This window comes from Alosa pseudoharengus, unplaced genomic scaffold (genome assembly GCF_046254945.1).
Source record: "Alosa pseudoharengus isolate Yale_2024_CS ecotype anadromous, Long Island Sound unplaced genomic scaffold, YU_APseudo_1.1 YU_APseudo_1.1_scf_8, whole genome shotgun sequence".
Taxonomy (NCBI): domain Eukaryota; kingdom Metazoa; phylum Chordata; class Actinopteri; order Clupeiformes; family Clupeidae; genus Alosa; species Alosa pseudoharengus.
Window position 1 is genome coordinate 41,555,195 of NW_027468870.1, and position 144,179 is coordinate 41,699,373.

At 41.6% G+C, this 144,179-nt stretch overlaps 2 protein-coding genes across 2 annotated transcripts; one reads left to right on the forward strand and one right to left on the reverse strand.

Moving 5' to 3' along the window:
* Positions 1-52,359: 52,359 nt before the first annotated feature.
* On the reverse strand, positions 52,360-121,313 carry exoc5 (exocyst complex component 5). The gene is made up of 18 exons (XM_076275106.1): positions 120,914-121,313; positions 114,733-114,827; positions 111,485-111,632; positions 111,209-111,403; positions 109,750-109,814; positions 104,462-104,490; positions 104,159-104,268; positions 101,274-101,318; positions 101,024-101,164; positions 96,306-96,388; positions 94,895-95,104; positions 92,379-92,526; positions 92,177-92,285; positions 80,586-80,706; positions 69,590-69,676; positions 62,289-62,397; positions 58,705-58,920; positions 52,360-53,258 (listed from the first exon to the last, which is right to left on the reverse strand). Exons 1-18 carry the CDS (start codon positions 120,938-120,940, stop codon positions 53,070-53,072), a joined length of 2,127 nt encoding a protein of 708 aa, XP_076131221.1. The 5' UTR covers positions 120,941-121,313; the 3' UTR covers positions 52,360-53,069.
* Positions 121,314-132,135: 10,822 nt separating this feature from the next.
* LOC143111955 (uncharacterized) lies at positions 132,136-133,561 on the forward strand. The gene has a single exon (XM_076274196.1). The coding sequence runs from the start codon at positions 132,136-132,138 to the stop codon at positions 132,814-132,816; it is 681 nt and encodes a 226-aa protein (XP_076130311.1). The 3' UTR covers positions 132,817-133,561.
* The last annotated feature ends 10,618 nt before the right edge of the window (positions 133,562-144,179 follow it).

Sequence of the window (144,179 nt, forward strand, 5' to 3'; positions counted from 1 at the left end):
TTTGTAAAATATTTTTTTACTCCTCTGGGTGTTGCAATGGATATCAATGATTCATATGATTGCCCTCAGTAAAAAAGCACAAGAAACAGGACGCAAACAGTTACAAACTCTGCTTCATAAGATGTCGCGGGCGATCGGGAAGACGCTGAGCAGAGGGCACCGTCGCGTAAAACATCGTGAGACCGCGGAAACAGCCGGACTGTGCTTCAGGCTGGATTCGAACCTGCGATGACGTTCTTAAAGTGCTATGTAGCACAGCTCTGCCTTTCCCATGTGTGCTACGGAGACACCGATTAATGCACTGCTCATTATACATGATTAGAGTCTCGTGACTGCCGGCTACTGCGTGCGTGCGTGCGTGTGTAGGTCAAAGTCCGCCGATCGCAGCATTCCCCTATTTTGTAAAATTATTTTTTACTCTCCTGGGTGTTGCAATGGATATCAATGATTCATATGATTGCCCTCAGTAAAAAAACACAAGAAACAGGAATGCAATCAGTTACAAACACTCAGGTTCTCTGCTTCATAAGATGTCGCCGGCGATCGGGAAGACGCTGAGCAGAGGGCACCGTCGCGTAAAACAACGTGACTCCGCGGAAACTGCCGGACGGTGCTTCAGGCAGGATTCGAACCGGCGATGCCATTCTTAAAGAGCTATGTAGCACAGCGCTGCCTTTCCCATGTGTGCTACGGAGACGCTGATTAATGCAGTGCGAATTATACATGATTAGAGTCTCGTGACTGCCGGCTACTGCGTGCGTGCGTGCGTAGGTCAAAGTCCGCTGATCGCGGCATTCCCCTATTTTGTAAAATATTTTTTTACTCCTCTGGGTGTTGCAATGGATATCAATGATTCATATGATTGCCCTCAGTAAAAAAGCACAAGAAACAGGACGCAAACAGTTACAAACTCTGCTTCATAAGATGTCGCGGGCGATCGGGAAGACGCTGAGCAGAGGGCACCGTCGCGTAAAACATCGTGAGACCGCGGAAACAGCCGGACTGTGCTTCAGGCTGGATTCGAACCTGCGATGACGTTCTTAAAGTGCTATGTAGCACAGCTCTGCCTTTCCCATGTGTGCTACGGAGACACCGATTAATGCACTGCTCATTATACATGATTAGAGTCTCGTGACTGCCGGCTACTGCGTGCGTGCGTGCGTGTGTAGGTCAAAGTCCGCCGATCGCAGCATTCCCCTATTTTGTAAAATTATTTTTTACTCTCCTGGGTGTTGCAATGGATATCAATGATTCATATGATTGCCCTCAGTAAAAAACACAAGAAACAGGACGCAAACAGTTACAAACACTCAGGTTCTCTGCTTCATAAGATGTCGCGGGCGATCGGGAAGACGCTGAGCAGAGGGCACCGTCGCGTAAAACAACGTGAGACCGCGGACAAGGCCGGACGGTGCTTCAGGCCGGATTCGAACCGGCGATGCCATTCTTAACGTGCTATGTAGCACAGAGCTGCCGTTCCCATGTGTGCCACGGAGACGCTGATTAATGGAGTGCTCATTATACATGATTAGAGTCTCGTGACTGCCGGCTACTGCGTGCGTGCGTGCGTAGGTCAAAGTCCGCTGATCGCGGCATTCCCCTATTTTGTAAAATTATTTTTTACTCCTCTGGGTGTTGCAATGGATATCAATGATTCATATGATTGCCCTCAGTAAAAAAACACAAGAAACAGGACGCAAACAGTTACAAACACTCAGGTTCTCTGCTTCATAAGATGTCGCGGGCGATCGGGAAGACGCTGAGCAGAGGGCACCGTCGCGTAAAACAACGTGAGTCCGCGGAAACTGCCGGACGGTGCTTCAGGCCGGATTCGAACCGGCGATGCCATTCTTAAAGTGCTATGTAGCACAGCGCTGCCTTTCCCATGTGTGCTACGGAGACGCTGATTAATGCAGTGCTCATTATACATTATTAGAGTCTCGTGACTGCCGGCTACTGCGTGCGTAGGTCAAAGTCCGCTGATCGCGGCATTCCCCTATTTTGTAAAATTATTTTTTACTCCTCTGGGTGTTGCAATGGATATCAATGATTCATATGATTGCCCTCAGTAAAAAAACACAAGAAACAGGACGCAAACAGTTACAAACACTCAGGTTCTCTGCTTCATAAGATGTCGCGGGCGATCGGGAAGACTGAGCAGAGGGCACCGTCGCGTAAAACAACGTGAGTCCGCGGAAACTGCCGGACGGTGCTTCAGGCCGGATTCAAACCGGCGATGCCATTCTTAACGTGCTATGTAGCACAGAGCTGCCGTTCCCATGTGTGCCACGGAGACGCTGATTAATGCAGTGCTCATTATACATGATTAGAGTCTCGTGACTGCCGGCTACTGCGTGCGTGCGTGCTTAGGTCAAAGTCCGCCGATCGGGGCATTCCCCTATTTTGTAAAATTATTTTTTACTCCTCTGGGTGTTGCAATGGATATCAATGATTCATATGATTGCCCTCAGTAAAAAAGCACAAGAAACAGGACGCAAACAGTTACAAACTCTGCTTCATAAGATGTCGCGGGGGATCGGGAAGACGCTGAGCAGAGGGCACGTAGCGTAAAACAACACGAGACCGCGGAAATGGCCGGACGGTGCTTCAGGCCTTATTCGAACCTGCAATGCCATCTTAACGTGCTATGTAGCACAGAGCTGCCTTTCCCATGTGTGCCACGGAGACGCTGATTAATGTAGTGCTCATTATACATGATTAGAGTCTCGTGACTGCCGGCTACTGCGTGCGTGCGTGTGTAGGTCAAAGTCCGCCGATCCGGGGCATTCCCCTATTTTGTAAAATTATTTTTTACTCCTCTGGGTGTTGCAATGGATATCAATGATTCATATGATTGCCCTCAGTAAAAAAACACAAGAAACAGGACGCAAACAGTTACAAACACTCAGGTTCTCTGCTTCATAACATGTCGCGGGCGATCGGGAAGACGCTGAGCAGAGGGCACCGTCGCGTAAAACAACGTGAGTCCGCAGAAACTGCCGGACGGTGCTTCAGGCCGGATTCGAACCGGCGATGCCATTCTTAAAGTGCTATGTAGCACAGCGCTGCCTTTCCCATGTGTGCTACGGAGACGCTGATTAATGCAGTGCTCATTATACATGATTAGAGTCTCGTGACTGCCGGCTACTGCGTGCGTGCGTGCGTAGGTCAAAGTCCGCTGATCGCGGCATTCCCCTATTTTGTAAAATAATTTTTTACTCCTCTGGGTGTTGCAATGGATATCAATGATTCATATGATTGCCCTCAGTAAAAAAACACAAGAAACAGGACGCAAACAGTTACAAACACTCAGGTTCTCTGCTTCATAACATGTTGCGGGCGATCGGGAAGACGCTGAGCAGAGGGCACCGTCGCGTAAAACAACGTGAGTCCGCGGAAACTGCCGGACGTTGCTTGCGGCCGGATTCGAACCGGCGATGCCATTCTTAAAGTGCTATGTAGCACAGCGCTGCCTTTCCCATGTGTGCTACGGAGACGGTGATTAATGCAGTGCTCATTATACATGATTAGAGTTTCGTGACTGCCGGCTACTGCGTGCGTGCGTAGGTCAAAGTCCGCTGATCGCGGCATTCCCCTATTTTGTAAAATTATTTTTTACTCCTCTGGGTGTTGCAATGAATATCAATGATTCATATGATTGCCCTCAGTAAAAAAAGACAAGAAACAGGACGCAAACAGTTACAAACACTCAGGTTCTCTGCTTCATAAGATGTCGCGGGCGATCGGGAAGACGCTGAGCAGAGGGCACCGTCGCGTAAAACAACGTGAGTCCGCGGAAACTGCCGGACGTTGCTTGCGGCCGGATTCGAACCGGCGATGCCATTCTTAAAGTGCTATGTAGCACAGCGCTGCCTTTCCCATGTGTGCTACGGAGACACCGATTAATGCACTGCTCATTATACATGATTAGAGTCTCGTGACTGCCGGCTACTGCGTGCGTGCGTGCGTGTGTAGGTCAAAGTCCGCCGATCGCAGCATTCCCCTATTTTGTAAAATTATTTTTTACTCTCCTGGGTGTTGCAATGGATATCAATGATTCATATGATTGCCCTCAGTAAAAAAACACAAGAAACAGGAATGCAATCAGTTACACACACTCAGGTTCTCTGCTTCATAAGATGTCGCCGGCGATCGGGAAGACGCTGAGCAGAGGGCACCATCGCGTAAAACAACGTGAGTCCGCGGAAACTGCCGGACGGTGCTTCAGGCCGGATTCGAACCGGCGATGCCATTCTTAAAGTGCTATGTAGCACAGCGCTGCCTTTCCCATGTGTGCTACGGAGACGCTGATTAATGCAGTGCTCATTATACATTAGCCTATTAGAGTCTCGTGACTGCCGGCTACTGCGTGCGTAGGTCAAAGTCCGCTGATCGCGGCATTCCCCTATTTTGTAAAATTATTTTTTACTCCTCTGGGTGTTGCAATGGATATCAATGATTCATATGATTGCCCTCAGTAAAAAAACACAAGAAACAGGACGCAAACAGTTACAAACACTCAGGTTCTCTGCTTCATAAGATGTCGCGGGCGATCGGGAAGACTGAGCAGAGGGCACCGTCGCGTAAAACAACGTGAGTCCGCGGAAACTGCCGGACGGTGCTTCAGGCCGGATTCAAACCGGCGATGCCATTCTTAACGTGCTATGTAGCACAGAGCTGCCGTTCCCATGTGTGCCACGGAGACGCTGATTAATGCAGTGCTCATTATACATGATTAGAGTCTCGTGACTGCCGGCTACTGCGTGCGTGCGTGCGTAGGTCAAAGTCCGCTGATCGCGGCATTCCCCTATTTTGTAAAATATTTTTTTACTCCTCTGGGTGTTGCAATGGATATCAATGATTCATATGATTGCCCTCAGTAAAAAAACACAAGAAACAGGAATGCAATCAGTTACAAACACTCAGGTTCTCTGCTTCATAAGATGTCGCCGGCGATCGGGAAGACGCTGAGCAGAGGGCACCGTCGCGTAAAACAACGCGAGACCGCGGAAATGGCCGGACGGTGCTTCAGGCTGGATTCGAACCTGCGATGACATTCTTAAAGTGCTATGTAGCACAGCGCTGCCTTTCCCATGTGTGCTACGGAGACACCATTAATGCAGTGCTCATTATACATGATTAGAGTCTCGTGACTGCCGGCTACTGCGTGCGTGCGTGCGTGCGTGTGTAGGTCAAAGTCCGCCGATCGCAGCATTCCCCTATTTTGTAAAATTATTTTTTACTCTCCTGGGTGTTGCAATGGATATCAATGATTCATATGATTGCCCTCAGTAAAAAAACACAAGAAACAGGAATGCAATCAGTTACAAACACTCAGGTTCTCTGCTTCATAAGATGTCGCCGGCGATCGGGAAGACGCTGAGCAGAGGGCACCGTCGCGTAAAACAACGCGAGACCGCGGAAATGGCCGGACGGTGCTTCAGGCTGGATTCGAACCTGCGATGACATTCTTAAAGTGCTATGTAGCACAGCGCTGCCTTTCCCATGTGTGCTACGGAGACACCATTAATGCAGTGCTCATTATACATGATTAGAGTCTCGTGACTGCCGGCTACTGCGTGCGTGCGTGCGTGCGTGTGTAGGTCAAAGTCCGCCGATCGCAGCATTCCCCTATTTTGTAAAATTATTTTTTACTCTCCTGGGTGTTGCAATGGATATCAATGATTCATATGATTGCCCTCAGTAAAAAAACACAAGAAACAGGAATGCAATCAGTTACAAACACTCAGGTTCTCTGCTTCATAAGATGTCGCCGGCGATCGGGAAGACGCTGAGCAGAGGGCACCGTCGCGTAAAACAACGCAAGACCGCGGAAATGGCCAGAAGGTGCTTCAGGCCGGATTCGAACCTGCGATGACATGGTTAAAGTGCTATGTAGCACAGCGCTGCCATTCCCATGTGTGCTACGGAGACGCTGATTAATGCAGTGCTCATTATACATGATTAGAGTCTCGTGACTGCCGGCTACTGCGTGCGTGCGTGCGTAGGTCAAAGTCCGCTGATCGCGGCATTCCCCTATTTTGTAAAATATTTTTTTACTCCTCTGGGTGTTGCAATGGATATCAATGATTCATATGATTGCCCTCAGTAAAAAAGCACAAGAAACAGGACGCAAACAGTTACAAACTCTGCTTCATAAGATGTCGCGGGCGATCGGGAAGACGCTGAGCAGAGGGCACCGTCGCGTAAAACATCGTGAGACCGCGGAAACAGCCGGACTGTGCTTCAGGCTGGATTCGAACCTGCGATGACGTTCTTAAAGTGCTATGTAGCACAGCTCTGCCTTTCCCATGTGTGCTACGGAGACACCGATTAATGCACTGCTCATTATACATGATTAGAGTCTCGTGACTGCCGGCTACTGCGTGCGTGCGTGCGTGTGTAGGTCAAAGTCCGCCGATCGCAGCATTCCCCTATTTTGTAAAATTATTTTTTACTCTCCTGGGTGTTGCAATGGATATCAATGATTCATATGATTGCCCTCAGTAAAAAAACACAAGAAACAGGAATGCAATCAGTTACAAACACTCAGGTTCTCTGCTTCATAAGATGTCGCCGGCGATCGGGAAGACGCTGAGCAGAGGGCACCGTCGCGTAAAACAACGTGACTCCGCGGAAACTGCCGGACGGTGCTTCAGGCAGGATTCGAACCGGCGATGCCATTCTTAAAGAGCTATGTAGCACAGCGCTGCCTTTCCCATGTGTGCTACGGAGACGCTGATTAATGCAGTGCGAATTATACATGATTAGAGTCTCGTGACTGCCGGCTACTGCGTGCGTGCGTGCGTAGGTCAAAGTCCGCTGATCGCGGCATTCCCCTATTTTGTAAAATTATTTTTTACTCCTCTGGGTGTTGCAATGGATATCAATGATTCATATGATTGCCCTCAGTAAAAAAGCACAAGAAACAGGACGCAAACAGTTACAAACTCTGCTTCATAAGATGTCGCGGGCGATCGGGAAGACGCTGAGCAGAGGGCACCGTCGCGTAAAACATCGTGAGACCGCGGAAAAAGCCGGACTGTGCTTCAGGCTGGATTCGAACCTGCGATGACATTCTTAAAGTGCTATGTAGCACAGCGCTGCCTTTCCCATGTGTGCTACGGAGACACCGATTAATGCACTGCTCATTATACATGATTAGAGTCTCGTGACTGCCGGCTACTGCGTGCGTGCGTGCGTGTGTAGGTCAAAGTCCGCCGATCGCAGCATTCCCCTATTTTGTAAAATTATTTTTTACTCCTCTGGGTGTTGCAATGGATATCAATGATTCATATGATTGCCCTCAGTAAAAAAGCACAAGAAACAGGACGCAAACAGTTACAAACTCTGCTTCATAAGATGTCGCGGGCGATCGGGAAGACGCTGAGCAGAGGGCACCGTCGCGTAAAACAACGTGAGTCCGCGGAAACTGCCGGACGGTGCTTCAGGCCGGATTCGAACCTGCGATGACATTCTTAAAGTGCTATGTAGCACAGCGCTGCCTTTCCCATGTGTGCTACGGAGACACCGATTAATGCACTGCTCATTATACATGATTAGAGTCTCGTGACTGCCGGCTACTGCTTGCGTGCGTGCGTGTGTAGGTCAAAGTCCGCCGATCGCAGCATTCCCCTATTTTGTAAAATTATTTTTTACTCTCCTGGGTGTTGCAATGGATATCAATGATTCATATGATTGCCCTCAGTAAAAAAACACAAGAAACAGGAATGCAATCAGTTACAAACACTCAGGTTCTCTGCTTCATAAGATGTCGCCGGCGATCGGGAAGACGCTGAGCAGAGGGCACCGTCGCGTAAAACAACGCGAGACCGCGGAAATGGCCGGACGGTGCTTCAGGCTGGAATCGAACCTGCGATGACATTCTTAAAGTGCTATGTAGCACAGCGCTGACTTTCCCATGTGTGCTACGGAGACGCCGATTAATGCTGTGCTCATTATACATGATTAGAGTCTCGTGACTGCCGGCGACTGCGTGGGTGCGTGCGTAGGTCAAAGTCCGCCGATCGCAGCATTCCCCTATTTTGTAAAATTATTTTTTACTCCTCTGGGTGTTGCAATGGATATCAATGATTCATATGATTGCCCTCAGTAAAAAAGCACAAGAAACAGGACGCAAACAGTTACAAACTCTGCTTCATAAGATGTCGCGGGCGATCGGGAAGACGCTGAGCAGAGGGCACCGTCGCGTAAAACATCGTGAGACCGCGGAAACAGCCGGACTGTGCTTCAGGCTGGATTCGAACCTGCGATGACATTCTTAAAGTGCTATGTAGCACAGCGCTGCCTTTCCCATGTGTGCTACGGAGACACCGATTAATGCACTGCTCATTATACATGATTAGAGTCTCGTGACTGCCGGCTACTGCGTGCGTGCGTGCGTGTGTAGGTCAAAGTCCGCCGATCGCAGCATTCCCCTATTTTGTAAAATTATTTTTTACTCTCCTGGGTGTTGCAATGGATATCAATGATTCATATGATTGCCCTCAGTAAAAAAACACAAGAAACAGGAATGCAATCAGTTACAAACACTCAGGTTCTCTGCTTCATAAGATGTCGCCGGCGATCGGGAAGACGCTGAGCAGAGGGCACGTCGCGTAAAACAACGCGAGACCGCGGAAATGGCCGGACGGTGCTTCAGGCCTTATTCGAACCTGCAATGCCATTCTTAAAGTGCTATGTAGCACAGCGCTGCCTTTCCCATATGTGCTACGGAGATGCTGATTAGTGCAGTGCTCATTATACATGATTAGAGTCTCGTGACTGCCGGCTACTGCGTGGGTGCGTGCGTAGGTCAAAGTCCGCCGATCGCAGCATTCCCCTATTTTGTAAAATTATTTTTTACTCCTCTGGGTGTTGCAATGGATATCAATGATTCATATGATTGCCCTCAGTAAAAAAGCACAAGAAACAGGAATGCAATCAGTTACAAACACTCAGGTTCTCTGCTTCATAAGATGTCGCCGGCGATCGGGAAGACGCTGAGCAGAGGGCACCGTCGCGTAAAACAACGCGAGACCGCGGAAATGGCCGGACGGTGCTTCAGGCTGGATTCGAACCTGCGATGACATTCTTAAAGTGCTATGTAGCACAGCGCTGCCTTTCCCATGTGTGCTACGGAGACGCTGATTAATGCAGTGCTCATTATACATGATTAGAGTCTCGTGACTGCCGGCTACTGCGTGCGTGCGTAGGTCAAAGTCCGCCGATCGGGGCATTCCCCTATTTTGTAAAATTATTTTTTACTCCTCTGGGTGTTGCAATGGATATCAATGATTCATATGATTGCCCTCAGTAAAAAAGCACAAGAAACAGGACGCAAACAGTTACAAACTCTGCTTCATAAGATGTCGCGGGCGATCGGGAAGACGCTGAGCAGAGGGCGCCGTCGCGTAAAACAACGTGAGACCGCAGAAACGGCCAGATGGTGTTTCAGGCCGGATTAGAACCTGCGATGACATTCTTAAAGTGCTATGTAGCACAGCGCTGCCTTTCCCATGTGTGCTACGGAGACGCTGATTAATGTAAGATGCTCTCTTGCTAGCTGTTGATAGAGATCCATCTGTATCCGTATGTTTCAGCAAGACATTATTTTGTGAAACAGCGTTCATAATTTCACTCACTACATAATTCACATACACATTATCACAATGCTGACTGATAATCTCTTGGACTGCAGTTCGTAATACTGGCTGTGAAACTGAATCTGATTAAGACGCTGAGTTACTACCTGGACAGCATAGTCAGATATGTGTAGGATGGTTTGCATTTCCAAAAAACAGTGAAGCAAGGTTACGTTCTAGCTGAGATTCTAGATCTGTATTGCTATCTGCACAGTCATCAACTTCACAAAGGGTGTCATCTTGTGAAGATGCCCCTTCCCACTCTTGATCAGCCTTCATATGGGCATGGAACATTCTGCTTTAATTTCAAATGACTATGCACATGTGTGAAAAAATCTGCTTCAGTGCAGGGCTCCCCATATTCACAAACCTGACAATGGAACACTGTCACTGGTTTACGTGCTTGGCCAATCTGCCTGAGAGTGCCATTTAATGAACTTTGAGTGCATTAAATGACTGAAAAGTGCATAAACAATCCATATGAAGACAAGGTATTGGTTGTTGCCGAGTAAACCTGCCATGTCTTAGACCAGGGCTCTTCAATTGGCGGCCCGCGGGCCGGAGGTCATTTGTACTGGCCCTTAAAAAAAATGTAATCTCTAGCAAGCGCATGAGCTGCATGTTCTCCACTCTTGCATCTCTCACTCGCTTTAGTCCTGCAGCCACTGCACCTCAGCCCATTGCACAAGTTAGACTACATTACAATTCATTACATTTGTACGTAAGTTGAACGTAAGTTCCATCTTAGTTTAGTTTTAACCTAAATTGGCACTACGTTGGAGTGTATGAACTACTAATATTTAACAGGTTGCACCACACAAATAGTTTCTGTCAACAATATCGCAAAAAACCACGGGCACAATTTCTGCAAAACTTGGTGAAAAGGTGGAGCAGATCCGACTCAAAGGGAATTTCAAAGTATTTCTATATAGCCTATTTTTTCGCAACGATAACGAAATAAAAACTTGGAGTCTCTCTGTGTCCATTTAGTGAATGATGAATTTTTGCGTAGCCTAGGCTATGTCCTTCATTTCTTCACATCTTACAACATAACTAAGTCAGAAATGAGCCTGTCTAAAGGCCTCTAGGAAATCATGTGGCATAAGTTACATTAAATGCGCACTCAATTGCGATTCGAAGCAAAAAGTATCACTGATAGCCGAAGGTAAATTGCATATTTGTGGCGATGGCAAAACGTTTTGTGGTTAAAGTGAATCGTAGACTAACCAAAGAAAGTAGCCTAAAGGAGATGATTTGCACCTCCGTTCACCAAAAAGGCCGTGGTTGTGTTCCTACAATATGTTGGCACAAAACGTAATTTCTGTCAGAAACCAAGTAGGCTAAACTTTTTCATTGTCATCGTGAACTATGACGATGCCCATGTTCAGTAGGCTACGTTTTTCATTTATTCAAGCAGTGACATTTGGTTTAATGCATGGGGTAATTACGTGAAGTGCGTCAGAAAAAAGATGGGCCTGTCCCTCTCAAAACATGTTAAAATAGTGTGATTAGCAACCAGAAGAAAAAAAAATCCCGGGGGGGGGGGGAAACACCCCCGGACCCCCGTGTTATTATAATTAGGCTATTATGACTGGCCTGCCCCAACTGCTAAAAAAAATCTAGAGGTCACGGTCATCTCATTTAAATGGTGTACGTGTAACAAGTATACGTCAGAAGAGCTACATATGCGACTGATTACTATTTTTTACAGTCTATGCTGATTACACATTAATTCACCTGAACAGTGTTTGAATCCTGTTTGTACTCACTGGAAATTAAGACAAGGGCTGAAACCAGTTGGATCTAAAGTGCCAAGTTGTTCGTTATCAGGTGAGTCCCAAAGCATATTGTTAAATGATTCTGATGTAGCTTACTCTTTATGACATTCAGTAGTTTTTGGAGATGTGAAATTGATGGCTTAGCAATCTTTCAAGAGTTTGTTTGTATCCTTGCTAGTACAAGCTAGCAATGTCAGATCACGTTAGCTAATTTAGCTACTAAAGCATATAGTCTAGTCATTAGAGGGGGTCCACGCGCACCCCCCGTAATTGTTGTTGACACCCATTTTTTTAGACTCCTTAATATGTCTAGTTAACAATAAAAGATGTTAACATTGCTGCAAATTGTCCCATGACTGTTTTTCAGAGCTGTTTTTAGAACCTGTGCAATAGCGAGAATTACAATTAAGAAATTTAACCATTGATATAATTTTTCAACCAGACATGATATAAAGACAAATGAGACGACTTTTTCATATAAATACAACATGGGGAATTGATTAGATTTATTTATTGATAGAAACACTTTTTTGATAGAAACACTTTTTGACAACTTTAAGGCCTAAATTATCACAAAAAAAAACTAAATTTCTACAAATCCGAACAGGAAACTCTGTATAGTTTTATTAAAAAAATCCAAATATCATTGTCAATGCAAGTATTTCTGACTGAATCTATTCCTTGACTTCAGAGGCTGACTTAACACATTTCCATTTCCACTAATCATCAAGGTATTCTAACATATCTACATAATCTACTGCATCCTCCTCATCTTCACTGTCACTAGACCAGCCTGTTTCCAGTAGATCGGCCATTGAGGGAGGCAAAACTGGCCCAACTGACCATACTGGTTGCAATAGCCCATCCTTTGTTTTTTGCCATCCTTGTTGATCATCATAGGGCTTTGGCTTTTCAATAATGGCATCATGCCACCCTATGATTAACCCGTTGTATGTGCGGTATTAAAGAATCCTGGCAGGGTGGAATGCGTGACAGGTCAACCTTTGATTTAATTGTAAGTTTCTCATCATCACCGACCATTTGTTGGAGCATCTTAACTCTCACTTCATTCACTGATGTTTCTCTCACGTGCCCATACATGAGACATGTAAAATGCTCAAGTTCCTGCAGGACTTTGACTGGAAATGTCCAGTCTTCCCCAAGTTGCCTAAATGGATACCAGATAAAATCATATGCGCATTAGTTTATTACCACAAACAAGATTGGACAAAATAACAACATATACAGTGGTGAACTGTTCTACCCACCTGAAAGCAGCCTGGAACTTTGGGGTTTTTTGCAGCTTTTTAAGGGGAGCCACCTTGCCTTTGCCTTTAAATGCACTGGTACAATCCTCCCCAGAAAACACATAGTATCCCAGAAGAGTACTGCAGTAGTCACTACCAAGCTCTGTGGCAAGTTCAGCTATGTTCACAAGCTTTCGCTGCTTCCCTGTGCCAATGTCTAAGAAGATGGTCAGGCTAATTGAATGAGAGTGATGCAGAAGGATAAAAAAGATGTCAGAGTCGGGTGTCCTTACAACTGCTGATGTAAATCCTAGAGCTGCTGCATGGTGAAGGTAGAGCACTACCCTTGTATCTGTTTCTTCCTGGTTTGACCTCAAGGAGTGAATCTCCTTCAACTGGATCTAAAATCATGTATATATAAAAATGTAAAAAATGTAAAAAAATATATAAAAAATGTATATAAATATACATTAATGGCTTTGTAAATATCAATAACACTATACTGTATCTATTGTATTTAGGAGCTGGTATTGTTCACTTACTTGCTCATTCTCACTGTTCATCAAATGGTAGTCTTTCCCCTCTACACAAATGATCGCAGTCTCACATTTCTCTAAACTGGGTGATGCCTCCTTGCTACTCCATACTTTCAGAAGCAGTCTGCATAGTTGAAGTTTATTTTCTTCATTGGCCAAGAAAAGCTTAAAATCAATGGGTTTCCTGGTAGCCGGTCCATCCAATATGAACTTCTCAGATGAACCCCGTCTTGCCCTCTCCTGTGCTTTGATGGAATCTGGTTCGTAACAATCAGTTGAAAAAATGAAGTTCTTCTTGAAGGACATGATATCCAGAATTTGGATACAGATTTGGCCAAATGTATGGGGAATGTTTGTGAGAGCATGTAGGAGTGCCATGTCATCCTGGATGTACATTGCATCTTTAGGATAGGCCACATCTTGATCACAATCCTCTAAGAGGAAATGAACCATAGCTGCTTTGTTTGTCTTTGCAAAAAAACCATCACATGTTCCAAGACTGTGTGGTATGGGGCTGAGTGAGTAGCACATCAGTTCTTTAAGATCAAGAGGTTTTTCCAGAAGCTGTGATTTGACAAGAAGCATGAAGGCCAAATTGCTCTGCTCTTGGTACTGGACTTGCTGCAAAGAAAACATGTAAACATTATTGAAGACAATGGCATCAAGCAACATACTTTGTGATGTTTAGATCAATCTATACATAAAGATGTTATATTAAAGGTGACTTAACACAGATCAACCAGATTACCAACCTTGCCCTTTGTAGATGTCAGAGTTATGCTCTTACTGCATGCTTCCATTGTCAATAGTTTTTGTCTTTACACTTACACTGTGAAGACGTTCCTTGACAAAGGCCTCCTTAAGTTTCTTTCCAACTTCTTCAGCTCGGAGAACATCATGCTCAATCTCTTTTGAAACCGGTGCCCCAGATGCAATGCAGTAGAGATGTTCTTTGTCTGGGATAGTGAAAGGATTTGTAAAACTCTTGATTGCTGTCATGGTTTGTTGAACTGCCTCCTCACTTCTTTTGATCTTTGCAGCCTCAAGTTCCCTGTGTTTCCCATTCTTTGGGTACTCTGGGTCATCAATCATTTCACACATCTCTAAGGTTTTCTCAAAGAATTGAGTGCGCACAGACATGGTGCGACACCAGCGCTGGTATGCTCCAAAATTGTGGAACAATCCTGATAGGCCACCTGCAGAGTTAACCAAAAATAAATTTCTGTAATTCACACAACATCAAACATTTATACACAATATAGTTTACAAAACAACATAAAATCTTTTACCTGCTGATTTGGAGAACTTCATGAACGTCTCTTCCATAGTTTTATCAACAGCGCTGAGTGATCCTGGTATCAAAGACCGTGCCACTGCAATGGCTCCCTTTTTCAGTAGATCTGTTGCACCTGGATGTGTTGTCTCTAGATTGGTGAGGAATATGTCTAGCCAGACCAAATACCTACAGCGAAAAAAGGTAAGGTTTAAATGTTACTCTAATGTTAAAGTAACATATCTGAATGTATACTGTACAATGTAATTTCTTTCTATAATTACCTGGAATAATTCTGACCATCGTATGCAAAAAACAGGTCAGCCATCTCTCCATTGCATTTGTGAAACAGTTCCAGGTTGTTTGTTTTCACTGAGTATTGCAGCATGTATACAAGGTGGCAATGCTTGATGAAGGACAACCAAAATGCAGCTGTCTTTCCCAGATGACCATGTGCAACTTTGTTTTCATATTCTTTGTACTTCTTTACTGCCTCCTGTGTTGAGGGATCCTGCAGTGCAACATCAAGATTTTCCCTGGAGCAACACTCGATCAAGTCCAGTATGGCTTGTGGACTCTGTATCTGAATGTTTTCCTCCTTTATGAATTGTTCCATCATTAATCTTTCCATTGCTTCACACACAGTTTTCAGGCAAAATAGTGCTTTTGAATAAGCCTTGCCACTGACAACACTTTTAAGGCATCCACTTGTTACCAGCTGAGCCTCTAAAAGGATCTCAGCATATCCCGATCCACGACACTTGTGACCTGTGATCATTCCCATGTAATTCATAGCTGTATGAAATTGGCCAGGAAGAATGATGTGTTTCTTATATTTTTCAGGCCACTGCCATACAAGTGGAAGTGCCTTCATGCATACACCAAGGTCAAAGGTATTAATCACATACTTCTGTCCACCCTCCTCTGTACCAGCAACCTCAGCAGTGGCTTCCTCTGCACGTTTAAGCAGCTCTTGTACTGTAGAATACTGTGTGATAGGTTGATGGATGGGTGTAAAGTAGTCAATTGTTGACTTCCTATTTGGCACATCTCCAGTGGCAGAAATAAATCCACCAAGGGCAGGCACTGGTTGTTTGCCATCACTGCCCACCATCCTGCAAATGAGCCAGGCATAGTACTCCTGCATTTTGGATTCATACACTTGCTCATTTTGTGTGGGGTGTGTAAAGGATGCACCCGGTGGAAATGTTGGTCCAACTCTCTTGTAAATAGGGAGGGGTCTTGGTGGATCTGCCTTCAATTGTCTCTCCTTGGACTTAATGGATCTTGGCACCCTCCGCTCCTCTGCATGTTCAAATCCAGGGTTAATTTCTTGAATCATTATTCCAGCTGCACTGTTGGACCCATGTACATTGGTGAGGATTTTGTTTAGATTGTCCCACTCACAGTGAAAAAGGGCATTGCCTTCACCAGTAACAACTTGAGGTGTGAGGTATGTAGACATGTCATCAATGGCCATTGTCATTGCCGTCTCTAGCTCCAAGCCAAAGGTACGATTCACAGTGCCCCAGCTTATAAAGTATTGTTGTAAGCTGTTTGCTTCGGTAGAGATGGCGAATAGTACTACAAAGAAGAATGTGCTTTGGTAACTTCCACTCACCATTTGTTGCAGCACGGCACATGTCTTGACCAATTGAGAGTATGAGCCTACAGATTTTGTCCTCTGCAGCTTCAGGTGCACCAGTAAATACAAGAGCAAGGAACCTAACAAGCTCATCTGGTAGTATGCCAGGGTTAATATCCAAATCGTTTGCTTCTGGAGGCCAAGGTATTTCTTTTGACTCTCTGCATGATTTTTTAATGAGGGCACGCATATGGAGAGCCACTTCTGCATCCTTGTCAACAGAACCAAGCTTGTAGGAATATGCCACTGCCTCAGCTACTGTAATGTCCTTCGAGTAAATAAGATTGGAAGACACACAGCCTTTATCACTTACTTTGGAGAAACCAATTTGATCACTGATTGAATGTTTTTGCAGGCGCCGCATTAGTTTTTCACTTCTGTAATTTGGATTTGGATAGTTGCTTCTCTCCAGTTGTTCAGTGTAAAGAATTCGTAGTGATGAAAGCTGCATGATGTTTTTTTGGTCAATTACATTCTCACAGAGGACCTGCAATACAAAATCAAAAGCATCCTTGTGTGCTGCAGTCAGGTGGGCTTGCTCTGTTTCTTGACTCTTTCTTCGGTTCTGTTGCAAATGGTTCCTGTAAGTGATACAAAATCTTGCATGTAGATCCTTTCCATGAACCTGTCGATATAGGCGCATTTGTCCTAGTTCTTGTGCTTGCAATTCAATCTTCTGCCATGCCGAATCTTTATGCTTCCATGAGGCAAACTTCACCGGCCTTTCAGTTTTTCCATGCACCTTTATTTCAAGCTTTTCACAGAATATACACTCAGGGGGAAATAATGGTGATTCACCTTCAGTTGGCCTGATCTTTTTCCGTGGAGAATGGTGCCAGGTCTCAGATGTTGATGGTTAATTTGATGTAAGCGCTGAAGAGTCTTTCAAACGATTTAAATTCAAGTGAAAGCGTTGGTAACATTGTCGGTGATAGCCTTATGTATCAAGATCCAAACCTTCCAGTGTGGTAGGAATAAGGTTACATACCGTTTCCATTCGATGAACTGATCCTGTTGGCTGAGCAAGTCGTTTGTTTCGGACTGTGAAGTTTCCATGGTCAATCCCATCTATGTGTAAGATACATATCTGAACTCCTTGTTGAGAAGAACTAGTTTTTGCCTTTGACTTAGGCATAGTTTTGGTGCCATCCAGCTACACACCACGCTCAATGTGTGCACGAGAAAATCCAACATCTCTATTTTAGTTAGTTGGTTACTTCAGTGCCCCACCACACATAACCCCCAACATTCTAAGTTGTCAGTTATGACAGTTACCAATAGAATGTTCTAGACTGTAACTGCCAAAAAGACATAGTAGCTCCTACAGTATTAATACAACTCAACAACCACAGGCTGAAACTCTACACTGAACTGTGGATATTTTGTGTAGTGTTTGCATGATTATTTGCTGGGACATTGTGGAAACATCTATTGTGAACATCTTCACTATTATTTCAAGCGTTTAAGTAATGTATGTAATGTAATGTAGTAATGTCCATTGTCTTACTGGAGAGGTTAACTAGGTTGTGTGTGTGTGTGTGTGTGTGTGTGTGCGTTAGTTGTCTGACAAAATGTTTTGAATGTGTATGATTTCAAGATCTGACTGTATGCTGTATGGTTCCATGGTATGGCTCCAACACAATTGAACTAAAGTGAGCATGAATCATGGCATTATAAAGGCTTAGGGATATTTCATTGGTAGACTAGGTTTAATGGTAATATGTTTAGTGATCACCTGATGTTAATGAATGAATTCAGTTACAAATAGATGCATTTGCATTCAACTTTACAACATTTATGCACAGTTTCCTGTTCGGATTTGCCGAATATTTGATCATTTTTAGATCATTTAGGCCTTAACATAGTCAAAAAGTGTTTCTATCAATAAAAAAACCCCTCTAATCAATTCCCCATGTTGTATTTATATGAAAAAGTGGTCTCATTTGTCTTTATATCATGTCTGGTTGAAAAGTTATATGAATTGTTAAATTTCTTAATTGTAAAACTCGCTATTGCACAGGTTCTAAAAACAGCTCTGAAAAACAGTCATGGGACAATTTGCAGCAATGTTAACATCTTTTTTTTGTTAACTAGACATATTAAGGAGTCTAAAAAAATGGGTGTCAACAACAATTACGGGGGGTGCGCGTGGACCCCCTCTAATGACTAGACTAATAGACTGTAAAAAATATGGACAAAGCGTCTGTGACGTCACCCATAGATTTTCTGAAGAACGGTTGTCACTCCCCGATGTGAGTCGCTACCGGATGTGAGTCGCGCATGCGTCACTTTGCTACTTTGCGACTACCAGTGCTGTTAGCCACAGAATAATGACATTAGCCTACACAGCAGTAATGTATTATTTAGCGTAAGATATCACATTTTCACGGCATGATCTCTAATGTCAGTTCTAGATTAGAGGCTGAAATAGTCTGCTAGCGAGAGACTTCTGTAATATCAATAAAAATTGACCTATAACGAAGTTTGTTCACTGCTGGCAAGTAAGTAAGCAATCAAGCACAACAAAGGCTGTCACTTGAATGGCGTTTGCTAACGCAATCTTAGATAGCTAAAACGTTTTTGAAACAGAAAAGTTAATTATTTTATGGATTTCAGTCGGATCCCTTGGCGTTATGCCGTAAAACCTATCAATCTGAGCATGCGTGACTCACATCGGGTAGCGACTCACATCGGGGAGTGACACCGGTTATGAAGCCGTTTATGGGCTTATGGGCGGCGCCATTTTGGAAAACCTTGGGAAATCCTAACCCCGCCCACCGCCTAGCCAATCCATATATGGGTAAAAGGGCAGGGCTTTGTATGAGACTGAGCAAGCCGGTGAACCGAACCCACCTCCAGGGTTGCCAGATTGGGCGGTTTCCCGCCCAATTGGGCGGTTTTGCCATCTATTTTGCGGGCAAAAATGGGTTTGGGCGGGTGTATAAAAATTGGGCTGGTTTCGGATCAGTTCGGCGGGTTTTTGTAGCCTTAACAGAGGCACTTCAGACCCTTCTTCCAGCAACCGTTTCTGGTCAGCAGTCTCTCACTCAGTCACTCACACACCCTCTGGCTGACGTGCCCCCTAAACTCACGACACTCTCAGCTCACGTCACCTTATGCATTCTAGCTATATAAATGGCATAGTGCATGGTATTTCCATAACCGCGAGATATGCACTTCACAATGACGGCAATTAGTTGTTATTAGTTGATATTCACAGCAGACAGTAAAGCCCAGCAGTAATTTATCCAAATTAACACATATTTCAAGTACCATTCATGATGTTGTCAAATATTGAAGTTGTGGGAAGTTTAAGCTGTATGTTTCTTTCGTCCCCCATGTCGTTTCATTTATCCCGGCCAGGAGGGACGAATGAAACAAAACGCACGTTCGATTTCTCCTTAAATAACTCCTGAATGGTTTTGTTCAGAGCTGAAAATGCAACGGTATTTGACAGAGGACAGATGTAGGTTGCTTGTGACAAAATATTAGCTTTCAGTGTTTTACGATGTCTTTGTAAATTACGTTTAATTAAAAAGTGTTTGAGTCCAGTTCTCCCCTACTCCGGCGCAGACCGCCCTTCAAACACACAGCTCGCGGGGTTTTCAAACTTAGCTAGCTGACTGACAATGTCAATATGCCAAAGTGGGCAAAGAGCATTTTCTCATTACAGTCAATCTCTTCATGAGTGTGCACACTGCTGAAAGATTACCTACGAAACAGGATGGACTTACCCCTTCTTTCAGGGTTGATGGATGTGCGCAGGTCTTGCTCGAATGGCTTGACATAGGACTACGGCCCACGTTCCGTCCAACCCGACAGTTGTTGAGGAAGTTTGACAAAGCCTATTTTAAAAAAGCCTTTTTAATTATTTTTAGGCCTAATAACAATTGCTCAAAGCGATTTTCACGAAGGGCCTAGGGCCATAGGCCTATGTTTTTTGTGGAGATGGCCCGCCATGCATGAACGTTCTGCTTCTGCAAAGAGCGCACTGACACCTCTGTTCGATCAACGCGACTTTCATGAAAACTCTAGGTTTAACTGCCTGTCAGGTAGGCCTACTAATTGTTCTAAATTACGGGTGTCAAACTCAAGTTTGCCTTTAGCCTATATCTGGCGTATGAAAATATTTTTTGCGTGTAAAGAGCTGCCATGCATGAACGCACTGCTTCTGCAAAGAGCGCACTGACACTGTCCTAAATAGCCTATTCAGCGCGATTTTCATGAAAACTCTAGGCCTAACTGCCTGTCTCAGGGAATAGATAGCGCCTAGGTATTAATTAATTGTTCTAAATCACAGGTGTCAGACTCAAGTTTAACTCAAGCCTTTAGCCTACATTTGGGGTAGGCCTATGAAAATATTTTTTGTGTAGCCTAGAGTTGGCCCACCAGTTATGAACGCACTGCCTCTGCAAAGAGTCGACACCCCTGTTCTATAATCAATGCGATTTTCATCTAATGTTATACATGAATATGCATGTGTCATGTTGCTATTATAAATAATTTAAATGTTGTGCGTTAGGCTATTTTGTATGTTCATATAGCCTACTGAATGCTTTTGTTTCAAGCGTCTATTGACACAAACAGACTCATTGATAGTCTACGTTTAGCCTATTGCATTATTTTCCGTAACATAAGCTTATAGAAGAATAGTCTGACGTCCGTGTAGCCTACTTTTGCGTTCATTTGATTGAATATTGTTTCTGAAATTGGATAGGCTAAGTCGAAAAATGGGTAATTTTAAAGCTTGTAAATGATTTCCATAGATATATACACTAGATGTCGCCTTCTGCTTCTCAGCATGCGTCAACACCGCCGCCATCTTTGTACAGGGATCTGAAGCGCTAAACTAGTTCTGTATTGTCAGCGTTACCTATTTAGCGACGTTTGGCCATCCCCAGCGATAGAAAACCTTTTTAGCGATTAGCGACAAATTTGGGAACTTCTCACAATGATGGCAGATCGGCTTCTTTGTTGTTGAAACGTAAGAAAATCACCTTTCTCATGGCTTTGTCATTTATGAATTCAGCTACATCTCGTTTGCCCATGGCACTGACCCATGATTATAAAAGTAACGACTGGCGTAGCCTATGTAGTAGCAGAGGTAAATGTTCTACAGATCTACAGCAACTTCTGGTGAGATTACAACTTACATGAGTAAACGAGACGAGAGGTATGTGGCCTCAACCAGAGCCTGTCTACGAAGAAGAGCCTGTGTACTTTCATTGTATCGAACCTGGTTGCAGTTTACTCATTGTTCCTCTAGGGGCCGCCGCTAGCTAGTGCAGAATGAATGGGAGTCTATGGGGCTAGACGGGTAAAATGTATCTTTATTATCGTCTTAAGCTTAGTTTTCTCTAGACTCAACCATAAATACTGCCTGTCAGTTGGAACAACCCAAAAAACTAGATAATTGCTTGAGATTTTAACGATTTATGGTGATTTTATTTTCGCTAGATCTTTGCCCAGATTGACGCTAATGCATTATAGAGGAGTGGATCACTGAAGCAAGATGGCGTCTCGATTGACGCATTCGTTCCAATGAACAGCAGTAGTCAAGGCGACATCTAGTGTATATATCTATGAATGATTTCAATGTGTTCAAATGAGAAACAAGCAAAAGCAAATTTGCGCGGTTTTTTGTGCATTCTCGCGGTTTTTGACGAGGTTTTGGGCTGGAAAACCTTGCTGGCATCTGGCAACACTGCCCACCTCGTCGTCAGCAGAGCAGCCTCAGCTGGACTGGCACAGACGTTGCTGTAACATTGCTGGTAAGTTTGATCTGCTAACGTGAAGTTCATGTATGTTTCTTAATGCCATGTTCAGACACTTTTTAATGTTGTATGCTGAAAGGTTATATTCGGGTGAACGGTTGAAAAGTTGAGAATGAAGAGTTGAGTTTGCAGAGTTGAGAATGAAGAGTTGAGTTTGCAGATTCTAGGACCTAGCTTCTAGGTAAAATAAACTAATGTTAGCTATCCCTCCCTTGCTGAAGTTACGGTCAAATAACGTAGAGTAATTTAGCGTTACAGGTTCACCAACTCACGTAGGTTTAGCAATTTACAGGTTCAGCAACTCATACTGACAAAAATGTATCTTTGCCTTTATTGTTTTGTAATTAACGTTATCCATCTCATATCCTCAGTGGCAGCCATTATTGTAACGTTAGCTAATTAATTTACGATAACATCAGCCAGCTCGCTGTATTCTGTCAACGTATGGTGTGAATTGATAACAAAATTGTAGGGTATTAGTTAACTTATACATCATTAATTATTTTTGATTAACTCTTAATATCACGTTTTGAAATTGATATTGCTCTAAAGTTGTCAGTGGTAGTTTGGTCTAAGATGACATTGAAATTTCTCATCGGTGGCCATTTCACGATCCAGCGTTCATGTTCGGTTAGCTTGCCTTATTTCCCCTTGTCAGGCTATTATCAAAACGTTAAATCCAGTTACAGTGTCCGGTGTTTGGCATAACAATGCCAATATTAGTGTACTTTGTCACTGAAGACCCATTTCAAATCGCACAATAGAACTACAGCATTGTAAAACTGTACTTTTGTTGATTACAAGTGGTGTTGGTTTGCATTATTGTATTATCTTGTAAGTAGGTATGACTAATAAAATGTTTACCTTTCTGTTTTTGGCAGTTCACCATGGGGAGGAGGCGGCAAGGAGGTCCATGGGCTCTTAACCTGGGACTAGAGGTCCAGGTGAAGTGGTTTGGCTGGGGTGTGGTGATATTGAACCCATTAAGACTATACAATACATTTCACTTTATGTCTATTGATGAATGTTACACCTACCCTTTACTTATGCCAAACCCATTTCTGTTCTTTAAATATCAGAAAGCAAACTTACTGTTAATTGGCACTGAACTTGAACTTGGAAATGTTTATGGAACTTTTCTGAACTGTGAATTACATTAAAACTCATGCCAGTATTTAGTTTTGTTAGTTTTTCTTATCTTCAACTGTCTATTGTACAGTGGAGTTTTGTTATATGTTTATACTTATATTTACCATTTCTGCTGTAAGTGCATGTTGTGTGTGATGTCTGTGATCAATAAAGTATCTATCAAACCAATGTGCCTGTGCTCTCAAAAACATTTATACAAATCTATCAGCTTCAGTCAGTAGGTTGAATTGAACACCCAGATGCAGAAGTAAAGGTGATTTTTTTACTTGTATATCTTGAGCATTACAGGTAACCACTGAATTTGTGAAACTAAAACAACAAAAACTAATATGTACTAAGCTAGTACATAGTCAATACATATTAGATCACTTGTATATCTTGAGCATTACAGGTAACCACTGAATTTGTGAAACTAAAACAACAAAAACTAATATGTACTAAGCTAGTACATAGTCAATACATATTAGATCACTTTAAAGGGGACATATTATGCAAATTTCACTTTCTGCATCCTTTTGTACCTCCATTTGGGTCTCTACAGCTCCTAATAACACTCCAAGCGCGAAAAAAAGTCATCCATCCGTTTTCTGTGAGTCAGTTGAACGATTTTGGTGTCAGGAATCATAGGCTTCTATGAGCCATTTTCTGGCTCCCTTATACTGACGTCAAAATAAGGGAATTTGCATAGAACCACCCTGGCGCCACCCCTCACCTCTCAACCCCCACATAGCCCCACCCACTCGATTAGTTGAAGATCCACCATTAGTTTGCTGGTTTAACAAGCACGGACACCGAGCGCAATGGCTACAAGCAAGACACACATGAAGTGTTGTGTTGTTGGCTGCACAGAACAACACAAATCCTTGCACTTTCTCCCAGCCAAAGAGAACAGAAGAACCGAGTGGTTCCATTTCATTTTCGATGGCCATGTTCCAGCAACAGTCGGCAAAAATCTTGTGTGTGGAACCACTTCAAGGCAGACTGCTTTGAAAACCTAGGACAGTAACGTTACACTGAGGGATTAGCCATCAAACTTCTTTTGACAGAGGGATCTGTACCTACTGTCCGTGGCAAGTCACAAGATGAGAGACATGTAAGTACTTTCAAATAATGACTTTTGTGTTCCTATCGCAGTTATGCATGAACTAACGTTAGGTTGTTCGTGTTTTGTCATTTAGCACAAGCTAATGCAAACATTACGGCTAACGTTAGCCCTGCATCTGCTTGGAGTGAGCATTTTCTCCATTCCAAATTGCAAATGCAGCACACAGCCAATCGAGTCATATTTGACAATCCCAGTCAATAATATCTGAAAGTAATGATTATTAAAATGTTGTCTAGACGCTAGACCTCCATTAAATATTGTCATGTTATCCACAATTGAGGCGACCAACAGCTAAAAGCCCTTAGTATAAGCTAATGTTAGCTTGTAGCCTCACTTTATAACGTTATCCAGTGTTTGCACATTTCCCCTATAGCTCTATTTCATTTAAGCTGCAAGGGTTTGTCACAATTTGTAGTCGTTTTGTCCTTACTGATGAGTTAGATATGGTCATGTTATCTACAATGAAGGTGGCCAGTAAGCTCTTAGTCTAGGCTAATGTTTGCTGTTGTAAATAAAGCGAGATATAGTACTGACAGTGCAAGAAGTTGTAGCGTCAGTTTTTAGCTCAAAGTAAACGTGCATATTATGTGCATGCCATTATTTTCATGTTTGGTTTTCTCTTTACTGCGCAAGACTCTACCTGGCTGCTCTGCATTACAATGAGGATGCTGCACGAGACCAGGCCACCTTATCCTCTGGGGACCCTCTCTACAGGATGCATCTCCCAAAGTACAGGAAGGGAGAGTGCAGGGTGAAACCCATCAAAACCGAGACAACATTCCGTAAGTGGGTGATTCTCCAACTATGGTACTTTTTCTGTCCTTGACATATATTTAAAAAAATAAAAAACATTTCCACTTTTTTATTTTTTTCACACTTACTACATATTTAGGGGAACCTATATATAAAAAATCATTGTTCAATTATGTTGTTTTTTATAAAATATAAGACATTTTATATGCGTTTTTTACTATTTTGCCTCTGTCCCTAGGCCAGACTTTGGGTCTTCGACCTTATCTCACTTAAAATCTAATACTGATATAATTTTAAATTCAAACAGAAAGTATGCATTATAACCCAATTCATTCAAATCTACTATTTGTTTTTATATTTCTTTTCGATTTGGCATATTTTAAACATGTTAAACACTTGTCCCTTGGGTTCACCGTCATTTCCACACCTCTGCATAAAATGCAATCCCAGGCTCAGTATTCTAGATTTGTATACTCAGTAACCATAGCAACTGACACTCCAGAGGGATCCACATGGCTGAATGAAAGAATGATCCCAGCAGAGGTTAATACATAGGAGATATATCAAGGTAAATATGAGAAATACCGCGAGTATGTTTATTGTACGTCATTTCTGAACCGCTCATAATTCATTCTGATGGGAAAAATTCTGGATTTTTACAATTTCATTAGGTGTAATTTGAGATTATTTAATGCTAACTCAAAAACTAACACTAACAGTCTAGTCAAACATGAGATATTAGAGGGAAAGTGGGAAAATGTCATTTCCACATCTGTCTCCATGGTAGTGATAGGTAGACAGGTTGGCTTGTTTTTGTTCGGTTGTGGAAATGACCATTGCTTTTGCCATTGTCTGGAAAAATGTCAAAAAATACATATTATTCCATAAAAATCAGCACAGCCAACTTCAGGGCAGGTATCTAGGCATACTGGGGAAACAAATTATGCCAGTAATATTTTAATTGAAAATGTTTCATTTTCTGAAAATGTTCAGGTCCAAAAAGTACCATAGTTGGAGAATCACCCATGTTACATATTTTTTTTATTTATCAACAATAAAAGATCTGTTCATTTTGCATGCTATTGCACTATGGTGTCTTTTACAATGAACAAAACAATAAATAAATGTACAATGAAATACTTTACAAACTATGTACAATACATAGTTACGAAGTGTGAAATATTGCACAGGGTATGTGGAAGACTTGATGGGCTTCATCATGGGCGAGGTCTTTGTGGACCAAGAAGCATACAGGGAGGAGCTCCTGAAAATAAGCATTCCTCCGGACCTCTCCTCAGAGTTTGAGCACCCAGAGAAGGAGGAGGTGATCGCCAACTATGTGTCTCGCTTCAATCCAGGGGAGGCAGTTTGAAGCCCACGTATTGTCCTTGGCTGTCAGGAAACTCCCGACGAACACGCAGGACCACACATGACGGGATGACGACCCTTATTCTGCATCCAAGGAATCCCCAACACCAACTGACAAAGCTCCTGTAGGCAAGCTATCTGTAACGACTAAAAAAAAAATTAAAAAACATTGCAGTAGTTAGCAGGTTACATAATCTGTCAGTTCTGTCAAAAGTGCAAAGTGCAATTGCCATATTGCATATGTCATGTTTTATTTCTGTTTGTGTAATAAATATATTGTAATGTCTTAAATGTGTCACGAGTGTATGTTTGATATGTGAGACAATAGCCATACATAAAAAGAAAGAAAACAACAATTGGGGCATGTGTTGGTGTGAAAGGCCATTAGTGACCTATGAACATTAGTAAGACTAACATCTGCTTTTGCTGATAAAAATGGTAGCCTGTCACTTCTCATAAACACTGGGAAAAACTAATAAGTAGCTTAGTAAATAACACATACTGCTCTATTCCCCGTAGCCGTAAGGCCCCATGGTCAGCTCTGTATATGTTCAGTGCATTCTGAAGAGAATAAACATTCAGGCACACCGGGTATAAACCCGTCTGCTGCAGACGTCGTGTGATCTATAATGGTATGGTAAGGTGAGTGCTATGCTAGCACAGTCCCTAGCATTATTTGTAAATTAGTGAGTATGGCAGCATACTCGCTAGCTCATTTGTAAATAAGTTAGTAACACGGTAACATATTTGCAGGCCTTTCTGTAGCTTAGAAAAGTTACCTGTGTAATCTCCTGGCAGCATATACTCTGCCTCAGTTGGCATTGCCCAACAATTTCCACAAGCACACCTATATATAATTAAAATAATAATAATAAAAGCTAATCAACTGCTGTGAATCTAGTGAAGTTTCAAATACAAGCAAATGTTAAATATTGTAAAAAGACTGGCTTTGTCACGAAAAATTACATTACGTTTACTTCGTAACAGGCTGAACAGGGTAAAGGCTAATAGCCAAGACTAATTTGGCACGTAGGAGAGATAGCAAATACATTGATTTAAAAAGTTCACAAACCATTTAAAAACTACTTGCAGCATTCGTGAAGGTGTTTCTGCAGGTGGCTCGTCTTCATCTTTATCTGGGTCCGACTCTGGGTCAAAAATGTTGGGCTAGAGTGCGCCTCTGTATTCCGTCATTTTCACTCAAGCAGTGGAGGTTTTCACGTGAAGAAAACGAACAGCGTAAACGTCTGACAGGTGGGGCGTGGCCAGCAGTATCTTATTTGCATAAAAGTGACAGAGTCCTTAAACGGCTCATTCTGAAAGGGACTGAAGCTGGCAAGAATAGAGGCTGCAGAGGTCTCTTTATGTGAGATTGATTTTGTGCAAAAAACTTTATGAACATGTTTTGTATAGCCCATAGACCTATTCTAACTTGTTAAAAAGAGGTATAATATGTCTCCTTTAAAGACTGACAGATGCAAATGCTGGTGAACAAAGTCTTTGAAGTCAGAAGCTGCCACTGCTCAATGACTTGTGCCCCATCTGGTAGGATTTCAAAATGTTCCAGATCTGAAAACAGAAATATTGGTATGTAACATCCTTGAACTTACTGCAAACTATGAACAAGTGCTCACAAATTAAGCTAAAAAATACTCCCAATATGTATAATGAACACACACAGAACACTTAGCTGAATGGGGACAGGACAGGCGTATTCAACTATTTGCACATGTCCTGTTTATGCAGGCAATAAGCAAAACCAAATTTGGTGTATTCAAAGTTCTGTAGAACAACCATTTCTTGTATTTTAATGTTTTCAGTGGAACAGTGTAAGCTCATATCTACACCCCATTGAGGTAGTTATTAACAGTTAGGACAAGGTCCAGTCAAACAATAGCCAGTCACTGATGCCATATTCTTTAATTATCCAATCTGTATCCAACCAAAACCTGCTGAATTAAAGGCTACTTTCCATGTGTGACTTATCAAAAGAAGTCATGATAATTATTGCACAGATGTGCCCCGGACGGCTCACAATAAAAGGCCACTCTAAATGTCTGAAATGCATTCATGTTTGTTCAGTATGCTAGCCATGTCTGGAATAGACAGCTAGGCCTATTGAATCCAGTAGGTTGCTCCATTTAAATGTATGACATTTTTCAAAGTACCACGGAATCAGTACTGAAGTGATGCTTCTGAGTCGACTGCAAAGACGAGAAGTGAAGTTAGGAGTCCAGAGCCCTCTCCAGCACCCAGCCTGTCTGGATCACCTACAGGGAAACTTTGCATAGACAAAAAGTGTTGTTTCAAATTTGTGTTTAACAAATAAACGGCATCAATAAGAGTTTCAGACGTCAGTTATAACTAACAACAGTTATGGTGACTAGCTAACGTTATCGCTCGTTATCAGCTCCATGTTCAACGTATAGTCAATGGTAGTGGTTCACAATTTTACCTCCACTAGCTAATGCTTCGGCTGAAGTTATCATCTGAACGAACGCTTTTCTATCTTAAATGTGACAACCCAAAGACTATATAAATTGACAACGGACTAAGCATTTACACAGAGAGTATTTACAAAAGGTTTTTTGACGAGAACACATGCTTTGTTACCCCAGTATGTTTGTGAACTAACGTTAACGTGCTTAACGTTACAGCTGTCACCTGGCTAGTATGGCAAACGTTAAGCTAACTCACAACGGGAGCACAATCGGTTTTCACTAACGTTAACTTTATTCAAGTTAACTAAATTTATGTGTGTGCTTCAGTCATTCGGTCATCATTTTCGACATAAACTTATTTGAAATGATTTGACGCTAACGTAGCCTATAGCTGCTACAGTGCCCACTAACATGGATGCTATAATGCTAACATCTACGTGAAATAGTAGAGGAGTGTCACTTACCTGAAAAACTGGAGCGAAGTCTTCTTAAAGTGTCGGTTAGTAGGCTTCAGTTAATAGCAACCCATTTTATGTCAGATATTTGAATAAACATTTTCAGAAAGGCTGTGGTGTGTAGGATCACAGCCAAGACATAATTTCGGAGTTTCCTCCACTCAGCTAGTGACGTCCTCTGCTGCCTCGACACCAGCCGTCAATCAAGTTGACCACGCCCTTAATTATTCATACATTTAATATCTAAATGCGATCTAAACTAACGAGTTAGAAAAAAATTCACCCCCCTCACAGTTATCAGGCACTCAGGAACTACCAACAAATACAATAAAAGTCCATGGGACCAACCTGTAAAAGCATGAATTTATGCTGTGAAAACGGACATTTTAACATGGGGGTCTATGGACATTTGCTCCCTTTTTGGGACCTGCCCCTAGCGGATTTTCGATGTATTGCAATTTTTCGCATTTCCGGGTAGGCTTCATTGTTCAAATAGAGCTGCACAGTCCCGCCCACAGCCGATGCCGGATGTAAAAATTCAATGCAATTTCTCCATTGACAATTGCGGTGTAAGCCATAAAAACTTAACTGCACGTGGTAGACTTAAAACCAGCTACGGTTGTACTAAGCGATTGTATATGCTCCTATAGACACCAAGAGTTCGTGGGGCACTAACCTTGTTTTGAGATAAATGCCTTTTATTCGCGATCTCTTGGATAAGTACTTCATTACCCACAATCCTGAACAATCCCACAATCCCACAGTGATGCCTCTGATTGGTGGAAAGGCCGTTATGGTCATAGTTTGAAACTTTCTCAGTGGAAAAATACTGACAAACATGGAGTTTTTTACTGCCTATGGCGAAAATCTTAATGTGATTAAAAACTTTCTTGACGAATATTGGTACTTGTATCAACAAGAATTGGGGTTTATACATCACACGAACTTAGTCAGGGCCAATACACTATCAAATAGACCACTGTAAATGTTAGTTTAAACACTCAAACTTTTCAGGTAGGCTAGCACTAGCCGACAGGCTAACCTTTAGCATTTCCGACATTGTATGTCATTACATAATGCAGCTAACATTAGCCTACATGCTGCAACACAGGTATGAATATTATGTTTTAGTGAGTGTCCAAAGGGGTGAAAGCCACTTTAAATCGGGTCACATTATTGACTGTTGTGTGTCCGAGAGTCAGTTTGTGGGTTTTGTAAGGGTCAGCAGCATGAGGGACAAGACCTACAAAGTTGTGGTGAGTTAAGCAGGGAGGTTGGTAATGTTAATGTTGCTAGCAGTGCTAGTTAACATTAGCTAGGCTACTGTAGCCTTCATACTGTATGATTCATATCAATTAACCTCATTAACCTAGGAATACTTTGTGCATTTAATGAACATTTTGTGTAATAATTCACGGCAAATTAATAAACTGAATATGGTGGTCCAAGAGCAGACCATGCACCAGTCCATGCATCAGCCCGACTGAGCAGTGATGACAGCATAGGATGAGTCAGGTAACGTTACGAAGCACTGCCGTTAACGTTAACCGCTTTCACACACACAATATAAAATACACGATGATAAATATAAAATTCAATATCAAAACACTATTATTTACACGATTACTCCTGAAATAACTGCTATTAACTGCACATTCACTATATAAAAATCACTGTTTGGAGGAAAGGGTTCGCGTGCTGTAGCCGTTTTTGAAATGATTTCGCGCGGTTCGTGCATTTTATATATTATTCAGTGAGGAGTGGTGGTTTATGGGATGAGTAGTCCCTTTGCTCGGAAATGAAAATATGTACACAGTCTTGTACCTTTGACTTTTTTTGGATTTTCTCTTCGTTTTTTCACTCGAAATGATATGTTGTATGCTTATGAGTTATGCCGTAGCTGGTTAGCCTAAGACATGCTGTAAAACTCTTTAGATACGGATTTTTCCAACCGTCAATGGGACAAATGAATGGGAATCTTACATCCGGCACCTAACCGCGTTTTGGCTGTGGGCGGGACTGTGCAGCTCTATTGACCTCTCCAGAATAAGTCCCGCCTCCGTAACTTCCGTATCCATCCAACTTCCGGGCGTGGATTGTCTATGGGGAATAACATGGCGTTTCGAAATATCATACCATACCGGTAAAACATCTGTAGGTAGCGATCTATACTACTCAAACGGCACCGAAAATAAAAAAATCCAGTGGAAACTAGATGGCAGAAGTGTGTAGGCCAATCTGCCCAGCAGCTTTTTCTACTTTGTCACCTACAGAGTTTGACAGGTACGATCTTTCAAAACGCCATGTTATTTCCCATAGACAATCCACGCCCGGAAGTTGGATGGATACGGAAGTTAGGAGGCGGGATATATTCTGGAGAGGTCTATTAGAATGTTGCCGCTTGTACTAAAGTTAACGTCATAAACGTCGACCCAGACCCAGAAAACTACATTAGCCTGCTTTGTGTTTGTGGGATTATTGATAAGCTTTGGCTAGCACTAACTGTTAACGTTAGACTATGATGGAAGAAAGTGTGTTCTTTATTAAGTAACGTTTGCCTAAAGTTTACCAGTTGGGGCAGCCGTGGCCTACTGGTTAGCACTTCGGACTTCAAACCCCGACCAGTAACGGTTGAAGTGCCCTTGAGCAAGGCACCTAACTCCTCACTGCTCCCCGAGCTGCTGTTGATGCAGGCGATTAGTGTGTGCTTCATCTCACTGTGTGTTTCACTAATTCACGGATTGGGATAAATGCAGACCAAATTTCCCTCACGGGATCAAAAGGGTATATATACTTATACTTATATACCAATGTTCTTTAATATTATGTGTGGTGAACCTCTATGAAAAGGATGGTGCTAGCTAGGCTAGTCAAAATCCCCCAAAAGTGTCACACTTCACATTACATTCGACATGCTAATGACATTGCTCTGTTTTTTTTTTTTAATCATGGAGACATCTTTTAAAATGAGTCTACAGGACAAATTACATGCATTTTATGAAGTAGAACGTTTTTTTCCACCATTGATATTAGAGGTATATCAATGCATAATAAAGAAATGTATTGATAATATGGCTGTAAGTAGATGAGTTAATGGCTTTATGGCCAAATAATATTCAAATTGTATCAAATATAACAAATGATCAAACAAAAGTATGTTTTTAGGTGGGATATTGCAGTTACATTATGCAAATTAGATTTTTTAACATCTTTTGTTCATGTGCCACTTCACCTTTACAAGAACATCATGGCAAAGCAATTATGAATGTTTTTACGTAATTAGTGCAAATATACACTGTGCATTATTTTGTGAGAGCTAATTTGCATATGGGTATCATTTTGTTGACTAATTTGCATGCAAGAATGGGTCTGTGAGGAAATATTCGTATTGTTACTACTGTTTTCATGCTGTGTTGTAACTGATCTTTCCCTCCAGTTGTCCACTTAATTTAGTAATAGTAAAACACTTATAGAAATAGTATACAGTAATAGTAAATATCCATTTTTTATATCACGCATAGTTAATGAGCTATTTTGCATATTTTGACTAATTAGCAGAAATAAAGGGTATGGATTGTCCAACTTATGTTTGGGTGACATTTTATGATTGATTAAAGAATATTCTATCTCTTTCAGGTGTAAAGGTATCTGCAGTGTAATATTGTACACCCGAGTTTTTCGCCATGCGCGTCTCTCTTTTATTGAACAATTGTGCTCAGGGGTGTGGCAATTAACGACCTAAGGTGTGGCCTGGCGCAAGATCTAAAAATCGCTATCATACACTATCTAAAAAGCATTGCACCACTGACCAAGAAAAAACTGGTCTTTAGCGAGGCGCATATGGATCACAGCTGAAGATGAACTGTCACGAGATGTAAGCAGCAACTCTTCTGCAGGATAAATGTCCTTTAAATGTCCTTTTGGTTTTATGTTGTCATTCAAACATTATTGGGGTAAGTGTTGCTTTTTTCAGGCTATGTTTTCAATGATAACCCATTGTCAGTCAATAGTGAAAGTAATTAACTGTGTATCACTTTTTTGTCTTTGACTATGACACCACGGTGAAGTTAGTCTCACTTTGCCAATGAGTTCAAATAATAGACGAGTGCAGATGCGTGTAGGCTATACTCTGCTAGGTTTTAGTAAATCATGGTTTAGTGGAATACCTGTTCCATACGGTCTCGGGTGCAAGCAGATTCCTTCAACTGCGCCACTGACTATCAAAATACCGTTGCGCTATTTGAAGTTGCACTGCTTGCTGTTAAAGGGAATGACAGATGTCAGTTTCATTGGTTTAAAGGATGTTACGCCCCCATGATCCTCCTCACCCATGACTGTGATTAAGAAACATAAGACCAACATTTTTGCTCTAGGCGCCGACGTTTAATAACAAAACCATCTCCAACGTGGACTGGACAAACCCCGAAATTTGTTTAAGCTATACGCCAGTGTCCATGCCTTTTAGATTGCCAAAATATAGCCCAATATTTCATTTTTTCCATTTCTTCTCTGTCCAGTGTAGTCTCTGAGGGGCTGTAAGGGAAGGCAAATGACAGGTAGCAGCTTCCATGGTAGTATACATCCACAGCAAACACATCAAATGATTGTCCACTCAAAAGACTTGGGGCCCTATCTTAACGATCGGAAACACAAGTAGCATATCAAACGCAAGTAGCTTTGTGGGTGGATCTCTGGGCAATGTTGCTATTATACCGCCGGGATAAATGACTCTTGTGCCCGACTTCACATGCAATAAATCAATCAGAGAGTCATCTCACATTCCCTTTAAAAGCAGGCGTGCTTGTCCCATGGCGGATTGCTATTATAATGGCTGATTTGCCAAGTGCACACCAGGAGCGGTTCACAGCCGATGAGACCGACGTTCTCGTCAGGGCCGTAAAAGACAGAGAAATGGCATTGTGGGGATGGGAGAAACCCACCCAAATTAGCTTCGGTTAAACAGGCGTGGGAGGAAATTGCCACAATTGTTTCCATGGCTGGCATTTTTGTAAATAAACATGTAAATAAAGAAATGTCACAAAGACATACTTTCTGATGTTTTGAGCTCACTCTCACTGAATCACGAGGTTATGAATGCATGGTGATATTTTTGCAATGTAGTCTAACATTAGACCGAGATTACTTTGCTTCACTCTACCTCACTATAGACGATGCAGCTCTTCTGTCAGATAAGCTCTCCTCTTCCGTGCTGCTGCTGGGGCATTTGGGTTAAATGGCATCGGCAGTTCAACATCACGTCTCCTTAAAGGCGCTCTAAGCGATGCTGGGTAACGTCACTTCTGTTGACTTTCAAACAAAACAGAAAGCTAGCTCACTACTTCCTCCCCCTCCCTCCTGTGCTGCTCCCGTGCAATTGAAACTCTCCTAAACGCGCATCTCGTCGGTGATTTGCTGGAACAGTTTGTTATGTTTTTATGGCCTAGGTTTGCCCAGGTTGTTTTTGTTGCCGTTTTGGAGCCTGGGCTGTCCACAGAGATCGCGTTTTTTACAGTGTATTCAGGACACAGATAGCTAGCAGTTGGTTAGGTGATGTTAGTGTGGCATAGGGTGATTTGAGAAAACAGAAAAGACTGAACCCCATTTAATTTTTTGACTTGGAACACTACCACTGATTCTGTAGACCTCTCATTGTGATATTCATCCCTGTTAAGAGTAAACTCTCCAGCAGATGGTGCTCTCTGTAATACACATAGGCAACTACTGGTAAATAGCTGACGACAGAACAAGAGTTGTCAAGTAAGTTACGTGTGTAGAAGTGCGCTGATGAACTGTCACATCTTTTTGTATTCCCAACAGGTAAATACACTTAAAACAGAATCTTGAAATTAGTTAACAGTAGTAGAAGTACAGATAGCGACCTGTTGTAATGTTAACTCTCTACAGCAATGAGTTTTCTTGTGAGTTTTAACTAGCTTCTTCTGGTACAGTGGTGCGCGGTCAGTTAACGGTTATCGGCAAAGCCACTGAGTATGTTTGTTACATTATACGAAAGCTTGTCAGCTAGAGGAATAATACAGTTCAAAAATGAATGCTGTGTATGTAATGTATGAGGTTTACTGTTATGTAAAATAGGCTAAAAGTGAATACTGAAGGTATCATTTTGTGTATTAGCTCCATGTTTGTGTAAGCGTCAGTCCCAATGAGTGAATGTATGTTAGCTAACGCTAATCGCGATATCTTCACAAATACTTACCTGTTACATGATTGTCATTGGGTGAATAGCTGTTATGCTTGCTGCTACATAAGTTAGACATAGTAAATACTTACCGTATTTTCCGGACTATAAGTCGCTCCTGAGTATAAGTCGCATCAGTCAAAAAATGCGTCATGAGCAGGAAAAAAACATATATAAGTCACACCGGACTATAAGTCGCATTTATTTAGAAATGTATTTCACAAAATCCAAAACCAAAAACAGAGACTATTGAGGCCAAAAAGATGCATGTTAATGAAGACGAAGGAGTGAAGGCAGCCAAGAGGAGGGCAGGAAGGTAAAAAATGCTCACGAGAGAGAAAAAGATGCAGTTTTAAAAGGACGTGACCGAAGCAAGCAGGCGATAGGCCTATAGGCCCGACGGTAATTGTAAAGCAATTTACAAAAGATTCACTGAACAAAAATGCTGATATGGTACATGAATATTTTGCTAAAAATGTGGAGAATGCAATGCAATCAAGCATTTTGGGCGATGTGGAGTCACAAGCTGGCAGCAGATTAAATGCTCACGAGAGAGAAAAAGATGCAGTTTTAAAAGGACGTGACCGAAGCAAGCAGGCGATAGGCCTATAGGCCCGACGGTAATTGTAAAGCAATTTTCAAAAGATTCACTGAACAAAAATGCTGATGTGGTACATGAAAATTTAGCTAAAAATGTGGAGAATGCAATGCAATCAAGCATTTTGGACGATGTGGAGAGACAAGCCGGCAGCAGATTAAATGCTGGAGAAAGGAAAAAGATGCGTTTTAGATGCGCGCGCAGGACCACTTTGGGGGTGCCTCTCTCTCGTTGCTCTCTCTCTCTCTCAGCAGGATTTGTCACCGCTGAAGTCAAATTATAGCCTACAGTGGGCATCGCTTTCAAATGGCCACTTCAGTCGTGCATTACGAGGCGTGAAGCTGCGTGAAGCTTTAGTACCACTTTCAGCCACTGTGCGTCGCTCTGCCACTGTACATCGCTCTGTCAGTGCTAATTGTTACCGAGAGGAATCCAAGCCTACGAATTCAATAACAAAATAAATCGTAATTAAACATTACCTCGATTAAGGTAACTTGGGTATGGCTTAAGGCTTGACTACACGGTGGTAGCGAAAATCGAAATCTGCTTTTGATGGCCTACCGGTGCCGCTCCACAAAACGAAAAAATATCTTAATTTGCTGTCTATGTTATTGTCAGTGTTGGGGGTAACGCAACTACGCAAATCAAAACAGTGTCTTAATTTGCCCTACTTCTTGACTGCAATGTAGTCAATTGACTGCTTGACATGTCATTTTTATTTTTCTGTACAATAAACAAATAGCCTACATCTGCTTTATGCCGCAGAATTACATTCATATTTGGCTGACTGCAGACGCGCCACTTCCCTCCCCATATTCCAAGATTAAGATAGTAGCCTATACAAAAAGCACTTCATACTATCATAAAAATTCGTTAAAACGAATAGCTATTTGCAATTTGACAAAACACTGGTCCTCATTTTGCGAATGCGAGGACGATATGAGCCTGTTGCATTTAGTTAGATGTCCGAGTCACGCATAATGTTTGAAAACCACTGACTCGTAATCACAATAATTTAACACACGACAGTTGGAAAGCCTACTTCATTATGTCCCCATGCCTACATTTTTGTGAGCAGCATAGAGATTGTTAAAAACAATAAAGTATGGCTCTCCGTTTGGGACATCGAAAACTTTTTAATTTTTAAATTTTTTTAATAGACTACCGTCGAAGATGCTGACTTGCAAAAGCCTCGGGATAACACGTTATCTCCACTATCATCAGTCATGCCCCTTGATCAAAGTGGGGAATGAAATAAAAGTTTGAGAACCACTGGCTTAACAAGTTACCTGCAGTCCAGAGCACACAGAATCTGTTGCAATATTCTGATGAACGGCGATGATATCGCCAAATGTTTGTTTTCCAAAGTAGAATTTCACTTCACCATGCACCTTCGACAATGAATAGCTCATTACACTTCTTACTGTTAAACGTAGGCCTACCTGGTATCATTACAAACATTATTCTGTGTCCTAAAACTGGCATATTTTATGGCATTGTGTCATGTAAATTCGTTGCAAAATCTAGAGAAATGTGTGAGGTGGTCAGCGGGGGACAATTGAGACACACATTGGATTGTGTTACTTGAACATTCCATACTATCCACAGCTGTGGTAGGCCTATCAGGGGCAGAAGGATTAGGCTACTGTTAGTGCAGGCTTTATATAAAATTCTTCAACAGAAGGCCTCGAATGTTGTCTTGTTTGTGGAGCGCTTTGCTTCGCTTCTGTAATCTCGGCTTCATTGAAAATGAGGGCTTCCCTCAATGACCCTCCGAGAATAAATAAAGGTTGAATGAATGAATGAATGCAGGCTTGCCCAAAGCAGCCTACAGTAAATAACAGACCCGCCAGAATGTGCGTTATGATGCTTTTTTACGAGCAAGATGTTTTTGGTACCCTACGCACACTGCATGTTCTTAAATAACAATGATCATCAGTAATATTCGACCATTAATTTGGGTAAATGGGCAAGCGTGACCACCTTGATTGGCTGATGATTGTAACGCGGGCATGATTCCAAACACCTCCCTTACGATGATGAGTGACAGGTGACAGGTCTCAGAATGCGTGCGCTACACAAGAACGGAAGATGATGAATAACTGGGCTATTCACAAAGGCTTTTATCTTACTACTAGGAGTAGGCTACTCCTAAATCGCACTAAAAGATTTTAGCTTGGAGTTTTCTCTTAAAAGTTATTCACAAAGCCTTTCAGACAACTCCTAAACTAGGAGTGAGTCTTCGTTGCTATGGATGACGTCATTACTCATGCACAAGCTTGACTGAAGTGACCACCTTGATTGGCTGACGATTGTAACGCGGGAATTGCAAACACCTCTCTTCCGATGATGACTGACAGGTGACAGGTCGGAGAATGCGTGCGCTACACAAGTAGTGCGAAGGACGGAAGATGATTAATAACTGAATAAAAAGGCCTAGCCTAAATGAATAAAGAGTAAGGCAAAACAAATAGCTTAGTAGCCTAATGAAACATAGGCCTATGGATTGATGCAGTAGCCTACCTTTGCAACATTATTAAATTAATCTGTCACCATATCCCTAGGCTACGTTTGCAAAGAGGAGAACATTTTAATTTGATTCACAATGAAACCATTTCATTTACATGTTAACAATGAGTAGTTTTGGTTGTTGTTGGTGGCGTTATTGCATCCCTTTTATGAATGCAAAATTGTTCCCTCGCGATTGGAAGCTCCTGTTGCGCATAGGCTACGCATTTCAAAACATTGCAACGTAAAATGCCACAAAAAAGCTGTTTATGAATAGGTCTTAGTGAGTTAGGAGTCCTCTCGACTTAAGCTGTCCCAGACTTAGGTGCTACTTTTAGGTCTAAAATGCTTCGTGAATTACTTTTTGTGAAAAAATTAGGAGTCCTAAAGTTAGGAGTGGCAGGCCCATTATTTTTAGGAGTTGCTCCTAAATTCGCCAAAGATGGTTGATTACGAAGATACTTCCTGAGAGGCCATTTCCTGTCCCTGGACATTTTGGAAAGCCTTATTTTTCTGAGCAATGGATGCACATTTCGGACACGGTATCATTATCTCCAAACCCTCCTCTCTATTTCAGTAGAATGTTGTGATAGAATGACCCTCCAGTCGGGAGAAAATCAACATTAATGAAGGTGTAGGACCAAGTTTATTTTGTACTCCGGCTTGTCTGGCGTGGAACCGAGGCGTTCAAACGTAAGTCATACGTCAGTGACACGGCCCTGTGCAGGCGGGAACTGAACCAGAGCCCGTCTCTGACTGAACTCCACTTTGCCCTCATAGACATGAACTAGGACGACCCATCTTGCTACGCATTCATTATCTTTGGTTAGGAGCTACTTTTAGCCTTAAAATTCTTTGTAAATACGGCCCCTGAATAAAAAGGCCTAGCCTAAATGAATCAAGGCAAAACAAATAGCCTAGTAGCCTAATGAAACATACAGATTGATGTAGTATCTTTGTAACATTATTAAATTATTCTGTTACTATGTCTACATTTGCAAAAGAGAACATTTTAATTTGATTCACAATAATGTTTGATTTAATTTACATGTTGACAACGATTAGCCTAGTTTTGGTTGTTGTTGGTGGCGTTATTGTATGTTAGTTATGCCTACAATGCAAAATTGCTTCCTCACGATTGGAAGCTCCTGTAGCTGCATAGGATTTCAAAACACGGCAAAATGCCGCAGGTATAGGTCTGTGAGTAAGGAGTCCTCTTGACTTCTTTTAAGCTGTCAGAGGTGGGAAGGTGTGATTTGTTGGGGGCAGGGCCGGATAACTGGGCACAAATGTCTGATGCCCCCCCTTCCCCCCAGCCAACGTGAATCGGGTGGTTAGTTAATAGGCCTATCATGAAGATTTTTCCTGCCATCTAAGGCACGAGCGCATCTGTGAGGCCAAGCCTCACCAAGTAGCTTGTTTATTTACAACTAACATTCCATTTAATTAAACTGCTTTATAGGCTATGCCGAAATAGTTTTCAACATTTTGAATATTAGTGTCGGGTGAATTGAAATGTTCTCAAAGTATCCTTATGGCTGAAAGCTGCTTGGGATCCCCCCCGTCAAGCAATATAACCATACAAACGCGCTTCCTGCACTCATTGTTTCAAAAGGAGTAATTTTTGGCTGTAGACGTAATGTTTCACATAGGGTTCATGTCAGTTAATATAAATTAACATTTAAAAACATGTTCAATTATATATTTTTTTCATATATAAGTCGCACCTGACTATAAGTCGCAGGACCAGCCAAACTATGAAAAAAAGTGCGACTTATAGTCCGGAAAATACGGTAGTCTACAAGAAACCTCAGAAATGCATACTTTTATTGTCAGTATGCATTAAGGGTAACCAAAAGTCCTATGGGGAGTTTCCATAGGGCATTACAAAACGCATGAGCATACCTTAGCAAGTAATGATCTAAAGTACTTATTTTTCATTCTACATTGATCTACTGTACTTTTGCACACAGCTTCGCAAGACCTGGTGCTAGGGCTCAGTTATGTTTCTAAAATCATATCAAGTGACCTAGAAGGCTGAAATGTTGTCAATTCAAGATGCTTGTTATCCGGCAGAAAGAAAAAACAATATTCTAGGCTCTGTAACTCTGTGCCAGCGCTTCCTAAGAAACTACAGGATCTTAGCTTTCTAAAGATGTCCAGCATTTGATGGTAGGCCAAAAGAACACCCTCTGAAGTAGGCTGTGCAATGTTGGGGGGGAAAGCCTAGAAATGGCCCAACAGGTTATGGGAAGATTTAAAAAGAGAGACTGGCACTCTTGCACTCTGGTAACATTTGTGTGGTCCAGGTACCGTTGCATAAAAAATTGTTGTCATTCACAAGACTACTTTTACTTTTATACTTTAAAGCAACACCAAAGAACTTTTCCTCTGTCAAACGCACTATTTGTTTATCCAGCACCAGCTTTGCAAATAACAATGTCCACAGACAAGGTAGAATATGTTGCATGATTTTATGAAAGTACGATGTATTGCGACTTCAGATGCAAGTCAAATTTGTAGTTTCTTATGTCTCATTCCATCGAACTACAGATCCGCTACCCGATCTGGCAAACTTACATAGTGCGGTTATAGCCGATAGAGGGCCGCGCAGCGAATGCAGAAGTGCCGTTCACCCTGTTACGAGTTGATGAACCACTGAAACGATTTTGGAAACGTTATTTTAAGGTGCAAAAAACTCTTTGGTGTTGCTTTAAGTACATTTCCAAGCCTGTCTTTGTTACTTTTACTTGAGTAAAGAAGTTAAATCAGTACTTCTACTTTTACCAGAGTATTTTTTAACACAACTACTTGAGTATGGGAAGTGAGTACTTTTGCCATCTCTGGGTCTCTGTCATAATAGTAGCCACAGTGGAGGGAGTGATGAACATTTTAAAACACTCCCCCTCTATCGGATTGTCAGGTTGCTTCCTAACCCCTGACAAAGACCTGGCAAAGTTGACACTTTTTGGACGAAAGTTTCCTTCCCTCCAGTTGACATCCCCGGTCTCCTCCGACGCCTCTTCCTCCAGAGCTGTCAAATTGTCCGGCAACTCCTCGTCAGATGAGTCACTTTCCTCAGGGGCAGGTTCAATGTCCACATCAGAGTCATCATTGGATGTAAAAATAGCTCTGATCTCATCATCAGTAAACTGACGCCTTTTCAAATGTGCCATGATAATCTAATATTATTTATGGTATACTGTATACCAGCCATCACCAAATGGCGGACCGCGGTCCGAGTCCGGACCGTGACGTGATCCTATCCGGACCCAGACCATAATAGCCTAATTTAGATTTTCACGTAAGATTTCAAAGCTGCGCTGAATGTTTCGTTGGTTAGGATAACAGCATTTACTTCAGGAACCATCATTTTGCTTGCTGCTACTCAGCCAGTGAAATCTGTGAATTCTGATAAAGTCGAGTCAGTGAGTAAAGTAGCCTACTTTGGAGAAGAGACTGATAGCCTGAAACGAGCGAGGAGAGGAGACGGGACGAGAAACAATCAGATGGATATCTAAGTTAACGATAAGTAAGTTATTTTCAAATCATCGATTGCTCAAAGAGGAGAAAGCTAGACAGCGAGAACAGAGCTTTATATAACGATACGGGGGCAATACCACGCAAAACTGTCACGTCCGTAACGCCAACTAAATATGGAAGTGACAGTTTTGCGCGGAATTGCCCTGGACCTCTTCTATATATTCTGAGACATGCGATTTTAAGCGCCAATTTGAAGCACCTCTACTAGACAAAGCATATATTTTGTGCAAGCATAGGGTAGGCTAGGCCCATTCAACAGTGAACTGAGACCACAGAATATTTTACGATTTAAGAAGGAAATATGATTGATCCACCACAATCTAGTTAAGCCTACATGCATTCCCAGCTAACAATTTATGGTTTCCAAAACGTTCTGGGAACCATAGTTTTTGGTTTCGGAAACGTTAGTTTTTGGTTCCCAAACGTTACCCTAAGGTTAGTTTTTGAGCAAGTTTTGGTTCCCATGGAAAGTTTGCTGAACGTTCCGGAAACGTTAGTTCTTGGTTATATAAAACGTTCCCTGAACGTTCCCCTAACGTTATCTAAAGGTTGCAAACTTTAGAGAACCTTCCCCTAACGTTCCCCAACCGTTGCAAACTTTAGAAACCTTCCCCTAACGTTCCCTAACTGTTCCCATAACGTTCCCTAACATTTAGGGAACGTTCCCTTCCCTAAATATTGCAACCTTTAGGGAACCCTCCCCTAACATTGCAACCTTTGCATACCAATTACTTTAAACAGCACGAGCAGGAATGCATTATTATATATTAGCAGGAAAGAATGAACAGGCAAAATCGATGGAACTTATAACTTTAATATAAAATTATCAAAAGACAAAAAAAACTATATAAAAGGCCTCTCTGTATATATATATATAAATTAGACTTAGTGTTAGCTAAGTATATTAACATAAGGCATTTGACTTTGGTAGGTGCTACATTCAACAAATAGACACACTGTACAATAGACAACAATATACGTTGTGGCAGATACCAACACAATATACAAAGACATAATACCAATACAAGTACACATGGAGTGGGCTGTTGAGTGCAAAGTAATAGTGCAAATGTAGAGTGCAAGACTTATATTGGAATGATAAAGTATGTAATGGGCAGGTAAACGGTCAAAGTGGGGATGACCCCACTTATCTGCAGTTCAGGAGAGTGACGGCAGTGGGAAAAGAGTTGTTCTTGTGTCTGGTTGTTTTTGTGTGCAGGGATCTGTAGCGCCTGCCAGAGGGGAGGAAGTTAAAGAGTGTGTGTGCAGGATATGTGGAGTCTTTGGTGATGGTCTCTGCCCGCTTAGGTCCCAGAGTACAAGTCCTGGAGGGAGGGCATTTTGTTCCTCCTCTCCTGCAGCTCAGTGACTGTCGAGCAGGACGACAGCAATATGTCATTGACTGGAGCAGAGGGAGGTGACTGGGAGGTCCTTAAGAGCACGAGCAGCTCATCCATCTTCTCCTCAAATGCGTCCATTCGCTGTGCCATGCGGTAATGGTTGTCCTTATTGCTATGGAAAATGGATGGTGTTAGTTTTAGTTGTTAAATACATTATATACCTGCATATGTGAACAGATTAAGTGAGTGTTCTTACCTCTTATTTCCGTCTCCATGGCCAAGCCACCTCCCTCTGTGTGATGAGTCACTTGTGCTGTTTACAAAAAAAAAAAAGTTACTTACTCTCAAGTTCCTTGTCATGAAATTGTATTTACTTGGAAATGGAAAATTCAAAGACACTGTACCTTCAACTGGGTCCCAAGATGAAGTGGCAGGCGTTATAATAGACCCATCCAGCTCTGGGCAATGAGCTGGTTGCCTGTGTGGTGTTGACTCATCTAAAAAGAAAGTAAATATGAATATTGGTCAGTTAATTTATGGTAGGTTTCTTGCACATGACATTTGCAAAAGATAAACCTATGCTGTTACATTAAACAATCGCTAAAAAGAAAAACTCACATGCAGGTGGTGGAGGCAGTGACATCTGCTGACCTAATAAAAGGCAGGAAGAGACAAATACATCAGAACAGTAACATGATATGCACTAGGTTAATAAACATGAATGTCAGTAGTTCCATGGTAGGAAATATGACTCAACTGGTTTTCTTTAATAATACATGTATAAATGTTAACTTACAGACAGGGCTTCCAGGCACCATCCTGGAATGCTTTCTTGCTTGTGGAACGGATTCATCTGAAATAAAAGACCATACAATCTGCACTGATTGCAAAAAGAATATTTGAATTGTGCAAATAATGTAGTCTGTATTTAAGAGGTCTTACCATCACGTGACCATGCACTGCCTTTTGTGGACGCTCGCATCTTCTTCCGCCTCAATGCTAGAAGTGTCCATCAGCCGCTGACATTTTTCCATAGCTTTGGTGTATGAATCTACGTTAAGAGAACAACGTTTTTGTGAGCCAGTAGTAGAGCAAAGCAGTATTTCCATATAGAGAAAACTATTATTGATAGTATTGCAGCAATCAGTCATCTGTACACAACCAGATTTTCTTGACTGGATATTTGGCCCAGCTTTTGACTTGATTTTTGTATTGTAGCCCAGAGAATTTCTAATGGGGAGACACAGCATCCATAGAAATGCATGGGCTTAGTTTGTAAAGCCAGTATGGCAGCTGTGTATAGCCTACTACACACATTCCGCCCCTTCCTGTATGCTTCCCAACAGACCTCTGAAGTTCGCCTACAAAAAGGAACCAAAACTGCCATCTTTGCCTATAAGGAGATCAGGGTGTTAATTTAACCTAACTACCTATGACAAGTTACATTGCAAGTTAGGTCTGGGGTAGCAAAAATCTAAGTTGCTGTCTTAACGTAGGCCTGTTGAAGATCACAGTTAGCCTACCACTCGAAGGCAGAGGACAAACGTGTGTTGAGCAAAATGTCTGCATTTCAGACTTCTTCGTCCCCGGGAGAGTGCAATAATTCTCTCCCCATGTTATTTTCCCATAGCAAAAATTGCAAGATAGGCTACCGGATCTCAGCTTTTTGAAGGCAAAATTCAGAGGTCTATTCACTTGAATCGTCTATCCGATCAACTGTGTTACAAAATGGCCGCCGACAGTGTAGCCTATACATTATCAGTCAGATTATTAGACATTCTCTGACATTATCTATAGCCATCTCTATGGCTCTAGTGTAGCCTACATATGCAGGACTGTTCAGTAGGTTATACCAACTTAAAAAGCATCACCATCTCAGTATACCCACTTAAAATAGACTAGGATTAATTTGGGGTTGATCGATCACAGTATAGCCTACCCACTACAGCTAACTAGCCTACATCACAGTAGCCTAGATCCAGCTACTTACAGTAGGCCTATATCCACTAGCCTACACCACTGCTGCCGAGTGACTTGCCTAAAAGGACTGACTGTACACTAAAACTAATTAAAAGAAACGGTAGCCTAGTGCTATTATTTGTAACATCAACGTGAGCAGGTCAACACGATGACACAAAACATACAATGCTGCAAAACATAACACGTTGAGAACAGCTCAAACAAAGACAAACGAGCAATGTGCTCTGGTAAATTACAAACTTGGCAGAATCGGAATATAACAAAGCCCTACAAATGAAAGGACTTAAGGTTAAACCTCAAACTCTTGCATTACAACCACTAGGCCTACATCATGAAACTGTAACATATTTCACTTACTTTCGTGAGATCGAATTCAAGACGAGTGTAATCCATTCCAAGACTTCTTCCAGCGGCGTTCAAGAATCACGGAATTCAAACAGAGCCCGTTTACGGAAGTCAGGACAAGACTTCAATCGATCACCTGAAAGCAGAGGCGCTGTCTTCCCCCTACTGGCGTGGGGGTAGGCCTACGTGTAAGGGAGAGCCTGTCTGATTGAACTGAAGTGAATTGTGAAATGAAAGAAGTGAATTTTCTTAGTTGTGAAAAGTGTTCTATTGATAGATTTTTGTTTAAAGTTCACCTAATACGTAAAAAAAAGCACAAAAGTATATATTTTGTATTTAGTAAAATTGATATTAGCCTAAAATAAATATTATCTTGATATGATGTTTACCTTACTTAGATTTTATAAGACCAATCATTTGAGTGGATCTAAATCAAGTGACTGCAAACATTTTGTATGTTACTTCAAAAACTGAAATGGAGCTTGTGTTAGTATCGACTATAGCTGTTATTGTCTCCAGTTTCTAAAGCTGATAGAGGCGCAATCAATCACACAATGCCATATAACACATTTAACACGGCATGGAATTGGAATGAATAGAGACGCATTACCATTGACGTCATTGCCACCTAATCAGAAGCCTCGAATGCAAATAATGTAAAATGTGTGAATGTAAAATGGTAATGGTAGGCTACAGGAACAAATGAAACATGTTCTGAATGTATTCTAGTGATAGCAGAAAACTATTATAAAAATGTTATATTTTATTTACCGAAGTATTATTGTTTGTTTAATCCAACGTGAAACTGCAATCGGTTCTGAATGCAGACCAGGCGTCTTCCCCCTACTGGCGTGGGGGTGCACTCAGAACAACCAAAAACAACCAATAACAACTAAACGGGAACGTTGTGTGAAGGTACTGTGCAACCACAGGAGAACGTTTTGGTTGGTTGGTTCCCTTAACGTTTAGGAACGTTAAGAAACCCTTAGGTAACGTTCCCTAACCGTTAGTTTTTGGTTTGGTTCGAACTACCCTTTAGGGAACCATACACTAACGTTCCTGAACGTTCCCTTAACGTTTTGTGTTAGTGGGGTTCACTGCCCAACAACGTGATATTCCTGGGTTTCCAGGATTTCGGGTCAACATAAAAAAACTAAAAAAATTAAATTAAACTTGCTGATTAATGGGTTCAAGGAACCAGCTGTGGAATATCCATCCTTGTCTCAGCTCAAATTTTATTTTAAGTTCACGTTAAGATCTTAAAAATAGCCAAGGCTACTCAGTTTTTCTCCCCAATTAGGCTACTCTTATCTTGCCTTATTTCTCCTCATTTCGAATGTTGCCTTTTAGGCTACTTATTTTATTTCACATTAAACATTAGGCCTAGGCCTACAATCTTCTATTTCTTGAATTTCCCCTTGGGAATCAATAAAGTAGCCTATCTATCTATCTATCTACAACTAGGCTCCATCCATCCATCCTAATATTATACATAGGCTACATACATAGCCTAAACACGCACGTTAAACATTATGATGCTCCGGACCTTTGCTTGAGGAAATTTTCCGTAACTGGACCTCGCTGAAGATTAATTGAATACACCTGCTGTATACTGTCTGTAAAATACTACGATGGTTTTCTGAATGAATGAACTTCGAGATGCCAGTGAAGCACCCGATTTGGTTCCCCCAGAATTCCTGTTTCCTTTACGCCACTGTATTGAAGTTCTTGTGTTGTTGCTAGGTTACCGTGCGTATTCACAGTGCTGTATTGCGTTTTCAGCTATGGTAGCCGACTAGAGCTTCTGTGTAAAGACCTAGAGGGGAAACACAAATTGCATAGGGAACCAAATCGGGTGCTTCACCGGTCGCTGTAATGTTTTGCAATGACGGACATGGTGGATGCACTGCTATTACGCAAATAAGGTTGTGATTATAATGGGACAAGATAAAGATGTATGCACATTTCTTGTGCAAGTTTTAATGTCATGAATGTAGCAAATGATATTCCCTGAGTCGTGCCAGAGCCCGTCTACGGGGAGCCTGGCCACTCCGTATTAAGTCCCATTGTACCGAATTTTGGTTGCAGTTCCACCAGAGTTCCACTGGGGGCGATCGCTATGAGTGCAGAATGAATGGGAGTCAATGGTAGCCAGAAGTCTAGACGCGCCCCTAGCGTCTAGTCTAGCAACTCTCCGTTGGCTTGTGAGCTCCAGAAACCGAAACTTAATCAGGACATTGAAATCGTGTATAGAGTCGTTTGGTGGGCTTAACATAATGATTGATGGCAGAGTTGCAACGGTTTGGCTTGAATTTGAAATTGAACTTGAAAACAAATATCCTATTGCGTCCTATTGCGTGCAGAGGGAATTTGAAAGACAACTGATTATCCCGCCCCTCAGACTGAGCACTGCGAACGGTGAGTGCCCAGACCCTACATTTTAATGTGGGTCTGGCTCGCCAGGCTAAGTCAATGGAGCTAGACGGCTAAATTTGTCTATTTCACCTGATTGTCGTTGAGAAATGTCAGATTTGATTGTAGTTTGTATAACTTCAACATGGGTTATAGGTCAAAAGTTGAATGAACGAGTGAGTACTGATGTCCTTTTGATTTCTTACAGGTTGGGTCGTTGTTGCCCATAACACGCTAGCATTGTGCTAATGAATGACGTCATTGACACGTTTGAAAGGCTTTTTAGAACAATTAAGTGACTTTAAAAATATATAATACTCAACCAAGTGTATTTTCTTTGCCTCCCCTTTCGAATACAATATTCAAATGACTTGACAAAAAATTATATCCCGAGAAAAGTGGATTTTGAGGGGTACAGCTCCATAGACCTCCATTCATTCTGCACTCGTGGACGAGCGCCCTCATGTGGAACCACAGAAGGAACTGCAACCAGTTCAGAAACCGGAAGTTTTCAGAGAGTGGAAGTTCTCCCCTTATTAGACATTCTCTGGTTGTGCGATATTCGAAGCTACACATAGCTTGTGAATAAACAAAGTTTGTTTCTAGCATTCCCTGTGCTTACATTTCACGGTAATTTTGATTTTCATCTTATTAGCCACCAGTGGCCATGAGATCTGACTTAAAGGAACACGGCACCCAATGTCAGTAGTAAATATGTTCTTACCTTAACTTTCACGAGTTGAGTCATACCTCTCCTGTGTCGGTACGTGCACTCAAACACTCTGGGGTAGCATAAATCTAAGTGTGCCGCCTTCACGTACCGGATATCACAGTATCCACTCGAAGGCAGAGGACAAAAGTGTGTTCAGGAAAACGTCTGCATTTCAGACTTTTTCATCCCCGCAAGAGTTTAACAGGTGCGATAATTCAAAATCCCCATGTTATTTCCCCATAGGAAAAATCGCCAGATACCGAAGATGGCAGCTTTTTTGTAGGCGAACTTCAGAGGTCTATTGTACACTACTAAATGTTTTTTGCTACTGTTAGCGGATAGTTTTTGTAACCTATACAATGTTGTGTCATTGACAATCGTAATATAATGCGTTAGTTAGTTTTAAGTTACTGTCAGTTTTAAAAATACCGTTATGGTTTGGTGTTACCTACCCAGAGCAGATGATAGCTAGCAGTCAGTAGGAGCCTCTGTGAGTCCATCTTTCATTTCCCTACAGTACGACAACAAAAGCACTTGAACACAACACACTGGTAAATACCAGTTCACAAATGGAAAATATCATCTTTTCCATAGCACATGAAGGCTACATAAGACGTAATTTACTCCCTCTTCACTTACGACTACACACCTGTACATGGCTCTAATGCCATTGTCAACCTTGCAGACTACACTACGGTGATTGGGAGGAGGTCCAGCACCTAACATCGTGGTGCACTGATAACAACCCGGCTCTCAACACCAAGAAGACCAAAGAGCTCATTGTGGACTTGTGGAAGTCTAAAGCTAGCACACACACACCCATTCTCATCAACGGGACTGAGGTGGAGCTTGTCACCAACTTCAAGTTTCTGGCTGTCCATATCTCTGAGGTCTCTGCCTTCGACTAGAAAGCACTGCAGAGGGTGGTGAAAACTGCCCAACGCATCACCGGTTCCAAGCCATGCTTATTCTCACTCTAACCAGACTGTTCACCCCACTCCCCTCCAGGAGGCGTTACAGGTCTCTCTGCATCCGAACCCGTCCAGAGGAAGCTTCCTCCCTGCGGCTATCACCTACTGAACTCTACCTCAGCATACCGTTGACAACAAACCCCTCAACAGACAACCCCGCCTCACCACAGGTGTGCCTCAGGGATCAGTATTAGGACCCTTGCTTTTCTCTTTACACCACTTCCTTAGGTGAGACTATTCGCTCCCATGGATTTGACTATCACTGTTATGCAGAAGACACTCAACTTTACCTAACTTTCCCACCTGATGACTCTAGCGTTTCCCACCGGATTTCTGCATGCCTTAAGGATATTTCAGCCTGGATGAAAGATCGGCACCTTCAGCTTAATCTCTCAAAAACAGAGTTTTTGGTGTTTCCAGCTAAAACAGCTATTCCCCAACAGATTAACATCCAGCTTGACTCAACTTCACTGACCCCAACTAGATCGGCACGTAACTTGGGCATTGTAATTGATGACCGACTTAACTTCTCTGAGCATGTAGCTTCTATTACAAAATCATGTCGGTTTATGCTTTACAACATTAGAAAGATCAGACCTTATCTGACACAAGATTCCACACAACTTCTTGTTCAGACCATGGTCATCTCTAAGATGGACTATTGTAATTCACTATTAGCTGGCTTACCCGCTTGTGTAATAAGACCATTACAGCTGATTCAGAATGCTGGAGCACGCCTGGTCTTCAATTAGCCAAAGAGGACACATGTAACTCCTCTCCTAGTTACTCTCCATTGGCTCCCTATAGTAGCCAGATTTAAATTTAAATCTCTCACTTTGGCCTATAGGACTGGATCTGCTCCTAGTTATTTTAATTCAATAATCAAGCCTTACATCCCCAACCGCCCACTGCGGTCTTCTGATGAGCGTCTGTTATGTCGACCAGTCATAAAAACTAGGTCTAATTCAAGACTCTATTCCTCAGTGGTTCCATGTTGGTGGAATGAGTTGCCCAGTGCTCTCCGTTCCTGTGGTAGTTTTGGGTCGTTTAAGAGGGGTCTAAAGACATTCCTGTTCAACATGTTCTTAGTTGTTTAAGCGCTTATGTGTTATGGTTTGTATAATATTGTTTTATTTTCATTAGGCTGTTGATTAATTTGACATTATTGTTTATTATTGATATTCTCCTTAAATGAATTATCCGGAGTAAAATGCACTTTAGATCAATTTACGGATGATTGGGAGTACATACGTTGAGTTGACATCAAAATCATGTCATTCGGATGTGTTTTAAGAAAGTTCGATTTTACCGTTTTTAGTCAAAACTCGTTAGCGTGGAAGTGAGAAGGGCATATTATTTCGCCGCTACAAAACGCTATTTTTATACCTCTTCTACAGTTCCAAACATTACACTTACGTGGTAGTGAGTAGAGGGTCCCTAAAGCCAAACCGAAGTATCCCGAGGTCTTTATGTGGTCGGATAGAGAGTCCAGAATGAATTTCATCAAGCCAGTACCTTTCCGGAAATGTTGCCATCGAAACTAGTGGCCAGTAGGTGACACTCAGGGTGGCCAAAAAGATCGATCCCAACGCCCCAGTGCAGTGACGGGACACTGTACTGTAGGAGATGCCGTCCTTCGGATGAGACTTTAAACTGAGGTCCTGACTCACTGTGGTCATTAAAGATCCCATGGCACTTATCGCAGAGTAGGGGGTTCCCTGGTGTCCTTGCTAAATTCCCAACCTGGCTCATTCAATCTAGCCCCCTAATCATCCCCACTGTAATTGGCTCATTCACTCCCTCACTCTCCACCTCAAGCTGGTGTGTGGTGAGCGTTCTGGCACATAATGGCTGTCATTGTTTATACTACATATCCATATTTATTCTGCTCTTATAAGGTTACTGCTAATAATACACTGCATATATTTATATTTCATTTATATTACTGTAAACCAATTGTATACTACTGTCTACACTGCATTATATATCTTGTCCTGTCTATGCACCACCTGACTTTGTATATCACATTGCACTTTTCTGCTTTTTTTGCACTTCAAGTTAGACGCAAACTGCATTTCATTGTCTCTGTACTTGTACTCTGCACAATGACAATAAAGTTGAATCTAATCTGATGTAATTAGCATTGCGCTGCCAAGGCAACTCCAACCTGCTAGTCTGCTTGGCCCCCTCATTGATGCGTACAGCTATATTTTTGTAATACTTCCCTTTACTCAACTTTAAACTATCAGGGGTGACAATAATTGTGAATGCTGTAGATAAAAACACAATGTTCTCTTGTTTTGGTACAATAGATCCCCAAAGATCTGTCTCTATGAACAGATGTTTTATTGTTTTAAATATCAGTCGCATATGTTACAGTACGTCTACTGTAGTGCTTTTTCCACTGAATTTCAGTTATAGTAATTTGTGCATTTGTTGTCTTTTATATTGTGTTCATAATCTAAAGCGGTTGTTAATTATGATGAAAAAAAGACACTAAAACTAGGTTGTACAGTACATGTTCCTTGTTCTGATTTCACACTTGTATGATGCTGAACTCAAGGTGTTCCTATAAGAGAGTCAATCTGCACTGAACAGTGGATGATTTATTCAAAACAATATGAAACACTTTCTGAAAATCCATGTTTGTCTCAATATGCATATGTGATTTAATAAACAATGTGGTGAAAAATATTAAAAGGAAAGTACTTTCCCAAAATTAAAAAGACTTAAAAGGAGCCAGGGTACTTCAGAGATGAACAACATATTAGGTGAAAACTGATAGAACACAGCGGAGACAAAATAACAAATAAAAGGAGCAAAATAACAAAAAAAACAAAAAAATCAAGGTCAAATATGTTTTTTTTCCTGAAAGTTTGGGTAGTTGGTAGAAGACAGTGATTGATCTCAAACTTTTTTTGTTATTTTTTTAATCCAACATTGAATGACAGCAATTTCCTAAATGTAAGAGCACCATTCAAAGCTGCTTGCTTTTGCCATCAGATTAAGTGAAATTCCACCCATAGTGTAAATGGACCTGCAACACTTCTGTAATGCGACAACCAGGGTTTAGTGATGGTGATGTTCCCCAACCTAACATAAATGCAGAATTACACACATCTTTATCAAGTAACACATATTTGGCACAACACAATGCAAGCAAAGACATTTTAAACATGTGGATATATCTATCCAGTGAATTTATTGGATATCTCAATTTATTGTGATCCATTAGTGTTAATTATGGAGTTTAAGCATTTGTAAAGACGGGACCATGACCGCAGTCATGATGGACATTAAGTAAAGTGACGTCCCAGTCGGGAGGAGCGGTAATCTGCCCTAAGCTGGACGAAGGTGTGGAGAAGGTTGCGGTCCAGGTTGGTAAGCTGTTCCCCACAGCATACTTGTTTGAGGTTGTCAGGGGCAACAACAAGCAGATTGCACAGGGCATGAAGTGTATCAAATAGCTGGAGCACCAGTGGAACCTGTTATGAGGAAAAGGCAGATCATTAGTGTGGCAATTAGTTTCTGACACCTTCAGCAAAAATGAATGACGAATGAAATTGACTAGGCACACACTATGAAGGGTCAAACTAAGTAAGGGATAATGGACGACACGGTGGTCTGTTCACATAAGTTAATGCACGGTCGAGGTTGTAAAACGGCCCCGACGCGAAGCGGAGGGCCGTTTAATCCTCGTAGTGCATTAACTTCTGTGAACAGACCACCGTGGAGTCCATTTCCGCTTATTTCACTGTTGCCACTTGCGTTGTGTTCATTTCCTGTTACAATTTAAACGTTTTAATCGCTAAAACTGTCTTGTTTGTAGAACTAATTTCTTCCGACACATATCAACTAATTTCTCAACTCACAGGACAAACTGCCGTTACTAGTTCTAAATGGATTGTTGCTACGGCCAAAGGCCAGTCGTTAGTTCTATCTCTCCCGTTGTCAAGCGGGCGTATCCCAAGATTCTGATGAACTTTAGCTTTGAAACATCGCTTTTACTTAGCCTGCTGTCATCCATCTAGCTAAAAGCCACCTCCGTCATATGCTACAATGTTGCAATGTTCTGAACGTCTGCATTTTACAGCTTGGATGCAACGTGACAGTTCATTTAAACTTCACAACGAGTTTGGCGAATTAATATACAAGTGTGATACGGCCAAAAAAATGGATCTACTTCATAGGTGTGCAGATAACATACGGTTAATGGTCGTTCTAAATTACGTAGGACAATGGGAAATTCAACCAAGCAGTGGAATAATTACTTATAAAGTTACACATCTTTACTATTTCACAGCCATAGCCTAAAATATTAGCACCCCTGCACTTCTGTCAGATAATGCACTACTTCTCCCAGAAAATTGTTGCAATTACAAATGCTTTGGTATTCACATGTTTATTTCTTTTGTTTTGGCTTCCTCAGGCATGTTTTGCCAAACTCCAGACTTTTATGTCTCTGTGTCAACAGTGGGTCCTACCACAGCGTCCCATTTCATTCAGATTGAGACGGATAGTGCGGGCTGACACTGTTGTACCCTGTGTCTGCAGGTCAGCTTGAATTTGTTTGGAAGTTGATCAAGTTTCTTTATCCACCATTCAAACTATCCTTCGTTGCAATTTTTCTATTCTGTCCACATTCCGTAGACATTTTCATGATGTTGCGCACAGTGGACACAGGAACATCAAGATCTCTGGAGATAGACTTGTAGCCTTGATCTTGTCCATGCTTTGCCACAATTTTGGATCTTTAAACTGCTTGTGTCAGACAAAATGTAAAAATCGAAGATGATGGCAATATAGCTGCATTTTCTGAACAATTTTGAGAAATACAGCGGAGGAAATAAGTGGTGAACATGTCAACATTTTGTTCACCTTAACAGGCAATTGTCAGGGGGAGAGGGGGCTGTTGATAGATAAAAGTCTGCACAATGTCCGCCAAGGTTGCCGTGGTCACACTGATAATCAGCTGCATATAAAGGGGTAGATAGTCATTCAAATATTTGGAAATCCTTGGAGAAAACCTCATACTGTCCATAGAAACCAATAGAAATGTAAAGTGGGCCCCGGCCGTGGCGCAACTGGCTGGGGCACCTGCACCGTACACCGGCGACCCGGGTTCGATTCCCGCCCCGTGGTCCTTTCCGGATCCCACCCTGACTTTCTCTCCCATTCACTTCCTGTCATTCTACACTATCCTATCCGCAATAAAGGCATAAAAAAGCCAAAAAAAATAATAATAATTGAGCCAGGATAACCAAGATATCCCGGCTTAATCCCTTAAAAAAAAAAAGAAATGTAAAGTGAGTAAACTTGAGTCTATTGTCCATTCTCAGGAATGCTACCACAGCTGACGTCTGACTACTCATAACCTTAGCACTGGACTTTAACAATGAAAAGTGTGCTTTTATCGGTGGAAAACCCTGATCACCATGCTCCTAACCATAGTACTACTATGGTTTATGCATAGTTCTTCATAATAGCTTTGGTACCACCTTTGTGTGTGTCACACTTCATGGTGACTGTGGTACTACTATGGTTTTAACATGGTAACCGTGTAACTACTATGTTTTTTTTAACAGTCAATAAAGTTGGGTTGGAAAAACCATGGTTTATACCTTCTGAAGAAAACCATGGTTTATACCTTCTGAGGAAACCATGGTTTTAATACCTTCTGAGGAAAACCATGGTTTATACCAGGGCTATTTAATTGGCGGCCCGCGGGCCACATGCGGCCCAGAATCAACCTCTGAGTGGCCCAGCCCGAAGTTTTGCCAGAGAAAGAAATATTTCGCGAGCCTTCAAAAAATCCTACAGAAATCCCTAGTAGCCTGGGGCCTCATGTACAAAGACATGGATGGATTTCATACTAAAAAATTGCGTACGTGCAAACCTGAAAAGTAGCGTACACACAAAAAAATCCTCGTAGCTTTTCCATGTACATCCCGATTAACGTGAAATTAAGCGTACATGCACGAGCATTACACTCCACCCTCTCTCCTCCCACAATCACACTCATTTTAATATGTTAACTAGAAGGACATTCGTGGATGTGGGCATGGGAGAGTTTACAAGTTTACAAAACACACATCTGATACAAGCACATGAAAAAGTTTGATGCCGTTTTAATGTGCCTGTGTCCAATCTGAAAAAAACAAAAGGAAAACAATAAATGTAAACATTAGGCTACTTGTTTTTCAATAGGCCTATACATTCATTTGGGTTGGTTTAAAAATGTGTCATTATATCTGCTGCTTATCCTACCAGCCGCTGAAAATGTCTGGCCCAGCTCAATCTCTTGGTTTGAAAATCTGTCCCAACTTAATTTTTAATTGAATAGTCCTGGTTTATACCTTCTGAGGAAAACCATGGTTTACACCTTCTGAGGAAAATCATGGTTTATACCTTCTGAGGAAAAAAACATGGTTTATTAGCCTGACGAGGCAGACCCACATCAAGATGTAGGGTCTGGGGACTCACCATTCGCTCAGTGCTCAGTCCGAGGGGCGGGATATACGGTTGTCTTTCAAATTCCCTCTACACGCAATAGGATGGCGCTACAGCTCATGAGTCCCATGCGTTCTCCCACCAGCGGAGCTAGTTGGCTAGTTTTTCAAACTTTTGGCAACTTAAACAAAGCTTAACTTGTGTCACGCTGTTCGCCAGCAGCAGCATCCATCATCTTTGTTTTCAAGTAGCAGGGAATTCACATCTAACCGTCGCAACTCTGCCATCATTATGTTAAGCCCGCCTACCGACTCTGTACACAATGTGATTGGCCTGATCGAAGTTTAATTTTTCCAGCTCGCAAGCCAACCGAGAGTTGCTACACTACCCTGGCAGCAAATTACATTTGCTGCCGCTAGGGTGCGTCTAGATTTCTAGGCTAATGGTTTATACCTTCTGAAGAAAACCATGGTTAATGACCATGGTAATGTTAGGGTTTAACCTTTGTAAGGTGTTTATATCTTTGTTACACAGCCAATGTTCCTGTGTGGACCCACCACATTATTAGGCTTTCAAATCGATACAGCCATATAAACATCAGTGAGGGTCTGAGCTGGACACACCATATTGGTGTGGTCACAAAGACAGCGGCTCTTCTTTCTGTGCCGTCTGCGGAAATTTGGAATGGACTACAAAATATTGACCAACTTTCACCGCTGTACAATAGAGAGCATTCAGACTGGTGGCATAACAACATGGTATGGTAACAGCACTGCCCAGGATCGAAAATCGCTACAAAGAGTTGTCAGATCAGCACAGCGCATTGCAAGGACTGAGTTACCATCCATCCAGGACCTCTACAGCCAGCTCTGCAGAAGAAAGGCCAAGCGTAGTTTCTGACCCCAGTCATCCCAGCCACCTGCCTTCTGGTAGACGATACAAGAGCATAAGGACCCGTACCAGCAGATACAGGGATAGTTTCTACCTGCAAGTCATTAGGATGCTGAACCGTCCTTGGAAATCCCCACACAATGGCACTTCGTTTTTTGGATTTTGTTTTACCCTCTTCCATCCTATTTTTATAGTATTTTTTTTAATTTATTCTTGAAGTTGAATGGACACTTGAGCACAAGGAATTTCAATGCTTGAACTTGAACATAACATTTAAAAAAATACTTATTAAAATACTTAACAGATGTTTACTTTAGCTAAATTACCAATGCTATATACATCATTTATGGTTCATATTTGCCATTTACCCCTGTGAGATCCCATTTATGATCAGATGATCATTTTCATTTTGTGAGAAAACAAAAATTAGAAACAAGATTTTTGATCATTATAGGTGCAATTTTATAACTTTGTGTGGGAATAGCAGGTGCAGAAAAACAACATTTCCACACACATACACCTACACTCACACACACACATACAGACACAGATACACACAGCAGGCCCAGTTAGGAGGAGGACGCAGTTACAGTAAGGTACATAGCACCTACAATCATCACACTTGGGTCCAGTAGACACAAACAACACAGTTATGTGTAGGGGGAGTGTACTGTGTGCAGTCTTTGAAAATAAGTTATTTTGTACAATAGTGATAAAACATGAGGTCTCTCTACTGCCATCTGCAGCTGAAGCCACGTTAGCGCAGTAGATACCACATCAGTTTCGTAATCTGGAGGTTGTGAGTTTGATCCTCACACGGGGCATCAAGGGCGCGGCTGGGAGTAGGGAGTTAGGGCGATTCTAAGGGCTCAGCACTGACAGGGAGCTTCCAGAGAGCCCAATTTTTCTAGCAGCACCCCTTGCGGGGCATGGTGCCTAGTTATCAACTATAGTGATAAACCATGGTTATCATGGTTACAAAAAACCATGGTCAAACCATAGTCATGGTTACCCAAAAAACCATGAAACCGAAAAACCATGGTCATTCTGTCACTTTGTGAAGGGTGCCAAGACTTTTGACCATGTCAGTTTGACAGTTCACTTCCCACATCATTTTGGTGAAATTTTGTGTTGAATTTGGGGAAACCAATTGTTGTTTCAGTTGTGTTCACCTTTTGAAATGGTCCTGGTTTGTTTGTTTTCTCAAACTCCAAAAGTGTGTGTATTTTGATTAAAAACAAACATTTCTAAAGAGTGCCAATACTTTTGTCAGTGACTGTATTTTCCCCACTGTAAACAGGCATAGTGCTTCTTAAAAATAATTTGATTCATTGAAACATGTAGACAACAACAAATAGCTTCAGACCTTTTTGAAGAAAAAAAAAACCCTCTACCACATCCCTTTTGTTATGTCGTCAAGGTGATTCTTATCGAAATTGATATACTGTAATGTAACGGGCAGTGGCAGTTCTAGCTTGTGGCATACTGGGTTCATTAAAAAACACACATTATAACTCCACAGTATTTTTCTTTCAGAAAGAAAAATCTCAGTTGCCCCAGTTTTCTCTGACCTTTGACTGATTGACTCACCCTAAAATCTTTGGCACATCGACGGTATTCAGCGACATCACAGATGGCCAACATGCCTCCCATAGAGCTGTAAGTGAACTGCTGTAGATGCTCATGGATGAGCCGGTGGAAGCGCACACCCAGCTCTGCCAGAACAGTGTCAACATTCTTCCCATCCATGGAGCGTCGTACACGTTCAACCTGGCTGCTTACGTACACGCACACTTTTGAACATGCCTAAAGGGATAAAAATATAAAAAGGTGAGGTAACAAAGAAAACAAACCTCCACAAGTGATTATAAATGACTTTTACCATCATAAACTTTATTGCAGTATTGTATATCTCTGTAAAGATGAGACTCTACTATCAATTCATTGGGGATTCAATGTGATTCATCTAATTTTGAGGTATATAAGTGCGAGACACGGCAGGTGAAAACAAACATCGTTTTTTAATGCACTGGCCAATTTTGGTTAGTTTGCTACCTTAGCATGTATTCTTTGCCAGATACTACACGGCTCCATGAAGTTGCATTGCCGGTAACGTTAGTCTACGTTGTTCGGTAGCTTCACCCTGTTCGTCACTGTTTTCCACATCACTTTCAACTGCACAAAAGTCAGAGTCAGAGTCAAATCCATAAAAGTCAGATTCAGACTCACTTTCTACAAAGTTATTTAAGAAGAAATCACGTTCTTCGCAGCTTCTAAATTGTGCCATCTTACTATTACTAACGCGTGTGTTGTTTGTTTAACACTTTATTCCGGTGGCTTCAAACGTCACCCCTTCGACTAACTTCGGGAAACCCTGTGAAAATGTATGATTTAATCCTATTGGTGGGACTACTATGGGTTTGTAGTGGGCTCCACCTATCACAGCCTCTGTTACATCTGAAAAACCGGAACCTGTTCTAATAGTCGTCAAATCATGTCTTTATGTAAATACCGGAGGTGTCAAAACTCGTCATTATGGGTACAGGGGGTGTCGTCAAAAGTCGTCTTTATGGGGAAGAGAGTTAAAACCATTTTATTCCTATTTTATTTCATTGTTTTCTTTGTGATTTTGGAAATTGATGAGGTATTTAAGGGCTACAAATTAGGGCTATCCAGTTACTGTTTAGCCTAGAAATCTAGATGCGCCTTTGGGGGCTAGTCTAGCAACTCTCCGTTGGCTTGTGAGCTCCAGAAATCGAAACTTAATCAGGCCAATGAAATCGTGTATAGAGTCGTTAGGTGGGCTTAACATAATGATTGATGGCAGAGTTGCAACGGTTTGGCTTGAATTCCCTGCTACTTGAAAACAAATAAGATGGATGTTGCTGCTGGCGAACAGTGTGACACAAGTTAAGCTTTTATTAAGTTGGCAAACGTTTGAACTAGCCAACTAGCTCCGCTGGTGGGAAACACATGGGACTCATAGCGCTGCCGCTGTCCTATTGCGTGCAGAGGGAATTGGAAAGACAACTGATTATCCCGCCCCTCGGACTGAGCACTGCGAACGGTGAGTGCCCAGACCCTACATTTTAATGTGGGTCTGGCTCGTCAGGCTAGTTACTGTTATCACTTTGGTTTAATCCACATTTCGGTAACTAGAGACAATGCCACAGCTGCAGTGCTGTCAACTAATTATGGCTTTTCCCATACCAGGTGTTTATCCGGTGGTGATGGGCCAGGTTTTCTTTAAATTATGAAAATTATGACTCTTTTGAATATCATCCTATCATGATAACTGAGCCTTTTAAGCAATACTTGCTTCTACATCCTCCGAGACAATTTAGCTCCTTTGTGCATGAATTGGATGTTATACTGTCTGCAATTCCAATGGATAATTGTCCATTATTAATTCTTGGTCATTTCAATATTCATATGGACAATACTCATTCAGTTGATTATTTTGTCCCTACTCAACTAATTTAATCTCATGCATGTTCACAGACCCACTACACACAAGTAGTAGTAGTAGTAGTAGTAGTAGTAGTAGTAGTAGTAGTAGTAGATAACTTTATTGTCCCCGTGGGGCAGTTGGGTTTGCGGCAGAGTCGCAAGGCACTTCATGACAGGACATCAACAGCAGTCATTCTACCAAAACTGCTCTTTCACCTGTGACTGAGCAGAGGCTTTAGTTACATTCAATGCTTCGGTCATCAGTTTTAATTTAACTTGATCTATCTGCAGCCTGTAACACAGTGAACCATGAAATTTTTCTCTTTTCATTATCTGAGTTAGGAATTTCTGGGAAAGCTTTTAATTGGCTTGCATTCTTTCTCAGAGGTCTTTCATTCAGGGTGATTGGAACAAGTCTCATGACCTTACCACAGGTGTACCTCAGGGATCAGTACTTGGTCCACTTCTGTTCTCTACTTACACCACTTCCTTAGGTAAGATAATTCGCTCCCATGGATTTGCCTATTACGGTTACGTCAATGTTACTCAACGGCATGAGAAATGCCCAGACAGCTTATACAAATGGTATAAGCCTTGGACACACCCTTGGACACACCGCTTCATCTGGGCAGTCACGGACATATTTGCTTTTTGGTGAATTTTATTTATTATTATTTAACACTTTGAATGCCGCGCTGTTTTTGGCAGCTTTGGCCCAGTGCCAGCAATCTAGATCATTGTTGACGATTTTTGTATACAGCGCATTCTATTTTATAGCTATGGACACATACTATGGCTCGTTTGAAAGGTGAGACTTTAAGCTCTCAGTGGGTACAAACAGTTTCTTTCTACATGCCTGTTCCTGAGAAATCCAAAGCTAAACAGTGGCTGGTTTTCATCAAAATCCCTGTTTTCTTTTCTAGAAATGGAGATATAGCGTCTTTCATGAAATATGAAGTGTTGCCTGTAAAGTGACCTAGCGAGACTGCCACCTAGTGATAAACCCACGAAAATAAATGGACTGGTTTTGACCTGATGTGCATGCGTCACTGATTCGACCCAAAGTGGCAACCATCATATGGAAAAAAAATGTCCAGATTGTGCGTTGTGCGTTCATGAGTTTTCGATAGTCATCTATTTCAGTTCTATTCATCATAGAGTTCCCAAAATCACACATAAGGTATGTTATAGTGTCTATTTTCGTATTTAAAAAAAAAAGCTAAAAACGCACCGGCAAAACGGATCTGCACCTTGTTATTTTAATTCCAAGATCCAGCTCTACGCCCCCTCTTACTCACTGTGGTACTCTGAGAATTAGACATGTCAGCCTTCCATCAACAAGAGGTCACAGTCAAGACCCTTTTATTCTGTGATTTTTTGTTGGTGGAATGATTTCCCTAATTCTAATTCATTGTAGTGAAAGCTTTAGGATGAAAAAGTGTCTGAAGACTTATGTTCACCTTGTTTCTAAGTAATTCATTTTTTTGTAAAGAGTCGCGGTGTGTATACAGTATGTAATGGTTATTGTTATTTTTCTGTTAAATTCTACTTAGTCTATTAGTAATGGTATTGGGGGCTAATTTAATGGTTAATGTAATGTTTATTGATGTCCTTGCAGGTTGCTTTGTACATACAATGGCCCTTGTAATGTAATTGACATATGTAAGTCACCTTGGATAGAACCTTCTGCTAAATGAATAAATGTAAATGTAACATAAACATACTGTGGTATACTGAATCATGACATTGTTCTCATCCTCAGGTCTGAAGTCTGTTTTCCTTTGCTCAGTTGCCAGGATGTGCTTCATCTGTCCCACCATGCATTTCAGTGTCCTTTATTGGGAAAAAGCCCACATTTACTTTGAGCAAATATATACACATTAAACTGTACATCTCTCTGTTTCTCTGTACACACTCACACACACACACACAGTACTGTGCAAAAAGTCTTATACATTTGTTAAAAATGCTGTAATGTGTCAATATTAATATGATAATAATAATATAATTGGGGCAGATTGAGAAGTGGTTGAGCACTGCTCTCCCATGCGCGGAAGTGGTTGAGCACTGCTCTCCCATGCCCACATCCACGGCTGAAGTGCTCTTGAGCAAGGCACCTAACCCCTCACTGCTCCCCGAGTAGCCAAAAGTTTAGTGAGGGAGAATCCATCATGGCTATTTTTGAAGAGATCTTTGAGCCCTCTCTGGCGGTTTGTGTTTCTCTCCCGCATATTGATAACAGCTCCTTGATGCCCGCAAATTCTAGAACGGAATGTAGAGCGAGCAAGAGCGCTCACAAAAGACCGAATCTTCAAATCGTGTGTGCATATGAGTGTAGAGCGCACGACAAAGAGAGGGAGGGAGAGAGAGAGAGAGAGAGGTGGTGCATGTGTGCCTGTTCAAGACAGAGAGCATCCTGATTGGCCTGTTTCGCTAAATCAACCAATCAGTTTTCAGTGTAGATTGGCTTTTATCACTTTTCTCTCAAACTTCATTAATCAGCTCAGTGTAGGAATAGGAGTGTCATGGCAGAGGCAGAGTGCCTCCCAAAAAGGAATATTTAAGACTCATTTCACATCAGACTACACAAAAGTGTACCCTTGTGTCATAAGAGTAAAAAATAATGATAGTCTTGCATGCTGCACTGTTTGTGACAGTGAATTTAGCATTGCCCATGGCGGGTTAAATGATTGCAAGAGACATGTTGAGGTGAGTTTAACAAGTGTCATTGCATGTGCATATTATTTAGGCCTATTACTAGATGGCCATTTGCCAAGGCTACATACAAAGACCAAACTACCAAAATCTACATATTTTATCTAGGCAAAATAGGCCTTCTTTATTTTGGTGTACTGACTAGAGACAATTATTCAATCTGTATTTTTTTCCTTTTCTTTTTTTGAGGGGGGGGGGGGGGAACCCCCCTGAAATGGCTTTTTGCAGGTTGGAGTGTGAAATGTTATCATAGCAAAAGCATTTTTTATGCAAAAGCATAGCATTTTGTTTTGTTTACACTTTATGTACTGCATAACCCAATGCATGTTATTTAATACAGTGAGTCATAGATAATATCAATCATATCGCTTCAGAGGGATATGCGTAATGAAAGAGAGGGAGAGAGCTATAAGGCCCACCCTAAGAAACAACTCACTGTGTCTTTCTCTCTCGATCTCACTTGCATAAAATCGATTTGCGGGAGATTCTAATTCACATGCTCCACAACAACAACAAAAAGTACTGGCTTATTTTGATGTGAAAATGTGTGCCCAGTCCACAAAATGCTGTTTAAAGGAATTATCCGGAGTAAAATGCACTTTAGATAAATTTACGGATGATTGGGAGTACATACGTTGAGTTGACATCAAAGCTGCAGCAGCAACAATTCCGGAAAGGTACTGGCTTGATGAAATTCATTCTGGACTCTCTATCCGACCACATAAAGACCTCGGGATACTTCGGTTTGGCTTTAGGGACCCTCTACTCACTACCACGTAAGTGTAATGTTGTTTGGAACTGTAGAAGAGGTATAAAAATAGCGTTTTGTAGCGGCGAAATGACATGCCCGGGTCACTTCCAGGGTAACGAGTTTTGACTAAAAACGGTAAAATCGAACTTTCTCAAAACACATCCGAATGACATGATTTTGATGTCAACTCTACGGATGATTGGGAGTACATACGTTAATTAATCTAAAGTGCATTTTACTCCGGATAATTCCTTTAAAGCTTAAAAGTTGTGATGAATATCTCGCTGTGATTATCTGCTCTTCTAATTTCAGTTTAGAAGTTGTGCTTGAAGTTAAGTCAATAGTTTTTTCACACTTCATTATAAAATAAATAAAACATCATAAAGCATTTAATACTGTGCATACGGAAAGTATTCAAAGCGCTTCAATTTTTCCACATTTTGTTATGTTACAGCCTTATTCCCTCAAAATTCTACTTGTAATACCCCATAATGCCAATTTTAAAAAAAGTTTGTTTGGGATTTTTGCAAATGTATTAAACATAAAAAATGAAATCACTTGTACATAAGTATTCACAGCCTTTGCGATCAAGCTCAAAATTGGGCTCAGGTGCATTCTGTTTCCACTGATCATCCTTGAGATGTTACTACAGCTTAATTGGAGTCCATCTGTGATAAATTCAGTTGATTGGACATGCTTTGGAAAGGCACACACCTGTCTATATAAGGTCCCACAGTTAATAGTGCATGTCAGACCACAAAACAAGCATGTAGTTGAAGGAATTGTCTGTAGACCTCCGAGATAGGATTGTCTCGAGGCACAGATCTGGGAAAGGGTACAGAAAAAATTCTGCTGCTTGAAAGGTCCCAATGAGCACAGTGGCCTCCATCATCCGTAAATGGAAGAAGTTTGGAACCACCAGGACTCTTCCTAGAGCTGGCCGTCCCTCTAAACTAGGGCTGCACGATTATGGCCAAAATGATAATCACGATTGTTTTGATCAATATTGATATCACGATTATTTATCACGATTATTAATTAATTTTAGTGACAAAAATGTTTTTTCCCTTAAACATATTGGACTTGCAATCTGGCTCATCCAAATTCTTCCTCACATTTACTCCCCAAAATTACTGCAAATATAGATTGACTGCGACTTCCACAACTTCCAAACGAATTTTTTGAGCGTGTTACTTTGTTAATATTTGGGGAAACGTTAACGGCAACATAGTTTAATTTCTTAAGAAATACTGTTAATTTGATGCTTTTTAATTCATTTATAAATGGTGCACTGTCACTTTAAGACCCTTTGCCAGCTCCACTCAAATAGCCTATGGCTAGTGCTGTGCCTATGGCTGTGCCCGCTCACAGTTTGTAAATGGTCAGTAGTGGGAACTGTTGCCATTGCACTCTCTCCCTCTTGTGCACGCTCAAATGCGTTCCCAATTAAATGGAGTAGCATAACGTAGTTAGATCTGCTGCAATGGAGATGATATGTATCTTGATGTAACAAGCTGTTTTGACATTGACATTCTAAACGTTCTTTAGGAAGAGTGTAAAGCAGTTTGCAGTAGCCTAAAGTTAACCACAACGTCGTCTATCGCTGGAAAAAAAATAGCGAGCAGCCTATGATAACCTAATTAAATGCCCGGCAGGCCGGATTAAAGTGTGGCGGGCCGGATCTATGATAAACTAATAAATGCTCGGCGGGCCGGATTAAAGTGCGTGGCGGGCCGCAGTTTGGACACCCCTGGTTTAGTCATTCGTTGATATGTAAAACACTGATGTGTAGGCTACATCCAGTTTATACACTGGATGTATAAACCAGAGGGGTGCACCACATAGGCCAGTGGACAGTGTTGCTGTAAGTATGTATGTATTGGAGAAGCTTCCTGATGAAATAATGTGCTGTGTATGTAGGGGAGAGGGGGGGGGAAGTGTACTGCAAGTATGGTGAAGGGACTTACTATTGCAAGCAGAGTACTGTATGTATGATGTATGTGAGTGATGACCGTGAAGATGTGTGTGTGGGCGGGAGGGGAGTGGAGCAGTGACTGTGTGTGTGTGTGTGTGTGTGTGTGTAGTGTGTGTGTGGGTAGGTGGGGGCAGTGTGCTGTAAGTATTTAGAGGATGTGTGTTGGAGAAGATCCTGAAGACAATGTGCTGTGTATGTAGGGAGGGTGGGGGGGCAGTGTGCAGCAAGTATGTAGAGGAGGCTTACTGTAGCAAGCAGTGTGCTGTATGTATGTGAGGTGATGACAGTGATGATGTAAGTGTGTGTGTTTTTTGTGTGTGTGTTGGGGATGGGGGTGGGGGGTGGGGGGGCAGAAAGGCTAGGCAATCAAGGACATGGGTAGATAGATGGAGGAGAAAACAAAGCAGAGCTTACAATTGTGTGTGCATGCATGGCAAGCTGTTTTAACATTTAAATGTATTATTCGTAGGAGCAATGAGATATTGATAGTAAATTGAATATAACAGTTCAATTTCATGTCCAAATTTGTCTTATCAATAAAAAAAAGCAATTCATGCTTTAGACCATTTTAATTTAAAAACAAAGTACCGGTTCAGGCACCGTTTCGGCACCGGCACCGTTTTAAAAGTATAGATTTAGCACCAGTATCGGATAAAACCCAAACGATACCCAACCCTATCCAGAGTGCTCTTGACCTCAGACTAGGGCGACGGTTCATTTTCAACCGGACAACGTCCCTAAGCACACAGCCAAGAAGGAGTGGCTTCAGGACAACTCTGTGAATGTCCTAGAGTGGCGTATTGAGCAAAGGCTGTGAATACTTTCCGTACTTTATTTCTACTAATAAATTTGCAAACACTTGTTGTCATTATGGGGCATTGTTTTTGGCCAAATCACAACACTGAAACAGCTCTCATTAAAGTCTTCAAATACGCCTCAACACAGATTCAGGTAAAACCTCAGTCCTAGTGCTACTGGACCTTAGTGCAGCATTTGACACAGTTGATCACAATATTTTACTACACAGACTAGAACACTGGGTTGGATTTACAGGCATAGTTATCAACTGGCTAAAATCATATATACAAGAAAGGAGCTTCTTTGCTGCCATCGGAAATTGTACCTCAACACCAACCGTCCTTGACCTGTGGTGTTCCCCAGGGGTCGATCATGGGGCCACTATTATTCAACCTCTATATGCTCCCACTTGGACAAATCATCCAAAATAATTTGATTTCATATCATAGCTATGCAGATGACACACAAATTTACTGTCACCAAATGACTATGGTCCCCATGAATCTATGTGTCATAGAACAAATCAACACCTGGATGTCTCAATTTTCTTCAGCTGAACAAAGAAAAAACTTTCCAGCAGGGTTGATACAAGGATACAAAGAAAGTTTATTGTCACATGCATATAGTTACTGGAAGTAAGAAATGCAGTGAAATTAAGTCTGGTGTCAGACTATTTGTGCATTTATTGGGGGGGGGGGGGGTAAAAAGTGCAATAGAAGAGGGGTTTAGTAGATTAAGTGGCAAGGGCTGCATAAGAAAGGTGGGGGAGGATTGGGATGGGGGGGGGGGGCACCAACAAGGAGCACCCAAGAGCAACAGGGGCAAGGAAAAACTCCCTTACCAAGGAAGAAACCTTGGGCATATCCACGGCTCAAGGGGCTAACCCAACTGCCAGGGGTCTTGGTGTGTGTGTTGGGGGGATGACAAGGGAGATGGGATAGTGTGCTGTGTATGTGGGGAGAGGGCAGTGTGCAATATGTGTGTTGGAGAGGCTTCCTCATGAGACAATGTGCTGTGTATTGGGGGGTGGGGGCAGTGTGCTGTAAGTATGTTGGGGATGTGTGTTGGAGAAGCTCCCTGATGAAATAATGTGCTGTGTATGTAGGGGAGAGGGGGGGCAGTGTACTGCAAGTATGATGTATGTGACTGATGACTGTGAAGATGTGTGTGTGGGCGGGAGGGGAATGGAGCAGTGACTGTGTGTGTATGGGTAGGTGGGGGCAGTATGCTGTAAGTATGTAGAGGAGGTGTGTTGGAGAAGATCCTGAAGACAATGTGCTCTGTATGTAGGGGGGGGGGGCAGTGTGCAGCAAGTATGTAGAGGAGACTTACTGTAGCAAGCAGTGTGCTGTATGTATGTGAGGTGATGACAGTGATGATGTAAGTGTGTGTGTTTTTTGTGTGTGTGTTGGGGGTGGGCAGAAAGGCTAGGCAATCAAGGACATGGGTAGATAGATGGAGGAGAAATCAAAAATAATAAATAAAAAGTCTATGGAGATGTGCAAAAGTTGGAGAAAGTCAGACATGTGTGTGTGTGTGTTTTGACGTGTGATGAAATAAGAAAATAAATAAAGGGTCTGTAGCATAGGGAGAGGGATGTAAAAGTGCTAAAAGTCATGTAGGTGTGTGTGTGTGTGTGTGTGTGTGTGGGGGGGGGGGGGGTCATGAGTGCTGAGGAGTGAATGAGTGCAAAGTCAGTATAGTGTGAGTTCAGAGTCGGGAAATGTTTGAGAGTGCTGAGGAGTGAATGTGTGCAAAGTCAGTATAGTGTGAGTTCAGAGTTCGGATGGCCTTGGGATAAAAACTTCTCCTGAGTCTCTCAGTTCTGGCTTTGTGACTACATAGGCGACTTCTTCATTTCAGCGGTAGGAATAATCCATTGTTAGGATGAGAAGAGTCCTTCAGAATCTTTGATTACTGCAATGGACTGTTCACAGGCCTTCCTAAAAAGACTATTAAACAGCTTCAGGTGATACAAAATGCAGCAGCTAGAATTCTAACAAAAACTAAAATAACTGACCACATTAGTCCAATTCTCAAGTCCCTGCACTGGCTTCCAGTTAGTCACAGAATTGACTCTACTGCTTGTTTATAAATCAGTAAATGGAGCAGGCCCTAAATACCTATCAGACATGCTTCAGCAGTACACACCTTCTCGTCCACTGAGGTCCCAGGTGAAAAACCTGTTAGTAAAACCTACTGTTAGAACTAAACATGGTAAATCTGCTTTTAGATGCTATGCGGCTCAGCTCTGGAACCAACTTTTGGATGACATCAAAAAGGCCCCAACTGTAGACAGTTTCAAATCTAGACTTAAGACCAAACTGTTCTCAGATGCTTTCTGCTAACTGCGCTGAGTTACAAATTCTGAATCTGCCTTGAAAATTATTCTACCTTGTCTTTTACTACTTTTATTACTTTTTAACTACTTTTGCCTTTGTTTTTTTGCTTATTAATTTTTCTTTATTTTTAAATGATTTTAACTTGTGCGTTTTATGTTTTCTTTTTATTATGATATTATTATTCTTTACTTTTTAAACTATTCTTTGACTATTGCCCTTCTATGCTTTTATCAGCTATTCCTGTTTGCTTTTGTTTATGTAAAGCACATTAAATGACCTCTGTGTATGAATTGCGCTATATATATAAAGTTGAGTTGACTTGACTTGTGTGTAGAATTTTGAGGGAAAAAACGTGAAGCGTTGTGAACAACGGGATAATTTGAATACTGCTAATGAGACATACATGACATTGAAGACAGACATCATTGACAGACAGAAACTTACCGGTCAATTCCCATGTCTAATTTAACCTCCATTTGCTCTATAACCTCTTTCTTCTTGTGCAGACACTCAGTCAGCTTTGGGGAAGAGCTAAAATGGTGAAAAATGCTTTAGAAAACATGGTTCAAATTTACAGGGTGTGGGGATTGATACATTCAAGAACAGTAAAATTACTTGTGTGACTGGCACCCCAGTCATGCGTGCGATGGTGGTCACTGACCATACCTGCACTGGTGTCGACTACTTCTCACCATGCCTTAGTTATGCTGCTATAGCATAGTGTCGTCATGGACTTTTGATGTGTCACGCCGTACAACATCAGCATCAGCATGGGTGTCACCAATCGTTGTCACACAGAAAAAGTCAGGCAAAATTCACACGTGCGTTGACCTGTGTGAACCCAACGGCGGTCATTGTGGATGGTTTTCCATTGCCCCATATGGATGAACTGCTGTCCAACTTAAAGGGTGCCACTATATTTTCTACAATTGACCTGACAAGTGCTTACTATCAAATGCCTCTGCATGAAAACAGTCGTGATCTTACAGCATTCATTGCCCATGACTGGTCGTTTAGTTTCTGTCTTGTACCATAATAGTCTAGTTTCAGCACCTACTGCATTTCGGAAAATGATGAGCATCGTCCTTGTTGGCCTCGCAGGGGTACAAAACTACCTTGACATCATAATACATGGATGAGACATGCCTGCCCACGACAAGGCCTGGAAGCTGTTCTACACCGGCTGAAATCTGCTGGCTTGCAGCTTAATGAAGAGAAGTGCTGTTTCCGCCAGCACAGCCGGCCTTTCCTAGGGCATATCGTCTCAGCCGATGGCCTTCAACCTGACTCAGAACGTATACAGGCCATTGCCAATACTCCTGCGCCTTCTGATGCCTCAACTCTCCGCTTCTTCCTTAGACTGCCTTCATGGTACTCAAAATTCCTGCCAAACCTTGCAATGGTGGAACCGATGCGCGCATGTCTGAGATCGACTGACGGTGTGTGAACCAGGCCCGAGCATTGTTTGATCCCACACTGCATACCATAGTGTCCACAAATGCATCAGATTATGGATTAGGTGGCGTACGGACACAGGTGGGCTCACACAAGGTTGAAAGGACTGTAGCGTTTGCATCTTGAACTCTCTCTGCCGCTGAGCGTAAATATGCTACAGTGGAAAAGGAAGCCTTAGCTTGCGTGTGGGCTGTTGAACGTTGGCGTACATACCTATGGGTGCACCGCTTTACCCTACAGACAGACCACCAGGCGCTGACAACTTTGCTGACCACAAAGGGTGTCGAGCGTGCTGGTCTACGTGTTTCAAGATGGTCTGCTTCTCTCATGTCCTTCAACTACGACAACATCTACCATCCAGGCTCCAAAAATGTCCCTGTTGATTGTATGTCCCGCTTGCCTTTACCTGCTAATCCAGCTGCTGATTTCTTGCTCCTGCTGATGACCATGACATTGAATTCGTTGCCCTCCTCGCTACTGCTCATACGACTCTGTCTGCTGCTGACCTTGACTCTACTTGTGCTACATGCCCTGAGCTCACAAAACTCCACGCACAGATCACACACAGGTGGCCTCTTTCACCTAAAGGCCTGGAACCCGAGCTGTTGCCGTACTACAAACCGCCTTAAACTCTCTGTTAAAGACCTCTTCATCTTTTGTGGTTCACGACTGATCGTACCCATAGCTTTGTTTCCTGACCTGATATCAATTGCACACAAGTCTCATCAAGGTAGGGCTGGGAAGGTAACCGCATTACCGAGGTCACGTGACCCCTACCGCGGGTCTGAGCTCGTCACAATCACCGGAAAAAAAATAAAATCTGTGGGTCATTCCACGTCAATTCAACCAGGGCCCACACACATAGGTCTCAAAAAATTCTGAAAACATTACCAGGTGTACCTATGTTACCCAGGAGAAACACTGTAAAATTACTCTTATGTAAGATCAATACTTTCCAAGATACAGATAGTTTTACAGCGGGAGGGGGGTGTCGATTTTGTTCGGCCTCTTTTTTGTCAAAGATCACAAGCCCACAGCGCAAGAACTAAACCATGTAGGAGGCTCAAATTTTGCATGCTGGTACATAAATAGGAATAGTATGTAGCAAAATCATCACGTTTGGTCTGGATCGTGCATGATCATAGCTGTCCCTCAAAGTTGATCAAAATGTTATTGGCGTTTTTGGCTGGGCTTTGTTTAGGCCTTCAGAAGACATATTTGTACTCAACATAGGCTCTTGATTTATTTTCCTTACTGAGATAAGTAGAAACACTCTCACAAAGAGCAAAGAACAGAAAATAAATTCCTTCAGGGTCTGAACAGCAGACCTTACAAGTCTGAAAAATCATTTTGGTTCTCATTTTCAGAGCACCCAAACACATTGTGGGAATATGCAAAGATTTTCTTTATATTTTTTTCCTTTATTCTCCATGATCCCTTCTTTTTAAAAACACCAATTTGACTTGTCTTACGCAAATATTTCTTTTTACTTTCCACCCTGAACATGGGCAAAATGCACCATTGAGATCAATATGTTTTGTATAGTTACACCACAGGTTACTCTATACAACCACAGGTGGCACTGTGGTAACTCTATATGAAACATATTGATGTATATACTGATGAAGGCACTAAACCACACCCACGTCCAGGCCGATGAGAGATTCTCACCAGCCTACCTGGCTGAAGGACTATGTTACTTGAAAATGGCGTAACACTGTCATGCTTATGATGTATATAATTGCACTTATATGGCCTTGAATGTTTGAATTGATGTACCGTAAAACTTCAAATAATAGCAGAGTCCCAAAGAGACGCCTGTCTCTTTTAAACGCCTGGCGTGGCTACAGGTTTGGGTTAAAGGCCGGTCTCCAGTAGAGGCCTGGTCTGTTTTTTTGTTTCGGGTTGTATTTAAGAGTGTGTCCATGAGAGGACCAGGCGGGGGTGACACATGCTACGTCACCGATTTTGATAAAACTTGGCCAGTTTGAAGGGTCCACCTAAAAACTCAAAAAGCCAAAATAGTACAAAATTTAAAACAACCCACGGGGAGTTAGGCCCCCGTCCTTGTTTTAGGCCAAAAAAACTCAAAAAAAGGCTCACAATTGCATAAAATGTTGACATCCCTCCTGCTGTCAGATTTAAACACAGCAAAGTAACAATCTATGTTATCAAAGGTGCATCCAAGGTTAGTTTAAAACTGGAGTTACAAGGCGTAAGGTGTGACTGGTGTCAGTCCAGGACTGCACGTATCCACTATGTCACATGCCTTTTGGCGAACACCCAAAAAATAGAAATATTCAGACCTGAATATCTCCGATGAGCAACCTCCTTTTCTTTCTGCACATTAATTATTTATTAATAATTTATATTTATTATTAATTTATTTATTATTTTTGTCGCTGTAACCGCCTAAATAGTGTGATGCAGCCAGTGATTTCAAATACATATCTATTTCAATGATTGGTTGAAACATAATGTTTAGGTCATTTATGGTGGACAAATGAAGATATATTATATTCAATCATGTCTACTGATCAAATCCAAGCTAGATTTAATGTCCTGAGTGCAATATATTCCTTAAGGTAGCTCAAAATGACATCATTGGGTGACATACACCAGTATACCCGTAGGTCCAATATTTGCAAATGTGATATCTCCAACATATCTCAGGGCTAGAAACAGTCACTTGGATTCAAATAATAACTTGTACCATTTTGGTAGCCAAAGGTCAAGGTCACTGTGACCTTATGTATATCCCTTTGTGGTGAATAAATCTAAAAAAATCCCTGACACAATTTCATATGTGATACAAATATTCACTTTGACTCACAGATAACAAATATTTGAATCTGGTGGTCAAAGGTCGAGGTCAAGGACCTTGCATTCTTGAGAAAATTATATATCATAAATGCCTGTAGGGATTTTTTTCAAATTTGGTACAAATATTCACTTGCACTTTTGTCTTCATCATTCATCGGTGACTTCCAGAAGGCTCAACAGTGGTATCTGGCATCTCAGACCCAGCTCCCTCCACACTCATGATAGGTTGTCTACCAACCAATACAGACACATTTTTTGGTAATTTGTTTTCTTTGCTATGGCCGGGCACCAAGAAGTACCACCAAAGTCTTTGGTCATTCCTCTTCTTTGCTCCCACAGTTTCTGATCCAATCAGCCACATACTGTAAACAGACCAACTGTAAGCCCTTGATGTGGGCACCCACAAATACCTACACATTCTTCAGTCAATCCTCTTCATTGCTGTGGTGGTTTATTATCTTAACATACCCAGTCAAACTGCAAGCCTTTGATGCAGACACCAACAAATACCAACAAATATTTAGATGCCAACTACCAATCAATATCACAAATTCTTCAGTCATTCCTGTTTGTTGCTATGGCCATTTATGATCCGATCAGCAACATACCAACATACCAAGCAATATCATAAACACTCCAGTCATTCCTCTTCATTACTGTGGACACTTATGACCTGATCAACAACATACACAGCCGACACGCAAGCCCAACAACTACCACTCCAGAAACACAACAGCAGCGTCTCAGTCAATTCAGGTTACAACATGACCCCAAATAGCATGTGAGTGCCATAGCCATTGGCTTGCCTTTTCAGCAGCCTCCGATATTTGTTACAGCTCCTTTCAGTGACCGTCCTCAAAAAAAGTCTAACAGAAGTTTTGTGGCTGATTATATTTGGGTGGTGAAAGGTCAATATTACTGTGGCCTCACAAAAAAAAATATTTCACTATTAACTAAAAAATATTTTTACAACTTGAACATGATATCCTAGAAACACAGAGTATTGTTATTATTGTTATTATGACATGATAATAACCTTGTTATTTTTCATGTGATAAATGGTTTTAACATGGAAAAATGTTAATCTAGCTTGGCATTACTCCATTAGCACTGTTCCATTAGCACAACGCAGCAGACAGGCGTTAAAGTGGGAGGAACACAGTTTCACAATTAATGTACAAGTAAATTAATTCACAAGTAATGTAGATTATCATGTTTTCAATGTTTCAGACACGTTTCCTTGTGGGACCCTAACATGAAGCTACTGTAGGTGGTTATACCATGTCAGAGTCTCTGCTTTAAAACAACTTGTAGTAATAAGCAGGTTCTACAGACATGTTTTTACGATGGATGGACATCGATGTACAGTAGGCTACAAAACAAGTAAAGCCCAGGAGAGCACTGACTGACTTGCTACATATACGAACACTCAATACCCAAAGTAACCATTATGTCCTTGTCCACGGGGGCAGCCGTGGCCTACTGGTTACTGCCTTGTAACCGAGGGTTGCCGGTTCGAACCGCAACCAGTAGGCACGGCTGAAGTGCCCTTGAGCAAGGCACCTAACCCCTCACTGCTCCCCGAGCGCCGCTGTGGCAGGCAGCTCACTGCGTCTGGATTAGTGTGTGCTTCACCTCACTGTTCACTGTGTGCTGTGTAATTTGCGGATTGGGATAAAGAGACCAGAGACCAAATTTCCCTCACAGGATCAAAAGAGTATACAGTATATACTTATATACTTGTTTGTAAAAATCTCCATTTTGGTCAAGTAAACCAGCATTCTCTTTAGAAGGTTTTTTTTAAAAATATCTGTGTGGGCTAAAACACTGTTTACGTGTGGACGAAAGACCCAAACATAAAATATCTTGGTATGTGTGTACCGGGCCTAAGTTGTGCTAAATTTGAAATAACTCCCTCAAGGGGTTTCCAGGATATTGTGTTCAAGGTGTAAAAATACAGTAGACCCATGCTGTTTTTTTGAGGTCACAGTAACGTTGACCACTCAAATCGAATCAGTTCTTCTTTGAGTATAAGTGACTGTGTGTGCCGAATTTGAAAGAAAAAAAAAAACTTCCTATAGGCATTCCTCACAAGAATGTGAGGTCACAATGACCTTTAACTATGACCTTTGACCATCAAATTCAAATTAATTTGTTATCTGTAAGTGAAAAGCCCTTTCCAAAGCGAGCTACACTCTCTCCCTAGCCACTTGCAACGATTAACCAAGTGTTAAAGGAACACGCCAACATTTTGGGAAATTATCTTACTGTCTCTGCCAGAGTTAGATAAGCTGATACATACCCTTCTCGTCTCTGTGCGTGCAGTACCTCAGTCTGAAGCGCCCACTGTTAGCATAGCTTAGCATAGTTCATTAAGGTGAGCAGTTCCAACTAGCCTATAGCACCCAAAAGTGATAAAAGAACTCCAACATTTACATGGGGAACTTGATTTATCTGTAAGGGTGATTTCCACCTGAGTGCACACCACTGAGGGGAGTGGGTAGGGATTGGTTTCAGAATGGGCCAGTGTGAATGTTTGTATTACATTTGAAATTATGTCAGGGATTTTTAGAGGTTTATTCACCACAATGGGCTGTACATAAGGTCACAGTGACCTTGATCTTTGACTATCAAAATCTTACAAGTTATTATTTGAGTCCATGTGACTGTTTCTAGCCCTGAGATATGTTGAAGATATCAAATTTGCAAAAATTAGACCTACGGGTATACTGGTGTATGTCACCCGATGATGTAATTTTTAGCTAGGAATATATTACACTTAGGACATTAAATGTAGCTTGGATTTGATCAGCAGACTCTATTTATGATAATATATCTCCATTTGTCCACCATAAATGACCTAAGCATTATTTTTCAACCAATCATTGATATGTATTTGAAATCACTGGCTGGATCACACTTTTTAGGCGGTTACCACGAAAAAAATAATAAAAAGGCCGAGCATTTTTCTTTTGATTTATAAAGTCCACAGATGGCCCTTTAATGTGCAGAAAGAATTGTGAAAAAAGGAGGTTGCTCATCAGAGATATTCAGGTCTGAATATTGCTTGTTTTGGGGTATTCGCCAAAAAGCTTGTGACATAGTGGACATGTGCAGTCCTGGACTGACAACAGTCACACCTTACGCCTTGTAACTCCAGTTTTAAACTAACCTTGGATGCACCTTTGATGGCATGGATTGTTACTTTGTTTAAATCTGACAGCAGGAGGGATGTCAACATTTTATGCAATTTTGGGCCTTTTTTTGAGGTTTGGCCTAAAACAAGGACGGGGGCCTAATTCCCCGTGGGTTGTTTCAAATTTTGCACTATTTTGGCTTTTTGAGTTTTTAGGTGGACCCTTCAAACTGGCCAAGTTTCATCAAAATCGGTGACGTAGCATGTATCACCCCCGCCTGGTCCTCTCATGGACACACTCTTAATCTTATAAACCCCGTCAGATCGTCTGTTTAAAGCCCAATTCACACCAAAGATTCGCAATGACACGAAACCGTTACAGAAAGGAGGTTACAGCGGTGTGAATTAGATGTTGCAAGTCGTTGCAAGCCGTCGCAAAGCATTCACCATGTCTGGTCACAGTTGCAAGGTTTTAAAATGTTGCATCAAGTTGCTGGTTAATAGAATGTTACAGCTCATCTCGTCGCGAATCTTTGGTGTGATTTGGGTTTATGTGTGGTGTAGTGTTGCACGGTGCACCGATACTACAAAAGTATCGCAATACCCTGAAATTAAAAATGTCACGATGCCTAATTTTATTAGTATCGATACTTTTGAGAATGACCGTGTTCATTTGAAGTAACATCTAGTTCAAGTGATGCTATGGTAACACATAATAATAGGCTAATATCAAGTTGATTTGCTCACTTGCATCTCAAGTTTGTGTTGCTAACCTATCTAGGCTGTGGGATTTTGGTCATTTAGGCCTACTATTTGGGTTCAATGTAATTTAGAAATAGGCTAAGCAACCATCGCAAACTTTTACATCTGAAGAGAGATCCTTGCTAACTATTCCGCTAGCTCAGGTCACGTTTGACAATAGTGCCCGCTAAAATCATTAATGAACATTGCAAGACACTTATCTCTTCTATGATCCCAGAAATATTTTCTTTGACTTGTACATTTTTTAAACATTTATTTTATCTAATGACATACAAAACATAATTAATTGCATCCACATATCCTTATGCGCTATGTGCAACTTTTATTTACTAGACTAAAACCGTGAGACAAGGCCAATTACTCTCACGTATCTCTTAAAGTGACAGGCACTCAATTACACTTACACATCACCAATGTGCACTCAATTAGACCTAGAACACCACATTAAATATATGCCTAAGTGTGATAGTTTAAAAATAGTTATAGTTTTAGAATAGTTTTCAAATTACTAAATATATTTACTAGTAATTATGCAGAATATATGAAATATGACATAAGCCATAATTTTCTATGTGTGTTTTTGTGGGGAGAGTCAACAGAATCTGGGATGGCCACTGGTGTGAATGATCACACTACAGTATATTCAGTATTACTGATGATGATGATGTCAAGGTGGTGGGGCCCCCAAATCAAATACATTTTTTAAAAAGTATCGAAGAAGTATCGAAATCGCAATTCTTGACTTGGTATCGGTATCGAAACATTAATTTTGGTATCGTGACAACACTAGTGTGGTGCAGACTGTGCACGTTATGATTAGATGGCATTAAAAGACTGCGGTGGGGAAAAGCTAGAGATCCAAATTGTATAACTTTTTTTCAATATGAACTATGCCTATATGTCCGACTTAGTCATCGTTCAATTCATCCCTTGTGTTTAAAATGTGCGGATAGGCTGATGGTAAGCTTGTTTTTATGCTGGCAACAAAACCAGAAGGGTTCACGAACGTTATTCTTTACTCTAAATGCGTACTGCCATGGCGATAAAGAGAAAGAAGCCAGAAAGGGAATTTACCTTAGACTAGGCTAGGCTATATCAGAGCCCGTCTACGGACATTTTCTGGCTATATACTGAAATAGGTTAATGATGTAAAGTCAACTGCGCTTCTAATGGGTCTGGTATGTGCGCGCGCAATTTTTATTGATGAGTCGGAGTGGCAAGTGCTGCGCATAGTTGCAGTGGAATGTGGCTGCCCAGGGCATTATAAAGCTTCTCACTCTTAGACCTACTCATACACGGCGCTGAAATGGCGTATTTAGCTGTCTAAATTCGAAGCTGGGAGAGAAATCGTCGGACATCCATGATTATTTTGTTATTCAGCACCCCTGGTCAAAAATATGTTCCTGCGCCTGGAAGTAGGCTATGATTTTAAATGTAGACTGTTGTCAAATTTGGCAAATACAATACGGGAGAAACGATATGGTTCATGGTCTCTCATGCAGTTTCATCCGTGCCAAAGGAGGGAGAATGAAACATTACGCACGTTCCACTTTTGCATAAATAATTCCTGAACGGTTTTGGTCAGGGCTGATAATGCAACTGTATTTGACAAAGGACCGATATAGGCTATTTGCTAGTGACAAAATATGAGCTTTCAGTGTGATACGATCTCTTTGTAAATTACGTTTGATTAAAACGTGTTTCATCTGTTCTGGCTATCCCCGCTATTTGGATCTTACTGTATCTCACTCAATGAACAACATCTCAACACTAAATGAATGATGATCATGAATTGTCATCAGATAGCCTAGTCATATAGGTAGACATTCAGTGTGTTTGAAATAGGGTTGCAAAATTTCGGGAATTTTCAAAGTTGGAAACTTTCCATGGGAATTAACGGGAATATACGGAAATTAACAGGAATAAATGGGAATTAATGGGAATAAACTGGGAATTTTTAATATGGCAAGTTAGTCTATAACAGGGAACTTAAATGTAGTGGACAAAACCCCATCTTGCAGCATAATATTAGTTAAAACAACCAGATTTAATGCAATTTCAGCACACAGCATAAACTGTAATGGGACGATTAATCTGTCTGATTAAACTTGACAATTTATATATAATTTACATAATCTATAAGGTTTGGTTGGGGTGGTATGTTGTGTCATTATATTTTTATTTGTTTTACCATTTTCTGGGATTCTAACTGAACAAACTGATTGTCAGTGAATGTTCCAACCAATTGGATTTTGTTGTTGAGTGGCGTGGTGTATCTTGGGCAGTTCAGTGGTTTCAGTGTTGCTAGTTTAGCACGCTAGTAAACCATAGGCAGAGAATGGGATTCCCGTTAGTTTAGCATACAAAGATAGCTAACATGCTAAGCGAAAATACGAACAAACAAATCATATTGCTTATTACGAAACAAAATGTTAACGTCTGTATATGAAACAGTAGGAGTTACCAAAAATTCCCAGTTAATTCCCGTAAATTCCCATTAATTCCCATAATTTCCTTTAATTCCGCGGGTAACGGGTTGACCCACACAACACTAATAAGACTTTTCATGCCAATGGATTACATGATCTTATATTCCATGTGTATACAGTTATACATGTATGTTTGTAAGAAAACTGAGTCTTTTCTTATAAGGGGGAAAATGTTGTGTTCACTGCTTAATTAAAAACTACAGGAAGTAGGTATACAGGATGTTTACAAATGATGTAGGCTTCCGTACATGCTGCCATGTTCTATTGATGCCATGCTTCGTAACTGAGTAAAGTACCATCTGTTATACTCTGCCTACATCATCATTCCTTACATAAAACATTACAAAGTCTATCTACTTTGTAAGTATAAGTATATATACTCCTTTGATCCCGTGAGGGAAATTTGGTCTCTGCATTTATCCCAATCCGTGAATTAGTGAAACACACTCAGCACACAGTGAACACACAGTGAGGTGAAGCACACACTAATCCCGGCGCAGTGAGCTGCCTGCTTCAATGGCGGCGCTTGGGGAGCAACCGGCAACCCTCCCGGTTACAAGTCCGAAGCGCTAACCAGTAGGCCACGGCTAATTAATTGTAGTGATTAATTGTGCAAAGCTTGATGCAGATCCTTGAACTCCTTGAGAGATATTGCACAAGTTATAAGGCTATTCAATACTCTTTAAAATGTCAGCTTTTAGATTAAACAGCAACAATAGAAATACGATTATTTACTTGGAAATTACCATGGACACAAAGGGGCCTCTTTACTCACCTGATTAATGGCATGAGATGATCATTAAACTGCTTGTCAAAGAGATGGAAGATAGTGTTGGCTTGCTGTACCACATCAAGGAAGTATAAGTTGGCATTTTTTGCATCAGCTGATGGGATTGCTGTAACAGAGAAGAAATTACAAATACAACTTCATTGCATTCTTCAGTGCGCTTAAGCTTTTAAAACCAGTTAATCCTCAGTGTGCCGGCAGGACGGTTACCCCCCTCCCCCACAACATTCTAAATCAATTGTATGCACCATGAATTGTATGAACTTTATTAAGGCTAGTAGTTGGCGCAAGTAGCCTAGATCCACCGGTGGTACGCAAGCTGCCACTAGGGGGTACGCAAGATGAAAAGGGCAATGACGGAAATATGCTAAAAATGATTAATTAATTAATAATCAAATTAGTTCATAAATAATAAATAATTTCTAATCGGGTTATAATGATATGGAAAAGTGAAATTAAAGGAAATCATTTGTAAACTCTATAGCAGGCTATGTTTTCATTAAAAAAAAATAAGCTACCCACAATGCATATGATTTCCTGCGGGCAGTCAGAATATCTGGCGTGTTAGTTTCGTGGAAGTATAGGCTATGTAGAAGGCTACGCAAACATGGAAAACTGTCTAAAAACAGGGACACTGTCCAAAAGGACTAATTAAAGCGATCAAAGAAGAGAAGCGAGAGAGCAGGAGACAGGTAACGATGGGATGGGGGGCAGAATGATGGAGGTGGAGCGCAGGGGGGTAAAAAAAAGATGAGACAGAAAAGACTGCGGGAAGAAAAAAATAGGCTAGCCTATGATGAGGCATATAGGCCTGGGCTTCAAGTGGATTGGGAGACAGACTGCCCAAAGCCACAGTGTGTGGTTTGCAGTGAGGTGCTATCTAACCAGTCTAATGTTGTTCTCCACACTGTTTTTTTTTTAGCGTGAGAGCTCATAGACAAGTTGCACATTTTGATTTTGCTATTTGTTATCATATAGCGTGGCTAATTAAACATGATGCCGCCTGGAATGCGTCAAGAGAATGTGTTACTTTTCGGATGGTGGGGGTACGCGAGGCGAGTCAGGATGTAGCAGGTGGTCCGCAGGAAAAAAGGTTTGGGAACCGCTGATTTAGGCGATATTAATATTATTAAGGAACATCAATATCAAACTAAACGTGATTTACTGAAAACATTTGCAGTTTAGTGTAGACCTATTTGGCTGCAGCCTTGGCTACAAACCTCATAGCCTGCAATATAAATGAATGATAGTGATCACGAAGGTAGTAACGTAATGAAATGTTGTAAGTTGAAAGTGTTGAGATCTGTTTTATGCCCTGCGCTTTATTTTGTGATTTCACCATTAGATGTCGCTGATTTACATGCCTGAAAAACTTTGCTTTACGGATGGTCGAAAGGATGCATAGACATGCACATCTTTTCACACATAGATGTTGGTGGTGCAAGTACATCTGAACCGGTCCATGCCTGAATTTATTCAACACATTCACTTCCCTACACGTGGTGACAACACACTGGATCACTGCTACACACAGTTCAAGAACAGTTACAAAACTAAGTCTCTACCAGCTTTCGGAAAATCAGATCATGCCGCTGTTTTCCTACTGCCTATGTACAAGCAGAGAAGTCAGACGGACCCCCCAGTGACCAAGGAAATCAAGCACTGGACTGACCAATCGGAAGCCAGGCTACAGGACGCCCTTAGCAACGTTGACTGGGAGATGTTCAAGACTAACTCTGCTGACATCAATGAGTTTACGGAAGTATCATTGAGTTACATCAATATGCTAACTGATTCCATCATCCCAAATGTAAAGATCCGAAGCTTCCCTAACCAGAAGCCATGGGTGGATAGAGAAGTGAGAACGGCATTAAAGACACGCACCATGACTTATAATGCTGGGCTTATTTCAGGGGATATGACGGATTACAAAGCAGCATCTTATAGTTTACGTAGAGCTATTAAAGATGCTAAGCGGCGCTATAGAGACAGAGTTGAAGCTGATTTCTTGGAGGGTGATCCAGCACGAGTGTGGAAAGGACTCGGAACCATCACTGGCTTTGAAAGAAAGTCCCCTCCTATGATGAATGTGAGTAAAGCCCTCCCTGATGAACTTAATGCTTTTTATGCTCGCTTTGACATGAAAAACACAGACTATCTTGCACTAGCTGCAGCATGTGAAGCAAATGAGGATGCACCTTTCTGTGTCTCTGAGGTCGATGTGAGCAATGCCTTTAGGAGGGTTAATTGTAGAAAAGCTGCTGGACCAGATGGAATTTCTAACAGGATTTTGAAATCCTGCGCTGCTCAGTTAGCTCCTGTGTTCATTTATATCTTTAACACATCATTGGCTCAAGAGACAGTTCCTACTTGCCTCAAGCAGTCTGTTATTGTTCCAGTACCGAAAAACAAAAGTCCATCATGTCTGAATGACTACCGCCCAGTAGCCCTGACGTCTACAGGGAGGAAGTGTTTTGAGAAGCTTGTGAAAAACATTATCTGCTCATCCCTCCCTGCCTCCTTCGACCCCCTCCAATTTGCTTACAGAGCCAACAGGTCTACAGAGGATGCCATCTCAAACCTCATGCACACCACCTTAACTCACCTGGAGGAGGGGAATGGGAATTATGTGAGGATGCTGTTCATTGACTTTAGTTCGGCATTCAACACGATAGTACCCCTCACCTTGGTCACAAAGATGAAGGCCTTAGGACTGAACACCACCCTGTGTCACTGGATATTTGACTTCCTCACCAACCGTTCACAAGTGGTTAGAGTGGGGGGTCTGACATCTGACTCATTAACCATCAGCACGGGTGCTCCCCAAGGCTGTGTTTTGAGTCCACTGCTGTACAACATCTACACACATGACTGCAAAGCCAACAGTAGTCATACCTCCATCATTAAGTTTGCAGATGACACAGTGATCTTGGGCCTGATTAGTGAACAGCTCTACTTGGATCAGGTTGATGAGGTGGCACAGTGGTGTCAATCTAACAGCTTGACACTGAATATCAATAAAACCAAGGAAATGGTAGTGGATTACAGAAGGAAGCAGCAGAACTACAGTTACACCCCACTAATGATCAGCGGGCAACCTGTAGAGAGAGTCACAAGTTTTAAATACCTTGGTGTCCACATTACTGAAGACTTAAGATGGACTGTTAACACTCAACATGTTCTGAAGTCCAGAAAACGACTATACTTCCTTCGTCAGCTAAGGAAATTCAAATTTTCTACATCCATCATGAAGGCCTTCTACACTTCAGCGGTTGAGAGTGTTCTAACTGGTAGCATCATCACCTGGTATGGGAACTCCACAGTTAGAGATTGTAGTACTCTGCAGAGAGTAGTGCGCTCAGCTGAACGTACTATAAGAACTCTATTCTCTAATCTATTCCAGAAAAGTACTCCTAAGAGCCCAAAAGAAGAGCTTCTCCAACACACATCCCCAACATACTTACAGCACACTGCCCCCCCCCCCAATACACAGCACATTGTCTCATGAGGAAGCTTCTCCAACACACATATTGCACACTGCCCTCTCCCCACATACACAGCACACTATCCCATCTCCCTTGTCATCCCCCCAACACACACACCAAGACCCCTGGCAGTTGGGTTAGCCCCTTGAGCCGTGGATATGCCCAAGGTTTCTTCCTTGGTAAGGGAGTTTTCCTTGCCCCTGTTGCTCTTGGGTGCTCCTTGTTGGTGCTCCCCCCCCCCCAATCCCAATCCTCCCTCACCTTTCTTATGCAGCCCTTGCCACTTAACCCATTTGCGCTGGATGCTGCATGACGCAACATTGACCCTCCCACTGGATGCTGCGTAGCGCAGCATGCTTTTTATTTCATGTTTCTAGGTGCTACAGAGGCTTAGATATTAAATTTTGGTAGACGTTGACAATTTTTAGTATGTTTTCAGAAAACACTCAGGAAATAAGGTTATTTAGTCTAGAATGCCATAGGATTCTATAGGCGTTTTTAGCAGGCATTTTAGGAGTAAATGGGTTAATCTACTAAACCCCTCTTCTATTGCACTTTTTACCCCCCCCCCCCCCCCATAAATGCACAAATAGGCTGACACCAGACTTAATTTCACTGCATTTCTTACTTCCAGTAACTATATGCATGTGACGATAAACTTCCTTGTATCCTTGTATCCTTGTGGTGAAAGATGCGTATGCACAGTTCAGCCCCGTTCACGCAACTTCTTTGTGCGTAAATGTGATGTGAAAGTGAGATTGAGACGTTTAATTGATATGATCTAATTTATTATTGCACTTCTCAACTGTAGGGGGACCACAAGAGCAAATCTTCTTAAGTGCTGCTTTAAGAGAGGCAACGGAATGCGATTGGGGCTCAGACCCAAGTGTCCATACTTGGGTTACAGGCAGGAACAGCGGTCGGCAACATTCCGACACAATTGCCAGATTCAGAAAGCGACTCTACTGACCACCCTTGCCGGCTCTACTGCTCTACCGTGTTCTTTCTGCTATATGCCTGGCCCGATGAGTGTATCCCAGATGTGGTGGTCACACCTCCCAGCTTTACAACAGACCGGGCTGACAGGTCAGCACAACTATCTAAAGACTAAAGGCAGTGGTATAGCTTCATCGCTAGTGAATAGGGCTGTAACGATACACCAACCTCACGATTCGGTTTGTATCACGATTTTTGACCCACGGTTCGATACGAATCTCGATTTTTTTTTTTTTTTGGGGGGGGGGGCTAGACATTTTATTAAATAACATTTTAATAGCCTCCCTTAGAACACCAGAGGATTACAATATAATATATCTATTATTTTATATCCTGATATAAAAATATTTTTCTGAATGACTGATATTTATGACAGCACACTTTATGCAGATTAGCCTATAGCCTAGGCCTGCTATTTTTTATTACAACTCTACCACTTTAATTCAGCTGTCTGGTTGAAGCCTGGAAATATTGTAAACAAAGTAGCATAGTTGGCTAGCTTAGCCTATCATAGTCTACTGATTGGACTGTTCAGTTTTCCCATGTGTGTTTAAGTTTCAAGGTAATACTTGTTCTCCTTGGGACAGGCCCTTTTGGGAAACGTTGGTATTGAGATGATCAGTCAACTTCAATGCAAGAGTTTTAAACAAATATGTGCAGCATGCTAATGATGCTAAGCAGATTTAATAGTAATTTAGCTAGTCGTCTTCTATGCGTCCTTGCTTTCACGATTGTGAATGTTTTATTTAAGTGGCGCGTGTTCATTGAGCAGGAGAGGGAGGGAGAGGGAGGGAGCTCGAGAGAGAGCGGGGCAAGAAGAGGGGGTTTACTTCTATACTGTTTGGTAAAGTTGCACACATAGTCTACAATGAAAGCAAGGAGAGGTATGAAATTATTATTTATTTGTTTGTTTTTGGACAACGTAGGCTACCGATAAGTAAAGCGGGAGATGTGGGTTGCTTTTGCGGCTGCGTAAAAAAGCACTGCGTGAAACACTAGAAAGGTGTGTCGCGATTCTGCCTTTTCACACCGCGACACAGTATCGTTGATATGAATGTCGCGATTTCGGTTTCGAATCGTATATCGTTACAGCCCTACTAGTGAACCAACTCCACCTTTGTACAACAGTAGTGCTCTCCGGATCTGGAGTTTATAACCAACAACCAAACTTATAGACCTTTCTACCTACCAAGGGAGTTTGTGCTGATCGGTGTTCACATTCCACCACAAGCAAATGCTAATGTTGACACCAGTGAACTAGCACATGATGATATAGCTGCAGTCGAAAGATCGCATCCGGACTCTACTGTAATAATACTGGGCGACAATCACTGCAATTTGTCCGATGAGCTCCATATATTTAACAGGTAAAATGCTATTGCTATTGAACAAATCACTTCAGCTTACCATGCATATCTGAGTGCTCCACTGGGAAAGTCTGAACATGGAATGCTTTTCCTTGTTCCAGAGTATCAACAGAAATTCAAAACTGTGAAACCAAAATCCAGGAACATGAAAGTATGTGTATAGTCTCTCTTATACACACCCATTGAACCAACAAAGTAAAGTATGCACAGATGCCATTGAAACTCTCAAAGGCTGTTTTGAATGTACTGATCTTCAAAAACACGTGTGGCAGGCAGCCTAGACGAGTACACAGAGGCAGTGACGTCATACATCCGGTTTTGTGTTGATGAATGTATTATGATCAAAAGTGTATTTTACAGTGGAGAAAAGGGTAAATACAAGTCTGGCAAGTATCAACTTTGTTCTGCAATCAGAAAAGCGAAGGTGGATTATGCAAATAAACTGGAGCATCAACTCTCCACCAACAACCTCAGATCTGTCTGAAGAAGCCTGAAGGAAATGACCAATTAGGTCAACAAGGGACCTGCTTCACCACAGATGAGGACCCTGATCTCCCTGATGGGCTCAATGAGTTTTATGCCTGGTTTGAGGATATTCTGTCCTCAGAAGTCCCCTCCTCCCACTCCTGCTTTTGTCATCCAGGAGGCAGAGGATGAAATGTTGGCCTTATAAGATTAACCTTGGCGTCAGCTATAAAAATGTGATATAAAACATTCAAAATGTTTTAGTTTTTATGAAGAAAAAAAAACAATTGGAAAATCCGTTCACTCGTTGCCGCCACTGTTGGTTACATCTCAATGCTTTCTAGGTAGTGACGTGATATGACTGAACCAGCCCAAGTCTTGACAGTACAGCGAGATGAACACGCCTTCTATTCAGCCTTTTCAGTTTTAACCCAAGCGCTCCGTAAATCAGGAGGATGATGCAGAAGACAGTACTTGAGATTTACATGAAAATGAAGATGATCAGAGAGGTGAGGAAACGAGAATGGGACAAAATTGATGGTGTCTGTGTGGCAACTGCTTGCCAATGCCAACCGAGAACGAGTGTTAGTTCTTGCTGCTACTGCCTCTCCATTAAATGGAGCTCTTTACAACGGTCACTACTACTGACCCGAAAGACCCAGTTACTGTCCTATCCTGCTAATTGTGTCCCGTGACAACCATCTATGCATATGAGAACCACTAGAAATGTTCCGGAGAGCTTTAACCACTGAAATTAGGTTGCAGTTCCTTATTTTGCCATCTGCGTTGGTCTGAGGTTGCGTTCCACACTGACTGACAAGCTAACCTAGTCAGGGTGCGTTTTGTGAAAAAATCTGAGGGGGGATGAGTCATCGCTCCTACACATCATTCCATCCTAAGCCTCGATTTCAATAGTCAATTTGATTTTAGAGGCTCTAAAAATATGAAGTTTCATTTCCTTTTCTTTAACTTTTTTAAGCCGATGCATTCTGCAGTGAGTCAAGACCAGAGGTTAACGTTACCACACACGCACAGTGATATAGTGTTTTGATTTTAGACAGGGTCGGTCCTACGTTATACTGGGCCGGGGAGTAACGTGCACGCACGCCCACGACGGCTACCAAGAGAAACATCAACCAATTCAGATCAATTAGTTAAAACAATATAGATCAACCATACAATTGCAAGCGACCGAGCGAAGGTTTCGTCCATAACATGACAGCAGTTATCAACTAACTTTAGCTTCATTGCATGAACTTCGCTTGACTAGCGAGTGCTAGCATTGTCCAAATGGGCATTAAACCTGCAAGGCTAGCAAGTGCATTAAACCTGTATAACATAGCACTTCCTTGAGTTGACAATAACGTTACTTACGGGCACTGGTCGTAGACTGCTGCGATGGTAGCCTACTGCTCCAGGCTTCAACAGCAACCTTTTTGCAAAGCCTGTGGCACTGTTCCAAAAAATAAACTGAAGCCATTTGATCCTCAAGTCTCGGTTCTTAGGCAAAATGCATTGTTGAAGTTCTATTAGTGCATAGCGCACAAGCGCGTTGACATTCAGCCATCCTTGCATAGGCCTAGGAAAACTGTCACAGAGGTAAACGAATTTTGTGGGCACGGTCTCAACTGGGCGAGCTCATGAATAGTAATGAGCTCAATCAATTCCACGTCAAACTGAAGAGCTTTTGCAATTGGCCTAATTTCTCCGCTTATTTCTTTTCAGTGGCTAGAGCTGACAGAGGAGGTAGCTGTTCATTTTCACATTCACGACATGGCACAAACACATATGGACCTAACATATTAAAAAAAAATACAAGTGAAAACGGTTTTGTGTGGCAGGGCTAGGGATTGACCGATATATCGGCCGGCCGATATGATCCTCAAGTCTGGGTTCTTAGGCAAAATGCATTGTTGAAGTTCTATTAGTGCATAGCGCACAAGCGCGTTGACATTCAGCCATCCTTGCATAGGCCTAGGAAAACTGTCACAGAGGATCGTGGAATCGTCGGATATTCATTATTTTTGTTATTCAGCACCCCTGGTCAAAAATAGGTTCCCGCGCGCCTGCTAAGTTGTAGGCTATCCGTATGCATGTGTTAGCGGTAGCTGTTACGAACATTGGTCAATCATATTATTAAGTAATCCCGACATTGTTCCGATTTGTGGGAGTTTTATTCAGCGACCACCTGGCTGAGTTTTGGACGCGTGTGGTGTGTGCGTCTCCCTCCCCCTCTCCCTTCGAGTGGGGCGGAGTTGCCATCGCAGTGATATCAGAGCTTTAATAATGAGAGACGTGTAGTTGAATATTAATTCGTGTTAACGTTCATCATGTACCAGACATACCGTGTATGCCTTACTTGTTTAGAGCCGTTTGCTAACGTTATCATTATCAATTCAGTTCAATGGTGGTTCGTCAGCTACTAAACAGAAGTTTGTGTGTGGTCTGGTCTGTCTCACTCAGTGGGACACACGCATCACAGCAATATGAGAGTGCTGCGCTACCTGAAGGAGAGACTTTGATGCCGTTTAGAACAGAAACATCTGACACCACGTTATTTCCACGTTATTTTCCTCTGCTGATTTATGTTCTGTGGTTGACAAATCTGGCAGCTTTTTTTTAGAAAAATATAGACATAGAAAAATTGAAACCATGCAGTCTAAAATGACAAATCAAGCACTTTATTTCAATAGCTACTTTTCAGGCTTATTATTTTCTTAAATTATTTAAATGTGTTGACAAAGGACATTTTGTGATGACTTGAATTATGTCTTATAATATGTCAGCAAGCAATGCATCATCAAGGCTGTGTTGTAAGATGTTGATGAAAGCATTTTGGCAGTTAACCATATCCAGTGCACCCATCCATAAGTTCAATAAATGTTCCTTTTTTAAATTGAGACTTATAACATTTGTTATCATCATTTGTGTAATTATGTGTCATTTGTATGATGTAAATTGAGGGAGCAAAATAAAAGCAGTATCGGCTCCAAATATCGGCTCAAGAAAATCGGCAGCCTGTATCGGTCATCGGCTAAGGCTAATGGAAAAAAATCGGTATCGGTAACGGCACTAAAAAATCCATATCGGTCGATCCCTAGGCAGGGCACCTTTAAAGATAAAACAAGGTGTGATTGCATTTTTTGGAAATATTCTTAGGACTAAAATGGTATGTGGGTAGCTAGTAGGAAGACGAAAATCAACATGGGAATAGCTCAGTTTATAGTCATTTTGTGTATAAAGTGCCAATGATGTACCATGTTTCATTTATGCATAAAACAATAATTTTGACTCAATTTATTTATCTATGGTACAACATTGGCACTTTGTACACTAAATGCACATACACTGAGCTATTTTCACGTACATTTAGGGCCTACCTACTCCACATATATTTTTAATAGGGCTGTCAAAATAACTGATTAATTTCGATTAATTAATTTGAGAAAAAATAACTGATTAAAAAAAATAACGCAGATGAATCGATTCTGTATGACATTTGACCCCGAGCCGTTGTAGTCAGTAACCATTAGACTGTAAAATGAAGGAGAGAGAAGAAAATGTGCTGCCTAGATCATTGATTGGAACATTTACGGCCTGGTGTTGATTGAAATAAAGTCCTCTGCAATGTCTCCAGCAAGGAATTTGCATATCACTGGAGTTCGTCAACTCTAAAGTCGCACATCAATGCAAAGAAATTGTATTGACATTGTATTGGTATTGACAATTCTTTAACATTAATTAAATATAGTATGTATAGAAAAAAATAATGATTGATACCAAATGCAGACAAAGAAATTGGGGCAGCCGTGGCCTACTGGTTAGGGCTTCAGGCTTGTAACCGAAGGGTTGCCGGTTCGATCCCCGACCGGTTGGAAAAAAATGTGTGTGGAGGAAGTGGCTGAGCACTGCTTTCCCATACCAACATCCACAGCTGAAGTGCCCTTGAGCGAGGCGGGTTAGTGCGTGCTTTACCTCACGGTGTGTGCTCTGTGTGTTCACTAATTCACGGATGGGATAAATGCAGAGACCAAATTCCTTGTATATGCAAGTATGCTTGGCCTAGAAACATGATTTACATTTACATTAAAAACAAGTTTATACCACCCTTAATGTCACACTTTTTGCACTTTTTTCCAAATCTAGGGTCTTTTAGAAAGGCAATGAGAATGTGTTCACAAACTGCCACTACACTTTGAATACTTTGACTGTCTTTGAACTTTGAATTTCAACTCAGAAGAAACGGTAATCCCAATTGCATGGTCCTGAATTTAAGGACCGTTTCAGAATGCCACACAAGTATTTAGAAATATGCTACCCTGGCCACTTCAGCTACAGACACAGAGTGGCAGAGCGTGACGTCCCTTACTCCAGAGACTGTTGGAAAGTCACACCTTTGCTAATCTCATATGACAATGAATCATTCCTCAAAAATGGTGCTGGTCTTCTCGATCATCCAGGTCTTAAACTAGATGTACCGGTACAAAATATGACTGCCGCTCAGTCCTGCACATTCTCTCCGCAAAAATAAATCACGCTTGTCAATTTGTCTCCATCTCCTACTCCACCCCCTACTCTAGCAACTTGTGTGCGCATGTATGCATTTGCTATTGTGTATATGTACGCTTGTGAGTGTGTGTGGGGGTAATGGGGTGTGTGTGTGTGTGTGTGTGTGTGCGAGTGTGACTGCTTGCCTGCAAGTGTGTGTGTGTGTGTGTGTGTTTTATGTGTCTGTGCGTGCATGTGCGTGTGTGTGTGCGCATGTGTGTGATTATGTGTGTGCGTGCGGGAGGGAAATTCTCTGCCTCGAGGCTTTGTTTAATTCCTATTACATGCGTTATGTGGCCTGCTCAGCTCAGGGATTATTGTTTCACAAGGACGTATTACTGACGCGCACACCACGTTCAGAATTAAGTTGGTGCGATGATGGAGAACCAAGAAAACGTCCGTAAAAGGCAGAGAATGTCCAAAATTTTGGGATAATTTCAAACTTAGAAAAGAAGACAGGGTGCAATGTCTCCACTGCAAAGCAGAACTGGCGTAACACAACATCATGTCAATGATGATTCAACATCTGAGCTGAAAGCATCCAGTTGTTAACACCAGCTCACCAAGTTACATTGATGCTAGCTGAATTGTTAGAATGTATGGGATTTGTAGCAGCTGTAGCCTAATTTCGTGAGTCGATATAATGTTAAGTTGTGGAAAATTTAAGTAGTAAACTAATTCATGTAAAATTGCAAAAACAGCAAAATTAAGTCACTACCTGATAGACCAATTTCCAGGGCATAGTCAATGTGATCCACACAAAGGTGATCCACTAGTAGTAGAAAGATACAGAAGGCATTCCTAGGTAGGTCGGCAGGGTCTGACAGCTGGCAAAATGAAGACGAAATGAGAAGTTGCAAAAACCCACCATAATGAGAAACAACATTCATTTTAGTTGTAGGAATATGTTCATAGCTCACCTTATGGCACCGTTCAAAGGCATGACGTGTTTCTTGCAATAAATTGACAACAACTTCCTGTGACAAGAAGGTCTCACCATGTGTATCAATACTTGGTCCCAGTGGTAGGTTAGTGTGTTGTCTTATGCGTTCCTTCAGTTCCTGGATACTATATGAAAAGGGAAAAGCAAACAACGTATTCAATGTTCATCTGTAACAGTCGTATCTGCAAATCAAGGATGTAAAATAAACTACATAATCACACTATCAATGCTGGAAGGTGTGTGGGTGTGAATTTTCACTGGTCTCACAATTCGATTCAAATAAGATTATCCTATCAAAAATTTGATTCAAATCAATTACACAACACATCAGGACTAAATGATTCACAATGCATCTTGGCCTTCAAGTTTATTTTCATTATTAATAAATACTAGTAGTTTTAATTCAGTTTTCCCTTGAAAGTTATTAAGAGATGAGAAACACTATTTTTTTCAAAGAAGATTATCAAGGAAGAGGGCTATGACTACACTTAATGAGTAGCCTCTTGCATTACAGATAGGCAATAACTTTCAATCAAAAACAGAAACTCATGTGTAGCCTGCCATATGTAAAAGTTATTGAAAAACAAAACATGGGTTGTATTTAGCTAATCTGACACAAATTAAGTAATTGACTACAATAATTAAGTCACATTATGTGATGTGAATGTGTTTTCATGTGTTTAAAACATGACAATACTAATGTGTTGTAACAATCAACCTTTTAACTTTGGCTATGTTAACAAAAAAGCACAAGGGGTTATTTTAACCCTTAGAACCCTAGACTGTTTCAAGGGCATTTTCACTACCTTTAGTTAGAGGCATTTATCCTGGTCATTGTAAGTGCCATACACACATGCTATATATTGTTTTCATGTATTAATACTTGCATTGATTTAATTTTTAAATAATAAAAATACAAAAAACATATTATAAAAATTCTTATATTTTGACATGTATCTCACCACTGCAAGCTAGCAGCTCGACTTGCCTTTCATGTGTGTGTAGAGCAGACTGTCCCGAATCTGGCAATATCATTTGTCATGATGGAGGGATTGTCTGGGGCTGAACAATTTACAGACATATGTGGTGTGCGCCTTACAGAAATAAATGCCATTTTTTTATGTAGTGATGAAAATGACCTTTCTGCACTCCATATCTGTGACACAAACTGATCTGACCTGACTTGACCCGAGTTAGCGTGTTAGCCTGTGTGTGCCTATGGTGCATGCACTCATAATGATTCTCTACAACAACTTTTTACTACATTGCCATGAACAAAGTAAAGGCAAAAAAGGTGTTTCTTTGTTGAACAAATTGGGATGCAATGTGAGCCTTGAATTGGATGCCATGCAGGAATTTACTAGGATCTCAAAAACGGATTATGAACATGCTTTGCCATAGAGAACCACACGATAGCGTTAGATTATAAACATGCTTTGCTACAAAAACAGACAAAAACGTGGGGTAAGTCGAGCTATATGAAGTTATTAATTTGCGGTCACTTCGTCTGTTTTATAACCCAGAAGTCTTTCTTTCATCTCTTTTATCTGACATGCTGTAATCTATCCAATTACAGGTCCAAACGAAAGTAATGGGTGTGCAGCGTTGGTTTTTGTACATGACATTATTTTGCAGTCACTTCGTCTGTTTTTATAAGCCAGAAGGATCAATATACTTGGTACCAATAGATAGCCCTGTGTCTGAAACAGTTGAAACAGAATTAAAGGTGCTCTAAGTGATGCCACACGTTTTTTAGGCTAAAACATTTTATGTTACTTACTGCAAACATCACCTAACCATCCGCCAGCTGTCTGTGTCCTGAATATACTGTAAAAAAACACGATCTCTGTGGACAGCCCAGGCTCCAAAAAAGGCAACAAAAACAAACTGGCAAACCTAGCCCATAAAAACATAACAAACTGTTCCAGCAAAGTTTCAAAAAGAGTTTCAATTGCACGGGAGCTGCACGGGAGCAGCAACAGGAGGGAGGGGGAGGAAGTAGCGAGCTAGCTCTCTGTTTTGTTTGAAAGTCAACAGAAGTGACGTTACCCAGCATCGCTTAGAGCACCTTTAAATATAAAATATATTAAAATATGTTCTAGTTTGCTAAGAATTTAACTTAACAACGACATATAGCCTACCTTTGTTACAACATGACGCAGTCATTAGAAAGTGCAGTAGCCTACCGTTGTAACAGTAGCATAAATGTCCCGAATGTAACAGTTGCTCTAAAATTGTGACAGCCTTGTTGATAAACTGCTTATTTCTTTCATGTCTGAAGCATTTGGTCCAGTGATCTTTGAAGTTGCTGTGACGGTCCTAAGTTTAATTAATTCATAATCCATAACTCGCAATCAATCAGCATACCGCGAAATTGAGGTAATTCCTTGCTTTTCAACCGCGATAAGAATAAATACATACCGTGCAGGCATATGTTGCTTAAAGTTAGTCTACTAAAGAGTCAAATGGGAAGAGCTGTTGGGAGGGACATACCTGCCAGTGCCAAGTGGTCTCTTCTGATGGTTCTTGGAGTCGTAATAACGTTGCAGAATCATGGCACTGCGACTTTGTAGGTACTGACGTTCCATCTCAATGTAATTTTCCAGGTAGATGGAGAAAATGTTTTTTATAAGCCTGGATAGGAAGGTGTGCTTGTCTGATCCCAGATTGAACTCCGCCAATTTGTTTGTCAACAGTGTTGTCCTGAAGATTACATTTGAGAGGGTTAGGTAAGAATGTGTCAAATTAGAACATCATTTTTAAAACAGCAACTTGATCAAAGCCATTTAAACAGAAAGATTTAGCTAACATTGTAAACATAAGAACAAAGTGTTAGAATTATCATTTTTATATGTTTACATGTACTTAAATTCTTACTTAAAGTACTTTTGCCAAGCCCATTTTCCTCCACCAAGAATCAACCATTTTCAAAATGGGAATAACCTGACCCACTGTTTTGTTATAGTAAGCAAAATTTGAGTAATTTGCATGAGAAAGTAATATGTACAGATTGAATTTCACTTAAAGGCCCCTAAAAGTGTAACTCCGGCGAAAATTGGCCCCAGGGTCTTTATCTGCATTAAAACACATCAAATAAGCCGTGGAGAAAGTATTTTTCGTTGATCAACCACTACAGAGCTTGCCCCGGTATACACTATAGCCCCAAATCGCAAACAGTAGATTAGCTAAGGGCAGTGAGCCAAATGCTTCCCCAGCAGCATTTTGATTTGCTTGGATACTTGTGTTTCTGTAAGATCTTACACCTTTAAATGGACTCTTCTGTTAAAGCTTAACCTAGTCCGTAATGTTACTTATAATTGATACTTCTACTGCCTTAAAAGTCATTCTTCCGTTGGCACCTAACCTAGTTCTTAAAGTTCTTTTCATTTGTATACTTCTGTTGCGGTAACTGGTGTACAGATGGCAAATCATGTGTTGTATGGCAATAGAAATGTTCTTAACCCAGTTTTAATGTCCTAAGATCTTTATTAGCTAATCTTTATATTGTATTAACAAAGGCATGTTTGTGTGCAGGGAGGGGTAATGATGCAATGATACTATGATACTATGATGCAAGGTATAAATGTGTGTGTGAGAAACAACTGATTGTCTCTTTGGTGCACAGACTTTGTCACTGTATCTTGATTGCCTGATGCATACAAACCTCTCTGCAGGAAGTAATACACTACTAATGAGAAAGACAAAACCTTATCTCAGACATTCAGCATGTATAGATATTTAAGCAAAATTTATTCCACACCATCCAGGTGGCCATATTACATCAAAATAATTTAAAGATGATACCAAATGTACATGACCAGCACACTTTAAAAACTGGTAAATTATTGCAATTGTTGAAATATGAAATAATGCAATTGTTGCAATATGAAATAATGTTCAGTACCTGGAGTAGAGGTCATACAGGTTCTTAAGATACTGCTCCACGTCAGAGTGTCGAGCCTCATCTAACTTTTCCTTTACATGAGCCTAAAAAAAAATCAGATAAACAAGTATTTCATATATTTGTTTTTAAGCCAAAACAGACCAAAAAATTCTGTGAATCATAGCCCTGTGCATTCGCCATTAGCTCTGTGTATTTTCCGGACTATAATTCGCTATTTTTTATATAGTTTAGCTGGTCCTGCGACTTATATATCAAAATATATATTTTATGTAATTTAATATGTTTTTAAATGTTAGTCCTACTTAGTCATACTTTCCGTAAATCCTCAAATTATGTCTAGGGTCTGCTATTTACTTAGACTGCGCAAAGCACAGGTATTTCTTTGGGGCAGGCAGGCTTGTATTCGATGCAGGCCTTTATTTCTTACATTGTGCGTTTTATTGTGAGACATGCGTTACGTTCGGAGCGGCATACAGGCTATCAAAAGCAGAAGATTTTCAGTTTAGTTTGGGATTTAATTTACTTTTGGACTGTTTTATTATATTGCTAAATGTTGAGACCCATAAAGACGTCATATGACTACCCCCCACAAATCCTTTATGACGAGTTTTGACGAGTCTGTTGTATCAATAAAGACGTGTTTTGACGATGACTAGAGCAAGTACCGTGTTTGCCTTTGTAACAAATAATCTGATCGGCAGAGCCGAAACCTAGCAACACCAGGCTAACCAATAGGAGTGAGGGATACATATTCGCGGGGTTTTCCGAAGTTTGACGATCTAAGTTCTAGCCTCTGAGGGGAAAAAAGACAAGTGCGTCAGCTGTCAGACTAGTGACCTGCGAATGTTGACATTTTGACGATGGCGGCGCGAGTGTTCAGGAATCCGGAAGATGCAGCCTTTTATATTGAGAATTTTCTTGATAACGAGTCTGATGGGTCTGATTTTTCTGGGTTTGAAGATGATTTTATACCCTCGGAGGAAAGTGACAGCGAAAGTGATGGTCACGAAAATGTCACTGACGAGATGAGAGAAACGGGAGATGTAGCCTGGAGTCGTGTTATAAGGGACCAAACAATCAATCAATTTACTATGGATTCGGGACCGAAGTTGCCAAGGACATTCAATGTAGGAAATGCTACACCTTTGGATTACTTTTTTCTTTTTTTCGTCGAGACAATGTTTCAGAAGATTGCTACTGAAACGAACTTGTACGCGGAGCGCTGTGCTCAAGAACACTCGCGAGTTGATAGCCTCTGGTTTCCGACTGACGGCGCCGAGATGAGAGCTTTTTTTGGATTAAATATCCTGATGGGTGTTAATCCGAAACATGAATACAGTGATTACTGGTCCACGGATCCATTCCTGGGTGTCAGCGGGTTTCAACGTGCCATGACTGAACAGTGCCAGTACTTACACTGTAATAATGCTGCCACACGAGTGACGAGAGCTGATGCTAGCTATCATCCGATAGCTAAAGTTGCGCCGGTGTTTGAGATGGCACGTCAAAATTGCAAGCAATTTTTCAACACGGTCGTGACATTTCTATTGACGAGGCTATGAAAGGGTTCAAAGGCAGAACAGAGCTTGTAATGTACATGCCTAACAAACCAGAAAAGTTTGGAATCAAGTTCTGGGCCCGGTGTGACGGCAACACATCTTAGATGTCAGACTTCAAGCTTTATTCAGGGAAACGGGACCAGACACCTCTTCAACGGATCCATGGTTTGGGATACAGGGTCGTGCATGATATGACCAGGGATTTGATAGGCCTCAATCACTGCGTTTATTTCGACCGCTTTTTCACAAGCATTCCCCTCTTGCAGAGTCTGCTATCAGATAACCGTAGGTGTAAAAATTGTTATAGACTTGAGCGTCGGCATGAGACGGTGTTTGGCTGTGCCACATGCAACACACACATGTGCAGGGACTGTTTCCTCCAGGTGCACCAACCTGAGGAATGAACTAAAGGTGTTGTTCATCTGATTTGTATGTATATATTATGTATGTATCTATATAATATCTGTTTATATTATTGTTATGTCTAATTAGTTGGTAAACTTGTTGTACATCTGATATCTTTATCTATTCATATTATATCTGTTTTTATATTATTGCCACACCTAATGAAGTGGTAAAGGTGTTGTTCATGTGATGTATACTTACCTTTATATATTTATATTATATCTGTTTTTATATTATTGTTAGTCCTAATGGGTTGGTAAAGGTGTTCATATGATATCTTTATCTATTTATATTATATCTGTTTTTATATTATCGCCACAACTAATGAGGTGGTAAAGGTGTTGTTCATGTGATATATACTTAGCTTTATATATTTATATTATATCTGTTTTTATATTTTTGCCACACCTAATGACCTAATGTGGTAAAGGTGTTGTTCATGATATATTTATCTCTATCTATTGATATTATATCTGTTCTTATATTATTGCCACACCTAATGAGGTAAATGTGTTGTTCATGATACATATTTATCTTTATCTATTTATGATATCTGTTTATCATATTATCTGATTTTGTTTCAGTAAAAACAGATATTAATTGAAACAACCAAACACTGTCAAATCTGGTTTTATTTCGTATAAGATTGATAACTGATAGACTGAAACTACAACACAAAACAGGTCAAATAGGCTTGAAACTGTTTTGTACCACACTTATTACTTACCCCTTGGGGAATCTTGACTATAACAGACTACAAGATTGGTAAAACAGGTGTGAAATAGTTCATTGCCATATTTCCCATTACTTACCTGATCATGAGAAGACCCCTGCTGCAATTTCCATGTGTACAGGTACAGGGTCTCAATACCATACTTACCATTACATACTTACATAATTATTTTCAGATAGTCCATAATTTCAGGTTTCCAAAGATATATAGCATGACTGAGTTTCTCTAAGGTCCATGGAGTGTAAACATCAAGTTTATCACCTGGCGAGTTTAGAATGCCCCCCCCCCCCCAAATTAATTACAAGTTAAAATAGACTAAAACTGTTTTATACTATACCTGGTGATATTTTCATTGTCTCAATAACTTGGCCAACATATTGGAATATTTGTATGTGTGTACAAAGTTCATAACATGTATATATTAAATGGAGAATATGTTTTATTTTAAAAAACTAAACACTAGTTTAGAGAATTTTAAATGTTCCAATGATGAGGACTTGCCTATATATTATTTAAAACAAATGGACTTTGTCATAATAGATAGCTCAGAACCTCAGGTTTCTAAAAATATATAACATGACTATGTTTCAGGTAAGTTGATGGAGTGTAGCATTCATTTGTAATCACCTGGTGAGTTTTAATTGTTTTATTCAATAATACTCCATGGGTAGCCTTGGAATGTTCTAAAAGGGTAGTTCTATAAGGCATTCCATGGGGAAAAGGCCACACGTCAGGGCACCCAGGCCGAAGTTAACTATACAGTAGGCTACATAAAAATGATCAAAGTATTTAGCCTATACACAGCAGTAGACCTGCATCACTGTATGAAACATTCCAAAAACATATTACATAGAACTGCAAATCATCTGATTTTGATATGTTCAGATATCTAGGCTATATTTAACATTTATTTTCTATTTGGCCTGTTATAAAATCATGTATTGAACAATTTAAGCACAGCTCAGCTTTAAGAAACTCAAATAGGCTACATCCATGCTTAGTATTTTGTGTTCATTAAGGCTTTTTTGAACTCTTAGCTGTAAATCCTCTGATTTTAATATTTACAGATATCTAGGCAATATTTGTAACATTCATTTTGTATTTGGCCTGTTATGAAATCAATTTAAAACACATTGTGAAACGTAAAGCCCAAAGTTGTAAACATGCAAATTTGTGGCAAATTCAAAACTGGATTAGGCCTACTCTGGAATGGCTAACTGTACAGGGGAATGTTTTACACCTTTGTGTTCAGTAAGGTCTACTGTTTTTCTGATATATTGTTTGTCATGTGTTGAGGGAAGAGTTTGTGAAGTATTCCATCGAGATGAATGGGTAGAGAGATGGCCTGTATGTAGATGAACTGTATGTAGAATATTATGATTACTATTACTACATTAAGTTACTTTTCTCACGGACCATTTACCACAGCAACTCGAGGCTAACATACATGCGATACATGGGTATGTCTGTACAGGCGATGCATGGGTATGTCTGCATGATGAGTAGGCTACTTCACGAGTAGTTCAACAGAGAAGAATGGGTGAATTTGGATGCACTTTCTTTCTTGTCGTGCACGGTCACTTTCTCCACTGCGTAAAAGACTAAATTAATTCGTTATTAGTTGGACGCAAAGCAGAATATTGAAATTAGGGGGAGCACCAAGGCCACAGTGGCCTGTGATCCTCCGATTTTCAAAGGAGCAACGACAGCCATGTAGAAGGCTACATTAAAATTCTGGAGGACAACATTAGGCAGCCTGTAAAGAAACCCTGGGGTCCATTTCCCAAAAATAGTCACTGACTACGATTCATCTTCCTGGTATTGTCACTGCCAAATGTGCCAAAATGTAAATTTTCCAAAATGAAAAACATTAAAAGACAATAAAAAAACATTAAAAGACAAATTAAAGACAATATGACGCTTAAGTGACATTGTTCTACATGTCGTTATTGTTAGTCCTGACGTCCTGAACTAATCAGTTTAGGATCTTCATTGACTTTAGTCATGATTTTAAACCTTACCTGTAACTTGTTATCAAAAATGCTCTGGATGAGCTTTGCCATCACTGTTTCTGGGCTGCAAAACACCTCCCCCACTTGTTTGTTGACACGCTGACATAAAACTGCAGTGTCATCAAAAATGTCATTGCACATGTATGCACCCTGAAAGGAAAGGAAGGAGGATGCTCATTTCCAGGACACACAGTTATAAAAGCATTCATTTATCAGTTATCTGGTCTTCAGATTTTACCCAGCATTTTTCAGTACTCACCTCCTGACACTGCTTGATATAGACATCTACACAATGTGCATATCCCTAAAAAACAGAAACATGGAAAATGGTGGTTCAATACACAGACAAGGAAGTTCTCAGTACATGGATTCCTTACAATACATCAGTGGTTTGTCAACTTTTTAAAGCATGGATCAAGTCTCGCGACCGATCTCTCTCCAACTGGTGAAATGTGTTTTTATTTCGGAAAATGTTGTGGAGGCAGAAATTGTGTAAGCTATGTCAAAACCAAAGGCATTAATGTCAATGGCAGCCTTTGATAATCTGATTTATTTCTTTCCAAAGGATAACTAGCACTCATACAATGTATAACTGGCGCTCCTGTGACGAAAAAAGGCTGCATGGTGTTCTGTCACTGATAAGCTTATGTACAGCATATTTCAAACTCATCATTGCAAGAGGCAGAGGTTTGAGTTTGCATAAAGAGAACATTCACTTTCGAAGGAACATTAAGGAAACAAAAAACGCTATCTTAGACACACTGGATCCAGATGGTGGCACGGACATTTCACAAAGCCCTATCTCTCCAGATTTTGCGAATCAGTAGTTATCTGCTTGTTTATTTTAAGTATTTTTCGCTAAACACAGTCTACCGTATGTATCGTACAGTCAACAGGCACTTTTGGACATTGGTTCCAGCTATCCTGACATCTTTATCAACGTAATCCCAGAGATTACATCAGACAAAACCACTATACTGACTGGAAGTATAAGTATAAGTATACTCTTTTGATCCCGTGAGGGAAATTTGGTCTCTGCATTTATCCCAATCCGTGAATTAGTGAAACACACTCAGCACACAGTGAAGTGAAGCACACACTAATCCCAGCGCAGTGAGCTGCCTGCAACAACAGCGGCGCTCGGGAAGCAGTGAGGGGTTAGGTGTCTTGCTCAAGAGCACTTCAGCCATGCCTACTGGTCAGGGTTTGAACCGGCAACCCTCCGGTTACAAGTCCGAAGCGCTAACCAGTAGGCCACGGCTGCCCAAGTAACCTTAGACGGGCCAGAAGATGTTAGCAAAGAGGATCTTGCGGTGGATTGTATTCGGATAATATTTGTCTTATGCAATATGTCTTATGTCAGCATTTATATCAAGAAAAAATTATTTGCGTCTCATGATTTTTTTCTTTATATTTTTGCATTAAAGCTGCAGTTGGCAAGTCTGACAGATTGAGGGGGCTTAGCCAAAATGTTAAATGTTTACTATGCTCATGCCCCTCCCCCACTACCACCGAGCACCCTCTCCTCAAGTTTGTGCTCGTCAGTGCGCATCAGACTGCACCAGACTGTGATTGACAGTCAGATCTCACACAGCCCTGCTCTGATTGGATCAGAAGAACCAGGAGTTGTGGATTTTTGCAAAACAAATAACAGGCTCTAGGTGGAGGTAGAAGTGTGGTTTTTTTTCTAAAACCGGCTGATTTATGTTGTTCTGTCGGAGCATAGTGTCGGTTTCAGTGAATATGATAAAAAAAATATTGCCAACTGCAGCTTTAATGTCACTAGGAAGCAATATATTATATTATATTATATTATGGCATCTGGCAATATAAGAACCATGATGGTGGGATACTCAGGCTAAGCAATTTACAAAAATGTTTGTACTGACATACTATAGGCTAAATAGTTTAGATTTTTGCCCAAAGTTGGAGACCATGTAGAAATGTGTTGCAATTTAAAAAAAGGTTTACTCGGGAACCGCTTGTTGTTCAGATGCATGCGTTATATCCTCGTATTCGGTAAGGTCTGCTGTTTATTGTGATATACGGTTTGCCTTGTGCTCGTATGCAGAGATGTGTGCAGAATGCAAATATGACTACATTTCATGTAAGTTCAATGTTAAGTTTCTCGCAAATCATTTATCACAGCAACTTGGCGTTAATATCATTCCGCTCGTTCACATGGTATCTGTGTGATGAGTACGCCCCGAGAAATTTAGTTGAACCTGGACTTGAGATTTTACTGGCGCACAGCAGCTCAATACTAGGCTAGTCCTGCTAATTATTCAGTCTCATATCATGTATTTGCCAGGAGATGAAAAATAATTCTAGTGGAATAACATTTGGTGCGGAACACTGCAAAAAATGAATTCTAACCAAGTGTTATTAATCTTATATTAAGATTAAAAAATCTATTTGGTATTATTTTTAGTATGAAAAGACTTACCTAGCGCCCTCTCAAAAGATCATTTTGACTTAATTTAAGAAGACTTTAACTTATTTTAAGGAGTCTTATCAAGACAAATTTACTCAACGCACTGGCAGACAAATTTGCTTGTTTTTAGGACAAATTTGCTTAACACACTGGCAGACAAATTTGCTTGTTTTCAAGATGAGATGTCTTAAAATATGTCAAATGATTTGACAAGAAAGAGCTAGGTAAGTCTCTTTATACTGAAAACAATACCAACTAGTTTTTTTTTATCTTGATATAAGATTAATAACACTTAGTTAGATTTTGTTAGATAAGCAGTTTTTGCAGTGAAGGAGATGGAGCTGAGCTCCGGCAGGGTGTGCTGTGGACCTGAGAGGGTGGAGCTGCACTTGTGAGCTCCGGCCCAATTTAACCTCTGCGAACGGCACTTCTGCCATTGTCTGAGCGGCCTTCTGTAGGCGATTACTGAACTAGCAACTTTCTAGTTTTGGTAGAGGTACTATAATATTAGAATCAATATTAAGACATTAGTGGCTCGTACCATTGGAAAGCTGAGGCTAAAATCTGGCCTTAAAATACCCTGATCAAGCTGCAAACTGACAGATGGATAAGACACTCTACAATCAACCAACCCTCACTCAACCACCCAGTCAGTCACTTTTTTTGTACAGTAGTGAGAGACAGCTTAGCAGTCACATGTCTATTTTTACCTTAAAGTGAAGGAGGACAGCAGCAACCTCCCGCATACGTCCAATCTCCCCCCTGCGCTGGGCATTTGTGAACTCCTGAATTAGCTGCCGTTCCAAGTCATGATACTTACCTGTAACACAACAACACTGAATCACATACATCAACAGTCTGCAAAGGTGTTTGGACAAACTTTCTAGAAAATAAATCTAAACATTATATATTAGGTTTATAAATGTATTTGAAACATGCAAAATTCAAATGGTACTTATTATTGTTTAAGGGGTAATAGTAAAATTCCATAGATTGATTCATTAATTACTCACTAGCGATTTTAGCCTTTACATCTGCAAACCTGCCAAAACAAGGAGAAACAAAAGCAGAAGAATGAAAGAACCATTGAATGAATCGTACAATATACCGACCAAAGATTTCAGAGTAGCCGCATTGTGTTCAAGAATCTTTTACTTTTTCAGAGTGGGAGATGAATAAATGAACATTGAATAAGCACAGTTGGGCTAACTACAACCACTCAAACATGCAGTAAAGCTAATTACCAGATATACACCAATTCTGTGTGTACATACATCTGCATTAATGTATTTTGAAAAATAATATTCCCTGACTTTCCATGTCTGGAATAGACTTTATCAAATTTCCATGATATTGCATAAATTCCCTGACCTGTGGGAACCCTGTATTTTAAAGACAAACTGAAGCCATTATATTTCAGATAATTATATTTCACAAACACTTTTGCAGAACTATGAGACTTATGGGAGACAATAGCCTAAGTTAAAACCAATGCTATTTATGACCACCTATACTACGCCTAGACAATAATTTGGAGTGAACCCTTTTAACCTAAGAAAGTAGGTTATAGCTTATAATTTTGAATAGTCTATGCCAGTGTTTCTCAAACTTTTTTTCTGGGGACCCACTTTTTAAAAATGACAGACTATCGCGACCCAACTCGTGACTGTGGTAGTTAACAAACTAGATCAGTGGTTCTCAAACTTTTTCTTTCATTCCCCACTTTGAGGGGGCATTCTCGAGCCCCACCTGTCCCTCATCGCTCTAAGAAAGTGGTAGGTTGAAGCTTAAAATTGTTTTTAAAAAAAAGTTCTAAATATATCCTCTTCAACAGAGTTAAAATCAGCTGGTGCTGCAGATATAATAATAAATAAATACATAACACACATACATATTTCTGTTTTCCAGCAACATATTAGGAAGCATAGGCCATTATACAGCATTGTACAATATATTCAATGAAATGCCAACATGTTGCATTAAATGGATCCATAATCCAGTCATACTGAGCACTGCTGGTAGGGAAATATTTTTGAAATAAACTTTGCAGGGATGTGATGTAGGCCTACTGTTGAATACATGGGATCACAAGAGTGCCTCCCAATCAGACGTTTCAGCGATTTCGCTCAGAAATCTCAAAGGCATAATACTGTCGCGATCGAAGCGCCTGTCCCATACTCAAGTTTTTTTGGTGAATGCAGTAATCTTATTTGCTAGGTGAGGTAGGTGCTTGTCTTTGCCTTGTAACTGGACATTTAACTCAAATGTATCGCTAAGATATATCAAATATATCGCTAAGATAGGCCAGCTTCGTCAAGAAATGTTCATTAATGAACGTGCTTGCAGATTCAAACATGCGCTTTTCCTCCAGAGGCGACTCGGAGCTCAAACACAGCACTTTACCTCGGGAAAGCCACCTTGCCTCGCTGTGAAACAGTACAGCCTTTTGGTCAGCTACCATCTCTTCGCAAAGTGTGGAGAATAGACGCGCTTTTAAGGGCCGGGTTTTGATGAAATTCACCACTCTCACAACAACGTTCAAAATCTCATGTAGGTCGGGACTAACTAAGCTGCCTTGACACGAGCGCTTCCCTGTGAATATCACAGTTCGTCCGTTGCGCATCGGGTGCTACCTGGGCCCAGGCTACAGATAAAAAATAAATAAAAAAAACTGTTTTTCACGTCAGTTCGCGCCCCACCTGGCATGTCTCCGCGACCCAGTAGTGGGTTTGAGAAACGCTGGCCTATGCCAAAGTTATGCATAAGGTTACGCTATTTATTCATTCACTCGTTTTGTCAAACTCACAATTGATTTCAAACCATGATCATTGTTGTTTAAATGTATGCTTTCATTATTCTCCAATTTATGTAGGCAAGCATCTAATTCTTTTTCTCTCGATGTAATATTTTATGACTTTCAATGAAAATCCTGTAGGTGGTGGAAATCGAAAACAAATCCTCTAGTATTCCCTTACCTTTACAACATATATCTTTTTTTTGTCAATCGTCAAGCAGACATGAAACTGACCTAAGCCTCTCTTGAATAAACTAAGGCAAGATGCAGCTAACCTTGAGGTAAACATTGAACAATGCACAGGGGTAATCATCAGACTAGTCTTAAATTATGTACGCGTACAAAATGCATATCAATGGGTTTGTTATTCAGAATGACTTCTGTTAAACTGTTCATGTATCAAACCCACAAAACATGCATTGGCATGGATAATAATTTTGCCATATTTACCAATTGAAGTTGCTACCTCCACTGTCAACTAGGGCTGCCACTTGTGTTAAAAAGTCCTGTTCGATTTTTGAGAGATAAGTGTTCATTGAATCGATTTTAAAATTGGTGAAAAAGGTGAATCCACGGACAACTAACAGGCATTAGGACGAACATAAAGAGGGCGCTTGAAGACGCACAAGCCAGCAATATTTCTGATGATTTATTGGCATGAAGTTTCGTGCACAATGACAAACAGGAGTGCAACATTCTCGAAAAACAATAAGCCGAGTGGACTGTCATAACATCAATGAAAAACATTACTGCAGGCTTCAACGTGGCTGTGTTTACGGTTAATGTTATGTAATGTTTAATGTTAGCCGAGTCAAAGAGACTGGTTCTTTGCATTGGCTCCCAGAAAAGCCTCTAATCTATGGGTCAAGACTGGGCATTACAAAGAATGTGATGCCTGGATTGAACAGGTATCTTTGCAGAACTGGAATTACAAGTTCGCATCATTTGGTGGATGTATCAGGATCTCTTATAGACAGTGCCACATTGGCTGTGTGCATGGGAGTGAAGTCCTTGCGTATGGTACCGTATTTTCCGGACTATAAGTCGCACTTTTTTTCATAGTTTGGCTGGTCCTGCGACTTATATTCAGGTGCGACTTATATATGAAAAAAATTATATATATATATATATATATATATATATGAAAATGTTTTTAAATGTTCATTTATATTAACTGACATGAACCCTACATGAAACATTATCGTCTACAGCCTTGAGAGAGCGCTCTCAAATGCACAAGTCGTGAAACACACGTGCATACTTAAATCCTCAAATTACTGCCGGGATTCTATTTATAGCTGGGCCTCAGATTCGGACAAATAAAAGCCAGTATAATTTTGTTTCAATTTAACTCATAAAATAGCTCTTCTTAATAATTTATATGGTTGGTTTAATATTGTTGCCAACGAAGTCATTGTCCTACACCATGAGTCTCCAACACATTGCTCTCAAGCTACCATAGCACGCAGCCCCAGGTTAACCTACATTTAAACACAATTGTTGCTGCCAGGCATCAGCCTACGAATTTTATAAAAAAGTAAACCATGCATAATTTAAAAAATAACTAAATTTAGGCTATCTTAGACCTCTTTGGCTATACAGAATAAGGTTTCCCTTGCAGCACAGCACACGTTCCATGAATGAATGAATGAATGCGGAGGCCTTATCTCGCAATAAGCGGATGGACATCCCGACACTCTTTCATACATGAAACTTAATAGTGACCCAATGCCATTGATAGCCTACCGGTATGCTGCTCCAAACGAAAAGTATAGGCCTATGTCTCACAGTAAAAGCAAGAAATGAAGGCCTATAGCTGACTCGAATAGGCTACAAGCCATGGTCCAAATAAAGGTGCTGTGCTTTGCCCAGCCATAAATTCAGGATTCACGATAGTCTGTCCCCTAAACATTCCTCACCCGTTATCTGGACATGCATGAAAACATTTGAAAACAAAACTCACTGCCATGTAATATTTGATCGCTGTTTTGCTACTAATTATCTTTCACGTGAATACGCACAGAAAGTGAAAGTAGGCCTACTATGCGCTCCGTGTCCGTAGCTGTCTGTTCACGTCCGCAATCGATTATAACGTTCCTCAAATGGAGAACACATCCATGTTCTCTCGCGTTATATTATAGGCTGTCATGCTTCTGTGTTTGCGGTTCCTGATCGCTAAACGTTTGTTTTCCTTTCCTGTCGATAGCGGTTGATGTAGAAGCACGTAATAGGCTATAATAATTTGACTTTAGCGGTGACAAATCCTGCTGAGAGAGCAAAGAGAGAGAGGCACCCCCAAAGTGGTCCTGCGCGCGCGCGTGTGTGTCTCTGCATGGGGTTCAATTGAAGTCAGAGTTGGTCCGCTTTCAGGCCGCTCCATTATTAGATTAACGTCAGACAGCACTGTAAAATGTGTGGGAATTTCTCGCATTATGATGGCTAGCGTTACGGTATGCTCAATACTTAGTAATAATTTATGCGCAATCCCGCACTGAAATTTAGGCCCTGGTTTTAAATGCGCATCTTTTTTTTCTCTCGCTCTCTCGGCGAGCATTTGTTCTGCTGCCAGCTTGTGCCAATACGCTATATCGTCCAAAATGCTTGATTGCATTGTCTACATTTTTAGCTAAAATTTCATGTACCACATCAGCATTTTTGTTCAGTGAATCTTTTGTAAATTGCTTTACAATAGCGTCGGGCACTTGTCAGCAGCCTTCGGCTTGCCTCTTGCCACTATTCACTCCTTCGTCTTCAAGATTCCCTGTAGAATTCTCAATATTTTTGGCCTCAATGTGTTCAGTTACATAGTCTGTCTGTTCTTAGTCTTGGATTTTGTGAAATAAATTTATAAATATCACCTGCTTGCTGCAGCTTCGGTCTGCACGTCCTTTTAAAACCACATATTTTTCTCTCTCGAGCATTTAATCTGCTGCCGGCTTGTCTCTCCACATCGTCCAAAATGCTTGATTGCATTGCATTCTCCACATTTTTAGCTAAATTTTCATGTACCATATAAGCATTTTTGTTCAGTGAATCTTTTGTAAATTGCTTTACAATTACCGTCGGGCCTATATGCCTATTGCCTGGCTTGCCTCAGCTTCGTTCACGTCCTTTTAAAACCGTCTTTTTCTCTATCCTGAGCATTTAATCTGCTGCCAGCTTGTGACTCCACATCGCCCAAAATGCTTGATTGCATTGCATTCTCCACATTTTTAGCAAAATGTTCATGTATCATATCAGCATTTTTGTTCAGTGAATCTTTTGTAAATTGCTTTACAATTACCGTCGGGCCTATAGGCCTATCGCCTGGCTTGCTTCAGTCACGTCTAAAACTGCATCTTTTTCTCTCTTGTGAGCATTTAATCTGCTGCCAGCCTGTGACTCCACATCGCCCAAAATGCTTGATTGCATTGTATTATCCACATTTTAGATACATTTTGGTGTACCACATGGTATTTTCTTTCAGTGAATCTTTTGCTTTGCAATGATCTTCAGAAATATGCTCACCTGTCAAATGGTAACTCCTGTGCAATCAGATGCAGCTTCTGAATGATGTCTGCAGCTTCCTTGATCTTCATATACAACAGACAAAGGCCAGTTGAAAAAAAAAACAAGAAACAAACTTTTAATCTACAATACCGCTTAAAACACTTCATTCTTACAGGCCCCAAGGACAGGAACAGCAATATAAATGTTGGGCCCTATGAAAGAAAATAATTTTGGGCCCTGCAAATGCTAGGCATGTCCCTTAGATGATGACTTCTGGTGAATTTTGTGGAAACTAATTGATAAACTTAAACAAATATTAGTCATATATGATCGCATATTGCAATGCAGCCTATTAGCCTAGGCCTAAAAAATCAACTCATTTATAGAAGAGCAAAGGAGCCTATATACGCAAAACTGGTGAAAGGCCATTATGATCATTTTGCCAATAATGACCATGGATTTGTTTAGTTTATAATTAAAACTTAAACACAGTTATCATTTTGACTACAATATTTAGCCTACTTGTTGAGAATATAAGTGTTGTCTGGGGTTCTCTATAGTTACAAACCAATGGTCTATGTACACAAAGCTGTCCTACAGTTACAAAACTTTTTTGCAGGTACACAGACTTTAGCACCACCTTAGGGATATGTATTGTATGTGGGTGTCATGACTTGTAACTGTAAAACTGATTTGTGACTGTACAAACAATTTACAGTATTACCCATATATCCCTCACTTACAAATTTATTCTACGGGTACAAATCATTCCACAGTTACGTCTTTCAATTACAAATCTATTCTGCAGTTACAAATCTCTCCTACAGAGCTACAAATATATTTGAGACAGATTTGATGCTTTCTTGTTGATTAGCCAATGGTGGTAGTCAAATTTAGGAATTTAAGTTCCCTATCCAATCAGAGTCAGGAGGCAAGCCATCATAGGGTGTTTATCGACCGACAGAGAACGCATTCTTGAACCAGTTCCGTTCAGAATGGTTTGAACCTTGCTATCTAGTGAACCGAACCAACCCACATTTCCACCAGTTTTAAATCGAACCAAGGGTGCGTCATCAACAACGGGTGTTGCATGCAAAACAAAAGTTAATGAGATGAATAAACGGGTAATGATATGAACATTTATCCCGTAAAAACAGCAGAAATTACCTGTCTAAAATGCTTGTTAACGTCTGCAATATAGTGCTAGCTGACTAGTTTTGTTTACTTATAGCAACAGTTAATATGGACGGAAAACTCAAGCTTTTTTCTCAAGTATTTTATGGTTCAAGCTCCAAACCAATGTGCCACGTTCCAAACCATTTTTTATTCGGTTGAAATGCTCCAAACTGTTCAAATGTTGGTTCACGAACGGGAACGGAACCGGTCATTGGAAAAAGGCTAATAGTGGGTGCACCACATGAGGTGCTCAGTTGTGTGGTCAAATTGAGATTGAGATGTAAGTGAGTTGCATGCTGACCTTTTCAGGATTGTTGAAGACATCGCTTCGAAGGTCCCCATCAAGAAACTCATTAAAGTAGGTCATAAGCCTTTGAGCTTCCACTGCCCTCTGACGTGGAGTGTTCACACCCTCTAGTTGATCACCAAGGTGACACACTTTTGTGGCAACATAGCTAATATGTTCATCAAGTTCCTGAAAGTGCTGGAAAGCCACCTGCAATGTGGATAAGAGACGTTATACATTTTTTCCGGAAATTAGATAACTATCCATTTCAACCACTAAGATAGTATTCACCTGGTTGCTCCTTTGTAGGTCTTGGACTTTGTGAGCAAATTCTTTGGCCTCCCGGTGACACTGCTGCTCCAGCTTTTCTACCTTTCGCTGTATTCTTTCATCTAACTGCTTCAACTCTTCTATGTGGTTCTCAAACTCCTCAAGCAACCTGCCCAATTAGCACAGAGGATTCATCAGCATAAGACAAGCAGCAGTGACTTACTGTACAAGTTTGAACATCAGGGAACTCCTAAATGCAACCCCTAAAACAACTACTTATGGGTAGTTTTATAATCAGGGTCATAATAGGTCATAATGAAGCGCTTAACATTTTCTGCATGTATCCTACCTCAATGACTAGACTTAGGAACGCCTTGACAATTGGAAAGAAATAAGTGCAAAACTACGATTTGTTGGCACAAAACACAGAGTGAAAACACAGGGCTGTTCCTTTCCTGGTAATTTGCTAATCACTGTTGGACTGCTATACCTTCACGCGACATTTACATAGCCCCACACATTCCAAAGGGCATTCCTTGGACTTGGTGTGCTCTACTGGTATAACCCCCTCCCATCTTCAATGCATCGCCTTGGCTGTAGTGGACCACCATGCCATCTTGTTCTCAGTTACTATTTCCCTACGAAGGCAGCATGCCAAATGGACAATCACACTCAGGAACATCAAACATGTGCGTATATCCATGCTGTCCAACACCCTAGCACCTGCAACACCCCCACCCACCCACCACATCCCCTCAACCACACAGTTCATGCCCTGGTGGAATACTTCAAAGGTGCTACAAAAAATTCTGATCCCACCACAAGACATTTAAAGACCAAGTTAAGAGCTACAAGGAGGCTCTCTTGCAGGCAAAAACTCTTAGCACACTTAGGACAAAAACAAAATCATCTCAAAGTACTCAACTATCATCTGACTACTTCATTAAACAGATAGGGTTCATCAATTCTTATGGTTTGACAGTTCCATGTTTGGGAAACAAAGTGTCATCTGCATTATAATTTTATTTTAAAGATGCAGTCGGTGATTGCGCAGGAAGTCATTATTCAATGACTGATTTTATTTCTGAAATCTTCCTTTAATGCTGACAACATAAGCTTCAATTTGATATGACTGGTTAAGAGGTTTATTGCACGAAATGCTTTGAAGATGAGTCATGAAAAAATAATGTCACTTCAATCGGTACATTTGGTGTGGACAGCCGGACGCCACCTGCACTTTGTTAGAGTTTAACTCGACTGGAAACCATACAGCTGGATAAACTGAGGTACGATATATTTTAAATCGGTTCTACTTATGGTTAATCTTAATTTATAGTCCTAAAATAGTGTTATATGACAGTATTTGCTTTCTCATCAGCCTCGACATTATGGCATAGCGGGGGGCCGGGGGGCTAGTGCACAGTGATGTAAACTTTAGCTAGCTGCATTACTCTGAACTGCTTGCAATATTCTCATTTTTCATTTGACAATTTCATTTAAAAACCTGTTAGTACATATAACCTGTAAGCAAGTTTTCCTAGTACCAATTAGCTTGTTAGGTAAGCATTATATTGGCAAGTCAGTATAGCACACCAAAGCTGAATAAATCAACGGGCGCCACGTTTCTAAGTTGCGTTACGTTCTCTGACATTAAATAAGTTGAGCGATATTTTTACTCCTCTCAATATGTAGAAAACATGATGTGAAATCACAGATTCTGTCAGAAATGTAATTAACTTATTGCTTTTCCTCAGGTTGTTACCTTACTAGGCAGTTTGTAGTAAACTATTTTAGCTTGCTAACTTCTGTGTAAATGACAAACATCAGACATGCTAGTCTCAACATTTTCTAACATGGCATGACTTGAAATAGACGATAGCTATTCTACTCCTCTTAATATGTAGTTATAGAAAACATGATGTGAAATCACACTGTCAGAAATGTCATTATTGCATTTCAGCAGTTAGTTACTAGGTGAAATGCAATCTGTCTACTGTATATCTTGATGCCAGCCAGGCAATCAGATTTAGTGTAGCTAAACCCATGTGTATAAATAAAATGACTTTGTATATAAATAAGCAAATTACTATAAATAAAATGACTTTTCATACTTCTAAATATTGAGTTACTCAGAATGTTCCAATAGTTTAGGATACCTCTTCTTGTGTGTGCATGTGCATACGCATCTGTAGTTTTGTGATTTTATTTTTTAAATTGAAAAATAAAAATAGAAAAAAAATAATAAAAATAAGCCTGCACTCGCAATGCCGAAGATCATGAGGGGATGGAGGAAGGAGGTATAGATTTAGGTGACGTGCGTAGGGTGGTGCAGATTGCCACTAAAACACTGTGTGAAATAGATGAAAATGAGGAAAATTCATTTTAGGTGAATGAAATGAAACTTTGACAAATTTTGGATATACATTTAGAGAGACTATTCATTACTATATCAACATATGCATTTTACATAATTTCATAGAACTGATCCTTCTGATTACAATGGTATGTATTACCTTACAAGAAATAGGTTTTTTGTGTGAGGAGGTCATCCGGCACCAAAAATGGAATGTTCAGCACGGGCACAAAAGGGTTAAAGTTATTAGCAGATGCTTTCATCCAAAACAATGTACATTATATTTTAACCAAAGACCAAACGACAAACACCAAAGAGGTAGCTCATCCCTCCTTTCAGTATTCCCAGATAAATCCCACACAGGGTTTCGTTTTTGTTAAACTGAGATGATGTGACAAAAAATGTTAAGGGCTTGAAATCGTGTACAATCGCTGACTGCATCTTTGATTAAAGCCATAGATTAATTCTAATCGAATCTAATCTAATCTAATTCTTTTGGTCTGATAGATAATAGATAGTCTTCTGTACACTATAGCAGGGCTACAGGAGGTGGCGTTTAGAGGATTTTGCATCTGAACTCTTCATTTTATTATCTGCATAATTAAAAATATTTAGTCATTTGAATATTTCATATTGATCGTCTTTAATGTCATTACAGTGGTGGTGTGTAGGTCTAATTGACCTATCGCAAGCGCCACCCATCGAAAGCGGATAAGCCAATGGCAGTCCAGAAGCTCCGCACATAGACAAAGCCCGACAGCTTCACCTTACGGCTCCATGTATTGTTGTCAAGCAAATTTATACATGGAGTGGGGGCATGCTGAAATAATGTTGTCCCGGGCCCAGGTGTGATGCACGCCGACCCTGGGTAGTCATACCATAGTAGTGACACCAGTAAGTGGGTGTCTTCTTTTACCTTTTGGGATCAAATGCCTCTGCTCCTCCTTTGGATCCCCCTCCTGGTGTCCTCCATGCCAGTCTTTCAATGTACTCATCAGCATCAAATGGTTCCTAGAGTAACAATAAAAGACTCTGTTTTCTCTGTGTTCAGTTTTAGAAAGCCATCATGTATCCAGAGCTTTAAGTAGATAGGAAGTCAGTGAGTGAACTGGGAAGAGGGTCAATGGGGAAGGATGTAATGAGACATAATTGGAGGTCATCGGCATAGCAATGAAATTGAAGGCCATGTCACGGATGACTTGGCCAATGGGCAGAATATATATAATGAATAGGAGGGGCCCAAGAACAGAACCCTGGGGGACAACACAAGTGACAGGGGATGTGGAAGACTTGTGTGGACCCAGAGTGACAGTGGAATGGAGGGCTATGTCTGTGATACCAAGAGCTGACAAAGAGAACATTATGGTTGACCGTGTCAAACTTAACCCTCTAACCGCCCATGTCGCAATATTATGACAAGTGTCATTACTGAATAAAACAGACGATAGACCCGAATACAGTGTAAAATCTCATTTGTACTCTTGACCACTAGTTGGCAGACACCCAGAGCTTCGATACAAGCTCAACCTTTTTTTTTCAAAGTTTTCAGGAAGCACGCGAGAAACACACGAAGAAGACGTGCATTTCCTCCATAACGCGAAAGCAGTGTGGGCCATAGTTTTGCACAAATTGAAGCAGAAATACACCAAATGTTGAAAAAAAAAATTCACGTGTAATGAAGTCTTGGATCTGCACCTATTCTGATTCTGAAGGAGAATATCTGCCTTTTGGAGAATATGATCGATCGTCTATTGACTGATAGTCACGGTGCGTCTGTGAATGGAGGTACGTCTTTGCGACAGTGTCCACTAAGCATACCATGCTTATTTCGACCCTCTGCCCAACATAGCTGGAGGTGCCAGTGGCAATAGTGATGATAGTGTCCGTAATGGACGTGGTATAGACAGCAGGAGTTGTAAAAATAGGGCTCTGAAGAACTACAAAGTCACCCGCGATAGGAACTGATTTGACCAGGCTACTTTATTGTATAGTAGCATAGGGTTTGTGATTATAGTAATAGTTTACTATTGTTGGTTTACATGTGACTGTTTTCCTGTTCAATTGTTATGTGGGTGAAATGACAAAAAAAGAAAGTAAAACTGCTCAAATATGTTCAACATCTAGTATTTACTGAAATGTGCATAATTCACGGTGGTTACCATCCAGTGACGTCATAATATGCCAATTAGATGAGTACATTTACCCCCTTCATAAACTTCTGTTCATACTCAGTGATTTTCACATTTACAGTAGGACTTTATCCTTTAACCACCTGCAAGCCATGGCCTTTTGAAATTTGGATGTAAAAATCCAATTAATTTTTTTAAACCCTGGTGGCTAAAGGGTTAAGCTTAAAAGTCCAGAATGATGAGAATGTTTGGTGAACCGTTATCAACAGACAGGAGGTTTGTTTGTTTGTTTAATTTAAGGCCATTTCCGCAACTAAAGCTATTTAATGGCCAGAGCATTGTGTTATAGAAACTTGTTTCTTAAAAAGGTCCCACCTTTTCTTAACTTGTATGTTTCTTAAAATCTATGCTAATAAGATATTCTAAAACCTTCAAAAAGGTGGGACCTTACTAAAAACATCAGCTATAGAATTTTGATGATAAAATTGTTGTCTTTTGGTTTTCAAGGCAGGGCAGCAGATCAAAATATGTCTCACTGACAGGGGCGTTTTGCAAAATTGGCATAAAGGAGGATCTTCACCACTCAATAGAAAGCTATGAGTGAATCTTGAATGTCCTATACGACATCTGGTATAGACTATTTGATCGTGTCTGGATTGAAAAGACAAAAATAGTCTCTTCCTTACAGTAGGATGGATTTCGTATAGCTTGTTGTTGGTACATTGGTCCCATTCAGATTGCCACTTATCTGTGATGTAAGAGCTCAATATAGGTTTAAGGTCTGAGGCAGGGATTTGACATTCTGTGACTTTTTAGTTGAGGGCTTGCTTAGCAGCACTGTCCGCTTTCTCATTTTCCCCTCAGACCAACATGGCCTGGGACCCAGCAAAAAACTAAACTCAAGTTCTGGTTCTTTAGACGTTCTAGTTTATCAAGGATGTTGACAATAATAGGATGGTCAGTTTTTAAGGATTCCAATACCTGGAGACATGATCTAGAGTCTGTAAAAATGAAAGACTTAGTCTGATCTATATATTCAAGTGCCAAATATAAGGCACGATCCTCAGCCGTAAAAATAGAACATATTCCTGGTATTCGTAGTCCACACTGATTCTGTCCAACTACCATTGCTGATGACACACAGTTATCCACTCTGGAACCATCAGTATAAATCGGAATGTGGGAGAGGAAGTGACATCGCATGTCCACATACTGCTGCTGGTACTCATTTGGATGCAGGGCTCTATACTAACATTTTTTCCCAGGAGCACCCAAGTAAAAATCTGGGGGCACAGTCAGTTCTGTAACTTACACATAATGTAACTTTATACTGCAGCTAACAGTTAAACATGAAGTGCACCAATTGCGAAGATTAAGAATGACTGACAACATTTAGAGGAAACAAGAATTTAAAAAACATCAGTGGCTACTTTATTTTCAGTCCGTTCTATCTACATTTTGTTATTGTAAAATAATATAATGCATTGCCATATTAGCCTGTATATGAAGTAAGCTATCCTGCCAAATGTAGGTCCCTAGGCCAATTTATTGATTTGTGAATCCACCTGTAGCTAATCCAAATATGCCCATGGTGACCTATCTGACTGCATACTGCCCATACTACTAAAACCGTGAATTTTCTCTTCCTCAAAACCCAACATAGTTTAATCAATGATATTTATATTTATTTGAAATATCTGCATTGATGGGGGCAGTAGACAAATGGTATGCATACTTTCGTTTTGCACTTCAGCTTGTATTCGGTGTAAAACAAACAAGCATGCATGGAAGCCTGGAGTTGTCTGTAGCATTCTACCTTTGAAGGAAACTGGAGTATTACGGGAGGCTACTTTTGTGCCTGTTTGCTACAGCTATATTTTGCATATTGCAGCCAATACGTCAACTGGGCTAAAAGGCATGTTACCTTTTCCTTCTCTCACTGCATTCTCAGAATCTCATCCTGTTCCTCATATATCCGATGAATTCGGTGGATTGAAGAAGTTAGTTCTACTTCGCATTTTGGCCGGCTAGTCTAACTTTCCGCTTTTTCTGCGCGCACCCTTGAATATGATAGAAGCAACTAGCGGGTCACAACGCGAAACTGCTAACGTTGATGGGAGGTGTAGTTTTTATGCTGCATTGGCGACTTGATTTTATGGTTCTTACCCAGTAATGTTTTGCGATGTTGCAGTGTATTTTGTAGACAAACATTGACTTTATTACAAGTAATTCGCACCAGTGCGCCTAAATATTTTTTTGCACTCGTAGCCATTATTTTTGCGAGTGAAATGGGCGCACTGTAGAGCACTGGGGTGGGTTCTTGATTTCTTCCTGTGACTTAAATCCTTAACAATTTCAGGTTGTCTCAAATTCCAAGGGGGAATAGAGCAAAAATTAGTTACACTGTTACATTAGTTACACTGTCCATGTTAATGTTCAGATCCTCAAAGTAGGGTCTTATTCGGATTCCAAAAGGATTATCTTTGTATGCTTTAAGCTTGACTGCATATTGAAGAGACAGCTTCAAGCGCCGATTTTGAAGTGAGGGTTCACTTGCCTCCACATAAAGACTCTGTACTGGGGAAGTCTTGAAAGCCCCCAGAACCAGCCTTAGACCTTGGTGATGAAGTATTCAACATCTGTATGTATGATTTCCTTGCTGATCCATAAACAATACAAGCATTCTATAGCATTAGCACAATGTGTTCAGCCCCCCACTTTGTTTTTGCCAATACTTTTATAATGTCCAAAGCTCTGAAGCATCTATTTCTCAAACACTTCATGTTCATGTTCCGGGAGAACAGAACAGGGCGGCAGATCATATGCTCACGAGGAGCCCCAAATTACTAGCCTGGCTCCGCCCTCCTACGTACTTTGTATAAGTATAGGTATAAGTATAGGTATAAGTATATATACTTTTTTGATCCCGTGAGGGAAATTTGGTCTCTGCATTTAACCCAATCGGTGAATTAGTGAAACACAAACAGCACACAGTGAACACACAGTGAGGTGAAGCACACACTAATCCCGGCGCAGTGAGCTGCCTGCTACAACGGCGGCGCTCGGGGAGCAGTGAGGGGTTAGGTGCCTTGCTCAAAGGCACTTCAGCCGCGGCCCACTGGTCGGGGCTCGAACCGGCAACCCTCCGGTTACAAGTCCAGAGTGCTAACCAGTGGGCCACGGCTGCCCACTACGTTTGCCCTCCTACGTCAATTTTCATTTCCCTTCAGTAAGTCGTCTGGGTCTGCGGTATATTCACGGGTTTTCTCCGGCCAGAATTTTGCAGGTCCAATCAGCAAACAGAGGGAGTAGCTGAGAACGATGACGTTGAGGTTGTGCGCTAGTTTGAGCATGACATACGTTATGACCAAACGTTAGTGATTGGTTATGGCAGATCCAAAGTGGCTCTGGGCAGATCCAATAGTATTAAACTTCAACACCCGCATTCAAGGAAGTTAACGCTTGGCAATGGAAAGTGGCCAGACTCTGTACATTATGAAATATGTATGAGAGTTTGGTAGGACCAGGCTACCCCATCACATTGGGAGTTTTCACCCACAGGTGGTGGAGGAGGTGTGGCAGCGCTTCGGGAAAGCTCATGTTGATATCTTTGCCTCGCGCGAGACGATACACTGTGTGACGTGATTTTTTTTTTTTCCCTGACCGAGAGCGATGGTCTGCTGGGAATGGATGCTCTGGCACATGAATGGCCAAAGGCCTGGCTGTATGCTTTCACCCCGAAGGCATTGATCCCAGCGATATTGGAAAGAGTGAAGAGAGACGGGCACGAAGTGATTCTGATAGCCCCTCATTGACCCGATCAGATTTGGTTTTCCGGTTTGACCCTGGTCTGGTCTCAACTCCTTCATGGACAAGAAATTATGCTCAAGCACTTGTTTTGGCCTCACACAAACAAGCATACATTTGTAAGTGCCTGAAGCTCAGATCAAATAGAAGTGGTCAGACAGTAACCTACAGGACCAGCAATAGCAAAATAAACTACAAAATCACAAAGCCCAGAAGATGGTTGAGTATAAATTAAAGTCCAATAGCAAAAGAAACCTCAGCGGTTGGCAAAACGACCTTTCTTCGAAAAAACACCATGCCTGATATAAATCCTTAGAGTCATGCCAGTATTGCAGTGTTTGTATTTTGTATCTCTGATTCTCCCTGATGCCACAGGATTAAGAAAAAAAGATGATTTAGGTGGAACTGGCAGGAAAATGTGTGTGATTAAAAGTTTGAAAAGCTCCAGGTTCAGGGCCAGGGACTTGAATGAAAGCTCAGATTTTCCTCTTTAAAATGATACCAAATAAAATCAGATGCAAATAAGTCTTTAACAAAGGCCAATAGCAAGATAGACACCTGCGTCCAAAATGTGTTTTTTTCAATGGGGGAGGGTAACTTTAACAGCTGATAACACTAATTTAGCTGTGACTCCAGAAGGGTTATCATACAAAAATGCAAACTACAGACATATATCTTTTCAAAAAGTATAAGCAACCTTTGCCACCTTGAGTGGTACCGACATCTCATCTGGCCCATGGACTAAAAAGGTTAGGCGCAATGTTCATTTCGGGGCGGGGAGGTTGTTGCTTTAGCCTACTAAAAACACAAATGTAATCACTGATGCCATCAAAACCATTAGTCACACTTTCCAAATATGACAGTCTGCTAACGTTGTCGTAAAGGAGATCAATTGAATATGTGAAAACGACTGCACGGAATTAAATTATCATTGAGACCATGGTAAAAAAAATGTACCCTGTTAAAACTGCCGAAGTTTGACTGGTTTGACCACCAGCTCGTTAGCCAACGAAGGCTAGATGCTAACCTAATAATGGCACAACATTGCACTAACGTCACGTAATATTGAGCGACAACAGTGCTCTTTACAACATATTATCATTACACCGAACAAGATCACCTGCGTTATATCTAATGTTTGGTGACGGTAGCTTCACTTACCTCAAACAGCTGGGCTGCTGCAGCCATTGTGTTAACCCTTGTATCAAACCCCGCAAATAAACTGTCTAAAAATGGTTCGAAGGTTGGCCAACCTACAAATGTTAAAGACTAGCAATCCCTGCTAAATGTATGTATATGCCAATATGGGTTAAAACCCAATTATATATCGCTTCCTGTATTCTAGCGTAGCAGTTCTTTTTAGTTCCGTCATTCTCTGGTTCCGTGGAGTAAGCGACAATTAGGCAATATGGCGGCAAGAAAGCGTCAAAATAAAGGTAGGCAGTCTATGGAACGATCCAGTAGTAGAAGTATTTCAACGTTTTTCACGAAATGTAAACATCGTGCTGCAACTTCTATAAAGTCTATGTAAATGCATCTGCAAATATTGTAATTGTAGCAGTTATATTGACTACATTATTGAATTTGACCCCATGCAACGCCTTCTTCTTCTTCTTCTTTTTGTTATTGGCGGTTGGCAACTATTTCTTGTGCATTACCGCCACCACTGGACTGGGGTGAGGAACAGGAGTGACTATTCTGTACTGCTTTATAAAACAAATAAACAAACAAACAAAACAACAAACAAACAAACAAAAAAAGGTTTATATCCTTTTAAAAAGGCCTGTGCTTTTCAAAAAAGAAAGTAAGAAACCAAAAATTTCCCCTGAGTTTCAATACCATGCAACTCATTTGAGTTGATGCAGCGCTGCGCAGACCTGACTTGATGTTATGCATGCTGGGTGTAACGCAATGCATGCTGGTTAGAAATGTTGTTCGACCATTAGACATTAGGCGAGTTCGACTTGAGGCAGATCTGTGCAGATCTGACTTGATGTGATGCATGCTGGGTTGAACACAATGCATACTGGGATGGATGCAATGCATACTGGTTAGATATTCTGTCCGACTTCTGTCAGCCGGGGAGGGACTTACCACCATGACACCGTGTCACATGACCTTAACGAGTAACGAGCCTTAGCCTGCAGACAGATCTTGCAGTTGCCTTCCACGAGCTGCACGAGCTGAAACACGCCCTCATGACGTCAGTTCAAAGACGTGATAGGGCCATAGGGAGGGAAAGTGAAAACCAGCGCCCCAAGTGGTTGCGTTCCTATCGAAGAGCAGCTCCAATGTTAAGTCCCATAGACCTATTTTAAAAAAAATACTGTGAAGCCAAATCAGCAATCTTATCCACCAAAAATATTTTTCAGTGTCTATACAGTAATAATTTTCTAACTGAAAATGTCAGACCCTATTTTGCCTTATTTAAAAAAATCGAAATTGCTCCTTTTGTTTCATAAACGAACCAAAGATTGTTAAGGCGGAGCAAGATACTTAGTTCATGTCTATGGGCGCGAAATGGGGATCGAATCCTGTCTGCATAAAGAGGCGTGTTGATGACGTATTGATGAGCGTACGTTGCAACCCGCCAACAGCAGCGGCATAAATAACCGGCGCACACCTGATATAAAGTCAATTTTCTCCAGACTGGAATGCTGAAAAATGCTAAAAATGTACCTGAAATGTTCACAAGGGTTTGAGGATCATGAAAACGTGCCCGAAATTCACATTCTTAAAGGAGAATTCCGGTGTGATTTTGACCTTAAGTGTTTTGAAACATGATACCGAGTGTGAACGTATGTCTCATAGCCCATCTCGGCTTGTCCCCTGCACTCCGAAATCTGGCACTAGTTAGCCGATGCTACCAACAAGGCGGTCAATGGTGGTGCCTCGGCATCGGCATAGCCATGCAAATAAATCACTATTTTACACCATTTACGAGGCTCAATGTATCTCCACACTTGGTAGACTTCCAAGGGACCTGACATTTAAAACGAGACATTGAGAACTTTGAAAAAGCACTGGTAGTTTACTTACAAGACGATTTATACAGACAGTATCTTCTCGAAGTTTAGCGTTTGCAGCCATCTTGAATTTAGTCACGATAAGTCGAGCGACGAGTAAGAATGAACAGGTATGATAAGGGATCAGATTCCAAAAATAATTCCGTGGAAATGTATGGATTCCAGTTGCTGCTACTGGAAGAAACTGTAATCCATGCATTTCCACAGAATTATTTTTGGAACATACCTGTTCATTCTTACTCGTCGCTCGACTTATCGTGACTAAATTCAAGATGGCTGCAAACGCTAAACTTCGAGAAGATACTGTCTGTATAAATCGTCTTGTAAGTAAACTACCAGTGCTTTTTCAAAGTTCTCAATGTCTCGTTTTAAATTTCAGGTCCCTTGGAAGTCTACCAATGAAGTGTGGAGATACATTGAGCCTCGTAAATGGTGTAAAACAGTGATTTATTTGCATGGCTATGCCGATGCCGAGGCACCACCATTGACCGCCTTGTTGGTAGCATCGGCTAACTAGCGCCAGATTTCGGAGTGCAGGGGACAAGCCGAGATGGGCTATGAGACATACGTTCACACTCGGTATCATGTTTCAAAACACTTTAGGTCAAAATCACACCGGAATTCTCCTTTAACTCTATAGAACTAAGACCTTAGCATATGTGGTAAAATTCTGAGTTATGCCCATAGACTTCAATGGAGCAGTCACTGCCTCTGCTCTGCATAAAGGGGGATTTTGACCCCCCCCTCGTGCGATCCGGGTTCCCGGAAGTGGCTCCTGATGAAGTATCTTGCTCCGCCTTAACAATCTTTGAACGAACTACAAAAAAGCCACGTGACTTTACCCTTCCACGTTACTCACGGTAGCATATTTGTTTATTAGCCTGGTTAGCATTGCCACTTAACACTTACTGCCAGCTCTTCATGTGAGTACAAGCACAACACCAGTTATCCAGACATAAAGGTTATCACCACGCGGTTTACATCACCTTTATTACAACCGTTATTACAAAAATATGTAAGCCAGTTAAGCAAATTGCCGTATTGATCAGTTAGAGATTAAGCGCCCAAACCTGTGACGTCACATGCAACTGTAGTTTGTTATCACCATGTTACGACAAAAACTCAAAACAATTCAACTGATCCTAAAAATAAGGTATGACCACTTGAAGCAATAGAGGTGACCCCAGTGCCTAACATATGGAAGGCATTAAATTAAGATCCCAATGTGCACCGAGATATATTTTTTCTAAAAAAAAATCCCATCCCCTCCGCTAAACTCTAGGAACGTAACCACTAGATGGCGATGAGATTACTTTCCCTCCCTATTTGGGAGGAATGTCCTCATGACGATTATGACGGAAGGCTCATGCTGCTTCCTTATGTTGGAATATGCGAAAATAAACAGAAATCGAAGGGATACCTTCTTATACGTGATTTCTGCAACAATGGTAGGCTAGCCTACTGAAAACGTTTGGATATTCTGTTATTTTCTGCTGTTGGCTAAATAGATAGACACACATATAGGGGAAACACTTGATATTGAATTTATATGCTGCAATGCAGGCCTGTTAACTGTATGACAACAGTGGGTTATTTAAACTAGCTCCTCCCGGCTAGCCTCTGAAGATCACGTTTACGTAGAAAGCCAGACCAAGTCAGACTCAGTCGAAGTCGAACATGCCTATTCTCTGATTAGGCTCGTTCAAGATGAACTACGTCTAGTGGGGGGCCTTAAGCACATTTTCGTCCGCTGCCCGAAAAGTTTCCGACTATAACTTTTGAACCACATGAGCTACAAATACAAACTTGATATCCCGGTGCATCTGGACCCCTTATTGCATGAATTAATTCATGATTTATGTATTACTTCATTCATTAATATCTAATATCAGATAAAAGGACCCTGAACAAACTGATCAACATCTTGGACAATGAATGTCATCCACTCCACAGCACTATTAAAAAGCAGAAGAGTTGGATCAGCTGAGACTTCGGTCACTGTCATGCACAACTGACAGACTGAGGAAGTCATTTGTCCCCAGGGCCATTGAACTGTTCAATGCCTCACTAAAGGGAAGAGGAGAGATAGACTTCTCTGCATAGTCTGTCTGCCTCCACCTTCTCCATGTTTGTGTACTGACTGTCCACTAGCCCAGTGTTTTTCAACCACTGTGCCGGGGCACACTAGTGTGCCGTGAGAGATCATCAGGTGTGCCGCAGAAAATTACCCAAATGTCACTCACTGGTCCAGAAAAGCAACTGTTGCATCAAAGAATTTATAACCACATGCTCTCATTGATTGTATGATTGCACTATTTGTGGTATGCAGGCATTGTACAACAGGGGCCCCATATACAGTATTCACAGAATCATCACATATCCAGTTCATAACAACAATTAAATTAGATATAGTCACCTACAAATGAAACAGAGGGTGCTTGTTTTATTGAGCAGGTCTTGCAGAGAAGCCACAATAAGGCCATATCTGTGTATTATTTGAAGTTTTAGGCTATGGTATGTTTATTTTTTCTTCACACAGGATGTTAGTGTGCCGTGGGACATTTTAAGTGTCAAAAGTGTGCCGTGGCACAAAAAAGGTTGAAAAACACTGCACTAGCCTACTGTTTTACTGCTACACTGTTTACATGCTATATTAGCACATATGCATATCCCATCCCTCCCTCCCACAGCCTGGATTGTGGCCGTACTTAATACTTTATACGTAATACTTGACCAATGGCTGTAACCCTATTACTTCAACCTTTTCTTGCACTGATATAGTTTTTATATTACTTTGTCTACATTATTCTCTTATATGTCCATATTTATTTTATGCTGGTCTAGACTTTATTCTTGCACTGTTGCACTGTTGGACTTACTTATTTGCACTATCACCATGACACTCACTCTCATAGAGCACCTTACCATGCATACAGAATTACAGGCTCACTCCCTGCCCTGTCACTGTAAGTGCCTCATGCTTGATCATCCTTAAGCACAATATGTGGATATCTGATTTAGTTTATTTAGTATATTTAGTATTTAGTATTTTAGTATTTTCTATCTTCTACTGTCTCTATTGCTTAGTTGTGTTTTTTATATTATATACTTTTATTACTTTTTCTGCTGTTAGTGCATGTTGTGTGTGATGTCTGTATGCTACTGAGACCTTGAATTTCCCCTTGGGGATCAATAAAGTATCTATCTATCTATCTATCTAGAAGTATAGGCCTTTAGGCTTCCCATGTAGGCTAAACACCACCCCCTATTTTCCCATGTGTCCTTTGGTATGCAAAGTAACATCATAGTTAACAACACAACACTCAATTTTTGTTGACATGTCATTGACGAAATTAAACATTAGGCCTAGTAGAGATTAGACTTGGTAATGGCCTTGTAGTCTGGCTGGGTCATATTCAATTAGGTGAAGTTTAATGCAGAATTGAGGCTGTCATCATTTAAGGGCAATTCCACGCAAAACTGTCATATCCATAACGCTGTAGGATTGCAATAAACAGAGTGGAGAAAGAGTCTCACATTGACAACGCAACAGCGTGTCGTTTATTCAATCATACTAAAACTATATGAAACAAACATGGCGCTGCCGGTGATAACAACAAACCAGCATTGTGTCCTTAAAAAGACAGCATCCCTAAAGCAGAACGAGATAATGCTGTAAGCACAGAACGATATAATACAGTATGGTTATTATGTCCATAGTATCCACCCAGAATTCACCACAACAGAGAAACAATAAAGGTCAACGAGGAGGTGGGCGAATGATCCGCCCGCTTCAGCTCCTCTGCACTGGAATGTGGGTTGAGGCACCCAGGCGTGGTGTTCCAGAGGCCTTGTGTTTGGAGGGAGGGAGGTGGGGTTGGGACTTGGGCCGAACATGAGGGCGCCCCCGTAGTGGAGGCTGGGCGAGCCTCACAGGTCTGTCCAAATCACCAAGATGAGCCGGCTTGAGGTGGTCCACAGAAATGTGTTCCGCCTTACCACCATGTCTACCGCAAAATGCTTTTCTCCCGTCTCTAAAATGCGAAACGGGCCGTCGTAGGGAGGCTGCAGCGTCCCCGGTGTGTTTCATGACGGATGAAAACATATTCCGCTGACTGCAGACGTGAGGGAGTGTAGGATTGCGGGAGGCCGTGGCGTGAAGTGGGGTCAGGCGCAAAAAGTCTAGCCTTATCATGGAGCAGAGTTCGCTGATGGGCAGCGGACCAGGGAGCCGTGGTCTCGGCAATGAAATCCCCTGGAATCCGCAGTGGCTGGCCATACACAAGCTCTGCTGATGAGGACTGGAAGAGGTGAGGAGGTAAGTAAAACCCAGGGAAGAGGGAAGGGGGCCCACCAGGTCCACGTTGACATGGTCAAATCTCCGCTCCGGCACAGGGAAATGCGCCAGGGGTGCTGTGGTGTGGCGATGAATTTTGGAGCGCTGACACTCCACACAAGAGTCTGCCCAGTCCCGCACATCTTTCTTTAGCCCATGCCAGACAAACTTGGCTGCCACCAACCTTTGAGATGGTTTCCTACCCGGTTGAGAGAGACCGTGCACAGCCTCAAAAACCTGGCGTTTCCATGCAGTGGGAACTATGGGCCGTGGCTGTCCGGTGGAAACATGGCAAAGCAGCATGGCGCCACCGTCACCAAAAGCAATCTCCACAAAGTCCTGAGTGACTTTACCTCCGGGTCGGTTGACTGATTGGCGGCCATGTGGGTGTAGTCAAGCCCCAGGTGGGCGGCCCCCACGATGGCGCGAGAGAGGCAGTTCGCGACGAGGTTGGTTTTACCTGCAACATCGTTGTATGTCCGTGTTATTACATGGCTCTTCAGAGTGCTGCAGAAAGTTCCATTCACATGAATGGGCCTTCCCAACGTTCGGGCCTATGTTAAATCTATATAAATCACCGGCAAAGTATATAATCACCGCTGTCAATGGCAACGGGTTTTGTGCTTCTGATTAATGTCTTTCATATCACTCCGCAATAAGTCCGTTGATCGCTTATCGGAAATTCAGAGCCGTAACGTAGCGACACCTGGTGGAAAAATGGGCGACTTTCCCATTAATTTTAAAATTTACGGTGAGTACGAAACTTTTGAGCGCTGGTGGCCAGTCCAGATTTTGAATGAGAAAACAGAAAAAAGAAAAAGGGAAACATCTGCTGAAGAAAAGACAAAGAGGCATAAAGTTTTGAAGGATGAAGAGGTAAACAAAATAGCTGCTAGAGGAGGACAGACACAAACTGCAAACCAAGAGGAGCACAGCATGGGTGATTAAAGTGCTCAAGGACTGGTTAGTGGAGAAGGAGATGTCTGAAAATATGGAAGAATATGAAGCAGAACATTTAAATAATGTTTTAAGATCATTTTATCCATCTGTTCAGAACTCCACGGGTCAGCCATATTCCGTTGCGAGTTATGTTGCCCTCCGTTGCGGAATAAGCCGTTACTATGGCAAATTTAACATCCTGAACAACCCGGCATTTAAGTCCAGCAATAACATGTTTAAACTGGTCATCAAAGGTCTCCGCAAGGGAGGACAAGACACCAGCCAGCATCATCCTCCCATCTCCTGTGCTGACATGAAGCGGCTTAATGAATCGTCGGCCCTCTCTACAAATACAGCCTTAGGATTGGTCCGGAAGGTTTGGTTTGATGTCTAGTTACATCTTGCACGGCGAGGCAGGGAAGGTAATAGATACCTGACAATGCAATCTTTTGAACTTAAAAAGGATGAGAATGGGAAGGAGTACATCACACTGTCCCACAACGCGGAAACAAAAAATCATAAAGACCCAAGAGACCCGAAACAGCAAAACTACCGTGGGTGTATATTTTCTGAGCCGGGCAACCCCAACTGCCCAGTGGCCAGTTTTAAAGCATATAAAGAAAGAATTCTATTTTAAAGCATATTATAAAGAATCTAAGAAAGGATCAGTCGATCTTGAACCAGCAAGAAATCTGGTATTCCAGAGAGGCAATGGGTCACAATGCCCTGGGGCTTATGATGGCCAACATCCGCCATGCAGCTGGACATTCACGGCGCTACACCAATCACAGCCTGAGGAGCACCGCAGTGCAGCTGCTGTCAACAGCTGGACTAGAAACGAGAGAGATTATGACCGTCACCGGGCATAGGTGCGAGAGTAGCCTGAAAAGCTACTGGGCTCCTACCACCACAGACAGGGAGAAATGGAGCAATATCCTGTCAGGTGAGCTGCCCCATAAAGTCCAAACAAACATAAGTTCTAACATTTGCCTAACATTTTATAGCCTTTTGCATAGGCTAACATTGCGAATTATGTTGTTTCAGGTGTGTCCGACAAAGCCCCTACGGCAAGACCAGAAATGGATGGGGATGTCAACCTACATTTCCCCAGAGACGTGCCATTCATCCTCTCGAACTGCACGATAAATGGGAATGTGCAAATAAATATGGGCAAAAGCTAGGCCTGTCAGTCTAAAATAAACAGCCTAGTTTCCGATAGTTTCCGATGTACGCAACACTCCTAATGAGTTGCTAAGCAACAATTCAAACTTTACAGAGTTCTATTTTGCCTGGGGAACTATTTTTCTCACCGGCCAATAATTGCCACAAAATTCCAATAAAATAATTCCGCTGCGCGTCGGGGTCCTGTTCGCCCTGTCGGGACTTATTTTCCGATAATTACCGACGGACAATACATTATCCCTTACGTAAACTCTGAGATGTAAGAGAGATGTCGCTGTTGGCGGGCAGACCATGGCTCAGACACCTTAGCCATGGCAAACGTTAGGGGCTTGTGATCGACTAAAGCTGTAAACTGTTGGCCCTTCAGCAGCGAACGGAAGCAAGCAAGCAAGCAAAGCAACTCACGGTCAAAGGTGCTGTACTTACGTTCACTGGGGCGTAGCTGGCGGCTAAAGAAAGTGAGCGGTTGCAAAGTCCGAAGCGTCTGTGGTGATGGCAATTGGCGCATCAGGAGATGGGTGTGCCAGCATCGTTGCGTTGGCCAAAGCAGACTTAGCGTCTGTGAATGCTGTGTCTCTCTCCAAGGACCAATCCACCAGGTGTTTGGCTGCTTTCCCCTTCAAGGCCCCATGCAGGGGGCGCATGAGAGTAGCAGCTGTGGGAATGAAGCGGTGGTAGAAGTTCACCATTCCCAGGAACTCCTGCTTACTGTGACCGGCCGAGGGAAATTCAAGACCGCATCAACCTTAGACGGGAGTGGCACGGCCCCGTCCTTGGTGACTCGATGTCCCAGGAAGTCTATGGTGGTCAATCCAAACTGGCACTTAGCTGGATTGATGATCAGTCCATGCAGGCTAAGACGCTCGAAAAGGATCCGCAGGTGGGATAGGTGTTTGGCTTTGGAGGCACTGGCCACTAGGATGTCGTCCATGTACACAAACAGGAAAGGCAGGTCATGCAGCGCAGAGTCCATGAGGCGCTGGAACGACTGGGCGGAATGGCATCCTCAGGAACTCAGGCAAAAAGGGGTGATCACCGCCCGTTTTGGGGACATCCTGTGTGGCGAGCTTTGCTGGGTTCAGTCACCTCGCGCGGGCGTTGACAAGTGGGCCAGTGGTGGCGATGTGGTGCTCTACTCCATGCTTGGTGGCAGATGACGAAAAGGTGGGCCGCGTGAGCACAGGAAACTCTGCGAGCAGGTGATGAAACTTGTCAGCCTGTGAGCGCACGCTAGAGAGTCGAATGGGGTCCAAACCGCTAAGAGTGCAGGTGTATGAACAAAAAGTGGTGACTTTTGCATAACTAAGTCTTTGCCAGAACAATTGAACGTTGTGCAAGGCCTACACTGTCGCTCTGTGACAAAGTCCTTTAAGTAGGCAGGGCGGGCCCTGGCCCTTACGGGTCGGCACTCCTCGACCTCTGGCTGCGGCCCCTCCAAAGCAGCTGGGGAAGTCCCCATAGCTGAACTCGTGAGACGGCCCAGCCCTGGATCTGCCTGGAGGCCAGGGGAAAGCAGAGGAGGTTGCAGGTCACGCGCAGGTTGTGGTTGCTGGGGCGCTGGTGATGGTGCAGCCTGAGGAGTATGGGAAGCCTGCTGTGGCCCTATACGTGTCCGCACCAGTGCAGATGGGGCCGATGGCAGTGGAGCCACCATTTCCTCACCTGGGTTCCGCACTTTCCTCAGTGTCTTAGCATGCCATTGTGATCCGTCACTAAGCATGAATGCGGCTGGGCCCAGCTGCCTGTGCACCTGGAAGGGCTGGCTCCAGTATGAAGCCATCTTGTTGCCCCAATGAGGCCTACAAGCTCGAACCCACTCACCAGCGGTAATAGCAGTGCTCTTGACCCTGTGTTTCGGGTCAAAATACTGCCGCATCTGTTGCTAGTGTCTATTTATAGTGGCTTTGGCTTGAGCCTGAGAGCTGCTGGCTGTAGGCACTGCCATGCCTCGTGCCTTGAGTCTGTCCAATGGCAGTTCCATCTCCCTACCCATCATGAGGAGTGCTGGAGAGGCCCCAGTTGTGGAGTGTTGGCTGGCCCTGTAGTGCATTAGGGTTTGGTTGAGTGCCGTCTGGAATGTACACCCCTGAGCCAGGTGGGCTCAGACGCCATTCTTTAGGCTCTGGTTGAACCGCTCCACACCGCCGTTTGCTTGTGGATTGTAGTATGCTGTGCGGATGTGTTTGACTCCCCTATCACTGAGGAACTGAGAGTCTTCAACTGGGGCCCATTATCTGTCATGATGGCGCGAGGCATTCCCCAACGCGCGAACAAGGCTTCTAGGATGTCTGTGATGACCTGTGTTGTGACAGTTCCAGCTGGAACCACTTCGGGCCAATTTGAATGGAGGTCTTACAGCACCACAAGGAAACGCTGATGATGGGGGATTCCACGGCCATGGATATCCCCACACACACATCTCACTTCCGAGGGATTACGGTAAGCGAATCTCGTCATTTCCTGTTTGTAGTGTCAGAGTGGCTGCTCTCACGCTAGCTTGCTCCTGTTTTCTTTCCACGTAATCCACTTAAATTAGACTACACCTAGGTTTTATTTACGTAAAAACTCCACTCTTAACCACTCGTGTAGCCAATTCACTTGTCTAATTTAATTCACTTGTCTAATCTATCTTAAGGACGATGGCAGGGTCCTCTGCTGCCCCTGCCTCTCCTATTTCCGATTCTCTCCGTTGCCCGGCGTGTCACATGCTAGCTAACTCTTCAGCCTCCTTTAGTGGACATGCTACCTGTAAAAAATGCAGACTAATAGCTAACTTGGAGGCGAGGATAGGTGAACTAGAGAATCGTATCCACACACTGGATCAGATTAGCAAACAGCTAGTGGCAGAACCTTTGGTAAATTGTGTGGATGCACCAGCCGACTGCACAGTTAGCGCAACCATGACAGCCCCCTCGCAGCAAGGGGATAGTTCTTGGGTGACTGTTAGGGGAGCCAGACCCAAGCGAAAGCAGCCCGTTGGGCCTGTTTCGCCTGGATCTAAATCCAAACGAAGGAAGCCCACTGCTAACCACCAACCTATTCATGTTTCTAATAGATTCTCCCCCTTAGCTAGAGAAACCGAGAAACCTGCTACTCTGGTCATTGGCGCTTCTACTATACGAAACGTGATGCTAGCGACTCCATCGGCCATAGTAAAATCGATATCTGGGGCCAGAGCTAACGACATCGAATCAAATTTGAAAGTGCTGGCTAAAGCTAATCGTAAATACTCGAAAATAGTTATCCACACTGGCACTAATGACGTCCGATTGCATCAATCGGAGATCACCATACAAAACTTTATCTCCGTGTGCAGGTTCGCGCAACAGATGTCTGACTCTGTAACTTTCTCTGGACCCATACCCATTAAAAGAGGTGATGAAATGCTCAGCAGAATTTCGGACCTCAACCGATGGCTGTCAAAGTGGTGTGCCAATAACAATGTGGGCTTCATAGATAACTTTAGCTCCTTCTGGGGGAAACCTGGACTGTTGAAAAGAGACGGTATCCATCCCACATGGGAGGGTACTGCCCTCCTTTCAAGGAACATAGACCGTCACTTAACCGAGGCTAGTTCCTGACGAACCAGAGATCCAGGAAGCAGAGATAAGGTCTTACACAGATCTCTGCCGTCCTAACAGTCACCCAGGTATACAGGGCACACAAGGCCAAATAGAGAGCGTGTCTGTACCAAGACTGTCAACTCTTACTCGACCCACTAGGGGAATTATTCGTAGCAATCTTATTACGATAAAAACTTCTTCGGTGAAGCAAATTCCTCCAAAAACGCAACTTACACTTGCTTTACTTAATATTCGATCACTGTCAAGTAAAACTGCCTTGGTTAATGAAATTATTACTGACAATCATATAGATGTTATGTGTCTTACTGAAACCTGGCTTAAACCAGATGAATACCTTCCATTAAATGAGTCTACACCTCCCTCCCATTTGAATTATCATGTACCACGCCACACTGGCAGGGGAGGTGGAGTAGCTACAATCTATCTATCTAGTCTTCTCACATCTCCCAAGCTCACACACAAGTTTAAATCTTTTGAAGTTCTAGTCCTCAATTTTTTACCGCCAGACTGGAAAACTGATCAGATGTGGTCACATTGTACAGACCCCCTGGCCCCTACACTGATTTCTTAGAGGAATTTTCTGATTTCCTTTCTACTTTAACTATCCAAACAGAAAAAAATACTTATATTGGGTGATTTTAATATTCATATGGATAATGTGCACGATTGTCTCACAATTGCATTTCAATCCCTAATTGACCATGTCGGGTTCTGCCAAAATGTTAATTCGCCCACGCACCGACATAACCATACTATTGATCTAGTCTTATCATACGGCATAAACATAGAGCAGTTAACAATCTTGCCACAACACCCGACCTTAACTGACCACCATCTAATTACTTTTACAATGACATTACAACATGCAGTACCCAATTTAGCTGAATACTACAGCCGCGGCTTATCTGAAAAAACTAATGCAGACTTTCTAGAAAAAATTTCGCTTACGCTTGCCCCATTCCGGACTCATGTGGTAGGCCTATCAGAAGGCCCATTCCTTAATCCAGCCGAGGTCGACTTGTTAACTGATAATGTGATGAACTCATTACGCTCAACCCTTGATTCAGTAGCACCACTCAAAAAGAGAATGAGAAAACAAGTAAGGCGTGCTCCATGGTATACCACACAGACAAAAACACTCAAACAAACAGCGCGTAAACTTGAACAAAAATGGCGTACCACTAAATTGGAAGTTTTTCGCCAAGCATGGAAAGATAGCCTTATCACCTACAAAAAAGCACTCAACGAAGCCAAGTCAACTTACTACTCCTTGCTGATCGAAGAAAACAAAAACAATACAAAATTTCTCTTTACCACAATCTCCCGCCTGACGAAGAACCACACCGAAGTAACCGAATCTATCCCTATTTGCCTAAACAGTAATGACTTCATGAACTTTTTCAATGACAAAATTGAAACAATTAGAGATAAGATTAATATCCAGTCAGTCTCACCAAATATTTATACTCCATTGCTGAACGGTAGCGAAAACATAATTGAATCACAGATGAGACGAACAACGTTGAATTCATTTACACCTATTGACATATTAGACCTCACTTCCACAATCTCTTCATCAAAATATACAACTAGTCTACTAGATCCTATTCCTACTCATCTTCTGAAGACTGCTCTTCCTTTGTTGGATAATGCTTTGCTCCAGATTATAAATAACTCACTGCTATCAGGCCATGTACCACAGTCGTTTAAGTTATCTGTCATTAAGCCATCCCTCAAAAAGCCTACCCTTGACCCTAACAACCTGGCCAACTATAGGCCTATATCTAATCTCCCTTTTTTGTCAAAAATACTAGAAAAAATAGTGTCGAAACAAATTGGTACCTTCTTGCATATGAATAAAATCCAAGAATTATATCAGTCTGGTTTCAGAGCTCACCACAGTACTGAATCAGCCTTAGTTAAAGTTTTTAATGACCTCCTCATCGCTGCCGATAATGGACATATATCAATATTGGTCCTCCTGGACCTCAGTGCTGCCTTTGACACCATAGACCACAACATACTACTCCACAGGCTTGAACATTCGATAGGCATTAAAGACTCAGCACTCGCTTGGTTTAGATCATACCTTTCCAACCGCAGACAATTTGTACAGGATCACAATGAACCATCTACCCAGACTATGGTAAAATATGGGGTGCCTCAAGGCTCAGTACTAGGGCCCCTGTTATTTTCTCTCTATATGCTTCCTCTAGGCTCAGAAATTAGGAAACATGGCATTAAATTTCATTCTTATGCAGACGATACACAACTATACCTTTCCATAAAACCTGACGAATTGACTCCGTTAGCCAAACTTGACACATGTATACGAGACATAAAGACATGGATGACAAACAATTTCCTGCTTTTGAACTCCGATAAAACAGAAGTCATGGTTTTAGGTCCTAAAAAGATGAGGGATATCCTATCCTCATCACAGGCTACATTTACTGATCTCCGACTATCCTCATCCACATGTGTTAAAAATCTAGGAGTTACAATTGACCAAGACCTATCACTAAGTAATCACATAAAACAGATTACCAAAGTTTCATTCTATCATTTAAGGAACATTTCAAAGATAAGGAAGTCTTTATCCCTACCAGACGCTGAGATCCATGCTTTTGTCACCTCAAGGATTGATTATTGCAATGCTCTATACGCTGGCTGCAATAACACCTGTCTAAAGAGCTTACAGCTCATACAAAATGCAGCTGCTCGCACACTCACTAGAACTAAAAAATATGAACATATTTCCCCTATCCTGGCATCTCTACACTGGCTGCCTGTTAGAAGTCGCATTGACTTCAAAATATTACTTCTAACATACAAAGCCATTAATGGCCAGGCACCAGAATATATTAAAGATCTCCTAGTTCCATATAACCCACCCAGACCGCTACGATCACAGAATACTGGCCTTCTTGTAATTCCAAGAATCTCAAAAACTACAGTAGGAGGCAGAGCTTTCAGCTATCGCGCACCCCTCCTCTGGAATAATCTTCCTACCTCAATTCGACTAGCAGACACCCTCCCTGACTTAAAACATACCTCTTTACTGCCTCCCATAGTTAGGTATGGTGCGTGGAAATTCACCCACCTCAGGGTTTTTTGGAATGGACCACCCTGCTGAGTCCTCGTGTGACTGGCACCCCAGTCGCGCGTGCGATGGTGGTCACTGACCATACCTGCGCTGGTGTCGACTACCCCTCACCATGCCTTAGTTATGCTGCTATAGCATAGTGCTGTCATGGACTTTTCATGTGTCACGCCGTACAACCCCCCCCCCCCCTCTCCTCTCCCCCCTTCTCTCTCTCTCTCTCTCAACTCTCCCTCTCTTGCCTATTCCCACCATGGTATACTGTAACAATATATAGTACTACTGATTACTTATTGACATTAACCATTTTGATTTTCAGTAATACTAACCCACTCTACATCTCTCTTTCTTCCCCCTTACTGTACCTCACTTGTGAGGTATATCATCACCAGTCATCAACCATCCGTGTGTTGGCCCTCCTCTCACCCATCTCACCTGAAGTCCCATCCTCGACTGCCCTATTACTGCCCCCTATCTGGACTTCTGGCCCGTACAGCCTAGCGACCCACCACCAGCCTATGACAACTCTGCCCGGATTACTGGCCCATCCGCCAACCCACCACATGCCCCTCGAAAACTCCCTTCCCCTGGACAATCCCAACGCTGGACTATTGAACTTTCTGTCACTAAATCAGGAATAACGAATTACCATAACGGATACGTAATCATCCCACCTCTTGTAACTTTCAGCTCAAGTGCTTAACACCATGTCTTATTCTCTACACCCGACTATCATATGCATTTGTCATGTATACAGACCTTACTGTCATGTACTGACCCTAGGCAGATGGGTCAGGCCCTTGAGTCGTGGATCTGCTCGAGGTTTCTTCCTATATATATCTCCAATTCTAGGGAGTTTTTCCTCGCCCCTGTTACCCATGGGCCTCTCTCTTGCTTTCCTTTTCTTCCTTTCTTTCCTTCTTTCTCTGATTGCCTACATTCTGTAAAACGCCATGATACATGTGTTATGTTTTGGCGCTCTATAAGCACAATAAATTGAAATTGAAATTGAGATGTCGAGCTGGGGTTGGCACTGGAGGTCCAGTTTTCCCATTGAGGAGACATGGCACACAATCTTTAACCAGGGCTTCAATCGCGATCGATGGCTGGCCACCAGCTGAGATCTCGGCATAGCTGTTTGAGTTTAACGATGCCTAGGTGCCCCTCATGTGCCCCTGGAGACACAAACATCACCCCAACATTACAGTTCATCACGCACCCTTGCGAATGGCATGAGCTCATCACAAACTTTTGTTGGCCATCCAGAGTGTATACACGTATGTAGCAAGGACAGTGTGGGGTCATGCTCTAACCTGCGCTGCAAGGGTGTGTGGAGCATGTTAATGAATTCAGTCTCTGTGTCCTCGTCAGGGGAGACCATTGGGGCATCGATGGAACGAGAGAGTAGGTTGGCGACTACATTGTCCCTTCCAGGGGTAAATTCCAGTTCATAGTCATATTGCCTCAGCCTTTCCCCCCATCTGTGCAGGTGCAGGGGTTTATGACCGGATCCTGATGCTGTCAGCAATGCGGTCAGGGCCTGATGGTCAGTCCTGAGGGTGAAACGCCGTCCGTAGAGGTAAAGGTGCTACCTCTCTGAGGCCCACACACAAGCAAGCTCTTCACGTTCACCAACAGAGTAGCGCTGTTCTGTTGGTGTTAATGCCCTGGAGGCGAAGGCTACAGGTCTCTCCACCCCGTCCTGCACCTGTGAAAGGACTGCACCAATAGCCCGATCTGAAACATCACAGGTGACTAGAGTCGGACATTCAGGGTTAAAGTGGGCTAGGACAGGGGGTGTTGTGAGCTGGGCTTTCAGAGTTTGTACGGCCTCTGAACATGCTGTAGTCTAGTGCCATGGCTCTTCTTTTTTAAGCAGTTGGCAGAGAGGTGCGGTGGTCTGTGAGTAGTGGGGCAGAAAACGGAGGTAGTACGCAGTCATGCCTAAAAACGAGGCCACTTGAGAGGCTGAGGTCGGCTCTGAAATCCTGTGTATGGCGTCGACGTTGGACTGTAGTGGGGAAATTCCTTTGGCTGTCAAGCGGAACCCCACAAAGTCAATGGCTGGGGCAGCAAAGCAGCATTTTTCTTCGTTCAGATTCAGGTTGTTCTGAAGAAGGGCTTGAGCCACCCTCTGGAGGCGCTTGTTGTGTGTCTCAATGTCTTGACCATGAATAACAATGTCATCCAGAAAAACCACTACCCCAGGGATGCCAGCCAGAATTGTGCTCATCACCTTCTGGAAGCAGCTAGGGGCAGAGCTTAATCCAATAGCCATTTAAGTGTACCGGAACACCCCAGCGTGCGTTACGAAAGCAGTGAGGTCCCTGCTGGCTGGGTGGAGTGGTACCTGCAGGTAGCCCTGACGTAAGCTTTGTGAAGACTGTTGAGCCGTGAAAGTGTGCAGTGAGCTCCTCTGAGGTAGGCAAAGGAGATCTGTCTGGAATAACTGCCTTATTCACCAAATAGGTCCACGCATATTCTTATTATTTTTTTTGCAATGACTAAATTTGAAATCCAGGGAGCAGCGTTGACTGGTTCAATAATTCCCATGTCCAGGAGTGTCCCAAGTTCGCAGGTGACCTCGTCTCTCAAGGCAAAGGGAATCCTGCGCAGGGGCTGGATGACAGGTGACACGTCAGGGTTCACCAGAGGCCTGTGTGTGAAGGCTGTGAGACAGCCTAGGCCATCGAACAGAGCTGGCCACTTTTGCTGCCAGGTGGAGGTGATGTGGTGAATGTCAGAGCCAGCATCATCCCTGAGTGTGAACCCCAGGCCTGTGAATAGATCCAGGCCTAGAAGGTTGGCTCCCCTCCTTGCGATGTGAAAGCGGAAAGATGGTAGATGCTTGGAGCTGTAGTGAACAGGCACATGGAGCACACCTAGAATATCAATCCTGGAGCTATATTGAAGAGGTTCATTAGGCTTACTGTATTACTATTTCTTACTGTTTCTCTGTACAAGCCAATAAGGTAAAATTGTGTACCTGACAAGTTTCGGCTACCTTGCCTCTGTAGCCTTCATCAGAGGTGTTACGTGATGTTGGTGTGACGTCGTCTGAGCTGTGTTATATGGAGTTTCCCCTTGTCCGTGTCCCCTGGGGTGCTCCGGGGGGGGGGGGGGGGGGGGGGCCCTCTGCTGTCTGGTGGTTTTTCATACAGCCGGGGGCGGCCCTGCAGGACTGTGTCCCAGGTGTGGGATAGCTGGTAGGCTCCTTCATCCCGGTTCACAGTCTTTGGGGCCCGCTTCCTGATTTCAACCGCCTCTTTGATCCATCGATGGAATTTGTTGCTTTCCGTTCTGATGACCTTGGCTGCGTCCCAGTTCATTAGATGGTTTTCCCTCTTACAGTGGTCTGAAATGGCAGATTTCAGATTTTCCTGTGTTGCTTTCACACATCAGGTGGGATGGAAAACTCCATATAACACAGCTCAGACAACGTCACACCAACATCACGTGACACCTCTGATGAAGGCTACAGAGGCAAGGTAGCCGAAACTTGTCAGGTACACAATTTTACCTTATTGGTTTGTACAGAGAAACAGTAAGAAACAATCCTGGAGCTGTCGTAGCCACAGGTGGCAGGATTTTCTAATGGCAGGTGAAAAAAAAACCTATAGTAAGTGCTTGAATTTAGGAGTGATGCAGCCGCAGTGGGGAAACAGGTGGGGTTTTCATTTTCTGTGTACAAGACACAGGTGTTTCTCTAAGAAGCGTAATATACAGGTTACTGTGGGCAATCAGTTACAGTTTTTTTCAACTGCTTACACAGTAAATCTTTGCTTGTCACACAATTTTCTAAACATGTCCTCCAAACATCATAACCCGACACCAAATCTGCAAAACCATACACTAATTATCAGTGTTTGACTCAGTTTTCAATTGACTAAAACACATTTTGCAAAACACCACACACAATTTTCTACCTAACACACAAAAATCTAACAGGAAGTAACTTGATTTCGTTCTTCAAACACAACCCATCAAAATGCCACACTAAATCACCAGTGCTTCACTCTTTCTCTTCACATGTGCAAACACTCTTTACTTTACTGAACACCATCCAATCATTGCCTTAGTATAGGTCTATGAATAGATATACACTCTATATAGGTATAGACCCTTTCAATCTGCTCCTAGAGGATTTCCGGTTGAAATATTCAGAACCAATGCAGATACTTTGCTTTTTTTCTTGTTTGCTGTAAAATACTGTATTCACAACAGCAAATTATTTGGGAAAAATCACTATTTTTGGTTTCAATATTGCTTGCATTTTTACTGTGTATTTCAACTTCTCTTTGTTGATAACGTAACTTTCACTCTTGTATGGAAATACATATAGAAAGCCTAAGACAGAAGAGCTTTAGGTTTTGAGCAACAGTGTGTACATGATGTATCCAAAATGTCATATTATGACAAAAGTGTTTGTAATGTGAGGCGAATGTTTGCTTTAAACATGTGTTTTTGACATTTTGAATGTTGTGTGTCATTTTGCTGGAGATTTGGGGCATTTTGCATTTTGTTTGAGCAGTTGTGGGTTTTGTGTGTGGAGTTTTGAAAAATAGACACAGAGTTTTGAAAACGTGTGTAAACAATTGTAAAAAACTGTAAGCAGGCTCAAAGTAAAAGGTTTATGGATGGACTATAAGTTGCCATTTGGAGATCATATTCAGAAAAATGTGACCAAATGCAAGAAGGCAGTCAATGTCATGAGGTGCATAGGAAGAGGTTGGGGTGCTAGTATGGACTCTCTTACAGTTTTTTCTGATTGCTTAAGCACATTTTTTGTAACTATGGCTTTTTTGCAAAACTCTACACACAAATGGCAAAACCTCTCACCCAATCAGCAAAACATTGTAGTTCTCTTGCAAAAGCTAACACACCTTGCTTAACTCTTCACACCTTCGTAAAAATGGTGTTGTCATATCTAACAGTAAACACAAGCCATCACAATAGTAAGCACACAATGACATTGTGCCAACAACACACTGATGGTATTTTCTTTCTCTGTGCACAAGGTAGACTATGTCAGTTTGAGGTCATACTTTTGTCATAGTTCTGTAACATACAGGGATCCAAACTTCAAGTATTAGTGTTTATTTACACACATCAAAACAAACACAAGTGTGTTTTTTTCAAGTCAAAACACAAAATACTGTAGCATTTCACTGAGACAAAACAAATCAGTCTATATCGGGTCGTCTCTCTCAAAATTTCGTCTACATCACATGCAATGTCCTAGTCCAAGACACCGGGGAAAATATAATCTGGAATGCCGTATCCCGGCCTGACATGACAATATCCCCACATGTAGACAGATTTTTTTGCCTGTAAAGGGCTATATCTTACTCTTCTTACCCTTCCTCTTCCCCCTCTCCATCCTCCTCTTGCTCCTTCTTGTCCTCTTCCTCTAACTTCACCTCCTTGTCCTTGTCATTCTCTCCCTCTCACTTCTTTACCTCCGCATCCTCTTCCTCCTCTTCTTCCTCCTACTTCTTCACCTCCACGTCCTATTCTTCAGCCTCCTCTAATTCTTACTTTTCTCACTCTTCCTGCTCCCTCTATTGTACCCATTGTACATTACCTGTGGCTTATTTATAGTGCTTAGGCTGATTGCAAAGTGAACTAATTATCTAAAACAGTTTTCACATGAGAAAGTGTGCCAGAGAGTTGGCAAAATAGTGAAAATAATAGCCATACATGTGTATAGATTTGCTAAGAGTGTGTTGATCATGAGTTGTGTTTACACTTCCGCAAAAAGAGTGCTGTACAGTGAATTGTGCCTACAGTTGTGCAAAGTGTGTGTTACAAAATTGCAAACTGTGTGCAAAGCAGTGTTTGTGCTTTTAGTTTTGCGAACTCAGTGAGTGGTTTTGCTATAAGTATTAATAGTTTTAGGAATTGTGCTATAAGAATCACAGTTGTGTTTAAGCATTCAGAAAAAACTGTAAACATATTTATACCTCCATAGTTAGATCAACAGATTATACATGAATTGCATTAAGCTCTAGCCTGACGAGCCAGACCCACATCAAGATGTAGGGTCTGGGGACTCACGATTCACAGTGCTCAGACCGAGTGGCGGGATAATCGGTTGTCTTTCAAATTCCCTCTGCACGCAATAGGATAGCGCTACAACTCATGAGTCCCATGCGTTTTCCCACCAGCAGAGCTAGTTGGCTAGTTCAAACTTTTGCCAACTTAAAAAAAGCTTAACTTGTGTCACGCTGTTTGCCAACACCAACATTCATCTTCTTTGTTTTCAAGTAGCAGGGAATTCACGCCGAACCGTTGCAACTCTGCCATCAATCATCATGTTAAGCCCGCCTACCGACTCTATACACGATGTGATTGACCTTATCGAAGTTTAATTTTTCCAGCTCGCAAGCCAATTTACAATTACATATGCTGCCACTAGGGTGCGTCTAGATTTCTAGGCTAATTTAGCTCAGCTGCAAATTCATGCAAAAGTTGGATGTGGTCCAAGCACAGGCCCTCCGGCTATTAGTGCTGCATTCAAGACTTCTTCAATCCCAGCTCTCCAGGTTGAGGTTGGGGAGATGCCTTTATCTCTGAGTTGTCTTCAGCTTGCCATGGTGTACTAGATACATTTGCAGGGGCATAAGAAGGATCATCCAACCAAACCTGTGTTGAACTTATGCTGGGAACATGGAAGGAAAGAATTTAACAGTTTTGGATGGGTGGGAAACAGTCAAACCGAGAAACTGGGACTATTCAAATTAAATTACAGCTGTGGCGTTACCTGCTATTCCTCCTTGGATATCCCTTGCCAGTTGTTGATCTTGAAATCAAAACACAGCAAGGAATATGGTGGAATGACAATATAACAATATTTAGAGACGACTCAAAAGATACAGATACAGAAAAGCAGGGAGCAGCAGTACACATTTTCAGAAATCAAAAGAACATCAGACCATTTAACGGTTTACACTGTGGAACTTATTGTTCAACAATTTGAAGTTCAACAGTGTGTGTCAATGGCATAGGGTGACCAGACCGGTTTAACCAGGACAGTCCCGATTTTGAGATGTGTGTCCCGAGTCCCGACAAAAGCCTGTCGGGACGCTAAAATGTCCCGGTTTACACCAACCACTATCAACCCGAGACAGTAAAAGAACATGTAGAAAGACTGTAGCCTAAAGCGTCCGGCGTATGATTTCGATAATGTGTGTGTGCGTGCGTGTGTCAGTCAATCGTAGCAGTCTGCATAATCTTTGCAACCAACGTTACAATGTATCCATAAACATTGTTGTAATGCCTCTTCATATCTGCCTCGTTTTAACGGTTAGGCTACGCTAGCCTAGGCCCTACGACAATGTTAAAGAGAAAGTCATCATTCTCAAAATGACTGCGAGTTAAATGTTTTCATGCATGTCTTGATAACGGGTGAGCAATGTTTAGGAGACAAACAAATGCCTTTGCACTCGTGTTTAGGCCTAGTACAGGCTTTTTTCTCTGACTGAAAGTGCGCAGAACTTGTGCGTTTACATAACAATATTTAATACATTTTCTCGGGGGTGACACCCCCCAACCCCCTATAACTATTGGCCTTAAAGGAAAAATGTGTCTGTCTGAATTTCCGCATGTTCACGTTAAACACGGTCACACACAAAGTGTCCCGATTTTAGTTCCGACAAATCTGGTCACCCTACAATGGCAGGCCTACTTGGTACAGACTTAATATGGCCTGGTACCTACCAGGGCCTATTTACGGAGAGCCGGATCACTCCCTATTAACTCCATTGTGCCTGCAATCTGTTGCAGTTCCGCTAGGGGCGATCACAAATGTGCAAAAAAGTGCAAAAACAATGGGGGTCTATGGAGCTAGATGGCTAAATTTGTCTCTTTCACCTGGTTGTCGTTGAAAAATCGAAGCTTTGATTGTGGTTTCTGCAAGCTCAGTATGGATTATAGGTCAAAAGTTGAATGAACAAGTACTTACGTCCTTTCAATTTCTTACAGGTTGGGTCGTTGTTGCCCACAACACACTAGCTTTCTGCTAATGAATGCATTTGAAAGGCTTTTTAGAACAAATAAGTGACTCAAAAAATATAATACTCAGGGGTGTGTATTTTCTCTGCCCCCTCTTTCGCATGCAGCATTCAAATTTCTAGGCAAAAAATTATATCCCGAGAAAAGCGGATTTGAGGGGTACAGCTCCATAGACCTCCATTCATTCTGCACTTATTCGTGAGCGCCCTCATGTGGAACCAGAAAAGGAACTGCAACCAGTTCA

Excerpts from the sequence above, each read along its gene's own strand:
- exoc5 (XM_076275106.1), bottom strand. The coding sequence starts at position 120,940 with ATGGCTGCAGCAGCCCAGCTGTTTGAG. Across the intron at positions 96,389-101,023 it reads TTTTTGATAACAAGTTACAG|GCTCATGTAAAGGAAAAGTT; the intron begins GTAAGGTTTAAA and ends ATTTTTTTTTAG. Across the intron at positions 80,707-92,176 it reads CCTGGAAATTGGTCTATCAG|CAATCCCATCAGCTGATGCA; the intron begins GTAGTGACTTAA and ends TCTCTGTTACAG.
- LOC143111955 (XM_076274196.1), top strand. The coding sequence starts at position 132,136 with ATGACAGCCCCCTCGCAGCAAGGGGATAGTTCTTGGGTGACTGTTAGG.